General features: G+C 53.8%; 8 protein-coding genes across 8 annotated transcripts; 3 read left to right on the top strand and 5 right to left on the bottom strand.

The window, feature by feature from the left end:
* Positions 1 to 8,969: 8,969 nt before the first annotated feature.
* On the bottom strand, positions 8,970 to 10,328 carry PLICBS_006580 (uncharacterized protein; the record flags this gene model as incomplete). The annotated part of the gene is made up of 1 exon (XM_065601000.1): positions 8,970 to 10,328. One exon carries the CDS (start codon positions 10,326 to 10,328, stop codon positions 8,970 to 8,972), a length of 1,359 nt encoding a protein of 452 aa, XP_065457072.1.
* A 54,107-nt stretch (positions 10,329 to 64,435) lies between these two features.
* PLICBS_006579 (uncharacterized protein) lies at positions 64,436 to 65,037 on the top strand (the record flags this gene model as incomplete). Its single annotated transcript, XM_065600999.1, has 5 exons — positions 64,436 to 64,521; positions 64,682 to 64,714; positions 64,770 to 64,790; positions 64,842 to 64,871; positions 64,923 to 65,037. 5 exons carry the CDS (start codon positions 64,436 to 64,438, stop codon positions 65,035 to 65,037), a joined length of 285 nt encoding a protein of 94 aa, XP_065457071.1.
* A 13,045-nt stretch (positions 65,038 to 78,082) lies between these two features.
* Positions 78,083 to 78,441, bottom strand: PLICBS_006578 (uncharacterized protein; the record flags this gene model as incomplete). The annotated part of the gene is made up of 2 exons (XM_065600998.1): positions 78,083 to 78,309; positions 78,363 to 78,441. The coding sequence occupies 2 exons, from the start codon at positions 78,439 to 78,441 to the stop codon at positions 78,083 to 78,085; spliced, it is 306 nt and encodes a 101-aa protein (XP_065457070.1).
* Positions 78,442 to 88,024: 9,583 nt separating this feature from the next.
* On the top strand, positions 88,025 to 88,898 carry PLICBS_006577 (uncharacterized protein; the record flags this gene model as incomplete). The annotated part of the gene is made up of 4 exons (XM_065600997.1): positions 88,025 to 88,307; positions 88,330 to 88,488; positions 88,579 to 88,749; positions 88,888 to 88,898. 4 exons carry the CDS (start codon positions 88,025 to 88,027, stop codon positions 88,896 to 88,898), a joined length of 624 nt encoding a protein of 207 aa, XP_065457069.1.
* A 13,001-nt stretch (positions 88,899 to 101,899) lies between these two features.
* On the bottom strand, positions 101,900 to 102,346 carry PLICBS_006576 (uncharacterized protein; the record flags this gene model as incomplete). The annotated part of the gene is made up of 1 exon (XM_018317092.2): positions 101,900 to 102,346. The coding sequence occupies one exon, from the start codon at positions 102,344 to 102,346 to the stop codon at positions 101,900 to 101,902; it is 447 nt and encodes a 148-aa protein (XP_018182617.2).
* A 12,193-nt stretch (positions 102,347 to 114,539) lies between these two features.
* On the top strand, positions 114,540 to 117,137 carry PLICBS_006575 (uncharacterized protein; the record flags this gene model as incomplete). The annotated part of the gene is made up of 5 exons (XM_065600996.1): positions 114,540 to 115,088; positions 115,138 to 115,170; positions 115,226 to 115,698; positions 115,749 to 116,787; positions 116,958 to 117,137. The coding sequence occupies 5 exons, from the start codon at positions 114,540 to 114,542 to the stop codon at positions 117,135 to 117,137; spliced, it is 2,274 nt and encodes a 757-aa protein (XP_065457068.1).
* Positions 117,138 to 126,145: 9,008 nt separating this feature from the next.
* Positions 126,146 to 127,231, bottom strand: PLICBS_006574 (uncharacterized protein; the record flags this gene model as incomplete). Its single annotated transcript, XM_018317098.2, has 1 exon — positions 126,146 to 127,231. The coding sequence occupies one exon, from the start codon at positions 127,229 to 127,231 to the stop codon at positions 126,146 to 126,148; it is 1,086 nt and encodes a 361-aa protein (XP_018182623.2).
* Positions 127,232 to 129,683: 2,452 nt separating this feature from the next.
* PLICBS_006573 (uncharacterized protein) lies at positions 129,684 to 131,927 on the bottom strand (the record flags this gene model as incomplete). Its single annotated transcript, XM_018317099.2, has 3 exons — positions 129,684 to 130,473; positions 130,530 to 131,642; positions 131,719 to 131,927. 3 exons carry the CDS (start codon positions 131,925 to 131,927, stop codon positions 129,684 to 129,686), a joined length of 2,112 nt encoding a protein of 703 aa, XP_018182624.2.
* Between the last annotated feature and the right edge of the window lie 11,594 nt (positions 131,928 to 143,521).

Below are 143,521 nucleotides of genomic sequence, written 5' to 3'. Positions count from 1 at the left end.
TTGTCACTGGTCAAGGGTTATCAAAGGAGCGATCGCGATCATTTCCTCGCCGGCCACCGTCACCCACGGTCGCGGGCGAGAGCATGACTTGGCGTCTGATCTCTCGGCGGCACGCTGAGAACGCCCAGCGGAGCGTGCGAGGCACGTGGCATCACATGAGGCACGGCAGACGCGTCTCCGATGCTGTTGCTGCAATGCCAGATACCTAAGGTCACATGCGTCGGTAAAGACGTCCCGCAATGTCGCACGTCGCAGCACCGCAGAGTCGCAGCGTTGGGCTATCGCCACCTGGCGAGCCGTTGGCCAGTTGCCTGCAGGCAATGGAGCCTGCCGGTTGCGTTGCCGGCGATTGCCTCGTTGGACTCTGCCTGCAGGAGCCCGGAGGGGACTAGTCGTGCAGCATCCCTGGGTGCAGGACCAACAGGCCCCCGATCATGCGATGTGTGCCTCGGAGAGTGACGGGTGCCGCGGAGGCGCGCGCGCTCGATGCATGCGGGCGTTAAGCGACGTCGACACCGCGAAAGCATGGTGCAGCCCCGCATTCGAGGCACTTCGCTTAGTGCTGAGCGCCGACGAAGGGCGATAAAATTCTGCGCACGATACCACTGTTATTGGATACCGAGACGCTGGAACGCCAAAATGGCCAAGTAGGAGGACAATTTGGCGCCCTCCGCCATGGCGCCTCTGCGCACCGCCCTTGTGACAATGCGCTACCACCCGTGTCACACCAGTTGTCGCTCTACAATCGGTCTCAGGACTGACACGCACAACCGACCGTTGACGGTGAAGGAGACATGTAGTTGGGATTAGCTTGCCGAGCGCTTGCAGACCGCGGGATCTGCCGAAACTAGCTTGGATGTACGATCATGCGGGACAGGACCGGAGCGCTGCGTGGCCGACCTGGCGCGGCGCAACACTTCTACTGTCTACGGGAGGGGTGCGACACGTTTTGCCAGTCGAGCTATCTATCCTCTTTGCAAGAGCTGTCGCTTGATGCGTCCGTTTGGCAGGCGGCGCGCACGAAGTGGGTCCGTTGCTGGCGGGGGGCGCCAGCGGCCCTGTCGGGCCCGGACGTGGGTGGTGAAAACAGGGCGCGCGCCGCCCGTGAGCCACCACGGACTTCCCACCCCGGCGCCGTTGGACGCTGCAGCCAACAACAGACGGTGGGGGCGAGAGGCTTTGCCGGGGTAAACCGATGATGCGCATCCGGGACGCGAGCGCGCAGCGAGGGTGCGCCGCTGAAGTGGGGCAGACAAGGACCCTCGTATTTCGCCATCTGAAAGATCACTACTGCTGTACCCTAGACCAAGAGACTCAACCCATCCCAAATGCATTGCGCCCGAGCGCCTCGCTAATCTCCTCCCTCAGTTCGGCAACTGCAGTGGGAAAGGAGCTCAGCATGTCCAGGCACTTGCAAAGCAGTATTTCGACGCCAATAGCCCGCTGCGTTGTCCCCTGATGTTCCTCTTTAAGCCGCGTACACTCTGAACGTGCCGTCTCAAGCTCCTGCTCCAACAGCCTCTTCCCGGTCTCGGCCGCGTCAAGGCGTTCCCGAAGTTGTGTGGCCCTCTGCACCAGCATCGCGGTCTCATCCCTACCCCTGGCCGCCTCGCCTGTCTCGGGCCTTTTCGCGCAATGTGGCCTGCGGCGTTCTCGCAGCCGCGACATCTCATGCGCCTCTGTGCAGGGGTCGCCACATGGCGTAGCGATACCTGCCTGGGTCACGAACGGCGATAGGGCAGCCCAAAAATTTACGCCCACGCCCTCGCAGAGTTCGTTGTACGCCGCGGCGTTGTGCTCGCTTAAGTTCTTGGAGAATAGGCGCGCCACTTCGGGGCGAAAGGACCAGGAGTACCATTCTTTGTCCGTAATTAACCGGACCTTCGCTGGCTCTATCGGCCACCCCGTTTTCTGTTCTGCACTTGGTTAGCAATAGGCTGTACGCTGCCCTGGACGTGGCCCTTTACTGATGTGGTCGGCGAGCAGCTGTCGACACCGCTTTCTGAGCTGTGCCCTGTCGTCCACACGCTTTGTTGAAGTAGAGCTCCTCGTGGTGCTCACCATGGCGTCTGTGATTGTGTGAGCGGAACTATTGGAATGTTGTCACTTTGCGTTGGCGCCAGGGGTTTTATGGGGTTTGCGACGTACCGCAATATTGTACCCATGTATGTATTATGTGCTTCCGCTGACTCGTTGGCCTGATGACGACAAGCTGCTTACCGCTACGGGCCACTTCAGACCCAAGCCTGGCGGCCGTCAGGGGCAGTAGCACTAGATACTGCAGTACACTGCATGAATTGGCCGATAATTGTCAGCGGCCGCTTCAGGGCACCACTGATGTTACAGCACAGGCAGTGGTGTAAGCGGGCGACTGCAAGACACGGTCTCCAAGACGTCTACCAGATCAGCGAACACTTATCTAGCTTGAAGACACGCCGCCAAGGCATCCGAGTTATACAATAATGAACAACATTGCCGCGAAGGATTTGCGGATTCGCATCATTAGATGACTGCAGAAGGGTGACAAGAGCCGTCTCCGTTTCTCGCACTTTTACAGGCCGACATCTTGTGAACGCTGGCTGAGGTTGGAAATGGCCAGAAACAGCGCTCACCGGTGATGCACTGTTCCATTGCTGGACATTCGGCCGAGGAGGGCTACCGCTATTTGGCCGAGGCGTCAAGTGCGATCCACTGAGGACCCAAGAAATGAGGGGCATAGACGACGATAAACGGCCCCTAAGCACCAAGAAAGGACCGGAAAATGGGTGCAACCTGAGCCTTGTTAGGCTCACACCTCACTGATGTGGACTGCCATTTTAAGCCGCGGTAAACGCAGGTCAGGAAGCAAGTCAATGATGTCGGCAAATAAGGATAAAAGAGAAGTTGCGGCCAAGGTCCCTCGCGGCCACAAAAACTCCCGAACAATTTTCTTACACTTTTTCATGAATACCGGGTGATTTTGGCTCGCGGCATCTGGTTCAACTGGGCTCACGATGAGCGCACTGACGCTCGCTATGCACACGACTCAAGTTCCAGCATTGGTGCTACTAGCCGTTCTCATGATACTTGTCGCCTGTTTCGTTGCACAACCAAAACCTCTGGAGGGTATTCCATACAACAAGGCGGCTTCCAGGCGGATTCTCGGCGACTTGCCAGATATTCGTCGACATATTCATCTACATGGAGATCGACGCTCGTGGGTGTGGAGTCAGCCTCGCAAACATGGAAGCCCTATTTCTCAGGCCTTCCTGTTTCCCTTTCGCAGACCGACTGTCATTATTTCCGACTACAGAACTGCTATCGACATTTGCTCTCGCAGATTGGACGAATTCGATCGTGGTACAAGGAACGGGGAATGTGTCGGCCTAATTGCTCCCAACTTCCACTTCACGATGAACTCGAGCGATCCCCGTTTTAACCGGCAACGTCATATGCTTAACGGCTTAATGTCACCGTGGTTTATGAACCAGGTAGAGTGACTTTGTTACCGTGTTTCTTGTGGATGTCGGATCTTGTTCTAATGCAAACTCGCTCTACTGTAGGTAGCCGCTCGACACCTCTACGAAAGCGCCATGCTGTTGGTCCGCTTGTGGAAGCGGAAGCAGTCAAAGGGCCAGCCCTTTTCTGCTCGACGAGACTTGTACATCACAACATTGGACATGATTTCAAGTGTGGCGTTTGGTATGGATAACGCCAGTGGCGGCCTCGCAAGAGAGCTCGCACATTTAGAGAACGTGGATCATCCAGATCAATCCGAACGAGGACCGGCCCAGTTTCGCGAGGCCCCAAGCGACCCGCGTACCGAAGCCTTGCTCGATATGTCCAAGATGATCTCGATCGCTCAGGGAAGCCCATTCCCCAGATTCGCTCAGTGGCTGGCACTACTTCGCAGTCCTACTCACCTCTATGCGTATTGGTGCAGACGCTCACTTTTGAAACATCAAACAGCGATGAGTATACATCATATTACTTCAGAGAGCGAGAAACCTACCGTCAAAAGCGCGTTGGATCTGCTGCTCTTGAGAGAGAAAACAGCAGCGGAAAGAATCGGTCGAAATCCTGACTACTACTCCCCGGCCATTCGCGACGAAGTAGATGCCAATAACTCTTCTTCACATTATTGAACATTCTGACAATGACTAGGTACTCGGTTACGTACTTGCCGGCCATGATACCACTGCTACAGTGCTGGCTTGGTTTGTGAAATACATGGCTCAGCACCAGAGCATACAAGCACGCCTACGGCAGAGCCTACGGGACGGACACTCAGCTGCCCGTGCTGAAGGCCGGCCCCCAACAATGTCTGAGATAATGTCGAAGCAAATTCCATATTTGGAGGCCAACATCGAGGAGACTCTTCGCCGCTCCTCCGTTGCGACCTTGATTGTCCGGAAAGCCACCCGCGACACGCAGATATTGGGTTACAACATACCGAAGGGCACCGATGTCATTATTCCACTCACAGGGCCATCACTCACCGAGCCGGCTTTAAACATACCAGACACAAATCGACCAACGGTTTACAGAAGGACAGAGACTCGTGTGAAACCTTGGCCAGACGACGACATCATGAGGTACAATCCAGACAGATGGATGAAACTGAAAACCGACAATGCTGGAGAAGAGACTGCTGTTTTTGACCCTCAGGCTGGTCCAAATCTTGCATTTTCAGTTGGCCCCAGACAGTGTTTCGGCAAGAAACAGGCACGGCTACAGCTCCAGACCGTCGCCACTTTGCTCCTTTGGGAGTTCACATTTGAGGCGCTGGAAAAGTCATTGAATACTTGGGAAATAGAGGAGCGGCTTGTGAATCTCCCAAAGCAATGTTTTGTGAAGCTTGCCACTGCGAGTTGAACAGTGTCGTCGACTCGCATGTTGAGGCTACAGGTAATAGCCATTAGGATCAGGACACCTCTGAACAAAAGTGGTGCATAGATAATAAGGCAATTTGCCGCTAGTCATAATCACGTGTAGAAATCAGGCGTAACAGGTATCAGTGCGATGACCAACGTTCGAGAAACGGGATGCGGCTGGCGCAACGTTGCATCTCTGGGAGCCAGGGACATTTGTTTAAGATTCTCTCGATTTGACCCGCCTCCTTCATTCTGGTTTTTTTCTGCGGGAAAGCCATAAGCTCATCGGATTCTGTGACATCTGGACCTATTGCTCTGGTCGTAAGGGTGATTCGGTGTCAAAGGACCGTTCTCAGGACGTCTGTTATCTCCTGTCTACATCTGTTTAGTCTCCTCTCAGCTTCCTGACGCGACTTGTCACTGTCAATGATAATGTCTGTCGTGGTGTTTTCCTCCCGAGCAAGTACACGAAGGAACGAAGACACCATCGACAATGTCGCAACCGCTTTGTCAACACCTTTTTTGACTAGTTCGCCGTGGTTTTCACGTTTTCTAGACTGAGAACGGTATTGCTTGCACCGGTAGCCGAGGTTGTCGCGATGTGCGTTGTCGACACTCTGAGATGCGAACCTTGTACGCACAGATTGCGTTCGGCGCAAAATTTGGTCGGGAACGTGGATTTTTGTTCCCTCCAATCGGCTATCTATGCAGGGTTTGCCCATACTTGACGTAATCCAACAGGTATCGCAGACAAGGTGGCCGATGGGCTGCAGATTGCACTATATACACTATATATGCTCAGGGGTGCCTGGCTGATACATGGTCACTCCATTCGACGGGCTGGGTGCCTCAGCCTTGCAGGCATGTAAGTACGGATTCCAAAGCGAAAAATAGAACCTGCGGCTGGTCGGATGTTGGCTACTGGCTGTGAATGCGTTTCAAGTGTAAATGCGGACAGGTTCTTGCGCTGCTGTGGGCGCGATCCTCGCATAAAGCACTTTCAGTAGATTTCCTACGAACCTAAACGGACCAAGCAGGCGGTCTTGTAGTGGCTGCTCCCGATCTAAGTTGCGTCGTAATTGTTTGCGCATTGTTCAAGCGTTACTTTGAGATAAAAGGTCTCCTACATTCGTCCCACCAGTCGGCCTCCCTGGCACATATTACGTCTCGGTACATCAGTATGCAATGGCGCCGATTGCTTGGAGTATCCTAGTTCTGGCTATGCTCTTAAGACAAAGTATGGGGAGCCAGGTGCAGGTGGTAAATAAGTGCACTTTCCCAATACATCTGAGAGCAGACCAACTGGATAAGCCAGAAATACAGAGAGTACAGCCCGGAGGGACCTACCGTGCCGCATATCGGAACAAAGTTGCATACAATCCCGCTACGGGGGCAGGCTCGGCTGTTGGTGTTTCGATCAAAATCTCTGCTGACTCGCGTCTTCATAACGAGACCGGGGAAGACCTGCTTTCACTATTCACAACGAGCCCCGTCACGCAACTAGAATACACATTTGATCCAACTCTGAAACCGGGCCCGGACTTGTACTACGACCTTTCAGATATTGACGACAGCTCACCCCGACAGTTTTGCAAGTACGGGCTGGCCCTAATCCCTCAAAGGAACTCGTGCACACCTGTAGTCTGTCCTCCAGATTGCGAAAGAAACTGTTCCTCTGTGTATAATTACCCCTCTGATGACTTTGCAACGCGCGGCTGTGAAAGCAATGTAGGGTTGACGCTGTTTCTCTGTAGTGGTTCATGAAAGTAGCGGTTTGGCAGCTGGATCTGTGGCTACCCGGTCGGAATACATGACGGGTTTAAAGTAGACGGCAGGATGGGCGTGGTTGCAAAGCGAAAACTGGTGAAAGCAGAAGCAGACACAGGCAGTAGCAAAGAATTGATCAATTTAAATGGCGGCTAGTTATACAGCATTCTTATTGCTTTCCCGACATGCAAGCGACGGTGCCGGTGAGTTAACTATAGCAGACTATTCGACCATGCTCTCCAGTTGATACTGCTTGTCCAGAGCTTAAAGGCACGGAAAGCTAGCCACGTTTGTGCATATAACGCTGGGCCTGATAAGGGCCGGGCTTGATGAATGCTCAGACATGCAATCGATGGCGGTACACAATTTACTCGTGGTGACTGGTAAGCTCACTCCTCAGCGAGCTAATTAGCTGGCTCTGGACGCTAAGCATTTGTTGCTGCATCTCGACTTGTGCGGCTTTGTCTTCTAATTGATGCTCAATGCTCAGAAGCCCTTCTCTGAGATGACTGATGTCGCGACTTCGCATCTCGACGACGGCACGGAAGTGTTGTTCGGTTCTGCAGAATTCCTGGTATATCGCAATGACCCACTGGACTGTGAAAGGATTGGGTTCTTGTGGAAACAACGATAGGGTCGCCATTTTGTGCTGTCAAGGAAATCACTACCGTAACATGGCAGCTCTTCCCTGTAGAGTATGATGGAGTATGATTCTTATATGAACCCTTCCTATGCATCTTGTTGTCACAAAAGAGCGCTCCAAAATCGTCCACAATGTGGTATTTGAAGCATCCAATTCTTGCCATCACGATTGAGTCACGAGCTTATTGGCTTCCTCCTGCTTGTCTCTACTTTGAGAAGCATAAGGTCAACTACAGCCGAACAGGTCGGTGAACACTCGGGAGCTGAGTACTGCGCAGCATGAGGCTGATTAGGGTACTGCAGCGTATGTAACTTCCCCTACAGCATCCCAAAGCAAAACAATATGTAGAGACACGGCATACTTCTGCTTGTCGGACGGTACATATCCCGCCAGTGGGGCTATTTATCGAGGGTGGCCTGAAGACCACTACATCCAGACCATTGTATGTCGAATCAAGCTTAGAGCTCAGCTGTTTTCGGAGCCAGGACGAAGCCGGCTCGCTTTTGGCTTGTCCCCTGTGTAGCTACGTACGCGTAGCATCGCATGGTTCGCAGCTGGATTGCACACGACACAAGCGAGTACGTATTTTCCGTGTTGAGCTGCAGCACCGGCACAATCATTTGCCTCATTATCAAATTTAAGAGCTGTTTCAATTACAATCAGTGCATTGCTGCTTACTTGGCGTGGGTCAGATTAGGAACGTATTGCTCGAAGCAGATTTGGTGCAGTCGGCTCCCTGAGCGGGAGGCTGGTCACTCTGCGTCGGGCCACGGCTTCTATATCGGCGTGAGATTTGCTAGCTGCCTTTTTCGCTCGCGATCTTCTGACCGTTCGCGGTCTATCTGACGTTGGGAATTTTCACAAACGAGAGACAATTGAGTCCCAACCCTCGACGACTCCAATATGACCTGGTAAACCGATACCCATGCACTACGTTCTGCTTCAACTTGCCGCTGTAAGGCATCGCGCTCGTCCTGTAGGGCTTTGATTTCGTAGAATGCTTGACTTCTAGCTTGCTGAGACAATCGACTTACAAGGTCTTCCAAATCGAAGGAATCCGAGTAAATACTTGAGGTGGGCCTAGGATTCAAAGACATAATTGAGATCATCATTCCGATCGCTGCGCCGGCAAATACTGCTACTTTAATATGAACAAAGGTTTTGGCACACAGTAGTATTCGAGTTCTTAAGGCTCGCTCAGATGCGCCACCGACGTTACTTTCATGACACCGTCCAGTATTCCTTTAGTGCTAAAAAAGGATTACGGCTAACAACCAATTTTGGAGCTAGCCAGCAGCCGTTTTATGCGCCAGCACAGAGCTGACTTGATGTTGGATCTTGTCTTAGCTCTCCCACCTGCTGAGATGAGGAGGGTGCTCCGTGGCCAACAGACAGCCAGATGGGTTGCTCTATGAGTACGGCGACAGCAGCTAGTCTTTGCGCGAAGTCAACACGCTACGTGCGCAGATAGTAGACAGTTTCAAAGCTATTAAAATTAAGTCAGCCATTCACCTTTTTCTTAGTAGCGACGGCTATGGCCCAAGTACTACAAGTGCTAGCAGCATAATTGTAACCGGCCAGGCCCTTACAGGCCTCGGTACCCACTCCGCCATATGTGGAAGGGACGCCGCACCTTTCCTTCCACTTTCTTTCCCTCTCCTCTTTACTTATCTTTTCCATGACTGGTGTGGAGTAAGAGCGTCCGCTCAGCTTGTGCCCGACATCATATGGTTTGCAGCAATGTACGCAAAAGTCATGGCTGGGCCTAGCGTCGCACCGGCTCCCGGAGACTTTCCAGTCACGATTGAAGCTGCGGCGTTGCCTGCTGCGTACAGACCTTGTATAACGCGTCCGTCTTTATCCAATACTCGTGCATAATTGTCGGTCGCAAGCCCCCCTCTAGTCCCTGCGTCTCCTGCAAAAACCTCGATAGCGTAAAAAGGGGCGGTGTGGATGGGTCCCATATTGAAGTTCGGCTGCATGTTCGGATCTCCGAGGAATTGCTGGTATGCGTCGGCTCCTCTCTTGTAGTAAAAGTCTCTGCCAGTTTTGCACATCTCGTTCCACTGCTCGACAGTGTGCTTCAAAGCCTCATGGTTCATGCCGATTTGCTTTGCTAATTCGGGGATATTGTCGGCTTTGAACAATCGACGGGCGTTAACAGCGTTTTCTGCGCCCCTGCAGGGAGAAAGACTTCCTAGAGAATATTTCTTGCGGTAATTTTGATCTAGGATCAACCAATTCCGGATCAATTTCCCGCGCTTCAGCATTGCATCGGCAATTTCACCGTAAGGTCGCGACTCGCAAAAGTACCGGTTTCCAAATTGGTTGACAACAATTGAATGCGGCTTGGCAAGTTCGAAGGGTGCTGGTATGGTCGCCCCCGAGAGCGGGTCTCTCATCGTTGGGATGCCCCATATCTTGTCGAGCTGAGAAGTGGCCGCGCCAATGGTTCTTCCAACGCGCAAGGCGATACCGGTGTCCCCTCCTCGGCAGGTTAAGCTCCACTCAGCATCAGTGGACTTACCTATGTGCTTAGCGCGTAACTTCTGGTTGCGCGCATAACCGGCAGTGGTGAGCAGAACCCCCATTCTCGCGCGCACCTCAATCTCAGATCCGGCTTTGCTCAAGATTGCGCCGGTAATAACCCCGTTCTCAGGCACAAGCTTGACGAGGCGCGTTTGTGTGTAGAGCCGTACATTGCCATGGCTGCGGCAGATGCTAAGAAGTTGGGCGGTAAGCGACAGTCCCATGGTAACGGGTTCGCGGAGGTACACGCGATAGAATATCCCCTTTAGTGCCATCCACCAGTTCTTGAGAAGATCCTTCAGTGACGCGCGTGGCCGTGAGGATATTCCAAAGTCTTCAAATTTGGCGACGAATGATGCGTTGTCCTCAACCTGTATGAAGTCATACCAGTCTCCAAGGATCCTCGCGTCGAACACGCTTGGGTTCAGAGTGCGGCCGCCAGACGGCTTTGCGCCAGGAAGATCAGGGTAATAGTCCGGGAATGTCGAAGGGGTTTGCGACCATCTAAAACCTTGCTTAACCATGAAAGAGACCATCTCTGCGCCTTTGGACAAAAACATGTCTCTGCGACTGGAAGCCGATACATCGTCTGGATATTTGGCTTGACCTGTTATTGCGTCGATGTATTGCTTTCCTAGCGACTTGTCCTCGCTTCCAGATAATTCTGATAGGCCATGGCCGGGGATCCAAACTGTGCCGCCAGATAGAGCAGTCGTACCACCCGCCACATCATTCTTCTCAATAACCAACGTCTCGAGACCTGAGGATGTTGCTGCTGCGGTTAAGCCCGCAGCTCCGGCGCCAACAATGAGGATGTCGCACGTTTCGTGTCGCATTTTACTCTCCCTGTTGGGCGTCAACGTATTCCGGTGGTGTTGCTTATGCAGTCATGATAGCGGGGCTACATTGCGGTAAAGTGTATTTAACACAGCACCTGCCAGCTAATTTAAGGTCTGAAATGATCAATTGTGCACAACCGGAAGCGATAATGCGTACGACGTTGCCGAAGGCACTCCGGCAGATTGTGGGCAGCGTCGGTACGAACCGATTCTGGTCCGGATTAGGCCCGATTGGGATCCCCACGAACTGGCCCCAATGAGCCACTTGAGGGCAATTGACCGTCACAATTCAACTGAAGTGAATGGACTGCCTTCGTGGGCTTCACAGTACCCCCCACCCCCCCAAAGGGTCGGATTGCCACAAATCTGACGCGTGAACACGCTCTTTTGTATTGTATTGTACCAGCAATACATCAAGGCGGGGAGTAGCCGCCCAGGCGTACTTTACTTCTAACCAGGCTGTATGATACTGTAGAACAAAACTCCTTCAGTCAGAAAGCTCCGGGGTTACAATATGCTTATTGTACTATACTATATCACACTATTGGAGGCGACCGAAGTTAGGCTGGGAACTTCTGTAGGTGCGGTGGAGTGCAGTGCCAGGCACTGCCCGCGGTACTCTCCTGCTTCGACCCGGCACACTACCACATTCGACAGATTATGGACGATAGAATACATCGCCACGAAACGTTGCCTGGTATTCAATGATCAAAGATGGAGTGATTGGTTTCCAGATTTCAACTTCGAAATTGACAAGACACAACACGTCATTTGCGATGTTGGCGTTGAATGTACAGTGCCTTCAAACATGCAGAAATGTGACATTGAAGAAACCTTCAACACTTTTTGCCAGACGCGAGTTTTCCTGCCCTCCTCGCGTTTCGCCGCACCGCCGACCCCAGAATCAGCTCGGTTATCTGAGAATCAATAACCTTCCAACTGGGGTGACTGGGCCGTCCAGCAATCGTATAATAGCGGGGTGGCCAACTAGGTTTTCGGCCGTACGGGTAAGGTAATGTAGACCACCTAAGTAGACCTGTCCGTGGCTCTGTGTTGTCGTCCGAGGAGCGGGAATGGATGTTCTGGTTTCCATTTGCCCTTGAAGATTGTCGCCTTCGTCTAATAATGCACCCTGGTCCCAGTTCGCCCATATTTGGCTTGCCTAGACTCTTTTTACGCCGTTTTGTGCCGCCACTTTGCCTTTTTTTCTCATCGTCGCTATGGAATCGATCGGTTTGGGGTCTTTGCACCGGCACAGATGTGATTGATTCACGATCCGTACTACCGCCATAGTCAGGTGTCTCCACGATCCCTATGCTGGGATTAGTTTGCCACTGTGGGCTTTGTTTCTCTTCTCTGCAGAATGAAATCGTTCGGCTAAGTGCCACCGCAATCAAGCCTGACCAAAACACAGCTATAACGACGACGGAAAAGTTGTTTGTCTTTAAATCCATGGGTAATTGCTTGCCATCTTCATGACAAGTGTTGGTGCGGTAGACTACGGTGTTTTATTGTTTTCGACGGCTATTTATTAATGGGTGGCCTTGGTAGTCAACAACAGGCTTCTTCTGTGAATTATCGCGAGCAGGTGTGATGAATGGTGTGTACGGTAATGTACATGATCTGGTACAGTACTCTACGGTATTGTAAGGTTCAGATGCAAGCAATAACCCTGTGCCGCAGGGCATGAGAGCAAACAGTGAACAAATTGCCAAAAGCCAGCATTGGTTGCGTGAATAAAACGCCTGCTACTGTTACAGCCTGAAGGCAAGTACCGTCCGCGAGGTGTGAGCTGGCTTTGGCATCAACTTAATGCCCTATTACTACGCCTTATGTAGTATTATTTCAGGCGCGGCTGGTACAGTAGCGCGTTCGAAAGGAACGAGATGGGAACGTCGGCACTTCGAACCAACGTAGACAGGCCGAGATGCTACTGTCTTATCTTCTACAGCTAACGGTGGCAATGGCGGGGGAATCTACGTCTACGGTCGGCGAATGGAGAGTTGCCTGCGGCGATACGTTGCTCGATCTTATTGACAATCTTCGACTCCCTGAGTACCAGCCCATACTTGACTTGAACCCTGGACTAATGCCAGGTTATGTGCAAGCAGGTGAGAGCTATAGAGTTCCATACGTCGCCGCAGTACCGCCGGCAAGGTGGGACACCATGGACGGCCATAAAGTACTGCATCTTCATCTCAACAGGACTCAAAGCTGCTACAAAGATCGCCAGGTACCAAGCTTGACACGTGAAGGAGACAGAACGGCCCCAATTACCGAAAAAGGGTCACTTTCTTCACTCATGATGTCGACTAGCTCAGATAGAAAGCAGTCATTAAGTGGAACGATCCCCGGGTGCGCGGATGCACTGCCATCGGTATCATCCACTGCCGACACAGTGCCAGCATCGTCAAGTCCTCCGTCGAACAGTCAGGCCGACCCTATAGTGAGCTTGATAAGTTTGCCAACCGGGGTTAGAAATGATTGCGGCACCGCAACACCAGGAGCGCCGCCTCATGACTCAAGCGACATGTTCCAAGGCTTGAAGTGTCGGAAGAAATCCGACGCAATCACAGTATATGGAGCGCAAGGCGAATATGCTGCGCGGTTTTGTAAAGAATACAGCCGCAGCGAGCTGAATAATGACACAGACAGCATCCACAAGATGTACTACTACGATAATAATCATTTCTTTCGCTTCGTCGTCAGTTGGTTACCGAATTGTCGATTGCGTTCGAGTCAAGTTGTTGATACGTCGGAGGCGAACTGCACCAACGTCATGATAGACAACTTTCGTAGATGTAAGGCAGCTATTGGCCGGATACTTAATGCTAACTAACACCTGCGACACAGGTAAAAATGATGGTCAAGGAGGCTATACGGATCTTGGGTGCCTACGATACGAATACGGGCCGGACAAATTGTTTGTGTGACAACTACTACTATAGTACTACTCATGTCGCGGCTACCACAAGCAACGCTGGTAGTGTCTCGTGCACATCGTGCCATTGCAGTAGTGTAGGCAGCAAGAATGTGATTACCGAATTTTGGTCTGCAAGGAGGCAGGATTCTGTTCGTGTAACCAATCGCACGTGGTAGAGTACTAGTGTTTGATTTATGGACTGGTCCTATTTTGCTCATATTTGGACACGATGCTGTACTTACGGAAATGACTGTCACATAAAGTGCCGCGCGCTGCCTTCACTTGAAATTCTTCTTAACTCACTCAAATAACGCTTCAAAACCCATTTGCTGGCTCTTCTATCGTAAGCATCATGGGCGTCTTCCGTCGAGGAATAGCCCGCATCAGTCGCGCCACCGGAAGACCCAGTGAACCGTCTGACAGAATATGCCGCCACCCTTCACACCAAGCTATACACGCTAGTTACTGCCCTGCCGCAGGACATAGACTCCTCGCCGCGCTGCAACATCGTAGGCATGAAGTAGATGACTGGTTGGTTTTGAACTTCGTCCGAGAGTTTGGACCCGAGAACGGGCGCCTTAATCTCCACGGGGATTCGCTCACAAAAAGCTTAATCGGGCTCCAGAGGATTTTCACGGCCAAATGGCGCCTCTTTGAGCTGCACTTCCAAGTCCACCTGACCTGGAGTGGACATCACGGCCTCGAAAGTCATGCCTCATTTATTCCGTTTCCATACGATCGCCAATTGTTGGCAGAGTACTACAGCAAAATTTCCAGCCATAAAGAGGGGCCGGTGGATGACTCCACTCTTTTGCAAAGGCTCAGTTTCAGGAATATGTTGGGTGTGTGGCTTCCATCTCATGTGGACGCGCCTTGCATGATTCCTGACCAAACCAACCTGAGTCCTGTCCAGATGGCTGCTTGGTCTCTTGCTGTCAGCATCGGGACTGTGATAGTCCTCGGGGTAGCCGTTAGTGGAAATAATTCGCTTGTGGCTTGGGGATGGAGAATATTGGATAGCTGGGAGCCACGCCTCATTCAGGCTTTCATGTGCGAGGAAGACGATTTTGGTAGCTGCGCAGACCGGCCGCCTCCGCCGTACACATCGGAGGATACGTACCCCCCTTCAGCAGTGTAACTACATTACCAAGTTATGTAGTTAGACCCTGGAAGAATTGCAACCAGCAATGTCTTTCACCCTATATCATCACCTTTGTTGCATATGTGGTACATACAATAACTAGTTGAAGTTGCCGAGACCGATGCGCTTCAGCTTCGGGCCGATTCAAAGTATACGGTCCGCTTGTGACTTGGCCATGAAGACGACGGTGTTGCTTTGTGGAGACAACTAACCTTGAGGATTCGATGATCTCGCATACATTACGAACACTTTACACATGTAACGAGCTGAACCTGTCTAAGTCTCAGCTCCGCTCTCGCCCAAGATCCACACCAGCTCCGTAGCTCCGCTCAAAAGCTCGTGTGCCTTTCTGCAATTTTCTCTTCTCTTCGTTCTTCGTTAGTTTCTCTTTAGCTAGGATACTCATTGCAGTTGCTCAACTAGCTGTCAACACACTCAATCCAACACACTCAATCGAGACCGTTGCAACAAACAAGTTATGGACTTGTTTCTCCGCGGGAAGACTGCGTGTGCCTAAGTATCTCGCTGGTACTCTACCCGCTCTACCTGTCGCTGCCTGCCATCGTTTTTTTGCCTCTGGATGACTCACAATCGTGGAGACAGTCTCGTGTTACTTCGCTGGTATCTCTTCCGACTTGCTCGAAACCGCAACAACAATCCATACGCAGCCTATGAGACGGGTATATTGTGCACGGAACGAATGCACCCGCAAAACACTGCTGCAGCTGTCACCCCGGTTGGTCCTGTAGACTCTGATAAAGACAGGTTTTCATAGTAGTACCTCCCCGATATTATTGCCCTGCGTACGATTTGCTTGGTATACGATGGTCTACGTTTCTAGAGTTCATCGTGCAAGAGGTGAGTTTGCACTAGGTGGGCGACTATTGTAGCAATAGCTATGAGTACCACCTCCAGCTTCAAACAAACGGACGCCATGGATAAGCTCTTTCCGAAAGGCCGTCACGCGTATTATGATCTCGACTGTTGCCATTGCGGAGTAAAGAAGAAATGCCTGATCCCTGTCGTTGAACATGTTACCCTGGATAGCCGCCAAGATCGGCAGTAAGAAATGTCTGCCCACCCTCCTGGCCGAGAATAGCAAGGCTTGAATTTGACACTGTCTGTGCCCCTATCCAGCGCTCCACCTGGATTTGCATGATCTCTTCGAAAGTCGCTTGACTTCTGCTTGCTCTCTCTCTCGCGGCTTCGGAAGGTGAGTCCCAGTACGAACGTAGGCTCGAAACTTCTGCGGCATTCAGTAAAACCCACCCCCCAATGACCTTGTGTATCGTAAAGACTTCACCAAAGTAATCTATTAGGGCCTTGACGGTGATAGCGATTCCCTGTATGACGGTTTGAGTCGCGATGTCGCTTCCTTCTGCTGTGCCGCTACCCTGTAGCTCGATGACGACTTGCTGAGCTCCTGTCAGTCCAAACAGATGCTCTAACTCTGTCGTTAACTCGCGTGCTTTGTGGCTGGTATCTCGCATGTCATAGCGCACGACAATTTTCCGTATCAGTTTGCCAACGTCACTCTCGCCGAGTCTCTCCCACAAAAAGGGCCGCAAAAATTCGTGAAGGCCATCCCACCAGACTAGAAATTCATTTTCCGCGTAGAATATCTCTCTGGCCTCTGTTGCAATAATCATCCCAAGGGCGTCGGTCCGCTTCGCAAGGTCTCGGAGCAGCAGCAGCCCAGAGGAGACCTCTGGATTGAAGGCGTTCCATTCGAACAGCGGATGTATGATAACAGGATCAGGCTGGACCAGGCACTGGAGCAGAGTCAGCTGGCGTGTGGTTTTCGAAGCCCCGTATAGTTCCTCTGGTGTGCAGTAATCTAGTCTCTGACCGCCGCTATATGCCATTTTGCTGCGTGCGTGAATATTTGAGTGAAAATTATAATTTCATTGACAAATTGGCATTAGCTTAAGCGAGACCGTTGGGAACAGTAATCACTGTTGCAGGGAAGTGCCAGTGATATACGTATCGTCTGCCGCGGTCTCTTCCGTGAATGCCGTGTTACATGGCCTCTGTTGCCCAGGCCTGTTCAACCGCTACCTATGGCCAATGGTATCTATCGCTATTGTCCGGTATTTGCCTCTTGACCCTCTGTATACTCCTTTGGCAGAACCGGCCCGAGGAGTGACTTCCTACGACGTAGTTGCCAATCATGATCGTCTTATTTTGGCTGTATGTTCCAGATGTGCAATGCATCATACGATGCTACGCAACAGGCCATCTGTCCGACTTAAGCCAGCAGAACGTGCACTCGTGGGATCACAAATGGTGCCAGAAGAGGGCAACACGGAAGGCGCAGCTCGAGAGCTCCAGTAGCGCAGCAAGTGATCTAAGAGCTCCAGCTCTATAAATCATCAAGAGTCCCCAAAGCTATTGAAGTCTAGCTCAGTTACACTCATTCCCCATTCACTATATCACTGAGAGGCGCATTGAATGCTGCCACACCAATCTTGCGTTTAGGTCGACGCTATGGGCAACGTAAGTGGTGATCGCGGCACACAGATCTTCGTTAGCCCGCAGGAATTCAAGGCGAGACAGGAGTACCAGCCGAACGCGAAGCTGTCAGCAACATACTCTCCCAGCTTGCAAAGACAGACTCACAGGAAACTGCACAAGAACAAGGAAGATGAAGAATTACATGTTGGCTCCTCGGGTAGGAACAACGCAGCGCAGCGTGAAGCCACAATTCCGTTGCACAAAATGTCCCCTTGGACAAAATACAAGAAGATCATTACTTTGCTTGACTTGGCTGGCGAGGTAATCGTGTCAAGAAAAAAAGGCTCTTTGGAGATGGTCGGTGTGAAGTCGGTTGACAAAGGCAAAGAGAACGAAACCCTGCAATGGTTGCGTAAGCTGCAACATCCCAATACCGTCACTGCATTGGAAGCATTCTCAACGGAAAGCGTCCTATATGTTGTCTACGAAGAAATGCATTTACCGATAGAGAATATCGTGCGATCAACCGCTTTCCCAAGCAGCAAGGAGATTGGGACAATAATGGGACAGGTTCGAGATACTCTCAGGAGCCTTGTTGCAGTATGAGACTGATGTACGTAGATTGTAGACGGCTTAATATGCCTCGAAAGCCTCGAGCGCATACATGGATCGCTTAGTTGTGATAACGTGCTTCTTCACAGAACTGGCCTTGTCAAGCTAGGTGCGTATGGGTGGCTCGACCCCTTGGGACAGAAACGCTGACCCACTGTGGAGCACGATATGATACGAGTGTACAAGCTTCATCCCAGAATAAACGCAGAGACTTAAAAGGGCTTGCCACAATAACCCTGAGGCTCATGCAGAAATATGTGTTAGAAGACGGCAATATTGGTGTGGACAAGCAGGAATGCTGGCGCCAGTCACAAATCTTAGAGTTCTTGTCCTCTACTAAGTCGGCGGATGGCCCTGGAGAGCTAAGAAAGGTGAGGCTAGTCGACACTCACACAAGCAGCCACAGCCCATATTTTCTAACAAGCTTAGCATCCTTTCCTTGAGCAGCTTTGGCAGAGGTCATCAAGATGGCCGATTGAAGTTCTCTCGGACCTAATCACCGTAGCTGATTGCACTGTACCTCGATACTACCGGTGGGAACAGTAGCTACCGCGCTCTCTACAAACTGGCCTTAACCACTGCAGCAGTTTATAGCCGGGTTTTGGAGTACCAGTACAGAGGAAGGTAGGGTGATCGGTGCTTTGTCAACCGTGCCCGAGCTAAGTAGAGTATAGTGCTGAGCTGTAACAAAAAAATGCATATAGCCCAGGAGAATTAAGTGCATTGTCGGGGCGTCATCATTGTAGTAGAACCGGTGATTGAGGATCAGTGTACAACAAATGCGGGACCGGACGCTCGAGGTAAATTCGCCCATCAATACTGCAGCAACCTCATATCCGCACAATCGCGGTGGTTCGTACAGTATCGTCTTCGGCATTCGAGGATTAAGGTCATGTTTTTGCCGAGGTTAGCCTTGTATTGCGCAGCGGTGCGATAAATCACACTGCCGTATTGCGTCGTTCACTTTCGCAACGTACAAACATTTAGTCGCAACTGGATCTTTCCAGATAAGCCTATCGAGACATGGCTTCTTGTTTCTGTTGGTGGTGGTATCTGAATGGCGGCAGAGCCCTGACTAAAAAGAACCTTTAGGCCAGAAGCGACGATTACCTACCAGTCATGACATGCAGCGACCCCCTGATAAGGGCCGCTAGGGGACGAAGTCCACTACATCGCTTAGGTCGTTCGTACACCTTGTCTGGCTGGAGATGGCGCGAACTTCTAGCATGCTGCTACACCCTACTTAAGCAATCCAGACTCGACTTCTGCATTTCTTGGCTTGGAGTTGGAACGCGCAAACCTCGTGAAACTCGCGATACCGCGCACAAGACATACTCATGTGCAAACCTTGCTGGCTATTATGATGGTGTTGGCTATCAGTAGACTACTGGTTGGACTGGTAGTGGCGCAGCCCCTCGTTTGGGCCACTTCATCGGAGCAAACGCTTTCGCTCATAGCAAGCTTGCCAGCATGCGCTGTAAGACCTGGGTCGCATCTCTTTTTCGCACTTCACAGTCGTGTCTCGCTGATCAAATACCCATCTAACCCAAGTATCCGTGTTTGACTACTGCTCTTGAGCGGTCGGACTGCGAGCCGACGAACCTTCAATGTGCCTGCTCCGACAATATACTACAGGATACCGCAGCCCGCTGCGTCAAAAGGTCCTGCGAATTTTCCGACGCACTTTGTAAGCCTCACTTCCACAGGTTTTACTACAATTAAATTATGGCTAATTGGGACTGGATAGTCACAAAAAACATCACCCAAGTCGCCTGTGGCGCTCCGGCCCGCGATAGAGGCCCTTCCTTCGATGCGACGATCATCGCGCTGGGTGTGATTACTACCGTCATTACCATTGTTCGGCTCATATTCAAGAGATTCTTTTGCGAACCGAAGGCGTTGCACCCTGACGACTGGAGTTCGTTTGCTTCATTAGTACTATGTCTTAGCGGTATGGCCATTTGCACAGAGGGCCTGACGCCTGCAGGCCTGGGACAAGATATCTGGACGCTTAGCACCACAACAATTGCCGACTTCGCAACATATTTCTACATTATGGAGGTCTTGTATATTTCAGGAGTTTCTCTTATCAAGCTTAGCTTGCTTCTTTTCTACCTGAGGATTTTCCCGGCCCGCTTGATACGACGTCTACTTTGGACTACGATCCTGCTCAATACGCTCTATGGAGCGATATTTACCTTGATCGCCGTTTTTCAATGTTCACCGATCAATTATTACTGGAATCAGTATTCTAGCAACATGCAAGGGCATTGCATCGACATCAACCTCTTCGGATGGCTCCATGCGGCGCTTGGAGTAGCTCTCGACATCATAATGCTAGCGCTTCCACTAAGCCAAATAATCGGTCTGCAACTGCATTGGAAGAAGAAGTTAGGCGTGTGTATTATGTTTTTACTTGGAGCTTTGTGAGTTCCGTCTACCCAACTTTTACGGTATATATATCTGACCGTATCGATTTTAGTGTCACGGTGGTGTCCATACTACGGCTTCATTCGCTAGTGTATCTGGCTGCCTCGGACAATCCCACTTGGGATCAGTGGACCACGGCCTTATGGTCAGTGATCGAAGTAAATATCGGCATTATTTGCACCTGCCTCCCGACTCTGCGACTACTGTTACTGCGGATCTTTCCGGGCTTGCGGGGCACCCGCGTTTCCCCGTATAGCACTCATCAGACAGCGGACGCTTGCACGGCTCAAGCTGTTGGTATGGAGAAAGCGGGAGAATGAGATACATTGGCGGCTCAACTGTTGAACTTGTGCCACTCGAGTGATGGTATCGGTACAGCTATGAGCGAAACCGGTTTCCTCTCCCATGCTCTCTCTTCTGTAGTATTCTAGGAGCTCAGCCATCACCGACACCGGCAAAAGTGGGTCGAGTGTTGCAAAAAACAGTGTGAGCAGGAGGACGGCGGTTCTTCTCACAGCTGTATCCATCGCCTGACCTCTCTGTCAGGATACTAGTGCGGATCAAAATACGTCACCTGAAGTTGTGGGAGCCTAGATGAGCTGCCGTTTTGTCAAGTCAATAACTGCCTCGACTATACTCCGATGCGCCTCTCGCATATCCGTAGACGCCCGTAGCTTGACATAAGGCAGGGAAACCTTAGGGCCGATAGTGTGGCAGTTATGGATTTACGAAAATCCCATGCAGGACGTAACAGTGCCAGATATACACTACTGGGACGCAGGATCGTTTCTTGACGGGCATCTATAGTCGCGTCCTGAAGCTCCTTGCTGCAAAAGTCCTGTTAGGAATTCGCGCCATGGCCCTTGATCACACTCCATATTCAGTAGCGCGTCACTCAGGTCAGTGCCGCACTTGGAGGCACCCTAGCTGCGCATGTCTGCAAATGGACAGCGACTCTTAGGGTTAGGGTTATGTGTTTGTTTTCTTATTATATGTAACAGCCCCATCGCCCGTCGTCTCGTAGTCGTCCTTGGTAATATCCGTGCATTAGGATGGCTAGGGTTTTAACATTCTCAGGGCCTGCCATAGAGTCACAAGTTTCTGAGTCAGAAACTCACGGCAAGAAATACGATGGTAAATGTCATCGTAGCCTTGGCTTTTCTTACCTACGGCTGCTCGGCAACTATTTCCCAACATCCTCGCAACGACCGTGGCCCTTATATCAAACGCGAATTTATCAACAAGACCACGACAATAACTGAAAGTATCAGACAAACGTCTATATTCACGCAGGGATCTAAATCGTTATCGGTGCCGCGATCTACTGATACCCTGACAGCAAGTTTAAGCCTCGTCTTCGAAATTTCGCCAAAGCCGGAACATGGAGAGCAGTCCAGGTCTACGACAGCCAGCCGAAATACCAACAAGGTCAGCTATCCTGAATCATGGGCCACAGACACCGCATATGGTACTGCTAGCCATGGAGTTGGAGTGACACCACTGCCACCAGCCTCACAAACCAAGGACGACAAAGCACAGTCAGCCACCTACGTACGAAACCGACCACTCTCTAGCCAAAGCGGCAGTGTCCAGTTCTCCAAGCAAAGTACTCGCAGCCTCATTAGGCAAACTCCGCTTGACCCTTCGCCAAGTACTTCCATCGTAACCGTCCCAATACTCCCAGAGACACGTCGAACTATTTCAGATCGCAGACTAGTAACTGGACCTCCGGCGTCAACTAGTACCCATGAAGCGGTCCGCGCAACAGGGGTGCAGACGTCTGAAGGTATCTCTAGCCGGGAGTGGAACGCAACACAACCCCTCATCAGCCGCACAACAGCTCACGGGAGGGAGACTATGACGGCTTCCATTTCACCGTCCCTGGCGCTCCCTCCACAAAGAACGGACAGCATGTCCTCGCTAACGTTTTCGGCTCTTTTCGCCTCAGAGACAGCGCCTAGCCAATCTCTGCCGTCTCCACAGAAAGTTGCCCAGGAAATGCTCATGGAAAACCATGCGGCCTCTAACCCGACTCCGCCCTTGCCAAGCAACCCGTTTTCTTCCATTGCAGTTGGTCAGGCTCCGAGAAGCTCTGCCATACATAGCGACACGAGCTCAGTATCTGCTACTCGACACGGCTCTGTTCGTTCACTCGAATGGAGTAGTATTACGCTCAAGTCAAGGCTCGACTCAACTTTGGAGCCCAAGTTGACAGCCAATTCGCCAGAGTCTCCTACTACTGGAGGGTCCATGCTCGTCACATTCACGTCGACGGGTAGCCTACAGAGTGATGCGAGTGCGTCTAATACGGCAGAAGGCGAATCACCGAAACAAAAAGCCACAAAAGCAGGCATCGCCATGGGCGCAGTTGGTCTTGGGTTGTTGTGCGGCGCAACGACTTTCATTGTAGTCAAGCGCTATAGACACCGCCTGCGACCCTACCAGCGATTCACTTCCGTAAGAAGCAGTCGGAGTTCCTTGGAGATACGGTGCGCAGGTCTTATGACCACCGCGACCGACGCCATGGCCACACGCGACCGCGATTCCTCACACCACCCCAGTAGTCCACCTCTGTGTCCTGCCAGTGTGCACAGCACGGCGAGCCGAATGCGGTCCCCGAGAATATCTGGCCCGCTTGACGTAGAACACTCGCTTGGCTGGCGGTGATAGCGTTCGTGTACCCTCCTCAACGGACCTCTCCGGGCGAGGTATACCGTACCCAGGCAGCGTCTTGTTCATATAGTCTAGAGTCGACCCTGAAATGGTTTTCTCAACTTCTGTATTGTACCACATTTAGAGAGTTACTGTAATCACACAACAATCAAGTGCCTAGACATTCATGCCAAAGCCAGTTCCTGTCGCGCCTGTTTCGTCTTGAATGTAATGATTTATTACAGTACCACATTGTTATTAACGCTGCCCGTCGGTAGTGTATCCACCCTGACTGTCCTCTGCCAGCCAGCTCTCATTGTCTCCATCGGCGGTGTTTTCACTTTGGTAGCATGATCCTGTGCCGTGGATGTCTAGGGACTTCGTTGTAGACCGGTTCCCAACCACTGATGCCGAAGTGGCTCTTTGGCATGACAGGGCTGGAGCGGGTACCAACCGCGTGTCCACCTTGCAGGAAACAAGCCGGATGGCTCTTGCTAATGCCGATCATGCCACATGACGCCACTGTAGCCTGCCTCGCCGACCGGCCGGGGAGGGGGGGGGCGGGTGGGCAGGGGGCTGGGCCACACAATGGCATCTCTGACGTTTGGCGGCAACTCCTATACGTTTCAAAACCATTTGGCTACGAATGTTTCTCGGGTGACTAGCCGGCAACTCTTGAGACGTAAAAGTAAAAGAATGTCCGCACATGTACGCGAAAGGCTCTAACTGACCTGAGGAAGAATGGACGACACCGTGGTACTGTGTGGTGAGGCGATCCAGTACTCAATGGCTGTGTCCAGAGTTGCCCGACATCCACAGGTCAACATAGTACCACTATTGAGTGGCCAGTCTGGTCGGCTGCAACCATTCGTCGCTTCTGGACAAATGGATCGAAGCACCACTGCGGTGGAACGTAAGGAGCCACGCATGTGTTGCAAAATGGGTGGTTGTCCGAATATGTCTTAATTTCCTGTGTTCGGTAGCTTCCGTCCGAATCCCTCGAACCAGTTTGAGACGCCTACTCAGACAACGACGTTGCGTCTGTGCACCGCAGCGCATTATATGAGTGGGCAAGGGCAGCTTCAAATGGACGCTGCCGCTGCAGTTTTTCACGCACCTCCTGCTGTACTGTATACAGTGACTTTGATTAACTTAACCCATCATAAACCATTTGTGCCTGTGGTCAATATGGTGTTCACGAGGGAATTAGTAATTCCCTTCGTGTGCGAACGGTGTAATAGACTGCGCGCCAAACCTTGTTACACCCGACCTCGACTTCCACTGCTCTGGATGCACTGGCTCAGCCGTGTCTTTACCCATACGGCCACGATCTACGATGTCTGCAGCCAATGTAGGCGCAAAGGGAGGCCCGATACCAATGAAATTCATGAACATCACCATTACTTTCACGAAGCGGATCTCTCGTCACCGCCATCATATCGCACGGAATTGCCCACTAATTCGATCTGAAGGCCTGGCACTGCACAACAACGCAGCCGCCTCCGCGGACATAATGGTTGGCGAACCAGATGGTGCGGATCGCCGCTGTGAAATAGATAGAATCGCAGATACTTGTAAACATGCTGTTGCAAATCACTATGGATCGCTAGGTGAAAGTCTCGGCGCTGGCGTCACTTGGAGTCAAGGTAAAGACTCGTCAATGTCATCTTTTATTGTCGACTCGCATGCTTCCACAATCGGTTCATATCACTTCATTCGCAGTTTTACATGTAGGTGCGTGGGATTCACTACCAGCCGGGAGTTGTGGACTTGCCGATAGCCAAAGTCCGGTATCTACCGAGGTCTGTAGAGCCCCGCCGTGCCTGATCATGATCAGAGCTCCTCAGCTTCACTTCAGTTGCAAAGTTGGTACACAGCAATACCCAAGAACAAAGGGGAATAGGTATTGGTAGGACCATCTCGCGGTACCATGTCATCAGGGTAACTAGGCGAGAGCCACATGCAGGTATAAACAGTGGTCTAAACGTGAGCCGCTCGTCTACTGTGTCTCTGGCACGTGCATCCATTCTTGTAGTACGGAGGCCTTCAAATATCGTGTCTCCAATACTGATGGGCCACTACTCTGCTCTCCGTATTTGTCTAGGGGATCTGTGGCCAATGACAAACTTAAACGAGTGCCTAGCTAGCAAGGATAGCCCTGCAATAACGAAGGCAAGTGGCAGCGTCATAGACCAAGAAGCTTCGTCTATTGTGGGGAGGCTCATGGGAATCAATGCGATAATGGAGTTGAGTAATAGAGGGCTGTTTAGTTTATTAGCAGCGACACTGTCGGGAGAGGACGGCTGTCGTACAAAAGTAGGCGATATATGATCCAGACACAATTTCGCCTGACGTACCACCAGCACCAGGTCAGACCAACTGCGGATATGAAGCCAAAAAGTACGGCGCATGCGAGAGCGGGCATGCCCTTAGCGAGCTTTGCAGCAGGCTTAGCCAACTTGCCCGCCATGCGGAAAAAGCCCTGACCGCATGTGTAGATGCTGGACGGGGAAATTGTCCTTCTAAGGAACAACCAAGATAAAAGCGTGGAAATGAGGGATTGGCTTGAGGTCCCCTTTTCGTTGTCCAAGATATCGGCATACTTTGCCAGGAGTCGTCGATACTGGGCTTCGTCGTCTTGACGCTGCGAAGGAAGAGATCCAGACCGCCTTTGCTGTTGCATTTTGTTTGACGAGTAGGGACTCTGCAACGAGACGTGCCCGAGTTTAATATACTTGCCCCAATTGTGGTGAAGACGGTTCTGGATGAAGTACGTAGCCACACCGACTCGGCATTGGGGCCCGAGTCATAGAACGTTGTTCTACTTTGTCCAGGTGCAAGGCCAGATGCGAGTCAAGGTATAACATTTTCACGGCAGCCAGTACTTCAGCAATGTATGTGGCTCAAAGTAGTCAACTTGCCGTGGCGAAACTTCTCCGATCTCTGCGTTGACCCGTACAGTAAGTACCTCGGAAGGAGGGAGAAATAGTCACAATCTCGCAAAAAGCAGGTCGGCAAAGAAAATTCAGACCTAGTTACACGGACGTGCAAATATCAGAGACGTTGCGGCCTCGATTGGTCTTCTTGCAATATCATCTGTTCGACACAATTGTTGCAAAGAAGGGCAGGTTCTCGCATTTTTTAACCCATACAACGGAGTAGAGTCCGTTCGAGATCGTTCTAGTATGACAAAACTGCATCTACGAAGGCGTCTGTCCCGCTGGCTAGTGAAGGATAATGCACATCTGCATGCTCGGCAACGACACCGACCCAATGTCGAACCCGTAACTGCCAAGCCGGCCCCAGGACCTGAGACAACTGAGTTGCGTTCACAGCGATGTGGTTCGGCCGACGGCGTCTTCTCCAAAACCCGCAGAGTGGGTAGACTTCGCTCGGACCTCGCATACTTTCAAGATATGTGCAACAACGTGCTCATACCTTCAATCCCAGTGATCCAATGGCATTGCGACAATATATTATCGGCCGTTCGAGAATGTAACAAGTTGGTAGCTGAGATTCATGCGACGTGGCAGCGCGACGCTCCGCAACAGCGTCCTGTGGCAGAAGAATACGCTCAGTGGATCTAGCGCCTCAGCCTTACTCTTTTGTCGGCTCCGTCACGGGAGGTCAAACCCGGGAAACAGCATATGTTGTATTGTAGCATCGCTTCACATGATATGCCCACATGTATGACGGCTTTGTTCATCAGTCTGGACTGTAGCTGAGTTAGGATGTAAGGGTAGCACTACCTTTCTTGTCGCCTGCTGGCCAGCACGGATGAATGACGACGCCTGGGGGGAGGCGCGGCTTGGATCGGTAGATCGTGGACCGTGGTGTCTCGATATCTACTTGGCCAACAGATAAGCTCCGTTTGGACAGCGGGTTAACCTTCTGAGCAAAGTACTAAACGCATTGGAGGGTTGCCTGGACAGCCCTGAAGTGCCCAGCGTATGACATGCTGTGGCCAAGGGCGTCGAGCCAGCGCAACCAGTTTCTCGGGGGTTGCCAGCATTGGGGACTTAGCTGCTCATAGGCGCCTCCATGGAATCAACCTCAGGCGGCGATGTAAGCTTGGCAAAAGTGGCCGAAATATGGTCGTGGTCGCGCCGCTATGCTCTGCCTTAGGCGTATGTGATCATTGTGATGCGTACAGTACTACAGTGTTGGATAGGCTCAAAAATCGTAGAACTCGTTTGGGGATTAGAGCACCTGCTGTATCCGTCATCTAGTCAGTGACCGGGCAAAATGTCTAGAATCGCCTCACGAGAGGTAGTGGATTTGTGACTCGATGTCCTTCCGTCATCGGTTCACCTGTATGCGTATATTGGCTGGCATGGCCTAGGTATTAAGGACAGGTCGCCATCATCGAATATTTCGACATTGCTCAAACAAAATTCATGATGGGTTCTGCAGACTCGCACACAGCTCGCTGGTTTGTTGGTCTCTTCCACCAGTATAGTCTGTCTGTGGAACATTGGCGGGCACTCGCAGAGACAAAGAACTTGGAATGCAACCAATTACGAAACACCCTGCGTATCCTCGAGAACCAAAGATCTGAGGTGACTCAAAGGCAGGAAATGCAGAATGGTGTTCTTGATGAACAACGATCTCTCATTAGATCTCTTGAGCAGGACCTAGAACGGCGGAGAGAGTCCGCAAGGATGGCTCATAGTGCAATCGTCGTTGCACCTATGCCTGCACGGCCACGTACTCCCTGGCCGCCCGAAACCTCCCTCAGTTGCTCGTCCTCTGATCTAAGTTCGCTTTCGCCGCCATTATCTCCAGCCCTCGCGTGTGATACTGGTGAAGCAACGGAGGCATCTAAAAAAAGGGCAGCCAGTTGTGGACCCGCATGGGAGGATGAACGATCACCGAAGCGGCTGCATACGGGGGACGAGTAGAGTGGCGCTTATCCCTGGGGGACAGTGTAGGCTCCTCTGTAGTGTTTCACTGGGCACTGGCGGGCCGCCTTACAATACATATGCGTTCTGCTTCTAGAACTGTTCATCACAATACCTTGTACCCCACATATGGCGGGTGACGGTTGACCTGTGATGTTTCGCCGCAAAATTCGCTCGACGGCGTTCGTCGTCTAAACCTTTGCTCCGACAATAGCAACTTAATTGACCTCTATGTGCACGATCGGCTACCTGGTTCCATCATTGACTTCAGGCTGCCGACTTTTGCTACGCGATGAGGCCCCCTTGATACTGTACAGTCGATGGGCTGTCTGTGCGAACTAATCTTCAGGGCAGATTGCTGGCGAGCATTAGTCCGCAGATACTGCTATATTGCATTGCTCCTACCCCCCGGTTGTGCCCGGGGAAGTGGCAATTTGAATCTCGGGTCTAAGCTAGTATAGGCCTTAAACTCATTGTCCCCTATTGTCTCGTGCCTCCTTAAGTGATATAAGTCGATCATTAGGTTCTCGTCCGGGAGTTGCTGGCTCTCGATGGCGGCGCAAAGCCCTCGTGCTTGGGAAAGCCACTGCTTCAAAGGGTCCGATTCATTCTCCAGCCGAGACTGGATCTCCGTAATAATTTGCCTCTTCTCAGCGCCACGCAAGCTGCGGATAGATGGCGTACCGGGTAACGACAGAAGCAGTGTATACTTTCCTTCTTCACCTTCCCATAGGTTGCACAGGTCATACCAGAACTTGCATTGCGACTGCAATGTCCTCATGTTCCTTATGCACTGCATGTCGACTTGGTGTTTCAATGCCCTTACGATAGCACCATCGTCGTCAAGACAGATCATTTTTTCGTAGAACAACACAGCGTGATGCCGTTCATGAAACACACTTCCCAACGTACCTCGTTGAACCGAGTGCCACAAAATCGCCAAGCTTGTAGACGACGACATCCCGACAGACCTGCTAGCGAGAACAGCTTCGCTTAGATGCTCCAATATGCATCTTCTATTGTCTGCATATAATTGTCGTGGCCGCACATTGCTGGAAGTTCTTGCTTCATGACGTGGATTTCCCGTTGTTTCTGCGCGAGGCGATTGCTCAGGGGTCAAACCCAATGTCGCCGGATCTGCTATCACATCAGAGGCATTAGAGTCCGGAGGCGTGATAGCTGCAGCTGTTCTATAGCGTGTATCTGCGTCCATTCCATGGATGGCATCGTCGAAGAAGAGCGATTGTTCGGCACGCTCGTCCGCTAAAAGTCGTTCAAAATCTTGGTCATTTGGGTTCAGTTTTCGGCAGAGAAGTTCCACAAAGACACGAGCCCGGAAAGATGATAGCATCTCTTCAGCGATACGTTGACTGCGATGGGCAGACCCTTTCCGTATACAGCGAATTCCTAAGAGCATGAGGATTCCTGAATCCTCGTCATCGCACTTTGGCCCTGTCCAATTTGCGACAACTTTCCGCGCCCCACTGGCGGAAACTACAGGTACGTCTCTTGACCTGCTGTCGTACCAATGGATTACATCAGGGTAGGCGACCGCAAAGGCCCAGCCGACGTCATCACAATACGGTATCACAGCCGGTCGCTGGAGACCATCCCTCGCGCCGATGCTGCCACCTACCCTCAGTTCCCGTATAGGAAATATTTCGGCGTGGTTGCTGTCTTGGCGAAGGAGTTGAAGATAGTCCTCCGCGATTTCTTTATCAAGACCCCCACCACTGGCCACATTCAACAGCGCTGGCAGAAAGTTTGCAGGACGGCTATTTGAGATTCGAGAAGTGTAATCTAGCCATCGCTCAATAGTTTCCGGAACAGGTATATGCGCATTTGGATACCGTTTTTGAAGCGATTCTAAGGAAGATCTCGCAAAAGGAAGTGAACTGCTTGGAAATGCGCCACAGGCAATTTGCGAAAAGTCGATGAATTCGTCCATTGGTGATGACGCAGCTCGGATCATCCATTCCGCATTTACTCACTTTATAAGTCTGTCTCTCAATTTAGCAGCATCGAACAAAACTGGGCCAGAAAGATACAAGTCCACTGTTGACGATTTGCGGATACCTCGCGCCCTTGTTACAATAAACCGCTATGGCTTGAAATTCCCGACTGTATCCGTAATATGCCTCGCCAGCCAGCAACCGAGCGTATGTATCCATGCATAAATATTGCAGTCATTACCGCTGCATGCTGGCGCCGATGGAGCATGTGCAAGGTGACAATTTCGAGCATGGAGACTAGCACGACGAAACGACGCTCACTGCGAACATGGTCACCATCTGTCCCAAGTCGCTGTCCGCCATTGAAACGGCAAGCCCCAAACTTAGTGCCTTTGCTACAGGTATCAGAGGTGCCGGAGGAGGCTGTTGATCGGGACGTCGTGGAGGATTGGATAGCAAAGATGTCTCCAGTGGATACTGTAGGAGACGGAGGAGTCCGTTCTCCGGCTCCTAGTTCGCGAGAGACACGGAAGGCCAAAGGTGACAAGGAAACCGCATCACCTCAAGGCGATCGGAGTCGCCGAAGTGGGTGCCAATCAAAAAATGACGAGCCGGCGTGACAAGGAAGTGGCAACTGTCAGGATTCTATGTTGTGATATCCTTGCCACATACGGCTTTGTGAAGAGGAGATGGAGTCAATAGACATATAGGTAAGGAAGGAACTTGACCCGATATAATATCTCTATTGACTACAACCCACGTCTTGGGGTTGAGTGCAAGGCATTTCCAAATGAAATACGCTACATGGTTCGGCCGTTTAAACCCATACTTTCTGGCGATGGAGCGCTAGATCGACTGAGGCTAGGACTAACTGCCTGGTGAGACCACCAAGGGCAGAGCCTTTGAAGCGGATTGTTTGAACTTGTTTCTATAGAAATATACACTTCCTCTGTTGCATGATCAGGTAGGCGACCCAACACGGAGGGCTTGTGACAGATGCGACTGGTCAGACATCCCATAGTGCGATAAGAAAGGGGCAAATGTTCACTGTTATTGGGGGATAGCACACGGGCTAGCTTTATGTAACCAATTCAGGTCGGAGTTGATCGAGACAGGTCTCCCAACCGGCTGGCACGCTGCGTTGGAGCTATAGGTGCCCGTCGGCCCCTTTGTGGGCCTAATATCGCCGAGCTTTGGCTGAATATAATCATGGTGGGATACTTGGCCTGCAAGGACATGTAGCGACTATTGATAGCATGGTTCAGAGAAGGACAATGCGTCGGGAAGCTTTTGTTCATGGGCAGCGGATTAAACAGTGACTTGTGGCTTTTTCTAAGTTTGGAGAAACCCTTATAACATCCCGCGTGTCTGGCATGGCCACTCATTCTCTTACGTGGCAAAAGTTGGAGTTCTTGTGGAATGGAGCGGCTTCCTAACGAACTCATTTGCATGATATGTCGGCACTGCTCCACAAGAGGCCAAGCAAACATGGCAAGATTGTCGCGGCGCTTATACCAAGTATGCAACACCATATTGTACGAGGTGAATGCCGAACATCACGACGCTTCCGCTGTCTTCCATGCCATCAAGAATTACACTGAGCAGACCGTGATCATGAAAACTCTTCAGATTGCTGAGGCGAACGGCGCCAACTTGCATCGGTGTGGACGTAAGCTGGAAGGTGGGATGACACCAATTTGCACTCACCAAGGCACATGTTCGCCAATTCACTTGGCCGCTACTAGAGGTCTGGCTGAGGTCGTCACATTCCTTCTGAATCATGGGGTATCACCCGATGGGCACGAAGGCGCGGATATAACGCCTCTTTTCGGAGCTTTATCGGCTGGAAAGGAGGCCGTGGCAATTCTTCTGGTCAAGCGAGGTGCGTCACTGGTATCACGATCATTAGGATTTAATGCGCTTCATGCTTCTGCGTGTGCTGGTTTCCAGCAGTTGACGTCATTGCTCGTGCTGGAGAAGAACATGGACGTGACTAGCAAGTCTGCATGTGGCGCTACGCCTATTATGTTAGCTGCTTCATCCGGAAGAGGGGCTATTGTCCATCAGCTGATCACCTTGGGTTCTCCAATCTACGAAACATTAGCTAGGGACTGTGTCCGACAAGACTTCGAGTCGGCTTTGCACATCTTGGAAACAGCGCTCCTTACTCCCAGCCCTCAGATACAATTGCATCAATGCCTAGACCTCATCCGGCTCCTCATCTTACAGGAGGTAACAGCTGGGAAATCTGCCCAGCTGTTGATTATACGTAAAATACTCCTACTCGTGGCTTCCCACCACGCGGAACGATCATGCAGAAGGCCAACAGCGTCCGGAATCATTACGAGAGGTAATTTACCAGGCGCAGTGGCGGACACTCTAGATGACATGCTAGAGGAAAGTCTATCTATAAATCGTGGAAATCCTCGAGTATCGTCTCTCCTAGTTGGACTGGGTGCTAAGGTTCGGGCAGCCACATTCACCCGGCTCTTGGATGCATGTCGCTCGCCGCAGTTCCAGCGCAATAAAGAACACTTCTTGCAGAAGCATCCGACGCTCTTGCAAAGTTTTGAATTAGTTTACACGTATTGCATTACGAGGCCTCCTGGTGATAGGGACGAACAAAGGAAGAGCTTCATTCGTAATGCGCCACCGAACACGCTTTGTCTTATCAGCAGATTGACAGTCAGGGGCTTTGCGTTGACGGCATCCGGGCTAAGAAGGTTGTCCCATGAGTAGAGCAAGGCACTGTCCAATCCAATTGTATGGCTTCGCGTGGGTGCTATTTAGCTCTAGGTCCACTGTGAATGTTCCAGTTATAGGCCTTTGGGGCCACAGGGGCCCCCTGCCTCTTCGTATAAAGAAGTACATGCTACAGATCCTTGGGCCTTTGAATAACACTCTCCTCAAACCTTGAAGCACCACATACATATTAACTTTTTGTACGTGTGGCCCATCTTTTGGCTTATCGCTAATTACCACCGTACAGGGCTCTTGACAATTGCTCTTTGATTCAATGCACTAAATTTTGGATGGTCAAGCACAATACGGCTTTCTGTCTATCGAAGACATCCTTGCTCGAACATCTGACGTGTGGTCGCGGCCTACTCTGCTAGATCTTCGTACAAACCTGCGACTGTGGGTATGGAAAGTCGAGTATTACGGCGACAAACGCTTCCTTTTGCTCGAAGCTTCAGTCGTGCCGTCCGAAAGCTCGGGTTTGATTAGTTCTGCCACATAGCCTCTCAGCTGCTCTATGGTTCTATTTTTGTCTCGTTGAGTGGATGCCATGTTTTGGGTCTCCGTCCAAGCGAAACCCAACAAACTGTTTTGCGTGTCAATTGTCTGGTCCCTTTCGTTGAGCTCCCGTGCTTTTTCTATAAGAGCCTCCTTATGCTGGTAAAGATCCGCTTCCAGGATTTCACGTTTCAATCGTTCTCCATCGAGCTCTTCACGTGACTGTTCTAGTAGCCTTTCGAGCTCTTGATTTTGTTGGAGACGATCCTGAACATGTCGCTCGAGTTGGTTCACGCGCTCGCATAGATGGACTTTGTCCACCTCATATGTCGAAGTACACAGCGATTGTTCAAATGAGCAAAAGGACTTTCTCAGGCCATTGTTTTCTTCCATAACTAAGCGAAAACGAACTTAAAAGGGGTTTCTGGAACGAAGGCCCTACGACGCTCACATACTCTCCCATGCCAGTTATACATAAAGGCTGACCAAACAAATGCATACAGTACTAGGCGTGGTTGGCAGGAAGTGACCATCCAAATGTCGAGGCTCCATCCCAAAACGACAAACGGCTGACGGTGCTGTTGGCACAGATTGTTGCGTGGCGAGTGCCAAGGCGTGCAGTGACAGTACGTCTCTGGCCATACTTGGTCGCAAGGCAGACTTTGGAAAGGCAGCAAATACCGGGAAATTGTTGTGAGCCCTCCCGTGGAGAATCCTGATGCCCCGATGACGCCTACCAGTGGAGTCGCACGATATGACGGAGACGCGTCACTATGACGACGAAGCTCACAACGGTTCCACCTGCATGATAGGGCAAAAATGAAACAATTTCACCATCGCGCGGGAAAATGGTTTATTGCTATACTGATGTTCTTGCATGTGGCGATGAATCCCGCGTCACATTCGATGCACCTGTAGTGCGCTAATTTCTGAGGTCTGCGTATCCTGTCATGTTGGAGACTCAACCCGCACCCAATCTCACAATCTACCTGCTCACGGTAATGGCCGTGTCGCTTTTGTGATAGGCGAAGCTTTTCACCCGTGTGGCCCTTTGCGTTGTGGTGGGCAAACCACTTCGCACCACCGTGGATCGTTCCACCGCAAACTAATGTGCTCTTTCTGCCCATGGCTTCTACAGCCGCTTTCTTCGTAGAGTCCCTTGCTTAAAGCAGGCGACAGTGAAATACTAGTAAGGTAGTCGGGATTCGTGGTCAAGAAGATGACACACGTGCTAAAAGGTGTCTCTTTCTTGCACAGAAAGAAGCGCTGCGTTGACGGAAAAGCTGCGTTGAGGTGGGATTCCAAGCATATTCTGCCCGTCGGTCCTGAGCAACTGCTGCCGGCAAGTGCCTGCACACACACTGCCTGCGCGACCTGGCCGTGGTTTTGCGTGGACGCTTTGGCCGTATTCGCAAAAGTGAGGTCGGCTCCGGCATCGAGGCATATTGGCGAGGGGTCGCGGTCCCTGGGAGAAAGGCTGGACAGCACGCGGCAATCCCGCCTGGGGACGAACACACAATGCGAGCAGGACCAAGAGGAGATGTGCACCCTCATAGCCAGCCTATTGTCGCAGCAGCGCCGATATGTCGCCTCAGGTTTATGTGCCGGCGTGTCCTGTATGGCTGGGTCGTATATCGGTGAGACATTGCCGCATAACGGCACTGCACGTCCGACTGGTACTTGCCTCCTGTCCTGCCTCTCTCAGATGTCCTTTGTGGTGCGGGACTCCAAGTATGACCGTGCACTCAGGTCATTTACGGACCATTTCTGGCAGTAATAATGAGCTCAATCACAGCCACTCACTTCACGTCGGACGCGTTCTGTGCACGTTGTAAGTGACGCCGGTGACAGCAGCAATTGCGCTATCATGGCCCGCGGAGGCAGAAGGCGTTCTGCAGATCTCATGTCAAAGTTTTTGGCTTCTTAGTGTGCTCTACAGCACTTAGACGCCAAGATATTGAAGTAGACGCAACGATGTAGATAATGTCGTGTCTGTACAGTTTGAGACTGGCGGAGATCATTGTGTATAATGGAAGCAAACTTGTCGGAAGCGGCGGCATAACCTTCTGACGCCGGACTGCATAGGCGGAAACCGAGCTCGCAGGAATGCTGCTGTACATGCTGATAACTCGACATCGCGCAGTTTCAGCAGCCGCTTCTACCGGCAGGCGTCTGAAACTTGAGTGGCCTTTTCGTCAGTCATTCTTCCACCTTGTTGCCACTCCTAGCGACAGTTGCGCCTGGCAGTCCAACCTCACTGACCACCAGCTTGATCACACGTTTGCCCACGACAGAGGCCAGCACGTGCTGTTGCCTGACATACCTGTCTTGATAAGCGGCCTTGCACGTCGTCATCGTATCGGCACGCAACTTCCAATCAGCAAATGATGGGCGCTTGCTCCTTCTTTGGCGGGTTAGTCTGCCTAAATGTATACCTGCAACCCGTGGGGAAGGGCTTCTAGAACACCCCAAACGTATAGCAGCGCTCACTTATCGTTGGGTGATGTGAGTCCACTTACAGTAGCGCAGAGTTCATCGGTGATCGTGTGGCTTTTGATGGTCGTCATTTTCTCACGCCAGCCGGACCGCATCCACGTCCAATTGGCAGTGGAGCACCTAGGGACGGAGGTCAGAAGCCTCAGCTCGTCCAAGCTATCCGCGATGCCACTTCTTCACGTACTTAACTAATCGAATGACATGTTGGCCATTCGATCTCTGTTTTGATTCAGTGGTTGCCTCTTCACAAAATGCCAAGTTGCTTAACTAGCTATGATCGATGGCACGACAACTGCACCGTACTGGGCCGGCTGGACAAGCTGGTAGAATTATCTTATCGTGACGCTATACTTCGAGGAAGACATTCACTAATGACTACGAACAGTTCAAGCCGGCATTAAATTTGGATGTGCTACGGCAATCCAGCATTTGGTGTGCGTCTCGCAGACCCGCCATTTGTTGCATCGCGGAGCTTCGAAAACATATCGTCATACACTCGATAATGCGCATCGTTCCTCCCATCATATCCGGTCCTTCAGAAATGTTCTCCTTTCCCCATGCAATCTTGGCCGGTGTACCTCACTCGGCTTTCGAGCTGTGCAATGTACGGACCGTATGCATGTTCCCACCCAAGTACTCTCTGTACTAGAGGGACCTCGGATTCTTCAGGGTACAACAGACAGTATGTGTCAAATTCTTTCGTGCGATAAAACAGTATCCTCTCAGCCCCGGCTTCCCGTATGTCGGATAGGCGCTTCCATAGTCGCCGACACCGCCGTTGGTTGGCCACCTTTATGCTGTAATTAAGCTGTTCCATGAATTCCCGCGTCGCAACTTTCTGGGCCATGCTGAACTCATCTAGCCGTCCTTTCGACGTGGGCAACGTTGCTGGATCGAGACACTCTGCTCTCTTCCGGATGATGTTCCAGTATGTCGTCTCATAGTATCGAACCTGCATATGTCTGCGTGCATCCAACGCGTGTTGCTTTACCACCATGGCTACTGCTTCGTGATAGGTACGTCTGGTGAGCGCCTGGGCATACCTGCGAATGTGAGACGTCTTTGGCGCTTGGAGATCTTCATCGTGCAGGGTATGCCTGCTGAGCACGCCGTTCAGCGCTTGACAACCCAGTAATATCGATTCCAGTACCCTCACAGCCGAGGTTGATTCAAACATGGCTGGCATGTCCGCCATCGAAATAATCGGTGCTATATGGCGGCCTACGGGAGAGGCCATGGCCGTCCTGGACTCGGACGAATGATCAACTGGCCGCCTCGCCTCAGTGCCCGGTGTAGTTATCTGTGATGACAATGTCGATGCACCTTGAGTGTGGGCGGATTGGAATTCGGAGTTCGTAACGGCCGATTCCGTTCCCTGCTCATCCGGTTTCCACGGTTGCTCGACGCGGGCAGTGAGAGTTTCGAATCGTACGATATTCGGAGCAGCAGTGCGCCATTCGCGGTTAATGCTAGTTGTAATACCACAATGATCAGCCGCGCCGAAGGCCTGTCTACCGTTCTCTTGTTTTGGTCTCTCTGTCGCTACTTCCCCGGATGCCGGGTAGTTTCGTTCAGTGCCTTTAGACTCGGATGGAGGAGACGGGCGACTGGTTGCCTCAGCAGGGGTCCGGCGGTCTTTGCTACGGGGTGGTAATTTTGGGTCGACTAGCTTTTCGTGTGAAGCCTGTTGGCATCGAGCTGTTCTGACTGAATGGAGAATTAGCACATAGCAATATCGAGGCGGCGGCGTGTGTACTGTACTGTACCTAGTTCGACAAGGTCGTGGATGCTTCGCCTGATTGTCTCATCATTGCGACGGCCCATGACCCCACAGAGAGCCAAAAACTCCCCAACTTTCGTCGCGGCCAAGTGTTCAATGACACAATCCATGGCCATGGTGAAGCGCCTGTATTATTGGAATCGAATTGTGAATGCAACAGGTTGCACCCAGAACCACAGCGGTGCAACACACTGCCCGAGGACGGCGTGAAAATGACTTTGGGGTATTACGACGGGAATACCCTAAGACAACATGGGTGGTTATAAGTGACAAAGTGCAAACGGGTGAGGCATACGATGACACTGCGCCGCTGAGGAGGCTCCGTCCACTTCGTGACAATAGATCGCGCCCGAGCCAATGGCAGGAGCGTCAAAATCTCGCTTTAATGTCTAGTATGTACAAGACACCTGCCACGTTTACAGTACTGGACGGTGCGTCACACAAACAGGTTGTGGCCTTAGAGTGGGACTCCATACAATGTATGTGGAGTCCGCGGCGGTTGTCAACTTCTTGTCGCGTCCAGCACCTGCTACAGGTGGTCTGCTTCGGCTGCGAGTGCTCAGATGGGGTAGGAACTGGACTATGCAGTGGCGAAAGGATTATGCGGTCATCAAGCATGGCAAATTGAAATCCAACCAGTGTCAGTACTGTACAGTAGCGGTTATTCCCTTCGCAGCAGAGACAGTCCAAATCGCCCTTGCAAGAGCTGTACGTTAACGGCGAATATCGGCAGCAACCAGTCGATAGAGCTTATGGCTCAATGACGGCTTCTCCTGTCAAGATGGACCGTGCAATACCCCTCCCGCCGCCTTTCGGATAATGACCCCACGGCACGCGAGAAATTGGCTTCGAGTGTGACTTCCGAAGAGGTTGAATCATCTGGTTGGGGTTGGGAACGGGTCATCGTTAGCGATTGTCTGCTTGTCGCCTCCATGGGGCAGCATGAGTTCTCCCTCACCACTGCGGGTTTCAGGTATTGGATTTGCATGAGCGCCGTCATAATAAAGCTGGAAAATATTCAGGAATTGGCCGATGGACGATGCAGCTGCGCAAGGAGCTTTGCGGTCATCAAGCACAAACTGAAGCCCAAGCCGGGGAGGGAATGGATGGGTGTGTGGGTGTAAGTAGCGGGTGCCCACTCCACCCCTACGAATGGCCACAAGTGGCCTTGCATGGTCGGTACATGAGCGACAAGGAACTGCCGACGCAACTTCTTTTTTTCCTTGACGATTTCTGTCGTGAAGGGTGGCCCGGGGGGGGGGGGGGGGGGGGGGGGGGGGGGGGGGGGGGGGCCACGGGCGAATGTCCACTTCCTCCCAACTTGGGTCCGCCGTGACCACCACTCCCCCGCCGTTTCGGGTGATTAGTTGTGGCCTTGCATGACCTCCTTCTGTACGTCATCAAAATTCACCAGGAACTGGACCATGTAGGTACACAGGGAGCTTGTGGCCCTTTCACATGGCTTCCAGAAAGGGGAATATCGAGGCCGACTTTGGGTTTCTGGGGGTGTGGATGACGTCGCAGAAGTTCACCTTCTGCCGCCATCCTGCCTGGGATTGTTGAGGGGTACCATTTCTGCACACAAACCCCCCACCCCCACGAGAGACCGACCAGGTTGCTGGTGTTGTAGTCGACAAGATGACCAATTGGGAGTTGACCCGCCCTTTGTCCACATCGGGACAGAAGGCTGGTTTCTCCCTTTCGGCGCCACAGGCGTTGCAAATGTCTGCAGCTGGACAGCTGGCCGATTTCGGACGCGGCAGCAGTATACCGAACACGATTTGCACATCCAGAATCAGGTCCTGCGAATACAAAACATATTGCATAGAAGTGGACGCACCTGCACTTAACAACGTCGAGAAAGTGACATGACCTGTAGCTGCCCACAACAAGCAGAGACTGGACGGCAGGAAGTGGCGGACGCGGCCGATATGCCAGACGACGTCAAGAAACCTTTACAGTAGCTGCGACGTAGCGTGCACCCGAAGAATGTGCCAAGACCGCCTGTGCTACGGTGATCTGCTTGTCAAGCTTTGCACAATGTCCGCTATTGCCATGGTCGACAGTTACAGTACAGGAGACGGCACAAACCCTGCGACTGCATCTCAGACTCCACGTCAGTGAGCGGCATGTCTGGAACAGGACGGCCACGTCAACACAAATGGAATTAGACGACGACCCAGTACAGTACCCATGACGTCTTGTCCGTCTCGCGCCGCGCATGGCGACCTTCGTCCGGATCTGAATGTCCATGGCCCAGGCAGGCGAGCCGGCCACCGCCACTCCGCAATGATCCGCAAGGCAGAGCTGGCCGTCACCATGCAACCACGTGGCGATGCTGACATGTACAGTAGCTGCCACAGCCGATGCAAGAACTGGACGAAGCAGGTCCCTACCGCCGCATCCACTGTATAGCTCTACCTCACTGACGAATCGAGGTGCAGCCAGACGGAGCGACAAGAAGCCGCCAATCAGTCGTGGCTCAATGCCACGAGAAGAGGACTGCCGTGAGAAAAGACAACTGCGCACTCTTGACACAGCAGTCTGCATGTCGAAACTTGGACGATGGATGTTCGACGGTGGTGTCAAGAATTGCACGACGCATGACCCTGGCACACCGCACACGAACAAGCTCCAAATCAGCGAGCAGCCTGCCACGAGTTGGACGTCGCTCTAGGCATCGGACAAAGCGACATCCTGCCACCTCATCTGGGTGCAGCCCCCTACTCAGAATCTTCTTTTTGACTGCATGGGCCGGGTGACCGCATCTGATCACACTTCATTGATATGGTCTGCTTGTCAGGAACCGGAGGACGCAGATGGCGAGAGAGCCCGTTCAACGTGCCCCGAACTGGCTGAATGTCCACACTGACATAACACGCCTCGAGTTCATGACAGGCGCCGGCGTGAATGAAAGGACTCTATAGGACAAGTATACTTGGGCCAAAGTCTGCTTCCAAGTTTCTGCACTTTCGGTGGCGCAAGGGGGATAGTCAGTTGCCCACAGCCTTCCATCACCGCAAGATCTGGCCCATCTACGGCTTACCCTACGCAGTCCCAACGGTTTCTTTCACGGACCGTAACCTGCAGTAAAACAGGAAACTGCAGAGGGCCTTATCAGGCTGTTACCACGTATGTATGCCTAGGCACTGCGTTTGAATTTTCCGCTACAGACCGCAATGGCGAGGCCAATGGCGTAGGCAAGCACTTCAGCCATTCACGGCAATGCTCACTTTCAGCTATGAGACTTCCGTCTGCGATGGCAATTGTAATTCCCTCACAGCTCCCACGCGCACGCTCGGCTTCACTTTTTTATGGCTGATCTTTAATCCTTCTTTTTCACCCCGGTAGTTCTGTACTGTATACTCGACCAAGCTCTACCTTTTCCTGCCTATGCTGCAAGAACTTGGACCAGCCTGTCCGCGACTATAATCACCTTTGTGCTAGGACGCGTGCCCTTTCTACCCCAAGCACGTGATTGTAGAGATGTTGTACAGATGTTGGCCAATTCTGACTGGACTTATGGATGAAGATTATCTGGTTCGTTTTGCGGGTCATCTGCTTCTACAGGTGCAGGTTGCGCAGCAGTGAGTTCTGCTGTACAGCACCTCGACACGATTGCCATTCTTCCTGGTCCAGCCTGCGGCCTGCAACAGTCGAGTGATCGTGGATAGCGACACGTCGAGTTCATATTTACTTCGGATGAAAGCAATCATTTCCGACCGGGACATAGTTGGCTCTTTGACTAACTGGTCCAAGAGGTCGTCTTGCACGAGAGGATCAATCTTGCAGCGGCGACCGACTCGATTAGGGGGCGCCTTGGTGCTTTCGAACATTCGCAGATTTAATCGGGTGAGACCGATCGGGAGCTGCAGCCGACCTGTTTGGCAATCGATTTATTCGTGAAGCCCGCCGTAATCATGCCTTCGAGCATTTCGTGCTGAGCCCGAGACAACTTCGGAGCCATGACTGCAGCGATCGGGAACTTTGACTGGGATAAATTGGCCGACGAGATTCGTTGCGCCTCTCCGGCAGGCCCAGACTCAGGCGCCAGCGACGGGCTCGTAGGTTTTAGAATTGATAAGCGTGCCATGTACTGTAGCACCTGCATGCAAATCTACACATGAAGGGATGACGGGCAACAGGCTTGGTTAGGACGGTTTTCTGCGTCTAAGGGGGTGAAAGTACATAGAAACAGTCGGGAATGTAACACAGCATCAAATGGAAAATGCAATCACAATAGCAGTGAGTGCACCAAGGATCATTAAAAGCCTCGTTGTACAGTACCTTTTATTCAGCGACAATATGAAATGTACAGTTATACAGCAGGTATGGGCTGTCACGACTCCAGCATGGGACTGTGCTTTGATACCCAATAATACGTGCGCGTCAAAATAGGGATTTGCCTAAAGTGGGCATTGCGCAGTCGCAGCGCGAGTAGCCAGCGAGCGGCCGAGCCGTGGCGACCGAGACGCAGTGCTTACCGCTGCGACCGCGCCCGAAGTCAAGTTTGTCTTTCATCGAAGCCTAGCGACACCGTACTGTAGCATCGCACTTTGAGGCCGAAATTTGGTGTGGAGGAGCAAAGAAGGCTATTTACATTTGGCCGTTCCGGTCTTTCAGAGGACCCTTTAGGTAAATAGCGGAAATAGCGGATGTTAACGTCTGTCTCACCAGGTCTCATTCTGGTTGCGCAGGTATCGGACATGAAGTAATCGTTGGATCTTCGCTGCTGAGAACGCTTACAGTATTGCAGTCAGCACACGCAGTAAAACGAGAGGCTAGTTCATGAGTCCGATCCTGAAGTGGGCTCTGGCTTTGGAGGCCCTCTCTCTCAACCGAACACATAATTATAAACATTCGCGAACGCCACCTAGCCGCGTCTCAGCGACAACAAGATTCCCACAGATCAACCATCGCGATGTCCTTATCGTCAGAGAACTCGTCGCAGAAAGCGGACCAAGGCAACTCCAAACCCTGGGCACTTTCCGAGCTTCCCTCGCCCTGGAAGTTTGTTTTCAAGAATGATTCTTGGCTTAAGGAAGTTCTGACGTTAAAAACAGACGGAGGTTATGACCCCGTACCCTGCATCGGAGGTGCAGAGCTTCCTCGCCTGTGGAGTTCGACAAACGAATCGTTAGCGATCTATTTATTCCTATTCGTGAATGATGCACACGGAGATACACACTGTCTCGACGAGGTGGAGGAAAACGACGGATCACCGAAAGCCGTTTCAGAGCGTTACAAGACGTTCTTTGACTCATTACATTCCCACGAATACCATCCGGAACTCTCTCAGGTGACATTCAAAGACTCCGGCCTCATACTTAACGTGCATGATATTGTCTCAGACGAAGATGATCCAAGGCCAATCGTCATGCCAATGCGGCTATTCAATGAGGAGAAGGGAAGTACTGGAGTTTTTACATACGTCAACTACTACAAACCTGAGCGGCTCGACGTCACCGGGGCGGAACGGATCGGCCCTGAACTGATAGGGGGAATTCAAGGCGTACCATGGGAAGAGAAGCAAGCAGTAAAAGAGCTGTGCTCACTCCGACTGAAGTATCGAAACGGTCAGCCATACGTTCGCTTCCTTCACAACAGCATGGTGTTTACTAGATTCAAAGCCATCTATGAAGGCAGATCCTTGGTTGGATTTAAAAAGGTCGACCGCGGAGAGGAGTCTTCTAACGAACTGTTCTTCCCTGACTGTCCTGTGATAGATGATTGAAGTATCTTGACGGGTACATGGTTTTCATAAGGTTGTATTCGGGTACTTAAAAGGTGTGTATGCGGGTTCACCGTATGTGTACAAGCAGCGAACATGTACGTGATCGACTAGTTGCTCTGTTGGGCAGCTGATCTCGGGATTTATTGTACCTAAGTAGTGAGAGTATGTATGCAGCGTAGCTATAGATGGGGAGAAGCGGAAGACTGCATCTCCGCACTACGACCCGTCGAGTGCGCACCTGTACGAAAAACGTAGAGGCCGTAACTCATACATACCATGCAACTACGGTATACCAACTGCCATGCCCATGAGTTTTTCGTTTTAGGGCCCGACCAGCATGTACAGCTGCACGTAACTGAATGCCCCGCTTTGTTGCTCTCGCCTCCCCCCCGCACCCACGCTCAAAATAGGGGGTCTAGCAAAACGCAATGGCGTAAGTCGCGCACAGATCGTACCTGGACCGCTTCGTCCGATGTTCGGCATGCAGACCACGAGGCAATACAAGGGAGGAACCTGGGACATCCAGATTATGATTCGCATTATGCAGCTACTATGTGCACTGTTCTGTACTGCGAGCGAAGCCAGCTAGTCTTGGCCAACAATAAGACGCGGTCTGCGTTATTGTACTGCCTCCAATCCAATTATTTGCCAGTCAGCCAGGGCAAGGGAGCACTGCAGCATATTGCCGCCATATGACCGCACAACTACGTTCTTGCTCAGTGGGCTTCAATATAGCTAGCAATTCCACAGGTAGAACCTTCAAATGCCACAATATAGTGAGGTCATGGACACCACAACGTGTACTGCCGCCGAAACTAGGTCTGCGATGGCGGCCGTATATGCGGGCCCGCGTTCCATTGACCCAGCTTTTTCAAGACCTTTCGTCAACTCAACTGCGGCGAAAGTGAAAGTCGCAAATACCAGGAAAGACACTAATCCAAGTACGCTCAGAGCGGAAGACCAAAAACGAGACGCAGGGTAAAAATATCGCAAACCGTACGCAATTGTGGACATAAGGGACGAAGCTATGCCGACTCCAACGAAGGGAACGACTGAAGGGGTGTGCCGTAGGAAGCCAATAAACACCGTGAGAGGCGCAGAAATGGCTGGCACACCTTGAATAACCTTTGAACCCTTGAGAGGTAAACTAGAACAATCCGAACGACCATCGTATAGGATGCAAGCACTCGTCGTACCCATTGTGCATCCTTTTGGTACATTTTGTAGGGCCTGGCCGGCAAGAGTCTCGACAGCGGCCTTTGCGCTGCTCACTACATTGGGGACAATACCGGCAAGGCCAGTTACACTGGAGCCAACGTCTTGCACCGGATTGGGGAGGCCTCTGGAAAAGATGCCTAGATTGAACTACCGAACTGTTAGTGTTTGCCCGTCCAGCGGGAAACATGGTACGTTACCGAAAGTTTCATGATGCCCTCTGTACCATTCCTGCGATTCGCTAACATGGTGATTGAAAAATATAGTATTACCGCCAGGGGCACCAGGTGCAAGACTACGAAGAAGGCAAACTTGCGACATCTCTCCATTGCAATCCGCGGCGCCATTGAGTTCTGGTTCTATGGCTGGTTTTGTTCGGTAGATCGAGGGCGCCGTTATATGGTTCTCGTTCCCCTCTCGGGAATTTGCCACCTTGTAGTTGAGCAAGTAACGGCTACTTCACTCGGAAACCGGCCACATCATGACAACAGACGCTTGCTGGAGAACGGAGGATTGGTCAGGCCATGAAGCTACTCAGACGCCCGCGTGGCGTTCCAGCACGATTCTGGTGCGCTACTCCTCGTCCTCCTCTCCTTGCAGTATTTGTCTTCAACAAACTGAATTCCAGGGGATCTGCCGGCTGTCTGCCTCCAACATTGGCATTTGCGCATTGCCTTGCCTACGTACAAGGGCCTTCGCAATGATGATGATATAAAGTTTCGGGGGAAACAGTGCAGTTTTGATAACAAAAAATCCTCGGGGCGATCTGTTCGGTATACTTGACTCGCTATAGTATTTATGGCAATCTACACCTGTATCATCGCCGCTCAAAGCCCACATGAAGAGACACTGTACCACTCTAGTACGCGACAGTGGCCTACACGGCCGTGGTCACAGGCATCCAACGCTGCTTTTTCAGCCCTGGCACCATAAAGCGGTCATAGAGAACAAACAAAGCTATGGAAAGGACAAACCACACCCCTATCACGACTACGGTGATGATTGCGGTAATAGACCACTGACCATCTTGCATACTATAAACGTTTAGGAGGCTTGATCCTAAGCCCATGGCTGAATGCATCAAGGTTGGTCTATGATCATGGGTTAGTTCTGATACTGACACTTGGGTACTATGCGTCCACTTACACAACCAGGTATCGATTGACCCAGATGATATTGGACTTCCATTTGCGCCAAAGTATTGCCAGGCCAACCGTAGCAATCAGACAAGCAAAACAAGCCAGATATATTAGTGGGACATTTCGAACGGCGGTCATTAGAGACTTTCCAACGGCACCTGTTCCCGTGAGAGCCTTCGACTCCTGAACGGAGGCATATGTCGAAGGCGACATGAGAAAACCTGCCAGTAACAGCCAAGTGAAAACCCCTGCGGCGATAAAATACCAAGGTTGGATTACTTTGTCGATCTGAAGAATTTGTTCGTCATATTTTGTCAGGTACTTTATCGGCTCCTGGTCTGCATCCTGGCGTTTGAGATCACCGCCACTGCCGGCCCTGGTTCGCGCTTGGAACAAAGTCATGTCGAGCATTTTAGGGCCGATTACTGCGTTTGAGAGGCATACGGGAAGGATTGACCCTCGTTCACGATTTATGATATTCTTGTAAGTGCAGAAGAGAGGCAAGTGCAGGACTTGTGGATACGTAAAAAGCTCAGGTAGTTATCCTGCGAATGAGAACAATGTTAAAATGTCTAGAAGCGTCCTAGCCGAAGACTTCGATACAATCGCATGGACGAACCTTTAATACTTTAAGGGCATCCATCCTCTCTCTTCGAGCAGTCGACCAAGCTTGCATTGCTATACCATCATGGCTCCACAAAGGAAAACTGCTCAGAAGCCAACTCCCCCTGCCAAGGCAGGCGTTTCTGCTAACAAATCAACTCGTGCTGCCACGAAAGCAAGAGAAGAGCAGCTGAGAAGTCAGCTGCAGAATCTCCAGAGGCAACATGAGAAATCTAGTGGCCCAAGACAAGCTGAGATCGAAAACCAGATCCGAGTCCTAGAGCAGAATCTCGGCGACGTCATGGACCTGGATGATTCAGGCACGGGCGCGGATCAAACCGATATTGGCAGTACATCAGGAGTTGCAAGCGAGAACGCCGACGTCAACGCTGACGCCAGTTCCAGCACTAATGTCGGCACCAGTAGCAATGCCAACGGCAGCGCAAATAACGCCGCTCCTTCCGGCGCCCATGCAGTAGAGCATGATCGAGCCAGCAGACGAGACGATGGAGGATTGTTTGTAGCCAACCATGGCGAGGCATACCCTTCGGGCCATCAAACAACTAACTTCGTTCAACCTGACCAGCCCATTGCTTCAACGGAGAGAGACCTTGAAGAAGATGACAGCACTATCGGGTTGCTCAGTCGTGAATTGGGAGACATGTCACTGGGACGAGGTCTCGGCACGCTTGAGATGTTTTACAAAGGCTATTTTGGGAAGTACTACGGCGTGTATAGATACGGTCACGACGACGGACCGCGCTATTCTGTCCATTATGTTGGCGCGAGCCCGCCAAGGGACGTTTCGCTTAGCTTCACGTCGAAGTCCACATTAAAGGGTACGGCTACAGGCAAGGACCTCCCGATGTTCCAGATCCGCGGTGTTGCATGGAAGGATGCCGAGGATTGCGGCCGTATGGACTCGCTCTCAGAGGATAATTGGGCGTCGGCCGTGAGGCAGATGTTCATCAAAGTTCGATGGGGGAGTAAAGACGGACCAGACACTTGGGAGAGACTTCGCGTGTTTAAAGACTACGCTTACCCCGGGACTAAAAATAAAAGGGTCGCAGCGAAGAGGGAATACGCATACAAAGGTATCATCCTCTTGAGACAGGGCGCCAAAAGGCACCCGGCAGAGTTGCTTGCTCTTGACAAAGCGGTTAAGTGGGAGTTATGGGCGGACGACGTTGCGGCAAATGAGGGCAATAGACCAGCTGACAGGTCCTCACCCGGGGCAGTGGAACAGCCGGAAGTGAGTGTCAGTGCCCAAGCTGCCGAAGAAGAAGAACTCTGATCGTCCCCAATTTCGAAGACGATGTGATCGGCTGGCCTCGATTACCGAATCCTCCTCAACGTCGAACGTTGACGGCGGGACGTATCAATTCAGACTAGTGTAGTTACTGCAGAATAGTATGTATTTTTTCTGAGTCCGCCAGTGAGGGAATCATGAAGGCAGTCAAATGCCGTGTCACAAGAATATTGCCTGCATTGCTTCGCCGTTGCGAGCTCCGCGTCATGTGCTAAACAGAGAATCCCACGACGCATACTTGCACGTCAGCCACGCGCACGAGGTGCTTAACAGGCATGAGTTTTGCTTGGCAGAAAAGGTTTTGCTATGAGCACGAACGGAGGACCACATGATAGATACGCGAATGGGAAAGGAACCGAAACTGCTCACGGCTCCCATATGGAAGCTCATGTCGCACTCCGTATTAGACAGCTATTGGAATATCCTTTATGCACCTTTCCGCTCGCATACAGCAGTATACCACGAAGTGTAGAGCGAAGGCATTGCCTGTGAACAGCTTTTACTTCTTTGGCCTCACCCAAGACAGTATCACTTCTATTTAGACCATAGTGCTGGTATCCCTCAGTGCGTGAACCCTCGAAATTCAGCCTCATGTATATGGCGCAAGGTTAGTCTAGTCTCGCCTAGTATTGTGTCTGTGCGCTACACATATGCGCCCACAGAAGTAGATCCGAAGTTTGCATGTGCAATATCGTCTGCATATGGCTGCAGCTGGACCAGGATCCGTATGCGGCATGCGAATGAAAGACAGTCGGCGCTGGACGTAGGAGAAGACGCCATGTTCCTTAAGCATTATGACAGAATACAGTACGAACCGGGCAAGACGCGAAGATGGGAGGAAAACAGATGCTGCACTTGCCTCAGGAGTCACTTGCGATGTGAAGCGCTGCCACGCCTGCACCTCTTCAATGCAGTAGTCTATCTGGTTATATTAAGGCGGTACCGTGACGTGAAGGCGTCCAGCCACTTGATAGGCAAGTCTGTGCCAGCCCGGCCCATTTAACAAAACTGTATAGTGGGGTCCGAATCAAGTGTCCCAGTTTCAGTGTGTAGAGTTTTTGGAACCCTCCGCCAGTTCCAGCCGATGTGGCTCGTGGTCTTCATGACATAAGCAATTCCAAGTACCAGCTGGATCGCTCTAACAGCCAGACAGCCTTATTCACGGCTCTGGGATTAGTGCATTTTATGAGATACTTTACAGCACAGCCATATGGCGCTCCAGCCACATTTGGCCCATTGTGGATCCTTTTCAAGCAAAAGCTAGACACAAAAAGAAGGACGCTTTATTCGGACCCCACTGTAACAAGCCGGATGTCAGGAAAGCCAGAAGTCGAATTCGTCGGAATTCCGCCCACATGGTCCTATAAACGGCCGACGACGATACAGCACAGTACAGTACTGGAGCGATACTATGCAATGGCAGTAAATAGCAGCGGCATATCAACTTCTGGCCCTTCGGTAAGAGATGGCCGCTGTTGGTAATTCGGTCCCATTGGCATCATCGTGGCTGCAGTACTGCGCAGCAACATAAAAGGAGTCAATCTCGTAGGGCTGGACGAGAAGTAACAGTACCATGAGCACCTGCAAACATTCTTCATGGTTGAAACTCAGGAGGAAAGGCGCCCAGGTGGTCCTGGAGGCATCTGATCGACCTCAACGGCTCATGAAGGAGATTGACAACGTAGATGACCCCCTCGGTACAGTTCTACTCATAGGCAGTGAAACGAAGGACCTTATGAGAAAAACTCTGTTTGCGAATCGGGGCATACCAGAGACCCGCGCGAGGCACAGCGAATGCCATTTATATTTTTCTCGCCTGCCTGATGAGAATCCCGTCCTAGTTTTTGACGGAGGATTACCGAATCATAACAGGCTCCCGGTATCATGCAAGCCACATAGCTGCCATGAAGTCGCCACGGAAATCATGGTGGGAGTTGTTCCCAGAGCAATCGATGCTGTCAACGAGATGTACTCCAGAATAGTTGTCCCGCTGGTAAACGTCGTCTGCATATTCGTTGCAGATAATGGAGGCATGGGCAATACGCTCCAGCACCTTAAAATCTGGGCCGCAAGGGGGAGGAAGTCACCTTCTTCAATATCGCCGGCGCTTTTGCTAGTCGTCCCAAAAGGCCAAGAGTCAGAGGCAGCCTTAACCTTGAGCAGCGTACTCGAACAAGTCGGTCCCAAATCCCTGTCTTGTTATTTCCAGTCAGTCCGCATGGTCTCTCTTCCCAATGGTACGAATAAAGTGAGGCAGTGCCACTTAGTCAGAAAAGAGCTCCTCCTTTTGATCAAAGAAGTACAGACAGTCAACCGGCAATCAGGACGGCTATTCTCCGCGCTACATGTGACAGAATTTCTACGGGCCGCAGCCAATGCTGCAACGAGCCCTGGGCAAGAACATTTCGACTTAATCAAAGCATCGAGAAAGGACCTTCCACTATCTGAGGATCTGAGGCACCATCTTTTGGGCTTCCTGGCGGTGTATGATGACAGTAAAATGCTGCAGCATACGCTGCCATTGGTTGCGTCGAGTTTCATCCTCGATCAGTATCCCCCCGGAATGCATCGTAGGTACCTTTGGAATTGAGCTAGGCAACTTATTATTGACAATGTCCAGAGTTCAACCCCAGAGACGTTTTTCATACGTTGTACCGAGACATTTGCATCGCAGTGAGCAAGGACTTCCACGCACATCGTGATCGCGCAGGCTTGCCAAGTAGCTCCTTTGACATTGTCGCTTCAATCGAACGTGCTATGGTAGAGCTATACCATGAATATGAGGTGGTTACATCGGCAAGATTGTTTCGCAAAACTCACTTGAAGCAGATGCGGCCCCATTTATCGTTCCCGACCTCGGACGACACCTGCTTCTGCTGCCTTCGGCAACGACCTCAGTATCGCTTGCCGTGTGGGCACTGGACATGTCAAATATGTCTCCGCACGTTTTACAATCAAAATGCGGAGGAACCGTGGGTCCTTGAAATTGACGAATGCCTGCTTTGTGGTGAGAAGTCCGGGGATCTACGAATCCGTATTGTGCCAGATACGGCAACAGCCCGGGTCCTGAGTATTGACGGCGGGGGAACGCGAGGGCGAGCCCCACTGGAGTTTCTTAAGACCCTCCAGCACTTCGTGGCCTTGCCACACCCTTTGCAGTACAACTTTGATATAGTGTACGGGACAAGCTCCGGTAAGTCGGATGACACACCATTGGTCATGCAAAGCTAAACAGTAGCAGGTGCCATGGTAGCAAGTGCACTCTTCTACAATGGCTGGTCGATAGAAAGATGCATTGAGTATTTCGAACTGTCCTCAAAACTGGCGTTTGACAGACGCCGCACATTCAAGTTGTTTCGGTCAATGTTTGGCGACATTCCGGGGATATCCGCCATTGTCCAGTTCCTCGTTTCAATATTGGGCGACAGCAAATACTCCGCCGACAACCTAGAGATGATCTTGCAAGACGTGTACGGCGAGTGTAAAAGCTTGTCTGACTCTACGAAGGCGAATGAGATGGGGACAATGCTCGGCGTAACGCTGACTAGCACCAACGATACGACAACCTACATTGCAACCAATTATAATGGTGTTGGAAAACGTCAAGGCCACATTGGTATGTAAAATGATCCTCTGACAGCCACAGTACTGATTTGTTTAGACTATGATGTTCTTGATCACCAAAGAGCAGCCAAGGAAATCCCACTCTGGGAAATGTATGTCTTCCTTGGTCTGCATTGCCAAACTGATCTAACGCAAGAACAGTCTACGATGCTGCACAGCAGCCCCATAGTAAGTGTTTTCCGGCTCCCCACTCCCTTTTTTTCCGGCAAGGCAGTGGGATTCTGACGTCAGGCTTAGCTATTTCACCCCTCATTGCATTAAAAATGTCGGAACTTTTCAAGATGGCGGCCTGACTTTCAACAACCCTGCAGCAATAGCTATGAATGAAACTGCAGCTCTCTTCCCGACCGCGCCAAAACCAAGCATAGTTGTTTCGCTAGGGACTGGCTCAGTGCCATCAAAGCGCACAGAATCCAGTGCTTCTGGCAATATGCTGCGAAACACATTTGCCGCAAGGTTATTTCGTGCTTTTTGGAAGCAAAGTGACTCCGGTGCCGCGTGGAGACAGTTGTTGAGCCACCACAACGACGCAGATGGGCAAGGATACTACCGTTTCGATATTGAGTTTGATGCAAAGCAGCCTGCTTTGGATGACGTCAGCAGCATGGTCGAAATTGGAAGAATGGCTCGCGAAGCATCACTCGGGTCGTGTCTCATGAGGCGTCTTGCAAAGCAGATCAGAGCTGAACTTTTCATCTTCGCATTAGACGAATGTGAGCCACCGCAATTCGTCTCTGGTGTTCTTGAGTGTGTAGGCAATATTTCATGCCGCCTAAAACCTGGAAGCGCTGGGTTCTTGGCGCTCATGGCGCAGCTTTCTGATGGGTCCGCCTCTTTCATGTGTCAAGGCGATGCCGTCACTGCTTGCTTTGGAAAGTACCGCGATAACGAGAAGTACGCCCCATTCAGCCAAACTGTGCGATTTCAAGTTCCCAACCGTCAGCAGCCGTTTCAAATTACTCTTCAAGAAGGGTCTTCTGTTAGCAACATCAGCGCCTCTCCTTTTACCTTGGAATGGCTGGCCAAGCGACAAGCTACCGAAGCATATTTTGGGACGATCGACCATAGAAAACGGCCTCGCCCCTCCCAGGTTTCCGAGCCTCTGGCCAAACGCAAAAGGTTACGCTAGGCAGTGGCTAAGCCAACTTGAAGACAGTATTTGTACACAGAGCGTAGTACGTATAGAGCCATCATAGAACTATCGTAAATATCATCCTACAGTAAAATGCAGTGATCGCCTTTGCGGCGTCGGTGTTAAGATGCGTGGGAGGAGGATTGGCTCCGGTCGAGCTCTTTTACCAGCCTTTCTGCCCTTGACGGTTTGTCCGTGTCTGCGAAGCGAAGCTCCTACGGACAGTTGATCCACACTACAGATGACCTCTCCTCGTAGACTACTTGCTACTAAGCAACCCAGCCTTTCTCGCTCCAGTATTCCACGCATAACAGTGAAGGCGGGCCATAGCAATTTAGGATATGGCCAAGGATGCCTTTTTGAGCCATGCGGATACCGCATGCACTGAATGTGCTTACACTACTAGAGCCGACGACTTGATACAGGAAGGGCTAAACAAATCATAGTATAATGCCTTATCGGCCTCAACGTTTAGAAATGCTTGGTTACTGTAAAACACTTGAACTGGCTTTTGATATATGTCGCGTAGCACCTGTCACATTACGCATACGACGCATCGTAGTTGTGGCTTAAGCTCCTCTACTCCACTCTTCGTAGCCTACCGGCAGCCTTTCGAATCGCAGGCGAAATTTCCAAGTCATGCGCAGGAAGTACAATGATGGTGTTCAATCCTGAGTCTTTGGCCGCGTCTGCGCACTCCTCTAGGTTGATAGGTCGTAATGCGGTGGAGAAGAGCTTCATATTGTCCCGCGTGATAAAATCTCGCCCGACAGCCCATATCGCCTCTGGGTTCCCCGCATCGACTAGGTAAGACGTAATGAATTCGTTGTCTTTGAATCCCTTGAACGCTACCTGGGCGGCACGCTGCTGTTCATGAGGCATTGTTTTCCCCGGCAGAGGGGATGAGTGTTCCTCGTTCACCGGCCCCGTATCAAGCGACACCACGGTTAGATCTGAATACTCCGAAGCTGTGTCGTCTCTGGATTCTAAAACGCTCTGTACGAGAGTGGTTGGATTTGTTCCCCGCATAACGGCCATAGTACCCTTCTCATTTTCGGCTGTCTTGGCGGCGTGGTGCTGTTGGCACTGGCCAGAAATGTTAAAAAAAGCAAGATACTGAGATCTGACTACGAAGAATGGTGCAATATCTGAACCGTCGGTTCGAGGTCCGCCATAATCTTGTTGCAGAAAGTCCTTCACAAGCAACTCCTGGATTCGGCAGTACGTGTCGTACCGTAGGCGACCACAGCGTCGCTGCAGCTGCGAATTGTTCTCGCCAGACTTCACCAACATAGGATTCGGGTCAAAAGTGGAACATTCGCGTATTCCATCGTCTCGCGTTAGGTTGCTACCCAGTCCAGACTCCCGGGTATTTTCGACCGCAGCTGGAACTATTTGCGCAAGGCGCTCGATCTCGCGCGTCCGGAACCCTAGGTCGTGGGCTAGCTTGGCGAAATTTCGTACTGTTTCGTGGTTTGCTCCCTCCGCTAATGGTTTTGCAAGACGCCTGCCATCTCTTCTTCCGGAGGGCTTAGGTAATTTTAGGAAGTTCCTCAAGGCGAACGCCCATAAGACCTGAATCGCCTCGTCGAAGGAGGAGCCTGATGCTTGACGCTGCCGGCCTTCCTGGATGTTGAAGATGCGCTGAAGAGCACTGCGAATCGTCTCTCGACCTGGCTTCAGAAGATACTTCATGCTTGTCGCACAGTCATCAAGTACGTACATATCCTGGAAGAACGTACGTAGAGAAGGGATAATGTAATTGAATGAGAAGATTTTTTCCAACATTTGCTCTCGCTCTGCTTGACTAAAAGCCCGGAAAATTTCACCTTTGCTTGTTGCCGTTTTTATCTCGTTCGCATCTTGTGAGCAGACCCTGGGGCATCTTAGCTCCAGTGCTCTGACATCTTCTGGAGCTAGTTTGTTCATCTCTTCTTTGCTTCCGACGATCTCGGAGTACGTGGCTACAACGCGAACAAGATAATTTGCTGCCTCCTGAGGTCGATTATAAGTGTTATGTCTGGATTTCAAAGCAGGTAACACACCTCGTAGCACCTGGTTCCAAATAACTTGTGTAAGGTGCTGATCCGCATTCCGTCCCTTAAGCCCGAGACTTCCAAGATAGGATCAAATGCATCCCTCAATACCACATTGTCCAGGAGCCGGCGTGCCAATTTCCGGGCATGGTCCGAAGAAAATTGCTGATTCTGCACATGCCATGCTTGGTCTCCGAGCCCCTGACTTTTCCTGTACTCCTGGCGTATTGACCAATAAAGCGAAGCATCCGGAGAGCACTCGTTTTCTCGGCCGCCCATTGCATCAAGTAGGCACAGTTACTCGTGGCCATCGTGTTCGGTTGAGGATACACTGCTATTATATTCACATACTATACTGAAACCTTCGCCTTAGCATCCGCCTTTCTAAGGGTGTCTCGTTTTGGACATGTCCAGTTGAGCTTTTACGGCAGTGCTGTGGCCGTTCACGGCAGTCTACGACGGTTTATGATGTAGAGGGATCCGAAATACTTCACTGCGCTTCACAGCTCCCCAGAGAGACGGCGTCGAATCCAGTCCAATACCATGAACCCAACGGAGATTTACGCTTTTTGTAGCCTTGGGGTTTTCCTCGCCATTGTCCTTGCAAACAATGTGGCTCCACAGGCCATCGCTGTCGCGAAAAGCCTCGTTGTATTTGCAGGGAGAACAATAGTATACCGATACCTCGTTAATCGCCACCGTCTACTCGGTCCATGGACAATTGCAAGCGTTGTGGCTCATATGGTTTACCTTGCCGGTAATATTGCGGCAGTCACGTATGGCGTCAAGTCATGGACCCAAGCTGCTGGTCGCGCGGGCAATATGGGCCTTGTCAACATGGCCCCCCTTTTTCTGGGAACACATCTGAGCTTCATTTCCGACGCATTGGGTATCCGTCTGGAGTCATTTCGGCGTATCCACCGCTCCTGCGGCCTGATGGCGGCTGGCCACATACTTTCTCACGGTGTGATATTCGCCGCGCACGGCATGCTCACCGCGGATTATGTGGGGAGGGTCTATGCTCTGACCGTACGTCTCCCTCCTCTCACCCCGCACAGCTCGTTCGAAGGAGTATGTATTACTTACAGTGTCGGTAGGGTGCAGCTCTCATACTTTGTCTCGCTGTTCTTTCTATGCCGCTGTTCCGGAAGTGGGCTTACGAACCGTATCTCCGTATTCACCAGATGTTCGCCATCGGTGTTGTATTCGCAACGTCCAAGCACCTCATGTCTATCAAGGACTTTACTTGGACTGCGCTGATTATATACGGCTCAGTTGTTCTTGCTTTGGCGATAATCTATACGGGTCTAACGCTCTATCGTAATAAGAAATGGGGCTATCAGTGGCCTCGTATTCTCGTCCGGCTAGACAATGAGGTTATTCTGGCTACAATATCATTTTCCCGGCCGCTCACAGTTGAGCCGGGTCAATACCTCAACCTGTGGGTACCTTCTGTGTCTCTCCTCTCGAGTCACCCATTTATTGTCGCATCGTGGTCATCGAAACCACAAAAATCTTTGGATCTCGTCATTCAGCCGCGTTCAGGCTTTACCAGAAGGTTGCATCGCCGAGCCGAGATGGATTCGGCTCAGCATATAGCATCAAGGGCATTCTTCAGTGGCCCTCATGGTCATTGTGTTCCCACGCGAGGTTTTGACTGCGTCCTTCTGTTTGCAACTGGCTTCGGTGTTGTACCCATGCTGCCGTACCTTAAGCAGCTATTTCACAACTACAAGGAGAGAAAAAGCCACACGAAACGAATTCATCTCATTTGGCAGGGCCAAACCATACGTAAGCTAGTTGCCTTCTACCTTGATTCATGCTGACCATTTCAGATCTTCGTCAGGCACTTAAACCTGTCATCGACGCCATCCTATACGAAGACAGAGCCCAAAGGAGCTATGTAAGGCTCTGAGTCTGGTATGATTCGTAGGATTCATACTTACTGTCTGCAGATTCTGCGCATATCCGTCTACACAGAGACTGACATGCAACGGGAAGTGCATGGTCGATGTACCTTATATCCAGGTAAAGCGGACGTCCAGTCTATCCTCGAAAACGAAGCTACTGGAAATTTCGTACCCAGTACGACCAGAATGCCGGCGATACGGGAGGAACACTTCCCATCTGCATCATGTGACAGCAAGGTAGACACGGCGCACTTAGTCGCATCTGATAAGTTGCAAGGGAGCCCAAATGCCGGAGTAGCGCCCGAAAGGACACTTCTTCTTGGTAATTACATCCGAAAAGCCGAGATAGCTGTTTGCACTTGCATCGCTAACCGGATCGCAGTGTCCGCTGAAGGGGGAGTGCGTGACAGTCTGCGCCGAGTCGTTCGCAGCTATCTTCACAGGAACTTCGAGTTGAGGGAGCTGGACTACCAACCAGACTAGCATTTGGGGTCTTGAGGATCCCGCCGCTGTTCTAGGACAAAGCACATTGGGGGTCTTTAATCACGTAGTAACATGTTCATCATATGTAGATCACTGAAGTGTAACAAACTTATTTCACTCGCTATCGCCAACGTTACTACACATGTCGTCCTCATCTAACTCTCCACATTGTAGTAGATCGCTTTCCAGCTCCCATGTAGGGCACTCATAGCCCCGCCATTTCACCCCGACGAAGACGTTGCCAGATACGGAGCGATGATAACCAATACTAGCCTCTATCTCATACTCTGACTCGTCATCAAAGCGGGGGCGCTGCGAGATTCCTTGCCATGTCTTCAATTGGCGCCCGTCGTCGAAAACCCATAACAAGTTGTCCACCTCTGGTAAATCCCACAGGAGTCGATCCTTAATTACGACTCTAACTCCATGGAATATCCACCGGTCTACTTGTACGGAATATAGTACTTCCATCACCGTGACTGCCGATGACCATGGAGTATAAACCTGACGGCCTCGGTAAGCATGCTCCGGTGCGATTACCCGTATGCTCGACCGGAACTCTTTAGATGATTTCGCACAGTTTATTTCTTGCAAGGCCATATTACACGGCAGCGTTACTGAGCAGGGTTTATGGTCCAGTCAGGTAACAATCCAGGGCGAGAATTCGAACTGTCAGGGGCGTCGAATACTTATTTAGGTCACGGACTAACCCGAACGCGCTTGTAGCTCCTTTGTATCGAATATCATCTAGTAACCCAAGGTTTTGCATAGTGATGGTGCTGTATCATCCATAGAGAAATTGAGCATCGTGTAAGTAGTTCGCCAGTTGTGGACTTGATCTGAAGCCCATCATTCACTCAGTATGCTTGGTTGCAAGATATACCCCATGCAGACTTTTGCTTGCTACACTCGCCTCCAATCTGGCAGGATCTATATGTGCCATGCATTGCACTGCGGTCCTGAGAAGACCGCCAGTAGCCCTGCAGTGGCTGTGTCAGTTAAAACATGTCAATATGGAGACAAATGAACATCCCCATGGGCACACTAACCACTGCCTATACTAGTAGCTGATCTTGATCAACATCACGGTATATATGGCGCAGCCGTCCTTTCACGACCTGCTATTACGAGTTACCCCAAGTGCGATGACCGTTGACAATGTGAAACTTCGTTGCCACAATACCCAGCATTTCAGCACCACGTATGTTCTTGTTGCAGTAAGGGGTCTCAAGCGACTAACCATAAATAGCGGGGTCCTCGCCCAGCCATCCACATGTAGATATGCACTCGCCACTGTCGAGACCCAAGCAGCGTTCCTTTTGACCACTGGAGGAGCTTCAAGTGGTATTCCGGCAAATCACACCGCCTTCCGGCCATCAGTCGTTAACCCACTGTCAATAACTCCGTCTCTAACCCCGCCCATAGACAACAGTGCTTCGGTAACCCTAGGCCCAACAGTAGCGCTTTTATTTGCTCTTGTGCTCGTAGTCAGGTTGATTTTTGACTAAATTTGCGTCTGAAGATAAAAGGTTTCTTGACTGATATCATGCAAGCGTCGTGGAGACTTGGGCTGCTAATCTAGCCAGCTAGTTCATCCTCAAGCTTGACGAAGCAACGCTACAGCACCGGGCAGAGATGAGCTGTTTCCGAAGTGCAAACCTGCAGGCGTCTTTCAGCAAGACAGGGTCATTTAGATGTGATATAAACGGGTGCTATTATTTGATCAGTAGTCGTAGCCAGCCAATGGCATGGAGTTTTACTTATCCGTACGTCACTACTCGGCAAAAGCCCCAATTTCAGTTCTTCCATGAATGAAGGGTCAAGCCTGTTTCCAACAGCTAAGCCGGTGGCAACACTCTCCAAATGTGAAGCCACGTAAGCCAAATTGGCATGCCACATTGTACTGTCTATAGTCGTCTCGAAGTTCCAATCTGGGACTAGGATGCATCAGTCATCGTATCTTACTCGTATAATCACCTTCATACCTATTTTAACCACGCCACTCGCAGACACCCGAATTGCTTCAATACGAAACGCAACGCGTTGCTGAACGAGATATTCTATAGCCGCCATCACCTTCGCAGTCGTACTAAGTAACTACAAGCGTATTGGCTTCAAAATGTGGCTCTCACCTGGGATAGAATTGATGCAACCTCGGTGTCGGATAAAGGTAGAAGATCTTGAAGCTCTAGCTCCAGGTACTCATAGGCAAGATGCACCTCGTCTGATGAGCTGTATAATGCAATCGGTCGAGCAATATTCAGGTGGGCCAATTGGATATTTCGGCGGAAGCCAGTAAGTATGCTCTGGCGACATTGCTGTACCATGACAAATTGCCTGCTCGAGTTTTGGCGGTGCAGTCCGACCCACGCCGTTCCTAGATGGCCAATCGGTTCGAAGTCAGACAATGGGTGCGCATCCACGTAGGCTAGAATGGATGCTTTCGCGGCGACGACCGCCTTGCTCCGACCAAAACGTATAAGTCGGTTCATCGTATGTCATATGTGTATTTCATTGTAGTGATTGCGTGGGATCTGCCGGAGCATTTTGGGTGCAAGTATCATTTTATATTGGCTTCCCGATTCTGTCTGAAGTGCATAGGCTTTGTGCATGCCAATGGCTTTGCCGTATTGCATTGCTGTAGGATCATTCATTACGCATTTGGGGTAAAGCAACGAATGGCTCAGTCCAAATGGCGACATCTGGGTATGGACCATGGCCCGCCATGGTACATCCTTCAAATCAGAGAAAGTTCGGCCGTTAGTGTGCTTCTGGACCACGTGCACTGCCACAAGCAGCTGCCATATCAGCTTTTTCCACCCACACCCTAGTAATCCAGTGATCGATGGAGTACAATACTGTATGACCACTGTAAACTACATACAATACAGTAGGGTCCGTATTGAGCGTCCCGTTTTCCACTCACTGTAAGTTTATAACGGCGTCCCATTTTGGCTTAAAGTGGGGTAATGTCACTTTGCGACCGAGGCTATCTTGTACTCTGCCCAATTGCCCCCAGAATCAGATCAGCTAGAATGCGTCATGTCAGGCGGAGGGAAGTCAATGAAAAGACGGAATTGAGGAGGAAAACCATGCATACATACTTGACAGCTCTTTGGGATGGCATGGCCTCAAATGAGCGAACTGTCGATCGAAACTCGACGCCTCATGGTTAGAGATACATGGAACTTTGGCATAAGCCAGGCAGGCCCCACTTTTCGGCCAAAATGGGACGCCGTTATAAACTTACAGTGAGTGGAAAACGGGACGCTTAATACGGACCCTACTGTACATCACAGTACATGCATGCGGTGACAAGTTCCGGAACGGACCTCTCACGAGTCACCGTTCGATTCTATAAAGGCGCACCGAGCGAAACCTGCGGAAATCCACTAACCCAACCGAGACTCGACTCTACTCGCCTGCTTTCCCATTACCTAAGAGTCGCCCGAATGAACATGGTACTTCTGACTCTGTTGAGTCTTAGTGGACTCGGTGCCGCGACTTGTACGACAAGTATTAACGTTTGGATAGTCCAGCGAAACGATACCGTTGACGAAGCCGCCAGGGTACTGGGCCTCCAAGACTACCAGGCCATACTGGATCTTAATCCCGGAATAAACACTGCTTTTGTGTCCCCAGGAGATACCTACAGCGTCCCTTATACGAACTCTTTGTCTTCACCGGGAAGTTGGTCGACATCGACCAGTTGCACCAAAGTGCTGCACCTGTGGAATGCACTTACACAATCATCCGGCACTGCTACCATCAGCGTTGGGGGTGCTTCTGCATGTAAACCTACCACTGACAGCCTCGGATCTCGTACTGGCGCCAACTTAGGACCATCGGGCACCAAACCCGACTCATATGCCGCTACGACTGTGTTAATAGAGGACCATGTGGGCTCTATTTCGCAGTCTGAGCCGTCTCCTGTGAATCCTTCGTCAATTACTTCAAAAAGCGCCTCTGTTGTGACCTCGGAAACTCGAAGTCGATCACCAGCTACTTCAACTGTTTCGGTTGAGAGATGCCACGACAACGGTGCCTTTTTGACTGTGAATAATACGCAAAGCAGTTTTGCGAAGTCTTTTTGCAAAAATCACGGACAGACAGCTATGACACCGCAAAGTGACATAGCGGTGGAACTGTTTGACGGAGGAGACAGGCATTTTTATTTTTATTCCGTCGATTGGGTCGAAGGCTGTAGAAAGTCAGAGACCCAGGAAATTAATTCAGGAGGAACATGCGTTGACATTATGACGAGTAACTACGAACAATGTCAGTCTCCAGGCCAACTGAACGTGCTTGTAACTGATTAAATTATACGCAGGCACCACGAACGGGGGCATGGGTGGCTCTAGCATCCTTGGCTGTTTGCGTTACCGTTATATGCCTCTATCACCTCGTTCTTAGCTGGGGTTGGTCATATATTTGCCTAATATCTTGTCACGAGCCTTCACCGCCGGTGATGCACAGTATCTCGGGAAGCTGGTCATGCTTGCATTACCCTGCCTACTTGGGATGCTTTCACCTTCCTTCGACGTATGGCAACAATGTGCATAATAGTTTTACAAAAAAAACAGTAGCAAGACGCACGTATCCGGCTTCAGTTGCGACCTCAAGAGTGTGGTATTTCGCCAGGCCTTGAGGCAAACAAGCACGCCTAAGCTCCTGCCTCTCAACGGTCATCACGGAATATATCCTGAGAGTCAGCCTCTTCGCTAGCGCCATGTCCCCAACCTGTTCGTGCAGGTCCCGCATGTCTACGGACGTACCAAGAATGAGTTGCGATCTCTCATCCTATGAATCAATAGAATGGCACGCTTGGGCAGTAAGTAACACCACGATCACAAAGCATGTGAAGTTTGCGACACTGCCGCATTGCGCAGCTCACGCGCTCCAGACTATATGCAAATGTGAGCGCACGGGCGAGGCGGAGAAGCGCCGGTATTCCCCTCGCGCAAACGTCGATAGCCATCACGCTCGGGTGGGCGTAGAGAGGACGAGGCAAGCACCATATTTTGTATCCGTTTCGCATTGAAAGTCGACGTAGAAACGAAATACTCTGCTCGTTCGAGTCTCCTTTACCGTCTCTGTGTCTTTCGTATCGTTCAACAGAAGCAACTGCCCTGCTGTGCGGCAGCGGGCGAGACCCGTAGACGCCATCTCTCGAATACGTGCTATCAACCAGTAAGTTCACCATGATCCGCCCCAGCAATCGGTCCGCAATACACCATCTGTATCGATGCCGACTTCAACCGGCTCCAACGCCCGATCCTGGCCGAAATTCACGCTGCCATAGCGCATGTAGGCGGCATATGTATCCTGTGCGATGTGTGCGTATCGAAGCTCACGCCGGCTCCAAATGTCTGCAGAAAGGGGCACCTCACCCGGCAGATGTGAAAGCTTCCTCATGGCCGTCTTTCCGAGCATGTGGTTGAAGGGTCCATTGCTTTACGCAGTCGCTTCAAGCAAAGCACCTGAGTCAAGTAGTCTCCTAATAACTCTGTACTGGCAGTAGCTTCCGGCGTGTTGGGGTTCTCTGAGGTGACCTTCGGTAACGGTATATTGCGTGGCAACGGGTGTCTATGGAAGCTGGGTGCTTATGCACTTGTTTGCTGTCCCCAGCGGACGCAAAGACAATATGCCACCGCTTGTCAATGAAGTTGTAATTTCTCGCAGCGATGAAGGTATTCATCATGGTCTCGATCCCGGGCGGAGCTGCATAATGAAAATATGGCCTTCCCTCATGTTTTAAATTCTGAGTTGGCAGGGGGCAACGCCGGCATCATGAGTACTTTATCGATCCTCCACCACAAAGTCCAGCGAGAGAGGTCACTCATGAGCTCGGTGAAATTGGCTCAGTTACGCCGACGAGGTACGCAAGCACCGGCAGTGAGGCATCCTAGCCACGATTTCGCGTATGTGGTGCACAATATCTGTTTACGGTCTACTCCTGGACAGTCTTGTTGCCTCCTCCCCAATTTGCTATGCCTACTTTGCGCTGTGGTCTGCCTCGATCACCGCCGCCCGCCACCCACATGAGTGGCGGCCGTCGAAATTGTCCATACAAGCCTCTAGCACTACATGGCGACTAGCCCACTGGAGCAAAGTCGCGCCACTTAGCCGATATCAGGTTCCGTCAGGGCGTATCCCGGACAAAGTTGTTCTCCTCTTCTAGGAAGATACTGTAACATGTTGTTTAGCAAGAGCAATGAATCTCGAGCCAGATGTCGCCATGCCGTTCTGGACACACGGCGAGCTGGCTCAACATTCCTCCCTAAGAGCACCATTGTGTTCGTATCCGTGCTACGCAAATCGCAAATGGCTGGCTGCGTTTCTGCCGTATTCTCGCTCGCAAGTAATCCATTCGAGTAGCTCGCTTCTATTTCATCAATCGAGGCGTTCTGTAGCCAGGTCCTGCCCGCCGGTTGCCCCGCCTCGACCGTTGCCGGGTCGTGGTTCTGATACGCTTCAGTCGGCTGAATCGAATTGGGGACATGAGCTGTTGGGGTCTGTGCGCCATTTCGAGGGACAAAATCATCGTTGCACGTCTTGTCGGCGTCGAGGAAGCTCGAGAAGCCACGGTTCTGTCGGTCGGAGTCGCTGTTTCCGTCCGTAATGCGTTGTTGCGCCTCGTCTGGGCTTGAGCCCAGGAAGGTGCAAGGAGTAGTGGCTACAGTAGGCGGTGGCTGCGGTGGGGTACGCGTTCCAGCCCTCTCAATCTCTCGCAATGCCTGCTGCCGCTTCGATCGGCGAGTGGACCGCGTTGAGTAAGGCAGTGTCTGATGTCCTCGTCGCGGATCTGGAGAGTCTGACTCCGCAAGTGCGTCCTCGATCTGTTACACAGATTAATGAGGAATTCTTTAGACCAACGTAGTGCCTTACTAAGCTGTTCACATCTGGTGGTGTTTCTCCCTCCGGAACATGCACCGCGATCCGGAATCGCAGGTGTGTTGGGTCCCAGTAGCCCATGAAGGTGGTAATGTTTGCGAGAGCGCCAAGGTTCTTTGCTTTTTGAAGGGCTTTCGGGCCGCTTCTGCGAGCTTTGGCCTTCTGTTGAAGACTGTGTTGGCGAACTTGTTTCATCCTGCGTAGCGTCTGCGAATTGCTGTCAGGAAGGCAACAAGCGGACACCCAGGAAGTGCGAAATTGCCTGTGCGAATGAGGAAGGACCTGTCTTATTTATCCGTCCTGTATCGGCCCTCATTAGTACAGTACAGTTGTCGACGCTTGTTTTTGATGGGGCAACGACTTTCCCGCCATTGTCACTATTTGTCATTTTTCGGCGCATGCATGCAAGAGACCGGTCACCGCATATGGCACTATTTCGCTCAGCGAGATCGTCAGTGTGTCTCCACCCTGCCCTTCCCCATCCGTCCACTTGCAGTCACATGCCGCAGTATTCAGGAAGGCTACAACTGTACCAAATTGCCATGCGCCACCCCATGGTGTGTTTTGCACCGTGGTCAGGGCGGTTCGAGACTATTGGCGCAAATTACCCTGTGGTCCATAGTGCCGCGCCAAGGCAACAATTGAACAATTGCAGCTGTTTGTCACCATGTCGTTTGCCCACTTTTCCACATTTGAGTTTAGAATACTGCGCAACAAGTTACGGTACAGTATTGTATCGAAAGGGCGCCTCGGACAGGATTTCAGGACGGCCGCGACATGCGTATCAGAAACTGGCATCTCAGCTAGTTTCTGGGTCGTTTTGTCTACTGTACTGTACTGTATGTCAAGTTTTGACAAAAGAAACAGCAAGTAGCTGGTAGTGGTCTAATGGCCGAGTCGCCCGCTAGGCGTACTGGTTAGTGTTATAAATACACCTAGCATGCAAGCTACAACCAAGGCAAATCTCTTCCCGGCCTCACTCAACGCCATGTCACAATCCGAGATTATTCAGGCCATCTTGGCCAGAAGAGGCGCACCACAGCCGCAGTGGAAACATGGAGCGCAAAATTTGCCCGTCCGGATATCCCCACAAGGAGTCAGAAAAGTGTCAGGGAGTGGTATGCCCTCAAGACCGGCACATGCCGAGATGTCCAGTTCTCTGAAGAGCATGATGGCGCAGCAGACCACTCGCCAGGGCGGCACATATGGCTCGCAGGGTCCAAGCAACATGTGGTATATCGCATGAGCCGTCTGGCAATCTGTACTTGCCATCTGCTGACAAGCATGCAGGGCAGGTGACAGCAGCCAGCACGATTCCTTGCACACACGAGTTGCTAGGCAAGCAATACTGCAGATGATCGATTCAACGCCTCGCCGCTAATTAGCTCCCTAGCTTGGAAGACTTGGTAGCGCTTCAAGACTCACAGTACGTTGGAGCGCCATAGGGTACTGAAGAAGAATGTGGCATCTAACACTCACAGAATAAAGGAAGCCCAACGACTGTATGTCACATGTCCTGTCGTCATGCATGCTCATCTGACAGTTGCAAACAGCGTCAATGAATTGTTCCTAAGCAAAGACGAGTAAGCTGGAGAGAGCATTGGTGCAAAGCAGTAGTCTAACATGTTGTACAGGGAGAAAGACAAAGTGCAGGAGGTGTGGAACAGTATCAAGCAACTGGTGGCGACGTATCCCTTGCCTGACCAAGACACCGTGGACCCGACCCTTACCTTTCAGCCATCGGTATAGACAGGTAGCATGAAAAGATATCCCTCCCTATTTTGGTCCTTCGACCAGTATGCTCAATGCCGCGAGTCATTGTCTCAGGACTCAATATCATCCTCACTTCCGATAAGTCTTTGTCGCCCTACCAGCATCGGACGTTGTCTAGGTTCAAGTACAGATGCATCTGTATATCATGCTGAGCTCCCTTCCCACTGGAGTCGCCGAACTGAAGGAGGAGATTAGTGAGGCGCTCGGGCGCAATGCATTTGGGATGGGTTGAGTCTCCTGGTCTAGGGTACAGTGGTAGTGATCTTTCAGATGGCGAATACGAGGATCCTTGTCTGCCCCACTTCGCCGGCGCACCCCCGCTGCTGCGCGCTCGCGTCCTGGATGCACATCATCGGTTTAGCCCGCCAAAGCCCCCCGCCCACACCGTCTGTTGTTGGCTGCAGCGTCCAACAGCGCCGGGGTGGGAAGTTCGTGGTGGCTCAGGGGCGGCGAGATCGCGCGCCCTGTCTTCACTCCCCCCGACTGGGCTTGACAGCTGGCCCCTACCCCCTCCCCCTCCCCCGAGCCACGGGCCCACTTCGTGCGCGCCGCCTGCCAAACGGACGCATCGAGCGACAGCTCTTGCAAAGAGGATAGATGGCTCGACTGGCAGAACGTATTGCACCCCTCCCGTAGACAGTAGAAGTGTCGCGCCGCGCCAGGTCGGCCACGCAACGCACCGGTCCGGTCCCGCATGATCGTACATCAATCTAGTTTCGGCAGATCCCGCGGTCTGCAAGCGCTCGGCAAGCTAATTCCAACTACATGTCTCCTTCGCCATCAACGATCGGTTGTGCGTGTCAGTCCTGAGACCGATTGCAGAGCGACAACTGGTGTGGCACGGGTGGTAGCGCATTGTCACAAGGGCGGTGCGCAGAGGCGCCCTGGCGGAGGGCGCCAAATTGTCCTCCTACTTGGCCATTTTGGCGTTCCAGCGTCTCGGTATCCAATAACAGTGGTGTCGTGCGCAGAATTTTATCGCCCTTCGTCGGCGCTCAGCACTAAGCGAAGTGCCTCGAATGCGGGGCTGCACCATGCTTTCGCGGTGTCGACGTCGCTCACACGCCCGCATCGAGCGCGCGCCTCCGCGGCACCCGTCGCTCTCCGAGGCACACATCGGATGATGGGGGCCTGTTGATCCTGCACCCAGGCAGGCTGCAGGACTAGTCCCTCCAGGACTTCTGCAGGTATCCAACGAGGCAATCGCCGGCAACGCAACCGGCAGGCTCCATTGCCTGCAGGCAACTGGCCAACGGCTCGCCGGGTGGCGACAGCCCAACGCTGCGACTCTGCGGTGCTGCGACGTGCGACATTGCGGGACGTCTTTACCGACGCATGTGACCCTAGGTATCTGGCATTGCAGCAACAGCATCGGAGACGCGTCTGCCGTGCCTCATGTGATGCCACGTGCCTCGTACGCTCCGCTGGGCGTCCTCAGCGTGCCACGGAGAGATCAGACGCCAAGTCATGCTCTCGCCGACGATCGCGGGTGACGGCGGCCGGCCACGAAATATCGCGATCGCTCCTCTGCATTTCCCTGCGCAGTGACAAGGGTGCTAAGGTGGGGCCAGGGTTGCGTGCGTGCGCGACCGCAGGCGGGCCACCCATGATCGGACCGGCAACGGGACAACACGCGCAGTCTGGCAGACCAGCGCGCGAGAGGCGGCGCTGAAGACATGGGGATAACAAAATTCGCGGTTCTGCAGAGGCCTTATCGCCGACAGGCGCACAGCGAGACCGGGTGCGGCCCTGAGGGGCCGCACAGTCAAGGACCAGCCCTTCGGAGGTGTTGTCTGGACCCGCGCGAGCGCTTGCACGGCCCACTTGCTCTTTGTCTGGCGGCAGGCGGGTCGACTTGACGCGGGGTTTCGGCCAGTCTTGGCCCGGCTACGTTGCCATTCGCGAGTCAGACGGCGAGCAGGGCGGTCGATGCACCTGCATGCACCCCCGCCTTCTCGCGTCTAGGTCACATCAAGCCTGCGTAGATGCCTACCCGGCAGGGGCAAAAGGACGGACGTCCAAACGGCAAAGCAGCTGCTCCAAACATTTAGCCAAGATCGCGCCCCCGGGGGTCGGCCTACTGAATGAAGGCGAAGGTCGCCGACTGCCTCGCTCGTAGTGGGCCGATGCAGACGGACGCTATTGTTGTTGCCGCTTGCCGGGAAGCCGGAAGAGCGAGCCGCTGTCGATCACCGTGGCGCCCAGCGTCCCTGGCCTGGGTGGCGCACCACCATGGCTGCCATGGAATCATGATTGCTACACACCTCCCAGCCGAGACGCGAGCAACCAGAAACGACAGGTCCAGGGGAAGAGTCCCTTCTTTGTCGCTGCTGTTCGCTCTCGGTCCTGATGTCGGATGAGAACCTCCGAGGCGGCGGCAGATCGCTGCTCATCCGCAAGCATGCAGCGTCACCCCGCACGAAAAAGCGTGAGACCTTCTATAAATTTCTGCAACAGGGACAACTTGGCTGGTATCTCATCGACCGGCCATGCATGCTCCTCCTCAGACCGATCGGCGAGATAGTCTGTGCGCGCCCTGCCTGTGCGGAGGTACGAGGTGCGTGGTCATTCACCCGAGGCGCGCTTGTCCGCCACCCGGTCGTCACGGCAAGCCATGAACCAGACCACGGAGCCTGAAATAGAATGCTCAGGGCCAACATGGCTGGTCTGGGCGCGAGCAGGTGGGGCCTGCAGGCAGCAGGCGTCGATCACTGAGGAGTGTTTGATGCATGCTGCCCCGGAGCTTGCGTGCTGGCCCGGAGCTTGCAGGGTTGTGGCCTGGGCCAGCTTAGAGTCCCACTTGTCTCTCGCCTTGACAGGCGCAGCAGGCCTGGACTTGTCGCAGCAGCAACTCGACGTGTGTGACGGCGCGCATTCCGCTGGTGCAAACCGGTTACTACACGTCCCCCAGCGTCCTCATTGCTTTTGAATCGAGACAGTCGCCTCTTACGGTGGGGGTTGCGACCGGCAGGGGAGCGCAGGAGTCTCTGCTTGGCTCGCTATCCGGTGAAGGTCATCATCCCTTTGAGCCGTCTGTCGGAGCGATATCGGTCGTTTAAAGGGCGACACGGCAAGGACATGGCGAGATGTCTATTCCATCCAATCCAACTGCTATCTTTCTTTCCTTCATTGCTACTGTACTTCTCGTTATTAATCGTTCCTGACTGAGTCCTGTTCGCCATGTTCTATTCCCCGCAAGCACGCGAGATGCCTCCAAGCCCGCTGTCGAGCCGTCCCCTGTCGGCCGCTCACAGAGCACCTCACACGAACCCTGCGGTCTTCGCCGGTCCGCCTCAAGGCCGCGCGGGGCCTCCACAGCACCCCGAGCCAGATGTGCAGGGCCAGCTGCTGTCACACGCACAAGCACTTGCTGCCCTCCCTTCGTCCCACAGGAGCGCGATAACTCCAAGGTTTGTTCGCCTGTTCAAGGCGGCAGCAGCCACTGACATTGACACAGCTCTGATCCTCTGCATCATGTTCAAAATCCCGTGGACATCAGCGACCCGACCTATGAGCAAAGGTGCGTCACAGTGCTGCTGAGGATGGCGTCGATGCGAGCTAATTTTGCCAGACTGCTGGAGCAATGGCAAGGAGAGCAGCAGCGAGAGGAGCGAGATGAGCGGTGCGTCAATAGACTAACGAGATGTGCAATTGCTGACCGTTGGCGACAGGCACCGTAAGCTCCAAACCATGTCCGTGTCTGGTCTTCCCCTCACACAGCGAGTTTCAACTCTGACGTAGTCTCTAGGGACGACCGGATTAAGCTCTTGAAGCTCCAGATCACTTTTCTTCTTCACAAAAAGGGCCATGACGGCGGTATAGTCTCCGAGAAGGTGGTGACAGCACAGGAAGAATCGTGAGACACAGTGAGCACCACATGTAGAGCTAGCGGCACCTTGTGCTAGGAGGGGTCGCCAGCTGTTTTCCGACCATCAACACGCTGAGAACCACTGATGAGGCGGGTATGCAAAGCAAAGCATGGCAAAGTCGAGTTGGCTAGACAAAGGCCTACAAGGGCACTTGTACTTGGAGCTACAAGACGTGATTGTTAAAGATTCTCTGAGGTAGACGGATACGCTTGCTTGCGCGCGAGCGCGTCTCGGTTAACATGTATGTCGACCTCTCTAGTCTGTAGCAAGTCCTCCCCGATGCTGTCGCAGGCTGCCTGGGACAATCCGTCGCCGGTTAACTTTGTTACAAGTAGTCGCGCCTACCATGATCATCACCTGTGTTGTTTGAACGTTTCCGGCAAGGGAGTAGGCTGTTGCCCGCAGGGGCCACCATCCCGCGGTCGGCGGGCTCCTCTTGTTTCGCGTTTCTCGGCTTCCCATGGTGTTTTGCAACTGACGCATTCCTCTCCGCAGTTGTTAATCGGAACTCGACAAAGGCAGGTGTAACACCTGAACTTGCCCGGGAAGCCTTCGATTTCTCCGCGGTAACCCTCTGCGATGGTCTCTCGGTGAGTCCTCCGCAGGTGCCGACGTAGATCACTTCGTAGTTTGAACGGAGCCGTACGGCGGCAGTGTTCGCGGTCGCAGTGGAGGAAGTGCGAGGTTTGGTAGTGACAGTCTAAAGCTTCACGCTTCTCAAAGGGCCCTCCCGGGCAGTTCTCTAGCAGACACCACAGCTTCTCCGAGTCTGCATCATGGGAGCTGAACAAGAGTCAGTACCGACAACAGACCAGGCGCTAGAATGGCAATTACAAATCTGCGTTGTTCGCATACCATGGAATGTGCTCGCCCGGACAACCTGGATCCTCGTCGACTGTGGAAGGAGGCGTGAGGGTCTGCGGCGTCGGTTGACCCGTACTCGAAGGCGGCTGCGCCTGGTGGCTCGGGGGCTCTTCGTCGCTGCTCGTCATCATGGTCCGGTCACTGTGGAGAATCGTCCCAACCTTAGGCAGCGATATATCGCGGCACCCGCCATGTAGCGTAGTACAAAAGTTGATGTTGAACAGTGCTGACGGCAGGCGCAGACGAGCAGGATGCTCAAGCACAACAGCTCGCTGCGCTATTGGTGGGTCTTTCCAGCGACGCGTACAGCCTTGCAACGGAGGGCAACAGCTCACCAGGGCCAGCGGCACTTGCGCATAGCCTGATGTGTCGATGTCGACAGACAGGAGGGTCAATACAGTGGCTCGTGAAATAACCACGCTTCTGGGGCCGACGATGGCTCACCAGCGACACTCCAGTGACAGCAATCAGAGCGACAAAGGGCGCGGTTCTGCGCAGCACCGCCGGTCAATCCTCCAAATGCCCCCATGATACGGCACGGCAAGCATGCAAGCACTTGCTATATACACTGCGGCATGAGCATTGCTGATTTGCTTAACGCACCCCAGGACGTGCCACTTGGATGCAGGTCCGCTCGCCTGCGGCGGCGTGGTCAAGAGGGTCATGCCCGTCCCGATCCTGATCTGATCTTGGACGCCGCCTGGGGAGGGAGCTGCAGTCGGCTGTCCCAAGGCGGCCAGTAGCGGGGAGCCAGGCCACCATGCCGGTGGCGCCTGCGGGGAGATCAACCTGTTACGAGGACGCCTAGACGTGGCGCAAGCGGGAAAGAGGCGGCCGGCTCGGCGTTGGCGCTTGTGCGACACAAGCCGTCCACCCACCAAGACAAGCATCAACGGCTCGACATGGGAAAGTGCCCGACTACACTTCGTGGTGCGGGAGGGCCCTTGGGCACCCCCAAAATCGAGGGCCGTGGCCGTCGGCCCTGCACTGTCACTGGCGCAGGCTGGTCGAACATGCCACGCCAGGGTGCGCCGAGCGCGGTCCTGTCCTGGTCGCCCGGTTGCCTTGGGAGAGATCTGGGGCTAACGGGTGACAGGCCGCTACGAGTCTGCCACCAGGCGCGCTTAATTAAGCCAGTAGGCCATATTGGCGGCATAATTCCAACGACACTTCTCTCTAGCATCACCAGCGTCAACTTTGCCTGACACGCCATGCAATAGACGACAGCCAATGCGACCGTTCGCCAAGTAGGGCGCGTGAACATGCCCGAAAGGAGCGCAGACACAAAGTCCAGCCCGTCCGTCACCCAACAGCACCGCGCTCCATCCCGCCGGCACGCTAATGGTAATGCTTCCACAGATGCGCGCTCAGTCGGCCACCCACCGGTCGGCCGTCCATCGGTGTTTAGGCATGCTTCAGGTCGGACATCACGCAAAGCTCGTGATCCTTGTGTCCTGTCCGGCCACCCGCCCCCCGTCAGTCACGGTGGCGGCCATCGCCACCGCGTAATGGCTCGTCATCAGGCGCGCGCCCGCATTGCCAGTTGAAGAAGCCCGCCGTGGACGACCTCAAAGAGGCGACCTTCAGCTGCAGTACCTCTGCACCTCGCTTAAAGTGGAAGGGGCGCGAGCCGGACGGACTGCCCTCCAGCACATGCCTGCAGACGAGCGGTTGCTACGATGCAGTGCACAGACTGGCTCGACGGCGACAACCTTGCCTTGCAAGGCATTGCAGGCTCAGAGGTGCAGCCTGCCTTGTGTTCTCTGCCAACGCGCCGATAGGCAGCCCTGATGATTGTCCATGTCAGGATGCACAGAGCTACAGATGCTAAGAACACTCTCACGCATGAGTATGGAAACACTGTGAGCCAAGCGGTCGGGCTGGACTGGTCATCATGGGTGAAAGTAGCGGTGGCATCGGGGTAAGCTGCCGCATCGACGGGTGGCGAATCTGCTCATCGCGGCCGCCGGATAGAGCGCCAGCGATCCGTCCCGTAAACCAAGCGAGGGCGGCGCGGCCGTCCCGGGTGCACGCAGCCAGGCCCTGCCGGTATTGGACGATGTATTGCCGACTCTCGCGTCACCGAACTTGTGGCGCCGCCAGGGGCCGCCGAGAGAACCAGCTTTGGGCAGTTTTGCCCGGGCACGACCAACGGGCACGACCAACGGGCACGACCAACGGGTACGACCAACGGGTACGGCCAAGGACGATGGGCGTTTGTTCTCTCGTGGCGACAACGCCAGAGCGGCCGTCCGGGTCGTGCGCAATACCTTTGACCCTGGACGAGTTATCGCCGACCTGGGCGGTGCCGAACGGGCTATGCCACCGGGGCTGCGCCGAGAGGAGCAGCTTTGGGCAGTATTGTCCGGGCGCGATCCACGGGCACGACTAACAGGCACGACAACAACACACACGACAACAGGCACGACCAACAGGCACGACCAACAGGCACGACCAACAGGCACGACCAACAGGCACGACCAACAGGCACGACAAACAGGCTTTGGGCCATGCGCGGCGTGGGCTTTGCCTGGTGGGTGGGGCGGCTCGGGCGAGGCAATTGTCAACGGCAAGGATTCTTGCCCACGGCCCGTCCTACTGACAGGGGCTCAGACAGGGACTTTGCGACCACCGATGCATGCGCATTGTCATCGACCAACAAAGCGAGAACGAGTGTGGCAAACCTTTCTCGTCTGCATTGGCCGTCTACGCGAGGCTCATTCGTCCCCTCCGGAAGGCGGACTTCACTGTGTTGCCCGCCTGCGGCGTCGCGGCGTCGCGGCGTCGGGTGGGCGGGCCACAGCATGCTCTGTGACGGAATCAGACGCAAACACTAGCCTTCGACCAGGGATGCATTGCGAAGGAGGCACAAGCCGAGAGGAACATTTGTTGGCTGTCTTAGCGCCGGCTCGTGTTCCGCCCTCGCCGTCCCCGATGCAGCACGTCGTCCAAAAGGCCGACCCCCTAGTTGCTGCGCAGGCGCCGGTGGTTTCCGCTGGTGGTGATGAACTCGCGGCGAGGCCCAGTTGTTGCCTGCGCTACTCTCGGCTATCGACAATGGCAGGTTATAGTCAGTCCTCTTAAGCGGAGAGAGCGTGACTAGTCGGGGCAGTCTGCCGACATACGGCCCCATGCGAGCATGCCATCTCCCTTGACGCGCGCGCGTAAGCACAGCAGATCGTCGTCACGGGGCAGAAGTGGATGGGCGGCACGAATGCAGACAAGTCGGGTGTGTGTCGTGGATTTGGGGGGAAGGGGGTCGGGGGAGGGGTGAGGGGGTGGGCCTTGTCCAAACGGGCTGGTGGTCTGCCCCATGCTAGCGCGAAGTGTGGCCCCTGCAGGTACGTCCAAAATCTGTGGCAGACTCGATGATCACAGGCGGGGCCAACGAGTGCGGACGGAGGAGCCGGCGCTGCCTGGTCTCGACGTTGTTGCAGGCCGGGTCCATTCGCTGCGCTTCTTTGACCTTTGAAGGGCCCCCTGCAAGCGGTACGGCCACATCGCGAGCCTGCTTTCTGTGGAATATGCCTTGTAAAGGATGCACTGATTGTCAACCAGACCTCGACCCACAGCAGTTTGCAGCCAGGTACAGAAAGGCTCTCGGGCGACAGGCTCGGCGATGTTGGCGGCCGCAAGAAACGTTTACCATTCCAGCAATTGTCCTTGGGACTACCTGTCATTATGGTGCGGGGGAACAAGAGAGCGGGCACAGGAGCCGCTGCAAAACGTCTCCCTCAGTCTAGGGCATCATCCATTTGAGCGCACTGGGACGCTGCTTCCATATAAAAGACGACAGAAGTCAGGCAAAGGCCGCGGGCCTCCACGCTACATCTGTCCCCAAGACTCTACTGTCGTTAGCTGCTTTTGCCTTGCCTGTGTCGGCCATGTTCTCTCCACAACAAAATGGTGCCGTTTACGGGCGACTACGATCAATGCGTCAGGGACCGGCCGGCGCAATGGCCCGTGATACCCGTTCTACCGCCACGAGATCGCCATCGGGCGCTGCTGGACTCTCGCCTGGCCACTCAGTGCTTTCGTCCGGCACTTCACAGGGCCGTGTTGAGCCACGACGCCCTCAGCCGTATGCACGGAGGCAACAGGCGACCGCGGCGAACCTCGTCGCTGCCATCCAGCGGCTGCACAACGCAGAAACCACAGGCCCAAGGTCCGTCACTCCCTAACATACTCACAACACTGACGCTAATCCCGCCGCAGCTCTGTACCCCCTCAAGAGGCCTACGAAGCCCAGGCCCATGGAGCCCAAGCCCATGTATTCCAGCAGGCCCAAGTATCCCCGGCCCACGACACTGCATATGACGGGGCGATAATTTACAATGACGAGTGCGTCACTATTTGTGCGAGCGCGACGTCGACCGCGGCTGACTCTGCCAGACCGATGCAATACTGGGGTGTACAGCCTCCGGAGAGGCACGAGCCGTACGTCTGCCAGCCTACCAGATATGCCAATTGCTGACGAGTAGCGACAGAGACGTAGACGTTAAGATCGAGGAAATGTTTGTAGGCCAGAGCAACTACAAAAGTATGCTGATGTCTGACACTGCCTTAGGGAACGAGAGATCCGGGCGTTGGAGGCGCTGGTGCTGCATTATGCGGTACTAGAAGCGCAGGAGCGTGCTAGAGACGGCAACGGGGAGGGCGCCTTGAGCCAGCAATATACCACTGACCAAGCTTCAATGTAAAGGGTCTACTGCCTCTCTTGTAGGCTGAGAGACGGTTGCAAGCCGCGATTGCTCCAGGTTATTAAGACCGGTGAACGATCATGTTTCGACGTGTGTCTCGCTGTACGACTTCTATTACCTGCTGTGCAACCAGCAATGGCCCTGCCAGGGAGCCAAGTCACTGCCATGGGTGGCTAATCTCTGTCCCGCCTCCACTAGTAGGCTCCCATATCAATGTCGCCGGCTTGTACGACACCGCCGGCCGGCTCACGCCGCTTGCCATATACTTTGGCGAAGTATACCCGAGCACGCTAAATACCTATACTTCCATTGTGGCGATGGTGTGGAGTTAGGGAAGGTACAATGAGGTAGAATCGATGCAGCGCAAAACCGCCGGGGAGCGAGGCATACGCTCAGCGAGGAATATTTGCAGACATTTACGAGCTGGACTGTACTTGGCGGGATATTATTAAGACAATGCAAACCCAAGGAAGCCAGGGAGCCTTTATGAACATGCGTTGGCAGGTACAAATGACCGAAGCAATAGGTCGGCCAACGCTGGCGGCCCGACGGGTGCTCGGCGACCACCATGCCGACACGCTCACCAGGGCCAACTTTGCGCTCGTCCTATACAGCCAAGGATAACCTTGTCGTGTACCTCGACGTCAGGAGCCAAAGGTGACAGTGGATGACGTGCCATCTGTAGGACCCCTTAGTGATGGACCTTGTCGCTGCCGCCTGCCAAAAGTGCCTCGCCTCCGCGACATGCGCGTTGGTCAAAACCTTTGTGTCAGCTGCATCCGTCGGTCTATTCAGTCGACAGCATGCTGCTCATCATGCAACAAACACTTTGTCGTGTCCAATCGTAGTTGCTGCTCGGCTCAATTGGTCAAGCTGTCGACAGGGTCGGCGGTCTTTCGTCTGCGCCGCGAGCATAAAAAGGCCACAACCTTCCGGCTTCACACTTCTTGACATCTCCATCCTCTGCACACTCTTTGCCACACACGATTCTCGCTGATGCAGAGCAACCACCACCCGTCACGCGTCCGCCAGCGGCTCATATACTAGTCCACCACGAAAAGTTCTACGTCAAAATGGCGGTGTCCTCATCCACCGGGGACCCTCTCACGAAAGAAGTTGCACTGGCGACTAAGTCTGAGTACCACGTCAACATACAATGCGATGCAGGGGCTGTAGAGGCTATGACCATTGCGAAGTTATATGGCAAGCTTGTGGAAAAGGGGCTCAAGTCGGAGTATCACCGACCGTTCTTCTCAGACAAACCAGTCCCCTTGGTAACCTTTCAATTCACGGGCCACGAGGTAGAGAAGGGTTATGCTGTGCCCTGTGGCTACGCGTTGCTGGCGGACAGTCTTGCTGTTCTAGGTTATGAGCTAAAAGGGGTTCCATCCGAAGCAAATGGTCGGCTGTTCGTCAAGAGCAAGTCAGGGCAGCACGGGTACAGAATTGTGGAAGAAAACCACTAGGCTGAGGATTGTTCGAAGAGCGCATATCGCGGCCCGCAAACAAGTTAGAATGGTAGTTTGAAAGTGATACTCAGTCAAGGCATAGGGGTGGGCATTCCATGACATGTACAAGGACCGATCCGAATGCGTTCTGTGTACCTCTCCGGACTTCTGTTTATCTACATGGTTTTCATCGGTCTTCTGCGGCGGGTATGTCTACTGAGAGGGGCAACAACTCCCCGAGGCAGTTTTCGAGAACCCTACAAACCCACAGCCGCATGGCGTTTAGGAGAAGCAGATCGGTATTGTCGCTTACAACTCTAAGCTAGCATGCTCTCATCTAATTTATGCAGGCCTGAAATTGCCATCGTTGCGCGGCCTCCTAAGTCTTGGCCGATATCCACAGTCTTTCAACTCCACCGCGGCATAACAGGCCTTGTACAGCTGGCATGTCATCTCCCACGTATCCTGAGCGTACATATTCCGCCACTTTAACGTATCCAATGGGCTGTCTATCCAACCTGGGCCAGGCAAGCCGCGCTTCTGTGGTCCGTCGGCTCGGCGCGTGGCAGTCTTTGCCATGGACTCTGTCGCCTCTGTCGCGCCTTCTGTTTGTCCTGGGCTTCCTCCAGGGTCGGCGTGGCCCGCCGAGCTAAGAGTTGACGCCGGTGACGCGCCAAGAAATCGCTGCATCTCTGTCCACAGCTCCTGCTCGCTGGTCATTGCATTCCAACCGAGAAGATCGAGCATTTCTCTCTCCATCTGATTGATTTGATCGAGGCTGAATTTCATCAACATGTTCTTGGTCCAGCGCTTATTTGGCGATCGGTAGTCTTCCAGAGCCTTGATAGACAGTAGGAGTGACATAAATAATATGCGGTGGAAGGCGCTTTGATGTGTCATTCGCATTGACAGCTCCTTGACTCTTTGCAGATAAACAAGGGTCGCCAGCAGATGCAGCTGTGTAACTCCGCGCCTCCTGACCAGGCTTCGAATGAACTGCTTCAGACTCGGTAGCTCGTCTGACTCTGCAATGTCTGGAAAGGCCGACGGCCTGGGCTGTTGCCGCTGCTTCGGATCTTGCCGACGAGATGGCTCGCATTCGACGACCGTGCCCGCAACGCTCGCCAGGTGATCGATCATGGCCTCGCTGGCGGGCTCGTGCGCGAACTGACTAAGCGCCTCTGTTTCGCTCCTTCCCAGGGCGGGATTCGTGATCATGATTGGAGCAGTTGTGGACGACACGAGTAGGGGCAAGAGAGGAACAAAGGGATGAATGCTCCTTGTGGTCTGCAGGCGAGGCTTGTATTATATAGAGCGGTAAGTGGGTCTTCGCCTGTCTCCCATTCACGACGTCACGCCCGCACCACATATCAGACCCTGTGTCGGGTAATGCTGCGTTGAGCCCCATTGGAGGCCTACGCCGGCAGAGACATACTCCTGCCTCCCCAATGACCCGATAGTTGCCACTGCACGACGCTGAGGTCCAGAGTTATCCAAGTTGACGCGAAGCGCTCGGCCATACATAACGGGCGTGCACTTCCGCCAAAGATCATTGCGACTTCTCAGTGCCTAGTAGGCTGAATAGGAGGAACAATGAGTGCAAGACACCGCCTTTCGCACTGCTTTCGCAGAGATAGGCCGCTCTCGACATCATCAGTCGACTTTGAGGTCCAAGCGGATGCCGATGACAGTGCCGTCCAGCTCCGAAGGGTGCCCCCGAAGGACGGTCCAACTTCACCACGGCAACGCATTGCCGAACTTACAGAGGAGATCCGTCAGTTGACATGCGAGATCAAATACTACCAGACCCTGACAGAACAAGTCTTGCTCCAAATCATGCCCGTGGTCCAGCTCCACTCATCGGGCCTGTTCGCCATGGTGCAAAGCTGCAACGAGAGAATAGAAAGGGCACGCGCCCAGCAGCTTCATTTAAAGAGTATCAGCCTCAACTGAGCCGGTGGTGCCGCAAGAGAAGAGATCATCGTTGTGCTGCGGCAAAGTGAGAAGCAACGAGGTGCAGCGACAACCTCGTTCCGGACCATGTGGCATATCGTGGGTAACGCCGGTGGGCTTAGATTTAGATATGTATGAACGGTCCACACTTCATTTCTGACAATACTACTGCAGCGGGGGAATTGCCTTACTTCGTCAACGAGGCTGGAGACGCCGGCAGCTTGAACCTGACCCGGCGGCTACCAGCTCTTTGACTATGGCTACTCCCCCGGGGTCTTGCCTTGAGCGCCGCCTTGAGTGGCGCCAGTTTTCGCTGCACCTGCTTCACGGTCGCCGCCTCGAGCGGTTCGTCGCGTAGTATGTAGTCGAAAAATGCTTCCATGTCCTTCTCAAACTCGTCGTCGAGGCCTCCACCTGCTCGTCAGCACCTCGCAGTGATTGTAGTGTGGACGGGTGTGCGTACATACAAGACTGCTTGTCTGGTAGGTCTGTGGCGCCTCCGGCGGCCGTGGTGCTGGTTGTCTCCGCTACACCCTCCGTCTCCATCTCGTCCTTGAAGTGGCCTCGTTTGAACCGTGGTACTGCACAATACCCATGCGTATGAATTATCGGGAAGAATATGTTAGTCGCACACAATGGAAAACTGGGGTGGGCGAGCCCTGGGAGATGGTAGCAAAGAGCAACGTTCTGATCTGGATCAAAGCTCGGTCGGTATTTACAGGATCTCTCCTGGCCACTGCCGCCGCGCCCCCCGGTCCGCCCAAAAGTGCACTAAAGCAAGATCCTCCCAGGTCATCCACCCACTGCAGAACAGTGCGCTAAAGCGTCTGCAGCAGATCCAACCAAGGCTGTCAGGCCGCTTTAAGCCATGGTCACGGCGTCCATGTCTGCGATTGCGATCGTGACGTCCGTATAGTACCTTGTACGGCAACAACGACCGACCGCATGCAGTGTGCCAGGCCAGGCACATGTGTCCTTTGCTTCGCTGCCTATATAGAGACTCGCACCCAAAGCCATCCGCGCGCCGTGCGTGTTCGAACCGGACAGTTGCGCTTGTGTGCGTGCGTCAAACTGACCAGTATCGACCATGAGCAAACGCAACCTTACCTTTGTCGACATGCTCGATCTCGAGGCTCGAGAAGAGGGATCATCAGGTAACCCGTCTCAGTGTGTCTACGTGCAGGTGCCGCGACTGAACCTATCCAGACAGTGATTGGCGAAGTGAGGACAGCGATAGCACAGAAGTCGACAGCCAAGGGAACTTGCGGGACTTCGTATGCAAGGACGATGACGCCTACGAGCCGCTACAGACCCCAGGGTCGCAGTCATCGACTTCGAGCGACAGCTGCTATCGAGATGAGCAGGCTCAGAACGACGATTGTGGAGCGCGAAAGCGTCCATTCGGTGAGCGGCCACGGCGACCGTCCGCCTCTGACAGAGCAGTCCATCGCAGTGCCGCCTTGCACGCCGCCTTGCATTGCTCGTCCTGCCACTGCTGTGCCGCCGCACACGGCCTACACTGTCACCAATTCCATCCGTACGTATTTGCTTCTCAATTGAAGAGTGCCATACCCATGCTGGACGGTTTTGCGCGCAGTCTCAGGTCGCTGCGGGAGGAGATGGCTCTGTGTGATGGGGCGACAGAGGAGTGTCCTGATGGTGGTCAAGAGGCTAAGGGCGACCAAGATGGCAAGCCCCCCACTGCCAATCCTGGTGGCTCTACGCACAACAGCCAGGACGTCGAGGGCTCGGACTCGGACGAGCCACGGCGGCCCAGACGTCGTTTACGTCGAGGGCGGCCCTTGGCTAGAGGCTGTCAGACTTGAAATGTAGCAATAGCAGCTTGTCATAGAGGTGCAGTACAAGAACGTTATTGACACTTTTGGCATCGCCTTGCTCTGAGCTCTCAGTGCACTGCAGCCACTCGCGCGGTAGGGTGCTGTGCCCCACTGTGATTCACTGAGAATTCGTCCAAGAAGTGTTCCGCCTATCGATGCTCATCGTCCTAGGCGCCAGATGAAAGATGCACCAGCTGATACCACCGTGCGCCCGGCATCACTCTTGCGGGCACAGCTAGGTTGTCAATGTCCTGGTTCGTGTCGATGTGAGCAGCGTCGTACTGGTCGCGAGTCTTCGGGACGCTCCGGTGTGGCGTTGATAGCACGCCTCGATGCCCACGCGGCCTGTTACACTGCCCCTTGTCCTACCCTGCGACCGAGGAATTCCGCCCTGAAGGTGACACTTTAATCCGTGAACCGTCATACTGCAGCAGCGCATCGTGGCAATGCGAGGGCCAACTGCGAGTGTACGCGTATTTGGATGGCCTGACAACTCCTCGGTTTTTCGAGTTGCCCCTGGCATTTTTCTTTATCGAAGACGGCCGATTTCCAGCGCGCTTGTTAATAGCGTTTCCACCACAATCGCTCATATGCAGCGGCAGCACACAAGTCCTAATGACCCTACTTGACATGCAACAGTCCAGTTTGTACAGTACTCAACCAATTTTGCGTGTCGAAGTTATAAGGCCAGCTATGTGGCCACCGTGCGGACAGGCTCAGAGGCAAGTGCATTGCCAGCGTGATGCGAACGCCGCGCAGAGCTTGCGGACAGACCGTTCCTGCACCACCTACCAATATTGTTGCGACAAGACCTACATCACCCGGTAAACGTTCGAGGCTCGACAAAGAACTGTCGCCGCGAGACCCAGCCCCTCTCCCGTGCGGTCAGTTTCGCCGACATGCCGCCCAAGGCCCATGCTTACACACGCAGGCCAACTATGAGCGAAGTGTATCATGCACCAGTCGGGCCAATACGTGTCGTCCCTGCCAGCAGCGGACGCGCATGACGCGGCAGGGACGGCCGGCGGGAGTCCAGACGCGAAGCACCGCTTTGAAAGAACGGGAGGCCTGACGGCTGGGCGACGTCGTCGCTGTTGACGCTGTCGATGCGGCAAGAAAATGGGTATGCATGCCTTGCCAAGGACAAATGTTTCCTTCGGGTGGATAGAAGAAGCCGTTACAAACCTCCACGGACGTCTATATAAGCCCATGATGCCCCGACGAGAATGGGAGGTGCCAGGCTACAGACCATCACTGAGAAACAGCTCATTGCCGACTTCTTCTTACATCTACTCCTACCGCCTCCTTGTTTGGCACTCCTTAGGATTCCTCCCCGTCACCAACCATCATGGAAGCTCTCCCGGCATTTGATCTCGTAGTCCGCTGCTTACGCTGCGCCCGCGGGAAAGAACTGATGAGTACGGACGACGTTCAGTGGTACGGATATGTGAAAATTGGGTACAATCTGTTCTATTGCACAGGATGCGCGGAGAAGACTGGTTATTCAGAAGTAGCTCAGGTCAATTGATGAGGGTTTTGGCAGCGTGATCGCTTTGTTCTCATATCGATACTGACGTGGCTTGGCCAGAAACTTGCGAGCGGTGACGACGGCCGGTGAGCAGCACAACGCGGCCGGGTATCCCTATGTGTGTGTACGTGCTGTTTGGGTGGATTGCGACCTCGTACTTCTGCCTCCAGACCCTCCCGGCTGTCTATTAGCTCGCGACATGCGAGGAGACTCAGCATCTTGTTGGCTGGCTGGCTTGAGAGCAGTTCGCGTTGTAAACCAAGTACATAGTCCATCTTGGCCATGGTGTGGCCCGTTAATGCCAGATGCATGATGGTCGGCGTAGAATACATGATATATTGTTCGGCGAGATGCACAGCATCCTACCAGCCTGTGCCAGACCGGTCTCCTACACACTAGAGCTGCCACTTGAGTCTAATCAGGTGAACTCGCCCGCGCAGAGATGACATGGCCGCTACGTTCTGTGTGAGCGCTGGGCTTAGAATGACATGGTCGCTCAATCGCCGCGGTGCTGCTTGACCGGACAATAGCTGCACACCTCGCAACGGCAATATATGGTCTCACAGACGACTTCCAGAGGATGACTGTGACCGCTGGCGAGTGAGCAACGAGGTTCGGTGGGAAAGTCAGTGGCGACTGTCTGCTTTTTCCCTTCGCAGCCTCGCGGCTGCAGGTGGTCCGCATTGGCTTTGCAGCTGGCGCAGGTCTGCAGAAAATGGACCCTACGGCACGCGAGGAAGTTACGGCCTCGGAGCGTGACTTCTGGAAGAGGTTGAAGGATCTGGTGTTGGCAACGGTCCATCACTAGCGATTGTCCGCTTATTGCCGGCATGGAGCCGCTAATCTCTCACTTCCCCCTTATGGCTGCGGGTTTCACATATTGGCTTTGCGAGAGCGCCTCGTGAGTCTTTCAAATTAGGGACTGGACGATGGACGATGGACGATGGACGACGTGGCAGCGCAAGGAGCTGTTGCGGTCATCAAGCACGGCTGCCAAAGATGGAAGTCCGGGGGATGAGGCGGGGTTGGGGTTGCTGTGGGTGTCATGGGCGTTTGCCCACCCCACGCCCACAGACGGCCACAAGTGGCCTTGCATGATCTTTACGTAAACCGTAAGGATCGTCAGGAACTGGCCGACACAGCTTTGTGACAGGTTTCTGTCGTGGGGGTGGCTGGGAACTAGGGGCGATTGTCCACTTTTGGCCAACTTGGGGCTGCTACGACCACCCCTCCCCCGCCTCGGGTGGTCAGTTGTGGCCTTGCACGACCTCCTTCTGTACATCATCAGAACTCATCAGGAACTGGACGGTGCAGGTACGCAGGGAGCTTGTGGCCTTTCACCATGGCTTGCAGGAATGGGAAAATCACGGCTGGCTTTGGCTGCGGGTATGAGTTTCTGGGGGTGTGGATGGGGTCACTGAAGTTCACCTTTTGCCGCCAAGGTGTACTATTTCCGCACCACCTGACCGACCAAGCTGCAGGTGCCGTAGTCGACAAGATGACCACTTGGGAGCTGACCCGCCCTTTACCCACATCAGGACAGAAGGCTGGTTTCTGCTTTTCGGTGCCACTGGCGTTGCAATGTCTCCAACTGGGCAACTGGCCCTTCGGACGCGGCGGCAGCATACCGCACAACATTTAGACATCCAGAGTCAGGCCCTGTGAAGCCATAATGCCCTGCATAGAAGTGGACGCACCCACGTCACGACGAGAAGGTGACATGACCTGTAGCAGCCAACAACATGCGGAAACTAGACGGCAAGAAACGATGGAATCGGCAGCACGAGATGCCACTAGACGATGTCGACAAACCGGCTTTCAGCTGCGATGTATAGTATGTAGCGCGCACCTGGAGAATTGTGCCAAGATCGCGTGTCCTGACGGTGATCTGCCTCTTGTCGCCAAGGGGTGCTGTTCCCGCACCCCCGACCCGGCAGGTAGTCGACAAGATAGCCACTAGGGAAGTGTAACTCTTTACCCACTAAAAGGAAGGCTGGTTTTTGCCTTTGCCTTGCGGATTTCCGGTTTCATTCTCTCCAGCTGGACAAGTGGCCGCAACAGGCGTGATTTTGCCGCGAGGGCCATCGTATCCGTTTGCCACCATGGCGGCTTGTTGCCGCGAACTATTCCGGCCTTGGGCCTCTTACGGTTGTAAGAGCTGCAAAGGGTCATGGGCGAGGCTATGTCCACATACGACTACCTCCATCACCACCCTGTCGTAGACCAGCTTCTGGACACATCAAAAGAACGCCGTATCCTCGACTTTACTCTACCTGGCCAATACCGGCCGTGGCTATAACTGTAATTGGATAAACGGACAGGCCCAGAAGATGGTGTGGCTACCGTAAGTCCGTAATGCAAAAGCACAGCAACGGCACCGTTGTGACGTTACTGGCCCTACTCTGGACTTGCGTCCGAACTAGATCTGCACATCCAGAACCATGCCCTGTGGCCGCATAGCGTCTTGCATAGAAATGGACACACCTCCACGCAACGACGTCGAGAAAGTGGCATGACCTGTAGCAGCCGACGACAAGCAGAGACCGGACGGCAGGAAGCGGCCGAGACGCCGCCAGACAATGTCAGGAAACCGACTTTACCTGCGGCGTAGCGTGCACCCGAAATGTGCCAAGACCGTGTGTGCTACAGTGATCCGCTTGTCAAGCTTTGCACAATGTCCGCCATCGCCGTAGTCGACAGTTAGACGGCACAAATCCCTGCGAGCGACTGCGCCTCGGCACAGACTCCACGTCTGCGAGCGGCATGTCTGGAACCGGGCGACGCCGTCCATATGATGGATTTGGACGAACCAGGAACTGGCCGTCGCCATGCAATCACGTTGCGAAGCTGACATGTACTGAAGCTGCCACACCCGACGCAAGAACTGGACGAGGCGGTTCCCCCTGCTTCGCAATGATCTGCACGGCAAGGTCTGGTTGCCGCTACGTCCCAATGTCGGGAACAACCGGTATGTATTGTACTGTACTGTACCTTAACTGCCAACAGGAAGCAGAAGAATTGGTCGGCGAACGTCCCTGCCCTTGGTGGTCTGCATGTCAGGCATCGGACGAAGCGGGTCCCGGCCGACGCATCCACGTATATGTTTCACGTCACTAATCGACCATCAAGGAACGGGCGAAGTGAGATGCAGGCAACGGCGCGACCAGAAGCCAACGATTGGTGGGTAACTGCCACGTGAAGAACAGGACAATCGCACGCTCTGGAAAGAGTAATCTGCATGTCGACACTGGACGGCGGACCCGCAGCGCCGCACAGCAATGGCCCTGGCACCACGCAATCCAAATCAGGGAGCAGCATGACACGAGTTGGACGACGCTCTCTACGCATGACACGGATCTCATGCTGCCTCCTCATCTGGATGCAGCCCCATATCCAAATGCTTCTTTCTGATTGCGCGGGCCAGATTGACCACACCTGAACACACTTCAATGGTGTGGTCTGTTGTCAGGAACCGGAAGACAAGGTAGCGGGAGACACCGCTCAACGACGCCCAGAAAGCGGCGTCTGGGTCTGGTCGACTGTCCACTTACTCCATGTCCATACAGAACTGGGCGCGTGTTTTCACAATGCCACAACTCGCCCCGGCTCCATGGCAATGCCGGTTTGGCATGAAACCGGACAACTGTACCACATGGGCCAATTCATGTTTCTCCTTGGCCGGGGTTATGGAGCCTACCTGTCCCCGCATTTTCGATGCGCAAGGTCGCACGGGATATGGCCAATTGGTCACAGCCTTCCACACCACGGCAGAGCCGGCCACATGCACAAGTCCCTATGCTGGCCTTGGCCGGAGATGGAACATTGTACGAAATGGCAGCAAGTGAGGTCACGGCTCCAACAAGGGACAATGCTCTGAAGCGGAATGTGTGCGTCACCATTTGTATCAGTCTAGGAAACTGGGAATTGCAGCAGCGCGAGGTCAATAAGCGAACAAGTCGTGACGACCTACAGTACTGTACACGCAATATTCACCGTCGCAGCAGCAGCGGGTGTCCAAGATTTGAACAACTGTCGGGACTGCCGCTGAGCCTCACAACGTGAGATAGGTTCTCAACTTCTGCCTGTATAAGCAGCCCGTCATTGCCATGCCGGGCATGAGGCGCTTGTCTGTGGATGCTCTATGGTAGCGGTTCACAAGGACCACAAGGACGGCGGCGGGGAAGGAGGCATGCGGGAAGTACCTTCCTTCGCAGTATTGGCTGCGTGCTCAGCGGACCAAGGCCATCGATGACGTTGGGTGTTGCACTGCCCGTCAAAGGATGTCGAACAATGTCGCTGCCGAGATCGAACACGCCGTCAGGCATTGCCTGGCACGTTGGCAGCACGCACATAAGCTACGTAGTTCAGGGGCTATGTTTGTCGTTTGGCCCCTGCGCCACAACGTCTATCATGGGCACGTGCCGCTTCATTTTCTCGAGCCTATATAGTCGGCCTCTTCCGACATACAACGCTCCGAATCCTCAGCCTCTCAACAGTATCGCTGCATAATTTCTTGCAACCAGACGACTTCTGATGAATAGAACCTATGAATTCGGGGCGGTGACGTATGGTCCAAATCCTTTTCACAGGCAAACAGGTCGGTTACCCCTTCCCAGAAAGGACAGCGTCCTGACATATCGGCAGGAAAGACGATGCATGATGTGTCAAACGACGACGCTCCACCGCCGTACATAGGCACAGGTGTACGGAAGAGGAGTCTGCCTTTCGAGTGGACATCCAAGAGTACTTCACAACGCGAGGCAGACGTCTTGTGGCATCTTTTTGACTCTTAAGGCTTGTGTCTAGCGGAGATAGATGGGAAATGGGTCTCCTATGACAGCAAGGAGGCATCAGCGCAGCCAGTGGCAAGAATGTCGTTCAGTTGCGGGTGGCATGCAGAAGATTCCCTGGTTCGCGACGGAGCCAAAAGAGTCCTTATCGGACGACTGGAGAAAAGAAGGTACGGCAGGTTGAAACTCAGAATGTGGCTAATTAACGCCATGAACGGGCTGTTGTGGCCATCCTCGAGGGAGGATGAGCCTCGCAAGGCAATCACAGAGGTACGGTATACATATCGGGATTCCGATTTCGAGCCTACAAAACAGCCCAGGGGGCACTTCTCCTGGGAGCTGCTCTGCTAAGATTGATGTTGTACAGTAGTCTGGATTCTGGTAATGCTGAACTTGGGCGCTGGCGTTGACTCTTTCATGCAAGAAAGTTTGCACAGCTTGTCCGTGGCCTCCCTTTCTGACGGCTGGGAAATCCTTTCGTACACACCGCCAGGTCGTTGTACATTCGTATGCAGCTTTTGCGATGTGGATCATGCCACCATGGGTGGATGTCCAGTTCTGCAATGAAGATAGAGAGACGCCCGCTGCGTAAGTACTGCTGTTGTCTGGGCAAAGTCATTGTCTCTTGCGAGCTGGCCACAGCACAAATGGGCACCTCCTGCCACCACCTGGAAGTCCTAACGAACGGGCGACGCAAACCCAAGTAGGTGTGGAAACAAGGAAGGCGGGGAGCTGCGCGAGAAGGTAGCGGGAGGACTGAACGATAACGAGGGACCATCTCACTCGACGCTGTTGGCACTCAACGCCACTCAGTCACTTTCACTTCATCTGCTTCAACGGTCTGACTCTGAACCATCGTCGAGACTCGCCCCACGCACACGTGGACAGCGTCTGGCTGTCGCTCCCCAAGCCCAAGGCGCTGGTGCACGAGCTTGAGGCCGAGTTGCTGGCATACTCGCCCCAGGTGGTGCGCATCGCCAACGACGCATTGCACGAGCTCGGCAGCGACGACTGGAAGCGGCCATGGAGTACGTCAAGACCAAGTCGGTGCCCGAGCGACCAGACGCAGCTGGTGGTGGAGCCGCGCGCGAGGGCGCCAACTCTTCGTGCGCGAGGACCAGTGCAACTACTTTGTCGACGCGCTGCAGCTGCTTGAGCTGCGTTGGGAGGCGGTGTTGCAGCAAGGGAAGATGAAGACCAGGCCTGCCATCCACTCCCAGGAAGCAGAATGCTGTACAAGGCAATCCCCCATCCCCAAAGCTCCTGTCCCTGCGTACTCTCCGACCTAGAACTGGCGGCATTGCCTTGATGTCACTGGCTCCTCGCCGTACGATCGATCACCCGTCGGCACCTCTAGAGATTTGGTAGCCGCTACTCGACACACTGCAGATTGGCGCGACGAACGAGGTGTGACACAGTTCTACAGGCGTGGCATCATGCCAAAGCGGGTCGTTACATCAAGCTGAGCACCTCTGACCTTCCGCCTCACTGGATGACATATGGCCTCCAGCGACACCTTTTTCCTCCAGCGACACCTTTCCTCCAGCGACACCTTTCCTCCAGCGACACCGACAGAAGGTCTTCTGCCTCTGACCTCACGCCTCCACCGGCTTTTTTCTGCTCTCGTGTCGCGCTGCGCGGCTGTACGTGACGGTCTCCCCCCCACCCCCCACCCACCCCAGTCCGGTCCGGGCCATAAAATACAACAGAGACGAGGACCAGCGACACTGAACCCTCCCCCGAACACCACACCTCCCAGAGGGACCTTCCTTGAGCCGTTTTATCCACCATCTTCTCGCATCGTCGCGTGGGCCTCTTCGCAAACCCGGTGTTTGCATATCCATCGCCTCACGCAAAATTTGGGTTCGCTTCCTTGCCTCGAAACCAGTCATCGATAGCACCCTCAACCCGACTGGGAACGTCTGCCGTACCAGGACATGTCCCGGCCCGCGTCCCGGCCCGGCGTCTACGCCATGGCTCAGGACGCGTATCCTTACCCGGGATACGCGACCTCGGCGGCCATGATGCCGCAGACTGCGACCGCTGCGCTCCACCCGCAGCCTATCGCGCCAGCGTCCGCCGGCAGCCGTGGCCCGCCGGTTCTGCTCCCCATGCCTCCGGGCGGTCTCGTGCCCCAGGCCGGCCAGCCCTCGCTTTACGGCCCCGGCTCGCTGACGCAGCTCAACCCCGTCCTCCAGGAGGGCAGCCAGCCGACGCGCGTCGTGGGCTCCCAAGGCGGCCGTGGCATCCTGCCCAGTGCTTGCTCCTGGACGGCCAGCCGCCCCTCCTGCCGGCACCACCGCGGCTAAGAGCACCGTGATCCCCGTCAAGGATTCGGACGGCAAATTCCCTTGCCCGCACTGCACCAAGACCTACCTCCATGCGAAGCACCTGAAGCGTCATCTACTTCGACACACCGGCGACCGCCCCTACATGTGTGTGCTTTGCCGTGATACGTTTCTTCGAAGTGATATCTTGAAGCGTCACTTCCAGAAGTGCTGCATTCGTTGTGGCAACCCCACTGGAGCCGGCCACCTGTCTCGTCCGCAAGCCCACGTGACGAAGAATGCTCAGGCCCAGAAGGCTGCTGGCCTCGCCAACGAGGGTGACATGAACGACCTCCACGGACTCAACAACATGCCCCAGGCCGACGACATGGTCCACCCTTTTGGCATGGTTCCCGTCCAGGACGGCATGAGTCGGAGTCCAGGAGGGCAAGGATATCTTCAAAGTCACGCGCTGGCTGAAAAGTCCAGGCGTGTTCCGCCCCACGCCGCTGCAAGTGGGCGAGACGATCGTCGAGACTCAGACTGGCAAGGCCGAAGCTCTGCCACAGGCCACCCTTGAGCGGAGGACGGCCGCCGACGATATTTCCGGCCCATGGATACCCGTGGATGTTACCACGCATATTCCAATCCAAGCAGATGTACCGATCGAAGAGGTCCAAGACTCTCTGCTCTGCACAGGCAATACCTCACCCGGAGCCGACAACATCACGGTGTTCAGACGGCATGGCCTGCCATCGGCAAACACGTCCACCGAGTGTACAAAGGCTGCCTCACGATAGGCTATCACCCTCGGAGATTCAGGGAAGCAGAAGTCGTCATGATTGAGAAGCCCGGCAAACGGAACCTCTCCAACCCCGCACCTGGAGACCGATATCTTTGCTGTCCTGCCTCGGCAAAGGGCTTGAGAGGCTCACTGCTCGCCGGCTTGCCTGGGCCTCGATCCTTATGGCGTCCTGCAGCCCCAACAGATTGGTGCGCTCCCAAAACGATCAGCAGTAGACCTGGTCGCCGCCCTCATACACGATATCGAAGTAGCTCTGTCGCTTGTCCAGAGGGTGACCGAGATGACCACTCTAGCGAAAGCTTGTTATAAAGACCGAGAGCTTCCACGGGATACGAAATTCTCAGTCGGACCAGGCACAAAGCCAGTCGCACTCTTCACAAGTATATTGTATCCGCCTTTACCGGAATATTCAACTTTCAAATCGTCAATTAACCCTCTTGAATTGATTGCCATGTCTTCACGAATGATGGGCCGCTTCTCGCATTGCCCAACCACTCTTTTCCGCTCGCACAATGGAACAAAGATCAACCTTCGCGATCTTGCGGCCAAGACCTGCAGTAGCTACGACGTACGGTCCGAGGACGAGCTTGTTCAGCCAAAGGCCTTGAATTCTCTTACAATGACGCTGTCAAATTTAACTATAGCTATGAGCGAAGCCGGTTTCCTCCCCCATACTCTCTCTTCTGTAGTATTTTAGGAGCTCGGCCATCACCGACACCGGCAAAAGTGGGCCGGGCGTTGTAAAAGAGTGTGTGCAGGAGGACGGCGGTTTCGCTCACAGCTGTAGGTCAAGAAGCCCCTCAAGATTTGCGGAGGAATGCTCGATCGACATCCATTGCTCCACACCGGTGAAGCTTCCGCCCAGCCGCCTTCTCTAAACACTTGGTGGAAGGGTAGAGGCTAGCGCCTCGTGCTTAGTTGCCGGACGGATCGCATCCGCCGGAATGCGTCAAGTGTGCGAAGACCTCACCTGCGAGTAGATCATCGGGCCCCTGTAGCGCCCCGCCGAGCGCGACGCCTGGTCAACTCTCGTCCGGGGGCCCAGGTGCGGGGCCTGAGCGTGCGGGAGAAGAGGGAACAAGGGCAGCACGACTCGCTCCTCGCGTCCGCCAGAAATGGCAAAGCGCCCAAGGTCAAGCAAGCCAAGCCCGCGGGGGCTTAGGCTAGGAAGGTCTACGATGGGAGAAAGAGGAGGTGCATGCCACGTCTTGTTCATGATGCGTTGCAACTACATCGCTATTGGTGCCATATTTGTCGCTTTCAAGCGTCCTCGTCTAGGTTCTGCTACTATACGTGAATCAAAGCAAGCGGAAAGTTCTCATAGCAATGGTCCATACAGTACCATTTCCACAATCATGCCCGAGCACGCAGATGACAAGGATTATTATGCGCATGGCGCAACAGGTACAGACCTGCCGTTTGACTACATGCCAGGGGCGGCCACTTCTCGACTTCATGCGCGTGGCAGTGTGCTAGTGCCACAACCGTACTAGGATTGACTAGCTCCGCAGGACTGTAGGCCAAGAAGAGGAAAAAGTGTTGAGAGAGGCTCGGTAGACAGTGTCAGACCGCTCTTACTGGCCTTTCGCTCCGAGGCCTTTCGGATCGAGCGTTAGTCCATCTCCTCACAGTGCGATGCGGTGTAGCGCGCACAAGCCCTATGTCGAGCCAGAATGATTTCTAATATAAGGCAGGGAGCCCCAGGTGTACGTCAGAGAAGCCAACGGAACCTCGTTGACACCTTCCCACGATGGTCAAGCATCTCGTCACTGATATTGCACTCAAATGCGGCCATATAAACAATGTCGAGCCCAAGGAGTGCAGTCACAACCCGGCGTGCCCAAAGACCAGGCGTTTGGAATCGCACGTCGAACTCAAGGCGGGGCTGTGCCAAACGTGCGACAATGCGCGGACGATCCACATCCACTTTCGATACCTATCAGATATGCAGTCTCTGGAGCGTTACTGGAGTACGCGCTCCCTGTGTAGCAACAGAAGCATTCGTGGCCCGTTCACGATCCAGGTGCCTGCGGCGATTGGCGTGATGGATGGTTCTGAGTGGAGAACGGTGTGGCGAAAACAAATTCTACGCTGTGTAAACGGCGCCAAGAATGGAGCAACGACTGTATTTATGGCCGGACTGGAGGACCTTCCACTCAATGAACTGGACGCTCGAGGCGAAGAGTTTGTGGAAGGAGCTATTCTGCAGGTGATTGGCGAGATTGGGCAAGCAACCCCGGCTAGTTGAAGACACAGACAGCGGACATAAGCATAGGGCATGGGGTCTCACGCTTGCTTGGTTCATTGTTTGACAAGTTGTGAGGCAGACCAAACTCAGCTTCCTACGCGGGTGTCACCGCAAGTCTGCAAAGGACGAACTCTTCCAGTTACAAAAGGCAAAATACAGCTGCAACAAATTCACGAATCGAGAGTAGCTTTGGGCACCCCCAACGTAACGGCACCAAGTAATAGGCAGAAAGTTGTTCTCTTTTGGTACCAGCAACCTAGCCGGGCAAGTCAATGGGGGCATAAATATAGTGGATACTACCAGTGATAGCAGCAAGTCCCTCATGCTCCAGGTACATGACTTGATTTGAATGCCAGACGCTGCGACGCGCCGTCCCCGTGCATCGATCCAGTAGCTTGACATCAACTGTTTCATTTGTGAGCGGAAGCAGAAGCGCACCACCCAAGGTTGGCCAGGTTGCGGTTCCCACTTCGCTTCGGAACGCTTCAGCGGGTAGGGTGAGAAGGTTCTCAAGTGTAGCACCCTGCATCGATGGCAAGGTGTTGAGCTTGACAGCCTACACTATACTTAGCATTCGTCGAGTTGGGCCGGGGTCATGATAGTTGTCCGCCACCTACCTTCTCCCTGATAGCGGCTTCGAAGTATTCCACGCAAGGCTGGGGAAGCCCATACGAGTACAAGCCCTGTGCTCTTTGAGTAGGACGCGTAATGAGAATGTCGGTCATGATGTCAGATATTGCCACCTGTTGAAGCTCAATGGTACGGTATCCCAAGGCGTAGAGCCTAGTGGACGCTCGTTGACGTGGTGCAGAAGAAAACCGATCGCATGCCTGCAATGAGGAGGACGTAGGAAAGTTGACCCCTAATCGGCTCTGACAAGCCAGCATTTGGTCCGAGAGGAAAATATCGCGGATCTTTTGAGGACTGAATTACTCGTCAGCCGGACAAAAGACATGCGGTGAATTAGTAGTATTACTCTCGTCCACAATACTTGCCACCTAGTAACAAATATACCAAATTGATAACTGACAAGCACCCTGATTGTAACTGCCGTTTTGGTCGGTACACAGAGGACTTGTGTTGCTCAATATACTGTCCGCACTCCGCGGTATAGCTAAGGAATACCGTCGTCCACGATGCCACTGGGTCATCCTTAGCGTTAACACCCCAAGAATGGACTATGCATACCGTATAGAGGAAGCTCATTGGACCGCGGTCCAAGTATGTTCACGAAGCGCTCAACAAATTGGATCCCTTCTCGTGTTGCCTTGACGGTCTTCCGGAGGGTCTCATCGCCAAGCTGCTGCCCTGACCTGCTGTAATGCCCCAGACAGTGCCGCAAATATTCATATATCTCGTCTCTCGCAACGCCTTCCTTTATGGCAACTTCGGAAACGCCGATTACGGCCAATTTGAAGAGTTCGACCAGGTTCTCACCTGCTTTCTCCCGGGCCAATCGCTGGAAGTGCTCCGCGCACTCGCCGAAAAGGTCCTTCCAACTTAGGGCGGCCTTTCTCGCCGGGCTGAGATGAGAGAGCACAAGCGTCTGGAGTGTTCTTTCCACATCATCCTGTGTACAGAGGATGCGGTCCCAATCCTGCTCCGTTTGCGGCAGCTTCTCCGCCAGTAGCTTCTTCATTATTGGCTCCCACCGCTTCTTCTTCTCTGACGGTGGCACAGTCGGGTCATCGGATCGCGTTTGAAGAGGTTCGAAATCATTGGCGTTTGCGATAATGAACTGTAGGGGCTGCTCCCTTGCCATGGCCAGAGGGCTGGGATTTAGGAGCGTTTCGATCTTGCTGATTGCTCCTCAAGGTCGACTCGTCTATGGTGCGCGCGCCGCAAGATGAGAGGGGCTGGCTTTGTCCCTGTCCACGGCGCCAGGTTGATTGCCGCTAGTGAAGCCCAATCTTGGCCAGAATTATGCCGATCACGTGGCTTAGTTTTGTGCCTTGCTGAACGCCAGGCGTTCCGCGTACATAATTAGTTCCATTTGTTTGTCATGACGTTGCACCGTGTGGTATGCTCGCACGCGGACCGTGGTGCGAGTCGCCTGGGGCCAAGTCCTGCCAACTCACTGTAGGGGGGTTGAGGTCCCGCGTCTCTCGGACTAAGGAAGCACGACTCACAATGGATGACGAATCACGGGTCAACTTTCCTGTCATCATCGCAGGCAAAACTAGACGCCGAGAGGTATGCTATCGCCTATGCACGAGCGGCGCAGACACCTCGCATGAGCATACCATTGTTGCTGAGAGCAGCTCGAGACCATTCGGTCCTCTGCAGATGTGGTCCGGTACACTTGGTACACATCGCTGCCCACAAGCGAAGAAGCACGAGTCAGATGACCACACACCCGGCTCGAGTCACCATGAGTCAAGGACAAACATGTCTTGACGAGTGGTGATGAGGGGTTCAGACGCGTCCGAGGGTGCCCGTTGAGTTTGACTCGTGGTCGGACTTTCCATCCCATCAGCGCGGACATCGACAGCTGGACATGCGTTAACACCGACTGGCCAGTGGCTTGGCCGCCGGGGAGGCATGTAACACACGCGAGCGGCCGTTGACTTATCGGGCCGTGACCTTGTTCTGGAGAGCTAGCGACTCGTGTTTTCTGATGAAGCAACAAATTTGGCGAACGAGTCGCATCCGCCGAAAGAAGCCAAGTGTGTGAAGATCTCACCTTTGGACGGATCATGGAATCCCTGCACAACCCCGCCGAAGGCAACGCAAGGTCGGGCACCTCAGGTTTGGGGCGCCAGGCTGGGGGAGGCCAGGCGGTTAGCGCGAGAAAAGAGAGAACAGTGGGCGGTACGACTCGCTCCAAGCGGATTACCACCCAGCCAATGTCGTCACTTCCAGGTTGCTTCCAGCTCGGACTCGGGCGCGAGACACCTGGCTACGCCCGACCCCCGCTCGCGTCCGCCAGATATGGTAAGTGAAAATGACACACTGCCCCCATAGCGCATTGACGGACCAAATCCGCCCGAGTTGCATTGTCCCGCCAGGCACGCGTCCGAGAACTGCTTGATGCACTTATGCCAAGGTGCATAGCCGGGCAGTACCGCGCGCTGGAGGTGTCTTCGCAGGTGACTATTGGCACTCAATGGTACCTTTTGTTTCAGGAAGCGCCTGCTGCCTGTTGCATTGACCTGTACAATGCACGGCGACCAATCAAGCGTTTCAACTGAGGGTGGCTCTGAGGGCTGTTGTTGGCTTTTTGCACTTGCAAGTTGTGACTCTCTTCGGACTTGCACACTATCAGGGGTGACGCAGCCGCTCCCGTCCCAGGCCAACAGCGATGATTGGCTGAGCTTTGCCAGGCCGGCTGCAAGTCACCCTGCAGTGGAGGGAGGTTCAGATACATGACCAGACCAACCGAGAAAGGCAGCGCAAGACTGGCACTGGACGTCTTGCGCTGCATTGGTTTTCATTTGCACTCATAGCGAAAGCCGGGCAGGAAACTATAAAAGACTCGAAAGATCCTACCTCCTCGTCTACTCTCTACCTTTACCAAGCCGCTCATCTTATTTCTCGTAAAGTCAAGCCACATTCTACCCTCTTTATTGTTTAAGTTACCCACCCGGTGGCGTTACAGGGAGATCCAGATAAACTCTCCTGAATTTGGTAGGTTTGCATTGCACATCCGTCAGGCTATGGACGACACTGACTTCATTTCATGACCAGTGAGAAGAAGAGCAGAAGATCTTGGCAATAATGTGCCAGCGTATCAATATGCACTTCGTGCGGTGTGGCCATAGGTTGCCAACAACGCGGATGACAACTTGCGTGCGCGTCTTATCCGAAGGCTTATACATCTGCTCAACGTCAGGTGACGTAGATGAGGATTACAACAACTGGTGTCCTCCCTGCGCCCAGCAGCAGTTAGAGGAGGCAAGAAAGAGGACTGGCGGTAATTAGATGTTAGGTCATATGGGCGAACGAAGGCCATCTTCCACTTTTTGATGGCTTAGCGTGCCATGCCGTTTATTAGCGCGGTCCAGATTGGAATGTGTGTTGAGGAATAAGACGATCAGGAGTGAGTGAAATGGGCAAGGTGTCGGACTTTATTAGAATTGTTCGTCAATTATTCAACATAAGCTTTGTCATCTCTCGACTAGCCTTGATACATAGGGAACCACGAAGTTTAATTATCTGCCTGCCATCTGTTTCCATCGTAAGCCCTCTTTGAACATTGATACCGGAGTTTTGACAAAACCAACCTTTTCGAACATCCAGAACATGCGTAGAATATCGTGCTTCCCTCATCGGCACTTCGCAGCTGGACCGTCGTATAGTGGACCTTGCGAGCGTGGCAATGGGGGCACTGCTCATCCACCGTCGCCCATGTATCACCTGCGCTGACGTTTTCGGACTTGACAGGGCCTCGTTTGTCGCGTAAATGCGACGGAAATTGGCTAGTTGAAGAAACCGTAGTAGCCTCTAGCATTGCATCTACGTCATAAGTCGTCGCCAAACTTGACGTGAAAAGAAAGTAAGACGTACTTTGGTTCTGGAGGCCGCAGCAGTCGCATGCGACCAGCTTATCAAAACGGAGTGGGAGAAGATTCCCACAGTCCGTACAGAATTGTACAGGCATGGCAGCTTGAAACTTAGATGGGATAAACGAGGTGTGAAGACAAGATTCTCAGAGATGAGCGAGTAGTAAAATTTTTTGGGGACAAACTCGGAAAATTGATAATCCGAGCCGTTCAACTCGTAAATCTCAAATCATTCGTCATCCGTTGAAACTTCCTTCGCCCCACATAGTCTTCACACCCCAAACCCGAGCCGACGGCTAGCTGCTGGCACTGCAAGCTTCGGCTCGTGATGGCCCCGGGGCGCCACCCTAGGCTGCCGCGCTGACACTTGACACTGCCCATGGTCGAGGCCGGCGCACGCCACTTTGAGTGCGCGACCTGCATAAGGTCGGCAGAGCAACTGTATGCGCAACCACAGCTATTCCCGCCACATGTACGGCCTTGAGATTGACGGTCGGTCGAGATGGACGGTCGGTCGAGATGGACGGTCGGTAAGGGTGGAGAAGCAGCCTCCAGGGGCAACCTTTCGAGGACGAAAGCGGGGACGAGATGGTTGGTCTCACTACAAGTAGCAATGATTTCGATTTGGGGCCGGTGCCTTGTCGAGGTCATTCCACGGGTCGGATGGGCGCGAACGGGCCTCTGGAGGGCCAGCCGCATTTTCTTCTGCTGTGGCGCCCGTTATGAGCGGTGACCAGGCACTGCGCCGGGTGGTGGCCAAGTCACGGCCAACCCCGCGTTGCCGTCAGGTACTGTACGCGCCGCGTCGCAAAGTGGTTCAACGACTCTCGCAGAAGTAAGCGCAGGTGAAAGGAGTCTTTAAAGGAATCCGTGCCCCCGGTATGCCGTACTAGTAACGAGAGCCGGCCTCTCGTCAAGATATGTTGGCTTAGCGTCAAGTAGATGGGCGTGGGTCGGGGGGGGGGGGTCATGTTTATTTGGCGCCATTCGGTTGTGCTGGCCCAATTCCACAGGCTGTGTCGGCACAGCTGATGCTCATTGGTGGACCGGCACCACTCATTCCTGTCTGTGCTCGAGCGACCGCTCCGCTGGATGGGATTCTGATGCAATTTCCAGGTTGGGTCGACCCAACTTGTGGCGCTCCAGGACGTTGCAGGAACGAGCTTTCCATTCGCCTTCTCAAGATTTACCTCACCGAACGGCGAAGACGCCTTGACTGCTCCGAAGCCTCGCCGCCGTCGATCACGACGCAATGCCCAGCGACCGAGGGCGAGGATACAACACCAACTCCTTTCCCTCTCCCCCAAGGCGACGCAGCTTTTCTACGCCGGGTAAACAATGAATACAAGGCGGCTTCGATGTCATGCCCGCGAATGTGAATGCTCCTGCCACAGGAGCATTTCTCCATATGACGATGGAAACAACGTGGTCAATCTGGCCGCGCAGTCCGAAAGAAGAGTCTGGATTGGGGCTGCATCCAGGTGAGGTGGCAGCGTGACACTCCGTGCCATGCGTAGAGAGTGTCGTCCAACTCGTGTCATGCTGCTCGCCGATTTGGATTCGCGTGGTGTGCCAGGGCCACGTGCAGTGCGACGTTGCGGGTACGCCGTCCAGTTTTCGACATGCAGAGTACTCTTTCAAGAGCGTGCAATTGTCCTGTTCTACACATGGCTGTTACCCACCGGTCGTTGGCTTCTTGTCGCGCCGTTTGCCTGCATCTCACCTCGTCCGCTCCCTGGCTTGGTCGATTAGTGACGTGGAACATGTAAGTGGATGCGGCGGCCGGGGCCCGCTTCGGACGTGCGCCGGCCAATTCTCTCTGGGTCGTGTTGGCAGCTACCGTACATGTTGGTTTCTCGACATTGGTACGTAGCGGCGACCAGAGCTTGCCGTGCAGATCATTGCGGAGTGGTGGTAGCCGCATCGGCCGCCCGGGCCATCAACATTCAGACCCGGGCGAAAACGGACACGAGATGCCATGGGCGCTGGTTTGTCCAATTCCTTCATGTGCACGCCGTCGTACATTTGCAGATAGCCGCGATTGATGTGGAGCATGTGCCGAGACGCAGTCGCAGGGGTTTGTGCCGTCTAACTGTCGACTATGGCAATCGCGGGCATTGTGCAAAGCTTGACAAGCCGATCACCGTACTGTACATAGCACACACAGTCTCGTCGGGTGCACGCTACGTCGCAGCTGAAAGGCGGTTTCTCGACATCATCTGGTGGCATCTGATGCTGCCGCATCTATCGCTTCTGCCGTCTAGTTTCTGCACGTTGTTGGCTGCTACATATGTCAATTGAGCTGTGTCGCGAGACGTCGATGAAGCCGATTGCGGCTGTTTAACGAGTGCCGGCTCGCGGCAAGACTGTGACATCGCGGTACCATACATTTTCAGTCCACAAACCTGTCGGTCGACACCACGGTATAGAAGACGGGAGGTCTAGTTCCAGGACGAAGCAAACGTGCTTCGAGGGTGAAGAGGAGTGCGATAAAGCGTTCGTGGTCCTAGGTATTCTATTGAACGACAAAGTTCCACCTCCGGGGCGCGGGATCAGATTTCAAATTATGGCTGGATCTCACTTTGTCGGCCTTGTCTCATTACTGTTATGTTGCCGGTGGCTGTACCGCAATGTGTGGATACTCGTACGTACACCGCTTCGAGATCTTGACGCGGCACTAAAGCCTTCCATAGCCATCGCGCCACCATCATGGCGAAAATAGGGGATGTGGTCAGATAAAGATGCTCCCTTCAAACTGGAAGCTGCCTTTCGGCCTCGACAAGTTGGTCAAGACACTCAGCGCAGAAAAAAATCGCAAGCTGCCGGCACTATCCCTTGAAGACCACGAACGGTACGGCGATACGTACGGACAATACGCCGGTGGCATGTTTACGATCCTAACGAGAGATTCGCGGAATATCTCGACGTTGTTATCCAAAAAATTCCACAATTTTGGTTATGGACATCTGCGAAAACTCTGCTTTGGACAGCTACTTGGTGAGGGCATCTTCACGGAAGATGGCGCAGAATGGAGGGCTTCAAGACGACTACTTGCCTCGGTGCTGAGTAACCCACGTTGCCCATCCCTGCATACTCTGGAGTCTCATTTTCACGATCTCCAACAGAGACTTATTTCGCATCAGAATGCGTCTGCGATCATAGACTTGCGGCCGTTGCTTTACGACTACACACTTGACACTGCAACTGACCTGTTCTTGGGTAACTCAACCAATAATCAGCGCCTGCCAACCAAGGCGCAAAGCGAAGGCCGTCGCTTTTCCAGAGCGTTCAACGAGGCCGTGGGGTGGCTTGCTACGCGGGAGCGGTTTAAAAATTTCGCATGGCTAGTGACGACACCGGGCTTGCTGAGGTCATGCCGTATCGCTCGGGACTCTTTGGAGAATATGATCATTGAGGCCCAGGGTTCGGAGAGAGAAACTGACAAAGTGGACTTTACTGACTTTCTGGGAAAAGCAACTGATTTAGGCAAAGCCAGGGACGAGCTTATAAATCTTCTTTTCGCCGCTCGCGACTCAAATGCCAGCCTCCTTTGCTGGCTGGTCTATGCTCTGGCCCGAGAGCCTGAGGTTTTCGAGAAGGTCCAACAGGAAATACTCTCAGTTCTTGGAGTGGACAAGGGGGTCTTACCAACAGATTCAGACTTGGCGAGTTTGCAGTACTTGGACGATGTGGTACACGAAACATTGCGTCTGTTCCCGGCTGTACCTATCAATGGTCGACTGTGCAGCGAAACCACCACCCTTCCCGCTGGCGGCGGGGACTCTGGCGAAGAGCCCATCCTAGTGCCGCAGGGTGCTTTAGTCGGATTTTCGACGTATGCCTGCCAACGGTCGAGGAAGTACTATGGTAATGATGCCATGAAGTTCCGACCAGAAAGGTGGCGAGAGATCAGCGTGAAGACTCGGACCCGCGATTTCACGTTTCATCCCTTTATTGGGGGCCCGCGCAAGTGCCTCGGAGGTATGGACTTCCTACTTGCGGTTCCAATACAGACATGAATCGCTCACGTCTCGATAGAGCGTTTCGCATTGAAGTTAGCCAAATTCACAATTTGCCGCTTGGTTCAATGCTTCAGCACAATCACGGTCGATGTGTCTGGGCTCCAAGCAGGACCTGATTGGCAGGACCAAATTCGATACCAAATTGGCCTTACAATGGCCCCCGATGAGGGTGTACTAGTTAGATTAAAGCCAAGACGTTGAGACCGAAGGTTGTGCGGTGACGACAGCCAACATGGCCTACGGGAGCCAAAACCTCCCATTTAAATTTGGACAAGTGCTGTACATATGATGCCGCAATGGTTCTTACGCCTTCTCTAGCGCCGGAACCAAAGCTGGGAGCGGCGGCCGGAGTTCTTGGCTCATCAACAGAGCATGGACACAGAGTGCCGCTAGGAAATGCTTGATGGTGACTAAGCTCATTAACACTGAATCAGATGGAGGTTATATGCCAATGGCTCACATCGGGCAGCGAAGGGCCATGGGGGTCCTTCAAGCTCCCTGAAATAACACAAGTGCTGGCGGTCAACATAGTCGCACTCCATGCAGAGACAGCATGGCTGGTTTGTCTGCTTCCCACGAGGCCCGCGCGCCTAAGTCGCCCGATTGCTAACTTGCAAGTCGCTTGACGGGATCATGCTGGGCAAACCACCACTGCCACACAATAACGATAACCGGAGCATCTCTTTCGATACAGCCCATGAAATGGCGCCAGTGGAAACCGCACCAACTGCTCGAAACATTGCAATTACTGTGGTTCTTGTTTCTGAGTGACCGCACACAGCAATCTCATAGCTAGAGTCAAGCCATCGCAACTGAGGGTGTGCAACTTTGTATCTCCAGGCCGTACGTACTTAGACTTTGTGCGCTGCCCGGCTACAGCTTGGTTTACCATGTAATCTTCAAACGCTGTACGTTACTCGTGATAGGTTTGCATCGCCGTCTGTTAGTTGCGATCGTACTGAGTGGAAGCGGCCGATCGAGTGCGGGTCATGGCCACGTGGCCGAAAGGAGAGCCAGATTTAGGTCACCGCTCGTCACTGTGAAGACCGGGGCACATCACGCAATCGGCGGGTATCCCGCAAATTGGGCAGCGTCCCGCAGATTGGTGGTTTGCTACCCGTCACACCTTCTCAGCGACCTGTACTCAAGTCACCTAGGTGGGCATCCCGCGATTTACCGCGTAATTTGCGGTGCGTGTAATGGATGTCGCACGCTGGGACCTGTTGTACATTCGGCGTTGAAGAGAGCGACTCCTTGGGGCAACACTGAGAGCGGTAGTATGCCGCTGGGGGCTGGCGCGCGCGTGAAAACCATCTACGTTAACCCTAGTGAGTCCGATAGTGCGATGAGTGTAGTAACGGGCCATGGTTGGCGAACGATGCTTGAACCATCCGCAGGGAGCTATGTTGTGCAGTCCATCGCCTCGTCACTTATACACGGTCAAATCCGTCGATGATTTTTTGATGCCCAATTAGAAAAAGGGCGGTGGCGGCGGCTCGACATTTCAGCGACACCTCTTCGTCGGGTTTTCGTGGCGAGAATCGCCAGAATGGTATCATCAGTACAGGCGTCTTCGTTTGACAAGCCAGCTTGAATTGATACACTTAAGTTTGACCCCATCATGTGTCTTCGCAGACCACAGCATATTACAGATGCAGGCACTCGCGGCTCGCAGGCATTTGTTGCAAGAATGAACGTCAGGTGTCAAGGCCAAGAGCTGCAAGTCTAGTCACTGATCGTAGCACGGTTTGTTTCATCTACGAAACAACTCACTAATTCATTCGCACAAACAGCGAAATTGGAGCCAACCACAGCTTGCAGACAATTATAAAAAGCTGGAAGCCAATCCAATCGTAGTTAGAGACCAAGGATTCCTTTGCCCACGATTTTCCTACCCAAGTGTGTGACAGCAGGCCCTAGAGCCCACCGTACCACGTTCGCAGACACTGTCACGTCTTAAAGCATCACCAACATCCCTGTCAGTACATGGATAAACGCGGTGATCTACGTCGTCCTCTCCTTGTCCATCTTCGTGGTCGTGATCATGCCAGAATTCTCGTGCAACGTCTTTAGTATACCCGCCGCTGGGTGCCCCGGGAAGCTCTGCCCCTCAATGTTCGTACCGTAACCCTTACTCTTGCATGTGTCGCACGTCACGAGCGTGGTCTGTTCCATGTGCCAGGGGATGATCGCGTTGACACCCCCCTTCGACATCGTGTTGTGCTTTGTGCACATGCTCCCATGGTTGTCCTCGCACTTCACCAACTTCTCGTGCGGGTAATCCTGATCGCATTTTCTCCAGAGCAGGTGGGGGCACATGTCCGAGTTGTAGATGCACATCGTGTCCTTGCCGATGATGACGAACCTGCTAAGGAACTCGGACTTCGCTATGTAGAGGTGCTCGCGGGCCTGGCTGGTGGCCTGACGTCTACCTGCGAACTCAAGGAGCATAGTTTGTTCGCGGTCACGTCTCTGGACTTACATCCGCAAGCTGATTTGGCTCCTCGAAACTGCATGGCTACCATTGGACGCGCCGCAGAATCTTGTTTCGCATATGATCTGCACATCCAGAGTAAGCCAGAGACGCCGCCACCACGTTACTATGGCGTCGAGAAAATGACATCACGCTGTAGCTGCCAATGCCCAGAAAGAAGTGGCCTGTGCATGCGCTGCTCTGTATTCTGATTACGGCGATCCGTAGGCCGCGTTGCTATCCACGATTTGCGTCCACGAACATATACTCAACATCATGGGGGTTCTTCCACAGTGAGAGCAGCTTGATTCATGCTACAGTAATACATCCCGAGATATTGTGCATAGAAGCCTGGTGCACTGTGGAGACTTCTTCGTCCGGAGGAGGTCTGTGTTCGACGGCGCCACAGTACAGTAGAACCCCGTTTTGTATGATGTATCCGCTCCATTTGGGCGACGAATATTATCAGTATTATGCGAGCCTTGCCTAAGTAGAGGACTACCCTCTCCATCACGAGGCGGGATACGTCGCCGGTCACCCTGAAGTTGCGCAGTCCGATACGGGGCAGGGTGTGCCTGATAGTCATGGTAAAGCAAAGAAGAGGCTGCGTCGGACATGGAATCGGAGGCGGTCTTGCGCAAAAATGCGGTGCGCCCGTCTCACCGAAGCGGGTTGTCCCAAGCCTATCCGGACGCCCAGCCTATCCGGACGCCCAGCAATCATGCAGCAAGAGTTCGATTTCTCCAGCCCATCAAATTCCCACAAGGGTCCGGTTTGTGGGGGTTCCCGCCCATGACTCTTTTACTGACGGCTCGCAGCTCATCCGAGGATGTGCTTAGCCTTGGGTCGAAGATTACCATAGCTGGTTAAGAGTTCCCACAGATGAACAGACGAATTGGAGCGTAAGATGGGTGCCGTTAAGTTCAATGGGCGAGGCGTGGGACATTCAGGGGCCGCCCCTGAACAGTTCGGGCAGGCGCTAAGATGCTAAAATATGGCCACACATGTATGAGTGAAAGGCGCAGGGGCTATTTGCTGGCTGGCTAACATCGCAGGCATCATCATCGCCACTGACAGAGAGGAATATATTGATTATTCTGTGCTGATCAAGCCTGCTGTTTACTTTCATTACCTCCTCAGAGGCAGTTTGTAGACTCGATGGTAAGACATGCGCTGAGTAGGTTGCCTCTTGATGCAGACAAGCTAGAGTGGAGAGCTAGGCTTAGGCTGCATGTGCCTCGGCCACTTATGAAGGCGCGGGCGTTGACAGATCTAAATGCTATATACATATTATGTAAATTTACATAAAGTGCAAGGACTTCCACTCTGACAGTGCCTGGCCTGTAAGCTGCAGTCACCTCTGCGGCATTGAGGTCCCCACGTTGAAAGTGTTTCTTTTAAAAGCCACCCCTCCCCGCCATCTCAGCCGGGGATTCTCTAAGTACAATATGTATCGTGGCACACTGATCAAAGGGTAGGCTTCCCTGTGCCTGATAACACATGAACTGACAGCCCAGCACTGCACAGCGGCACCTACACAGCAAGTCAAATGCCTTTGGCCTTCCACGTCGCGACTATGCAGCGCGGCGGTCCGATCAAGTCTTCGAACACGGAGGAGGAGTCAGCGTCGATGGCGGTGCTGCCGGCCCCAGAAAGAGACGTTACGGACCCTATCGCCCAGGCAACGTTACTCATGCAGACTGGACATGGCACCACGAGAGCTCCAGTCGCGCCGATGAGCGCGGACGACATGGACAACTTACCATGGCCAGACTTTTCTCAGGCCATGGACGTCAAAGGAGCCGACCATCGTTTGGCAGAGTGCATCATTGTTTCCAATTATTGCCCCGCCTCACGGGACAAGAAGAAGAAGAAGCAGCAGCAACACAAGACAGCTAAGCGTCAGAGCCATGACGGTGTGTCACTCGACCCCAGACAACTTGCTACTGCTAAATTCGGAGTACAGAGACGAGGCGGCAGTTACGACCTAGATTGCATGGAATCGTGCTGGCACCATGCAAGAATCCTCGATAAGGAGCACATCGGGGATAGGAACGTCGTGGCAAGTAGAAAGGTTTGGCACGGCATATAGTTGGATTTTGGCCTCTTGTCTCCACATCTCCTCCCGCACAAGCTTGTCATCTTATTCGCAGTTTGACCCGGCAATTGACTACGTATGTGACTTTGCAGTGTCGGTTGGTTACCGATAATTCTTCGCTCGCATGATATTGTCATCGTCTGTCTGGCTTCCCGAGCATCAATCCCGTAACGGGAGTAAGAGTGAACCAATATTTTGTGGCCAGCGAGGTGTTAACGAATGACGATATTACTCGCTATCCATCGACGAAGTCCTAGGGCATGTGTGCAAGGGTCAGATCCGAACTCCATATCATGAACCGGACGACACTGTCTAGGCATCGTACGGGGCGATATCCTACCGAGCCATCTGGGCTGACACCATACTGTACCGAAGATCTTGTAAGAAATGAGCATCTGGGTCTGTCTAGATATCCACTTTACTCCATACAGAAGTAGGCGCGCGCTTCCACAAGTTACAACACTCGGCCTCATAATACCCTCGATGTGGAATGGAAAGTCACTACCCGACAGCTGTGTATGGGCCAAATCCTGCTTCTTGTTGGCCGCTATTGAGCCTGTCTCATCCGATCTCATCTGGTTTGGTTCGTCGTGAGTACAGCCTTGTTTTCTACAGTATGTGCAAGGTATATTTTGGGGCAGTTACGTCTTCTCCTGCCCCTTGCCACATCATTTCTCGAAGGCAACTCGCAGCATGGTAAATCTTTGGCTTGTTGCGCTCATGAGCGCTCTACATTTCAACGCAGCTCACTGCAGTCTTGTGAGTGATGCAGGCTGTGAAACGGAATGCGTCGCACCTTGGGATGAGTGGTATAATCCGAACCGGACAGCTGGCACCAATGCGACATCACGGTGCGCAGAAAATTCATCATATCGCAAGGCTGTTGCAGCTTGCTTTGCGTGCATGGACGAGAAGAACGGATGGCGATACTTTACAAAATGGAGTAATCTGCGCCAATGGGAACTTACGGCTTTAGGGATGTGCAACTAGCCAGCTTCAAGCAGGAAGCTCGCGAGGAATGCTACGGTGGATGGTGGGGTTCAGACCGCGTCAGCAATCCTGTCTCTCTATCGGCGCTAGCTCTTAACGAGAAAGGCATAATATGCATGCAGAAAATTGAGGATGGGACTGTACTGTACTACTCTATGCGCAAGGTTGCCAGGTATATTGTGACAAGGGCCCGAGTGTCACAGGTTGTGGCGCTCTTTGTCCGGATGTATATTACAGGATTCTTAGAGCTACTGTAGCATCGCCTAGTGTATATACTGCAGCAATGGGCAAATATTGTATCCACACCAGTGGCATACTTAGTACTTAACCGTGGTGCAAACCAGAATTCTAGGTCGCCAGCTTACTGTGCTAGTTTATCTTGACAACAGAAGACACGATGTTGTCTAGGACTGTCCTTCTGATTGCTTTCACCACATACGTCGACAGTTCAGTTACTCGCGCCCGTAGACAAAAAGGAGCTATCACAGTTACACCGCATGAGCAGTATTCTTCCTCCATCGGCGCACTGGGATGCAAGCTGAACACCAACCGCGTGGCCTACTGGCCGGAGCCAATTACCTGTGATAACATCTGTGTCAAAGTCAGCAACGCTGGGCGCAGCGTCCACCTGCTGCGTGTGGATCAGTCAGGAGGTGCTCATGACGTATCGTATGACGCATGGAACTATCTTGTCTTTGGTACTGGTGCGGCTCAAGATCCTCATGCAGGCGGTGGTATTACCATGGCGTATGAGCAGGTCCATCCCGACGAGTGTAAATCATTGCTTCATGATGGTAGGCTGGTATTGTCTGCCGCAAACAGCATGAATTATCTCGTGTCTTGCCTCGGGAGCAATAATTGGGTTGCAGAGAACCACAAGCTCGTCAATATAGTGGACCCTGGCTGTCGATACGGCTGGGACGAGCTATGCACACTGGATCCGGGCAAGGGCAACCAGCCCGCATGTCCACATGTTCTCGGCGATCCGCATATGCCTACGAGACTGAACGTGACAAATATACGCTACGGAACAGGCGAGCTCTACGATATTCAGTGAAGTAGACGCAAGAACGTCTCTGCAGCGCTACCCTCAAGCATCCATGCGTGGACATCAAGCGCATTCTCTGTAGCTCGTCAATGGCAGCGCATGCATCAAAGATGGTCATACGGACGGGTTGCTAGGGCTATCCCGAGCAATCCCAGTACTCCAATACAATAGCAGCGAGTGATTATAGGTAGACAGAAGCAGAGGACCGCCAAGAAAGGCCTGACAAGTTAGAGACGCAGAATAGATACGAAAACTATAGTGCGGGAGCAACGTGCCGGAGCAGAGAGGGGTATCGCCCTGTGGAGGAATAACCTGGTTCGGAGACTGGGTATTTCTTCGCAGGATTAAGGTGTCACTGGAAGCAGAAGGTCGGGGCACTTGTATTTATAGCGGTGCGCTGCATAGCTGCTCATATTGGCGGCTGGGTCAGTCTATGAACTAATCAATCAGTCTTTGTTTGAAATAAATTTTATGCTTATTTGTTTATTTGTTTGACAGTTTGTTTGAAGTGATTTGATTTGAGTGCAGCGCTGCGTCTCTAAGCGTTTGGGCTCCCCTTATTTCGGGGATGGTTCGGTCACTCATGGTTGCTCTTGTCGGGAGAAAGGTGCGTCTATGCCTTCCAATTTCAATAGGCCCTGTCGCTACAGTATTATGTCTTTTGAGGAGAAGGGGAGATGGGAGTGATTGTTTGACATTGTAACTCAATAAGATCAGTTTGGGCCAGCATGGCCACCTCGTGCCCTGCCTGGTGACGAGACACCATGTACTGGTTATTCCAATGTCGCCGCTGTCTGGGCTTTGCCAGACTTGTTGTACAGGAGTCGAAGGCTGCTTTCCTCGCGCTTGTCGGTGACGCACTTCACCGCCAGCTCCTTCTCTTTAAATTGCTAGAGAAGACGTCGCATCGAGGGTCAGCGTGAGGCCCTCGCGCGAGAAATATAGAGCCTCAAGGAAGGTAGAAAGATATTTCAGACCTGACAGGCACAGTGTCTTCGGCAGGCTACACGCTACATATGTTCAACACTTCCCATCAAAAAGACAGCAGACCAAGTCCTACGCACGTGCCTGGATCTGGTGTATCTGCTCAGTTGGATTCGCTCAGCGCAAGGGCGACGAAGCCGCCACTTCTGCCGGAGAGCTGGCCTTTGAATGCGCATTATCGTTAGATTATGTGCTTTGCAATGACTTCCGGCCTGCAAGCGTTACGCATAAGGTCACAGAAGCAGATGAGCGATGAATGTACGCGACGCGATTGTGGGATTCCTAGAGTGTCTGTACAGCAAGATTCAACTTTCGATTGTAAGGGCAGCGGCCGCTGCTGAGATTCGCATGCGAAGGGAGTCAATCTTGCGCAAAGCTTCCCCGTCTTCCACTGTGTGCAGTTCTGCCTTCCACATTTCGTGTACAGTGTGCAGCTGATATATCGCGTCGGAATCGTCGGTCACTTGTGGATTCTTGTACCATCCGAGGACCTCCTCCCCGTAGTGAATCAGCTCCTGATTTGTGGCAGTGGTGGTGAAGATCTGATACATGCAACGGCCAATGGCGTCATGAACTTGTTGGTTGGTGAGTTTGCCAGCTTCCGGTGACATATGGGCGGATAGCGGGAATTGAAAGCCGCAAGCGCTGGAGAAGTAACAATCGTGAGGAAACGAGGGGAACTGAAGCGAGGGCGAGAGTGGAGGGAAGGCGGTAGTGGCAGCTAATTATGCATTGTCATGCTCAGCTAGCGCGTTGCCGCTGCAGAGGTGCCTAGACATTGATCTGGTCGCACTGCCAACGAGTAAGCGACTCTTTTTGCGTCTAGGGCACTTTGGCCAGTGCGAGTCGTGCGTGTGGCTGCACACTGTCATTCAACCGATAGCCACCAACGCAAGCGATCTTGGCGCAAAATGGGCGTGACGAGGAGGAGGTTGAAGGTTCTGGGCTGGCAACGGGACATCACTAGCCATTGACCACTCCGTGACGTCACGGGGCTGCTATTTTCCTCTTCCCTCTTCACTCTTCTCTCTTCCCTCATGGCTGCAGGTTTCACTGTAGTGGCCTTCCAGGACGTTTTCTCCCTTGGGGGTGTGGCTGGGGGAATGACGAGCGATTGTCCACGTCCTGCCAACACTAGTACCCAGGCCACCCCAGTCCAAGAACATAGTCTTAATGCCATAAACGGACAGGCCGAGAAGATGGTGCGACTCCGTATGTCCAGTAATGGACAGCTGATGGCCAGGTGCTCAATTTGATAACGTTACTGTTGCTCTATTTGACTTGCATCCATGTTTGGATTCGGCTCTTCGGAACCGCAAGGCTGCTTTTGAACACGCAGCGTCACTTTACAGGTCTAAAAGGTTTGCGCATCACAATCCGGCCCATCCCCTGTCCGCCACCATGTGAGATGAGTTGACACGTCATCTAGCTGCCAAGTGCCAGACAAGAAATTGGACAGCGTATGCCCATGCCATGTATGCCCACGATGGCGGTTTGCCTGTCAAGTATCGGACGATAAGCCCGTCACTGAGCCCACTTACAACCACGTATTCAGCTTATCAGGAAGCGGTCGACCCAAGGGCGCCACTGTACATTGTTTTGCAAGAATCTTTGGTCTCCTTATGAGTCTCGGTCCACTGGCCTATGCCCCTAGACGCACCGCCACACCCCGACGGCCTCCCGTCCGATTTAGCACTAATAACGTGTTCACCCTGGTCATCAGGCCCCACCTTCACTTGCCGGTGGTTAACTTCAATTCCATTAAGAAGAGAGAGACACGGCAATGTAGACAGCGCCTTGTCTACCTTATAATGGCGGGTGTTACGCGCTTTCCGTGCGCGCTCTCGATTTGACGTTCGCCTCATCCGACAACGGACTATGATGCGCCGCCCGCGCCAGCAACCACCAGCTGTGTATAAATCCGTTTCTGCTTGCCCCTGAGCACGTGCAGTACTCGAGGATCGATCATCGTCCGCCACCGGTCTCCCGCCAGACCGCTTTTGCATGTGGTTGCGCCTGGTTGGCCCCAGTCGCTTGAGCGTTTAATCACGAAGATGCCACAGGCTTACACTCCCCTCAGCGGCCACCACGGCGGCGACTTGGATGTTGTTGTCGGCCGGGGGGTTGTTTACTGCCATGCCTGCACCCACGAGTGGTTCCGCATCACGCATGATCTGATTTGCCCCCAATGCGGGAGCGATGTGACAGAAATAGTATGTACTCTGAAGAACAATTGACGAAGTTGAGACACTATAGCTCATAAGTTAAAGCTGGTCGATGTCGATGATCCATCCCAACAATGTCAATCCTCCACGGCTTCTGCGTGGAGATTCAACGTCCTACACCCTGGACGCTCGAACTCGCGAGAGGCTGTCACTGACCCACCTGCACGTGGTAGCGGAGATCTCGGCTTGCCAACGATTGGACATCGCGCGGCAATTCTTGGAGCTCTCAACCATCCAGTCGTTTTCCCAGGCCCAACTTTTGGACGAGCTGTATGTTTCGCGAGGCACAGGCCCAACAGGCACTGTATTGGCCACGATCCCGGGCCTGGCAGCTCGCATCAGCGGTAGGTCCTTACCTACCTCCGCTCAACGATACAGCCGAAGGCGTAAAAGGGCAAGGCTGCGTAGGACTAATTAGACCAATGCAGCGCCACTTCTGGTTCTGGTGTTAGTTTATCCCTACACAGGGACATTGACGGTGAAGCAGATCACCCCTTAAGCCACGATTTCGGTATGTCGGGGTTGCCTCGCCCGGAGAGTGTTACTTCTGGTAGCCCCGTTCCGTCACATTTGGTACTTAGCCGAATAATACTGTGGGTGGATTCGAGCCCCGCGTATAGTGCATCTCCTCCAGCCTCTGAGAGTGCACTTTCATCTCTCGATCGACAAACCGTGGACCAGAAGACGCTCGAAACGGAAGGGCAGGCGCATTGCGCCGTTTGCCTCGATGACCTCAAAGTCGGAGCCACTGGTGTTATTTTGTCCTGCAAACACATGTTCCACGAGGAGTGCATCGTTAGGTGGTTGAAGGAACACAATACATGTCCCATTTGCCGAAGGTCCGTCAAGAGCCGCACCCGGGTAGGGGATGCGAGTGGACAAGGGCCTGACAACGACTCCCCCGATGTCAGTCGTCCTCGGAGCGGATCGATGTCTGGTAACATGGTAACGGCCGGCTCTCCGGTGGCCTTGCTGTCGGGTCTGCACGACTTTGGATCACCTGCTCGTGTAAGGCAATAGAAGCGCCTTTCAGGGCTACTGTGGAAATAAGCTCCAAACCAGCATACCGCCGTGGAGCTTTTAATTAGGGGCGAACCGTTAACAGCAAGTGCTATTAGGTTCACGAGGCAGCACTCGAATCACGATGTGTTTCCGGAGTACCTTGAGGAACGAAAGGACGAAGCTGTTGGACCTTCGGTGAGTATGAGACAGCGCACACCACGTTATCAAGGTGTTCCTGCAATATACAAAATTCACCCTCGGCACTCAAGTTGGGGGGGGGGGGGAGGCGCTATGGGAATGACTGTGAGACGGACTAAAGGCATCAGATGGGTTATTTTAGCAAGTGGGCAGAGCAGCGCTGGATCCACGCAGTCTATTCCATCATAACTTGCTCACCACCAGTTTCTCCAACAATGCTTTTGATTTCCTCAAGCAGAGCCTGTCCCAGGTCTGTCTCCCCTAGGATGACATTTGTCTCATTTGATCGGAAACATGCCAACCAATAAGGCACGTTCCCCTTGATGGCTTGCCAACAGCAATGCAGGGGGCAGGAGCGACTCGTCGAGACATTAAAGAAACGACTTCCTGGCAGCGGGAGAAGACTTGGTCTTACCAGAAAGACGATATCGGACACATCCAACTCGACCCTCACAAAGGCCTCATAGGCACCCGATCTCCACACGACGGGTTGAATAGAGAAGCGCCGGTCACCAAGACGCTGTTCCAGCTCCTGGATCATATTCAAAGGTGTTGCCTTTGTTGATGACGCCCATCGTATCAGATACCAACGGCTTCATAGGCGGCGCTCCTTCAGAGGTGCGCAATCAGGGTGTTCACAGCAGAAACAAGTTCCCGACGGCATCTGCTGAGATTTTGGCGGTGTGGGTGGCGCCATGACCACGAACCTTCGACCCAGAACGACCCCAGTAACACACGCTGCATGCCAAGAAGAAAGTCAACTCTTGTGCTCCTCCGTCGAGCAGTGTCTCTGCCGACACTCAATGGAAGAAACTCACCCGGCCGTGTTTCCACACCGTTGCGCACTGCAGAAACAAAATGATTTCTACCGAATCAAGTTTTTCATAACGAGAGAATAGCATTCTTATATACTTTTCTGGTCTCTGCTGGGTGCCTTCCCGTCACGTGTAAGTTGCAATTGGCAACTGTGGGTCCCTTGCTCTCCATCTCTCGCTCACACTCTCGACCCTTGTTCGCTTCTTCGACTCATAACTTGTCGGTCGTACATACAGTAGAGCGTATCGCTGAATCAGCATGGCTTTGATCGCATTGACACGGTCCGCAGATTCGTTAGCTGGCGACTTAGGCCACTTCGGCAAACGAGGCTCGTGGGCTGCTCTGGTTCGAAGTAACTTGCAACATTCAGGTCGTTCGATTCCTTCATCTGGGTTTGGAGTACTCGAATCAGGTCCTTCTGGCCCTTGACGGCATTACCCTGCTTGCCGATCGTGTCGTTCCGCTCGCTATCCGCTGCTTTAACTTTCCAATCTCACCTCCCATCTTCCCAAGCACTTCCGACACCCTCTGGAGCATTGCCTTCCCAGTCTCGCTGTTCTAGGGCGCCTTCTTCTGGTCATACACATATTCGGATTCGTTTTCCACCCCCAGCATACGCGTAGGTCGCCTTGCCGGCTTGCTGCCCCTCCTGCTGTTGCCTTTTCGAGCGACCGCAGCGTGCCCTGGACCCTTCCGCTTGGCGTCGTCCCACGTGTGGAACGCATCGAGCGCGATGTTGGGCTAAAAATGCCCCATCCCCACCTGGGTCCCGCCGTGGTCCGCCAACGCCCTCCACAGCAAACAAAGAGATTCGATGAAACTATTTCCGAAGCAATGGAGACATCGATCCGAGATCTCGAAGCCCACCCTCTTGGTAGTTCTATCGGGCAGCTGATACATGGCGCCTGGGCGCCCACCGAGGAACGGGTACGCATATGTTAATAAACGGCCACATAGGCGTTATGGAAGTTGTGACTCGAATAACGTATGAGGAGCAACAGCAAGGGCATATTATAAGTGAGGCATGAAATGAGACAGTGTGATCGCGGCCCATCCTTTTTGGCGTGCACATCATTGCCTGCACATCGCTGTGGAGATTATAACTTCTTACCTCCGTACTGCTCCATGGTGCAATCGTAGGAAGACTGCAACTGTTCAAGATCCTGCCGCTGGACGCGCCAGTGGCTGGACTCCTTGTAATAGTTCACGCTATCGGGTTCCTTTTCATTTACGTCGCCCATCCCCAATTCACCACTGGAAATAGTTCATCTGATTTATGTAACGCGAACTCGATGGTTGCTCCCTTTATTGGTATGATGGACCTTGACGGCTCACCGGTTGCCCAATTCCGTATTCAGCATGGCAGTGTAAGGCGTCAGATACATACCGATAGTGGAACAAAAGGGGGACGCGTTGTCAGCAACAGCCGGACCGCTACAGCAGCATTCACGGCTTATAGTGATCGCGTGCCATGTTCTTCGTGGGTCTGAGTCGTTTGGTGAGCGTTGCCTGGACCTCGTCCTTTCATCCTCCTCCGAATGGTCGAACTGCTTCAGCGCAATGACCTGCAGAGCATGTGAAGACGGACGGCCCGGTTCACACTGTATTCGCACTCACTTGTGTCCAGATCCCATACGACAATCGACGAATTGACCCTCACACGGTTCGTACGTATGGCAGTGGTTACGGACTGACCAGCATTCAGCTTAACGGTACTGTATTTGCAGCAACAATGTGCTCTCTCTGCCGACGAAGTGCTGCGTTGACAGTGAGGCGCTGTGTTGACGGGAAAGCATTGCGTAGAAGGGGATTGCTGCGTGGCCTACCCATGGCTCCGGAGCAACTGCGGTCGGATGCCTGCACACACTGCCTGCGTGATCTGGCCGGGGGCTTCCCGTGGAGCCATTACCTGGCCGTATTCGCAAAAGCGAGGTCGGCTTCGTCATCGACGCATATTGGTGAGGGGCCGCAAATCCAAGGATTGAGCCTCGCTAATATATACCATGGACAGGGGCGCTCGAATTGCGTAGCCGATCCACCTGCTCGACATCATAAATGGTCTCATTCAACGACGGGAGTGTCTTTCTCGCACTCTATGACCCACGCGTCAACTAGCCTAGACAAAAGTGATCGCGTCGCAGTCCGTGCGGTTCTTGTTCGCTTCTCTTTGCTGCAAGGCTAATAGGGCATTTAGCGCTTTGCCGATGGAAACTTCGAGCGGTACTGATAGGACTATTACCCGCTTCGTGACCATTCGGCCGATATACGGAAACATGAGCCGCCTTGAAGGGGAGCTGGCCAACACGTTCGCGGACAACCGTCAATCTTGTGAATAAAAAGTTTGAGGAGGTCCAAAGGATGGCACAGACCTTGTTCAGTTGTTCTTTGTTGGGTGGAGGGCGCACCCCCTCCGGGGGGGGGGGGGGGGGGGGAAGGGGGAATAGAGATGGGTGGAAGGCCCACCGACCCACAGGGCCCAGAGTCGCGTTGCCATTGGCCGTGACGCGCCTCGACGAGGCGCGGTGACCAGCTCATGCGCCGCGTACCTAATTCCGCCTGGCCAGCGGCGTTTGTCCCTTCCACATCCAAACACCGTCCCTTCGCCAGTACGCCGCGCCCGCCCAGAACTCTGTGGCCCCCGTGCATTGTCGCCTCGACAGATATTGTTGCATCGAATGCGTGATCCAACGAGAATGCGCGCCGCAGCGCCGCAACAGTGCCAACATGTCCATGTTGGCATAAACTTCGGAAGTGGCACTTTGCGAGCGGCCATCACAACAACAGATGATCCCCAACCCAGGAAAGTTCCGATGCGCAAGGCTTACTCTGCGCTGGGAAGGCTCGAAGAAACGTATATGTTCCCCACCGACGTCATATTCGGCCCGGCTCGAGGTCAATTCCAGCTGTTGGGTCTGTGCGACCCAAAGGACCAGAAGACCGTCGATTGCGAAAATACATCTTCCGGTGTCAAGCAGTCGCTGGATGTTAACCTTTGTCAAGATGGGGAAGGCCGCCGGTTCACGGAGCTCTGCGCAACTTATGCGGTTCGAAATCGCGACGTGTTTCGCAAGTTTGTGACGTTTTTATGGGACACACTCGTCAGTTTCCTTCACCATTCCTATGGCGTAGACGGCTGGAAAATAAAGCGCGTGGAACCGCTCGTTCCGGCGATCTGGACCAGAGATTCCCACGGCGAGAAAATACAAAACGACATCACGAAACTCATGGTTGAGGCTGGGTTTCCGGAGGATCCAATCCATTTCGAGTCAGAGCCTGGTGCTACCGTCAGGGGTCTTCTCCATGGAAACGAGGACGTCGAGGAAACGCTGGGTAAAGAAGGCAGAAAAGGGAGTCCAAGGGTTTGTAGTCGACTCCGTGTATGGGACCGAGTGACTGACTCCCCGCTAGGTATTATTATTCGATATTGGTTCCGGCACAGCAGTTTGTCTTCGATGTCTCAGCCAACATCATTTGAATAGTGCTAATAGCCTCGCAGGACTTCGTGGGCGCGGAAATCCAGGGCGGGCGCGTGATTCTGCTCAGCGAGCCAAGAGGCTGTGGCGGCGGCATGGGCTCTGGCTGGACGAAATTGAAACGCCTGTGCAAAGACAAAGCCAATAACAAGGAAGAGGCAAACGACCTTTTCAACGCTGCTCAATTACATTTTTTCAAGATGAGCGAGGATTGCACTCCGTACAAAATAGGCGACCGAACAATCATTTCCGCGGATGAGTTTCGGCGGATCACCATTGATGCGTACCAAGAGCCTCTCCGACTGGCGCGTGAGATGCTTCTGGACATCACGAATATCGACTATGTCATCTTGAGCGGCGGCGCTTGCGCTTCTAACTTTTTTATCAAGGAAAAATGGACGGCCTGTATCGAGGACTGGCGCCGAGAGTTGGAACGGCAAGGACGTGAAAGCGACGCCGGGTTTGGAGTCATCATTGCGGACGCTGAGGATGCAGAGTATGTACCGGTATCCCACCCGTTGCCGTTTCCCTCTAATCGCGATATAGTCATGCGGGGGCCAAGGGCGCGTCGTTGCAGTACGACGAAAATCCGATGGAGGAATTCGAAAAATCTTGCTTTGGCATCATTGTCGAAGGTTACTACTACGGTCCAGGCGCGCCATCGAGGACTGTGGAGCGTATCAAACCGCGGCGAAGACTTCTGGCGTTCAAGAACCCTGGATCCAGTCAATTCGAAACCAAGTACGAACGAATGAAGATCAACACGCAGCCCAGTGCCTTTCGGATTGAGCCTCATTACGTTGTTGAAAGCACTCAGTTGGAGGAGCATTCTCTCGACACGGAAAATCATGCCTGGGATGTTGATCGCGCCATACCCATGAATGAGGTGCCGCTGAATCTCAGCGGCAAAGTGAGGACAGGTGACACTGTTAAAATCCGTTTCCGTTGGGGAGATCTGGGGAAGACACTCATCTTCGAAATGACTTGGCGAGAGCGGCAGACCGGGCGGCATCGGCGACATAAGGAAGCGCTGGGGTTGCTCAAGGACAAAGACAGACTATTCCTCAAAGTCAAAGGTGCTTCTTGCGAGGGTGTCGGCGATGTCGCAGACACAAACCAAGAGACCGCGGTCGATGATGCTGGCTCAGCTGAAGCTGGCCGAGAAGAAGATGAGCACGCCAGCGCAATTGGCGACGACCGCATGGTGACGAAGTACAAGGACCACCAAGTCACCGACCAAGCCAGCAGGGGAAGTAATTCGCTATTGCATGGTGCGTCGCCGGGCACCGAGGGCACCGAACGGGTTGTGAATGGTGACCAAGATGCGAGGGTCGGAACCGACTCGGAGGAATCCGAGCACAGTCTCGCGGACAGCCACCAGGTCAACACATCCGACGCTGGGCCGGAAGCCGACAAGGATGTCGAGGTACTAGCCGGCTCTGTTCCGGTAGGCCAGGATGAGGTGTCCCGTACACCCTCGGATGAGCAGTCAACGACACTGGTGCCTGGGCGGTCAGCCGAAAAACACAGCGAGGAATATCCCAGCGTAGAGGCAGACCAGATTGTGGAGAACATCGGTCAAAACGTCGCTGGGTCAAACCTGCCCGCAAGAAACGCTGATGAGCAGCATGTTAACCTGGAGCCTGGGCGTTCCAACAGAGCACAGGGCCGCGCTGCCGGAGGTGCTAGCGGCGGGGAAAGGCATGCTGGGCAAGGGGAGCCTGCAGTCCTGGGTGCGAGCGACGACAACAGTAGGGCCTCGGACGAAAGGCCCGGCCGACCAAAGAAGACCAGAGGGAAGCGCAAGAGGCTGCGCAGCCGACCTGGCATAGAGAGTACGCCGCCGAAGCACAAGAGAGCGAAGGGAAAGGCGGTGACTCCAGAGGCGTCGAGAACTTCGCCGAAGACCTAGCCATCAAAATCAAGCCCTCCTAGCGAAGCCAGGGTCGCAAGACATAGAGCGTCAGGAGCGTCAGGACTCTGACAAGGGCGGTCGACGAGCTGCCACCTGTTCGTCGCCAGTTACTCCGCCACGTCGCCTATCGGGCCAACCTGTGACGGTGAGTGCTGTCTCCTAAGGTTGTCTTTAGGTCTCTACCTGCAGAGTCTGGTATTCGGCAGCGGAGACACCGGTCTCGGACAGCTCAGCAGATGGATCTGGGACAATCGCTGGGCACGCGCATGGAGGACTTGACTGTGGTCGCGGCTGTGGCGAGCGGCTCACAAGGCGCCACAGCCGCTGAGGCTGGCCTATGCGCTTTGCCCCTTCGGTGGATGCGATTCTCCGGAACTTCTTGTTCATCGCAGCTTGCTCCCACTCCCCCGGCGGAGTCCGGGCATCGCTCGTTTTGTTTCTCACTGTGGCCGCGGAGCCAACTTGCGCGATGGTGCGTTCTATTTCAGGCCGGAAGTCTTGAAACAACCCTCCGAGGACTCAATGGTCATCCAGAACGTTTTGATGCCACCACGGGAGGCGCCGCTACCAAGATGCTGTGCCAAGCAACCGACCGTCGCATCGCACTTTCCTGTCAACTGGCCCGCCCGAAGGAGGGAGAAAGGGGGTTGTGCCGCTATCGGCTTGGGGCAGTAGATCAACGAGGCCTGCAATGAGCAGCCATAGAAACCAGACCGGAAAGAAGAGCATTCGCGTTTTCCAAGTCAATTTTGGGAAATTCTTACCAGCGCATGACCTGCCCTCGGCAGGCCGACGCCGAGCAGTACCACGCCATCCTACTACAGGAGTCGTGGACGTAGACACAAGCCAAAGAAGGCCGCTGCCTCACCAAAATGCATCCCGCGCGCGGCACGTTCTTTTCGCCTGGCATCTGGACCAACAATAGCACTCGCCCGAGAGCAACGTGCGCCCCACGACCGGCTACAGGTCTTACGACTGTGCCAGCCGAAAAAGTGCGTTTATGTGTTTTCCATGTATATATGATAAGTCGCAAAGTACTCGTTAATTTTCTCCAAGCTCCTATCACAAATCGCCACACACATGTGAGCACGGCCGACATGTTATCGTTGATGTTGCATCAGCGTCTATCTGGTTGATGGTGCACAACACAATCGCCACGACATGGATTCTGCCTGCGCTGGCTGTCCCTAATGAGGGGCTATGATTAGAAAATCGCCACCCAGCTAGTAAGTCAATAAGCACGCCGAGATTGCCCAGCCCAACAAGCAGAATATTGGCAATAAGAAATTGTGTTGCGTTAATCTGCACCCGATGACGCACTAGCCCTCGTCGATAACTTCCTCTTATTACTGCCGGGCGCACGGTGGCACCAGCTGGTGCATCTTTCATCTTGCGCCAAGGACGATGAGCATCGACAGGAGGAACACTTCTTCCGACACGGGCCAGGACATTGACAACTTAGCTGTGCCCGCAAGAGCTCCGAGATCTCGTCGAACTTGTCACGGTCAGCCACGGGTCGGTCCTGGGCCAAAAACCGGTTACGCAGATGCTCCCAACCGCTCAGTAGCTGGAGAGGGATTGCTTCGTTCGTAACCGTAGGGTGTGTTCCTATCCAGAAAAGTTTCTGAATCGAGTCCACAATGCGATGTGCGTCCATGAACATGCCACCGACCATGTGGGAGTCTTCCAGAGTGAGAACAGCGTGAGGTACGACCTCCGCCGGAGGCATGACCAGGGTATCACCTGGCTCTAATACAATAACAGCAACCTCCTTTGGAGCCCATTCAGCGCCCTCTTCAGCGAACTCGGTCATGTCGGCTTCGTCACTGTTTCTGGCAAAGATCCAAAGCTTCAAACCCCACTCGTTGCTCACCCAGGTTCCGTCTGGGCAATCGACATGGAACCCGGTAAAAGATCCCCTCTGCGCAAACAGCGAAAAGGTTAGAGAACGATCCAGGTCGACTTCTCTGGCTGTGGCATGCCCACGCTTTCCGGCGATCGCTTCTCTGCTAAACTCCGCCTCCAGATGCGAACCGATCGCTGGGAGAACATCAAACCGAGGCATGTTGAGGAACGTGGGCGTGGGGGGTGCCTGTCCAAAGTATTTCAAGTTCAGCAGGTTTATGGGTAGTTGTCCGGCGCGAAAATCCGGCCCTTCTCTGATTCGCTTGATAACTGCGTCGACGGGCATCGAGACGGGACGTGTCTTTGTCGTGCTTAGATCTTGGACGTCCACTCTACTACCGGCGAAGTGATTATGCAAGGCCTCCAAGAACAAGTCGAGACTGCGCCCACATCTTCCTGCTGGATGTGATTTGATCACAGTGGGCTTGCGCAGAACAAAGCCTCGGTCGATGACCTTCTCCTCGATCTGCTTCTCCGTAACATACCAGACTTCCGCGTCATCGGTCGTGTCTGAGAAAGTCCCAATTCGCGCAAATGGTATGTCGCGATCTTCCGGGAATATCCGTTGGAGGAGCCGACGATTACGGTTCCACCTTGATCCAGTAGGCAGGGCAGGGATCGGGCTGGTCTGGCATTCGCGAAACAAGGTGCGAATGGGAAACTCATACTTCCTGCGCATCTCGGCGGTGACATTGCTCTCGCTCCACGTTACGGAGTCGCTCATTGTAAGCCGCGTCGAGGCCCCGGGACCGGCGGCCAGTTGCTCCGGGTTTGGCACGTTCACCTCCGTGTAGTGGTCGTGTGCAGTTTTGTATCTGTGCTGTATTCGCCCCTTGAGCAGAAATGTTAAACCGCATGAATCACATTTATAATGCTTTGATCCGCGGTGCTTAGGCATCCTGTGGCGTTCGAGAGTCGACCCGCATCCGAGCTCGCAATCGATTAGATCACGACACCGACCTTTGGATACTTGCTGTTTCTTTGGTTGTGGACGGATCTCGACGCCGGCGTGACCAGTTTCTTTTTCGTGCTTCGACCAGTTCTTACCGGCAAAGTAAGCTCCACAGCAATGGACATGCTTGATTTGCCGATGATGCCAATAGCTGCGTGCGGGAAACGACGGACCGCAGATGCATTGGATGGGCGGCATTGGAGCGTCCGGTCTTGAGACTATGGGACCAAAAAGACCTTGGCACAAGCTGATTGTGTTGGAAATGTATCGCTGGATGGAACGGGTCGCGGGAGGGAACGGGCCGCTGGAGGGAACGCGTCGCTGGAGGGAAATTGTGTCGCTGGAGGAAAGGTGTCGCTGGAGGAAAAAAGTGTCGCTGGAGGAAAGGTGTCGCTGGAGGAAAGGTGTCGCTGGAGGAAAAAAGTGTCGCTGGCGGAAAAAAGTGTCGCTGGCGGAAAAAAGTGTCGCTGGAGGAAAGGTGTCGCTGGAGGAAAATTGTGTCGCTGGAGGAAAATTGTGTCGCTGGAGGAAAATTGTGTCGCTGGAGGAAAATTGTGTCGCTGGAGGAAAATTGTGTCGCTGGAGGAAAATTGTGTCGCTGGAGGAAAGGTGTCGCTGGAGGAAAGGTGTCGCTGGAGGAAATGTGTCATCCAGTGGGGCGGAAGGTCAGAGCGTAACGGCCCGCTTTGGCATGATGGCACGCCTGTAGAACTGCTTCTTCGTCGCGCCAATCTGCAGTGTGACGAGTAGCGGCTACCACTCTAGCGGTGCTGACGCTGATCGATCGTAGGGCGAAAAGCCAGTGACACCAAGGCAATGCCGCCAGTTCTAGATCGGAGAGTACGCTGGGACAGAAGCTTTGGGGGTTGGATTTTCGCTTTACAGCATTCCGCTGCCTGGGAGTGGATGGCAGGCCTGGTCGTTATCTTCCCTTGCTGCAGCACCGCCTCCCAACGCAGCTCAAGCAGCTGCAGCACGCCGACAAAGTAGTTGCACTGGTCCTTGCGCACGAAGAGTCGGCGCCCTCGTGCGCGGCTCCACCACCAGCTACGTCTGCTCGCCCGGGCACCGACTTAATCCCGACGTACTCCATGGCCGCTTCCAGTCGTCGCACCACCGAAACTGCTCGTTGGCGATGCGCGCCAGCACCTCGGGCGAGTTTGCCAGCAACTCGGCCTCAAGCTCGTGCAGCAGCGCCTTGGGCTTGGGGAGCGACCCAGACGCCGTCCATGTGTGCGAGCGGCGAGACTCGACGACGTACCATAGTCAGACCGTTGAAGCAGATGAAGTGAAAGTGAAATGAGGGGTGTTGATTGCCAACAGCGTCGAGTGAGACGGTCCCTCTTTGTTGTTCAGTCCTCCGGCTACCTTCTTGCGTCGCCCGCTCGTTAGGACTTCCAGGTGGTAGCAGGAGGCGCCCATTTGTGCTGTGGCCAGCTCGCAAGAGACAATAGCTTTGCCCAGACAACAGCAGTACTTACGCAGCGGGCGTCTCTCTATCTTCATTGCAGAACTGGCCATCCACCCATAGTGGTATGAGCCACATCGCAAAAGCTGGATACGAATGTACCTCACCGGCTCATGGACCAGGCGGTGAGTACGAAAGCATTCTCCAGCCGCCACAAAGGGAGGCCACAGACAAGCTGTGCAAATTTTCTTTCATGAAAGAGTCAACGCCAGCGCCCAAGTTCAGCATTACTAGAATCCAGACTACAGTACAGTACAACATCAATCTTAGCAGAGCAGGCTCTGCCGTGGAAGGCTGTGAGCAATTGGCCATATCCTGTGCGCCCTTGCGCACCGAAAGTGCGGAGACAGATGGGACAGATGGGCTCCATAACCCCGGCCAAGGAGAAGCATGAATTGGCCCATCTGGTACAGTTGTTCGGCAGAGACTTTTCATTCCACACCGGCGTTGCTATGGAGCCGGGGCGAGTTGTGGCATTGTGGAAACACGCGCCCAGTTCTGTATGGACATGGAGTAAGTGGGCAGTTGGCCCAGACCCGGACGTCGCTATGGGGCTGCATCCAGATGAGGGGGCAGCCTGGCACTCCGTGCCTTGCGTAGAGAACGTCGTCCAACTCGTGTCATGCTGCTCGCTGATTTGGATTCGTGTGGTGTGCCACGGCCATGAGCTGTGCGACGCTGCGGGTACGCCGTCCAGTTTTCGACATCAGATTACTCTTTCAAGAGCGTGCGACTGTCCTGTTCTTCACGTGGCAGTTACCCACCGATCGTTGGCTTCTTGTCGCGCCGTTTGCCTGCATCTCGCTCGTCCGCTCCTTGACGTGGTCGATTAGTGACGTGAAACATGTAACTGGATGCGGCGGCCGGGGACCCGCTTCGCCGATGCCTGACATGCAGACCACCGAGGGCAGAGACGTGCGCCGACCAATTCTCTCTGCATCGTGTTGGCAGCTACGGTACATGTCGGTTTCTCGACAGTGGCACGTAGCGGCAACCAGAACTTGCCGTGCAGATCATTGCGAAGCAGGGGGGGACCGCTCCGTCCAGTTCTTGCGTCGGGTATGGCACCTTCAGTACATGTCAGCTTCGCAACGTGGTTGCATGGCGACAGCCAGTTTCGCCGTGCAGATCGTTGTGGAGTGGCGGGGACCGCATCGGCCGCCCGGGCCATCAGCATTCAGACCCGGACGAAGGTCGCCATGCAGGGCGGGAAGACGGACAAGGGTGCTGGTTCATCCAATTCCTTCATGTGGACGGCGTCGTCCGGTTCCAGACATGCCGCTCGCTGACGTGGAGCCTGTGCCGAGGCGCAGTCGCAGGGATTATGCCGTCTAACTGTCGACTATGGCAATGGCGGGCATTGTCCAGAGCTTGACAAGCAGATCACCGTGTAGCACACGCAGTCTTGGAACATCTTCGCCCGCACGCTACGTCGCAGCTAAAGTCGGTTTCCTGACGTTGTCTGGTGGCAGCTCGGTCGCGTCCTGCCGTCCAGTCTTTGTCTTCGGCTGCAACAGGTCATGTCAGTTTCTCGACGTCGTTGCGTGTGTCCATTTCTATACAGGATGTTATGGGACCACAGAACATATGTCAAAATGGGCAGATCTAGTGCGATAAGATGGTGCCGCGTCCGATGGTGACCACACGATTCCAAGGAACGCATGTGGACGCAAGTCCAGAGGAGGGACAGCAACGTCACGAACTTACGGTAGCCACACCATCTTCTGGGCCTGTCCGTTATCCAATTACAGTCATTGCCACGGCCGGTATGGCTCAGGCACCGTAGAGACAATAATTCGGCGTTCTTCTGATGTGTCCGGAAGCTGGTCTCAGACGGGGTAGTGATGGAGGCAGTCGTATTTGGACATTGCTTCGCCCATGACGGTTTTGCGGCTCTTGAGACCGTAAGAGGCCCAGGGCCAGAATAGTTCGCGGCAACAAGCCGCGATAGTGGCAAATGGATGCGAGGGTCCTCGCGGCAAAATCACGCCTGTTGCGGCCACTTGTCCAGCTGGAGAGAATGCAACCGGCAATTTGCAAGGCAAAGGCAGAGGCCAGACTTTTTTTTAGTGGCCAAAGGGTTACAGATTTGTCGACTACCTGCCGGGTCGGGGGTGCGGGAGTTGCACCTCATGGCGGCAAGAGGCAGATCACCGTCAGGACACGCGATCTTGGCACAATTCTCCAGATGCACGCTACTGTACATCGCAGCTGAAAGCCGGTTTGTCGAAATCGTCTGGTGGCTTCTCGTGCTGCCGCGTCCATCGTTTCCTGCCGTCTAGTTTCTGCACGTTGTTAGCATCTACAGGTCATGGCACCTTTTCGTCGTGACGTGGGTGCGTCAACTTCTATGCAGGACATTATGGCTTCGCAGGACCTGACTCTGGATGTCTAGATGTTGTGCGGTATGCTGCCGCCGCGTCCGAAGGGCTAGTTGCCCAGTTGGAGACATTGCAACGCCAGTGGCACCGAAAAGCAGAAACCAGCCTTCTGTCCTGATGTGGGCAAAGTGTGGGTCAGCTCCCAAGTGGTCATCTTGTCGACTACGGCGCCTGCAGCCCGGTCGGTCAGGAGGTGCAGAAATAGCACCCCATGGCGGCAAAAGGTGAACTTCAGTGACCCCATCCTCACCCCCAGAAACTTATACTCGCAGCTAAAGCCAGCCGTGATATTCCCATTCCTGGAAGCCATGGCGAAAGGCCACAAGCTCCCTGCGTACCTGCATCGTCCAGTTCCTGATGAGTTCATATGTACAGAAGGAGGTCGTGCGAGGCCAGAGGGGTGGTCGTAGCAGACCCAAGTTGGTCAAAAGTGGACAATGGCCCCTAGTTCCCAGCCACCCCTACGACAGAAACCTGTCACGGCAAGCCACAAGGCTGCGTCGGCCAGGTCCTGACGATCCTTACCGTTTACGTAAAGATCATGCAAGGTCACTTGTGGCCGTCTGTAGGCGTGGGGTGGGCAAACGCCCCTGACGCCCACGGCAACCCCAACCCGCCTCATCCTCCGGACTTCCATCTTGGCAGCCCTGCTTGATGACCGCAAAGCTCCTTGCGCTGCTCGTTGTCTGCTTCCTGAAGATTTCCCAGTTTTGGGAGACGCTCATGCAAGGCCCTGGAACCCGCAGCCATGAGGGGGAAACGGGAGAATAGCGGCTCCGTGGCGGCAACAAGCGGACAACCCGCCAGTGATGACCTGTTGCTAACCCAGGTGCTTCCACATAATCTTCCGGAGTCACGCTCGAGAGCCACAACTTTCTCGCGTGCCGCGTTGTCCAGTTTCTGTGGACTTCGCCAAGCTGCAAGGCCAATACAGATCACCTGCAGCTGCGGGGGGCCTGCGAGGAAGAAGCGGACAATCACCACTGACTAAACGTTCACCGAACGCCTTGGTACTCCCTCCCACGCGCTCTTAGCCACCCATTGGACGTCGTCTGAGCCGACCCACGCATTGCAGTTCGAGAGGCGTGTCTCTCGTCCGAGCCAGCAGCACGCAGCCCCGGCGGCGGCCGATTGAGAGCGAACCTGGTCATCTAATGCCAGGATTCACGCCGAGACCAGCAGCCGCGTCGCCTCTACGGTGTCCCGCCGCAACGACTGCCACCGAACCCTCCCAACCTCCAACAACATCGCTCAAGTTCCCGGCCGCGCAACCAGCTACTACTCTGTCCTCTAACACCACGGCATTTGGTATTGTTCTCGTCGCTCGCTCGAGGTAGTGCAGCGGTCATTTGCTCACTGCACAGCCCATGGAGCGAACCAACCCCGCCCGTCGTTTTCCGACCTGCCAGTGGAAGTCCGACAACGAATCTGGGAGCTAACTTGGCCGCCGTCGCGAGTTGTAGAGCTCTGTTTTCGAGACAACCCCGATTGGTCCGAGCCATGTTCGTCTTCCAGCTCCTTCTCCGGATCCCACGAGGACCTGCGCAACCCTGTCGAGTTTGACTGCCTGGAAGTGGCCGGCAGATACTGCGTGTGGCGGCAAGGGGACCACAGCATAAGAGATCAGGTCATAAAGACCCTTGAGAGGTATCGAAATCCAGTGGCTCTTCAGTCTGCCGAGAATCACGCTTGCACACCCTCAGCAAGTACACTAGATTGCAGCATTTAAAGCTCACCTCTGCTGGTTTCTATTTTAATCAAACAGGGACTGTTCGTGGCTCGATCACGACACTGATACAACAAGTAGACGAGCCGTCGATTCGCGCTAGGGCGATCCTTGCCAGAGGACCACGCCCGCAGTAATCTTTGCTCGCCCACGTTAACAGGCCTGACGGCCGAGCCCCAGATACCCCTCGCCACCTCACTAGTTCACTCTCGTTGTGAAGTCAACGTGCTACCTCATGGCAGTGTTCTTTGATGGACAGAGATGAAGCTCTTGAGTTCTCTTTGAATGGCTACCTCCCCTAAGGTTGTGCATTTTTCGCGGGTGCAATGGCTTCATTCGCCCCAAGGATGCTCCACTCGGACGATCTGTAACGGTTCCATGACAGATGATACCACATATTACCCCTGAATAAACTGCTCCATATGTTGCGACAGGAGACAGTCCTCCGAGAAAATGCTTCTCAATAGGTGTACTGTAATTAAATCATAGTCTTAGGAATCTCTACTTCTGCCCGACCGGGACTACGTGTAGGTGTCGGAACTGTCGATCATCGTCTCCAGACAAAACGACACGCCGGCCAACGCTAAATGCGCCTCCTACTTGAAATTGATCCTCGCCAGGCTCCGCAGCACGCTCACGGCCCCCGGCGTCTCGTACCACGCAGCGTAGCTGTAGCTGGTCATGAGCAACGCCTCTTCCCGCGTCCTCTGACCATAAGGCCCGCTCGGCCGCTGGAGCACACCTGCGTCAGGCTCCTCCACAAGTATTTTCCAGAAGTGCGCGTTGTATCCCTGGACAGCCCTATACAGCGCTCTTATATGGCCGCGGATCTCGTCGGTCAGCTCCGCAGTCTCCGTAGGCTTGGTAAGCAAGATGTGAGGTCGCACGGCCATGGGACTGCCGACAAGCTGACCGCGGATGAGCTCGACAATCTCGGCAGGGACGGCTCCGCGGAGGGCGACTTCCGCGTTTTGCATGGCCTCCAGGCCGAGCAGGATCCGCACCTTGATGAGTGCAACGGCCACCACGTGACTGAGATCCATCCAGCGCTCATTCAACCACGCATCATCAGGGCTCTCGAACACGTCGGCATTCTTGATGTCGAGGTACGAAAGGCTAGTGTCGCCATAGTCATAGCTCGAATCCTTACTTGTCGCGGTATTCCACTTGATAAAATCGTATGCGTCCTGGTCGCGGCCGAGGCGGACGTACAGACTGGGGACCAGCTGGCGCACGCCCATGTTGTCGGAGCGACTCAGGCGCAGCATGTCAAGAAGATGGTCGAGCGCAGTCTGGACCGCATCGACGGGGCCGCCCGCGGTGCCGTAGCTGAGCAGCAGCGCGTCGACGAGCCCGTACCGCGCACGCATGTACGGTCTTGTCTCGAGGATACCCCAGAAGTGGCCGACCTGGGTTTCAAACACCTTCTCAGGCGTGAGAAAGTCGCCAGGCAAGTCTCGCAGCTTTTCGTATTCACGTTCGTAGTGTAGACGGGCTTTCTTGATGACTTTGCACGGAATTTTGTGTTCCTCACGGTCGGCGGCCTGGCACTCGCGGCCACAGTAGTAGACCGCCTGGCAGGCGCCGCAGCGCATCAGGCCGTCCCTGCGATGGCAGAGCTCGCAGGCCCGCGGCGCAAGGCCGTTGAGCGTGTCAACCTCGGCGTTCATGATGAGCGGCATCTCCGCAGTTGGGTGATGGTTGCCTGCCAACACTAGATAGAAATCAAGAGTCTTTCGTTGCCCGATTCACAGGGGACCTTCTGCCTAGTCGTTAGCTTGTTTATGCATTAGTGCCGTGGGACTTTTGCCATCATCCAACGCTGTCATGGATGTACTGTATGCAAGGCCTCTCCGTCTCTTCCCGTTATTCGTCGACATCTCTCCGTCTGGCACGATGCATTTCTAGCTGTCTGACTCCTAGGGCAATCGGGCAGGGTGCAGGAGGGACTCGGCAATGGGCTACAGGAGGCATTTGAGAACAATGGGGCCTGACCTCTTCTTTCGTGGGTTCTCAACAGCGGCATATGTTCTCGTCCACGGCAGCTATCGCAGAGGACACGGAAATAGTCGACACAATGATGTATTATCGCGCCCAGTCGAAAGGCGGGGCACTGCTTGCGGGAGCTGCTGAAGAACCATATTTGGCAGACGAGTCGCATCCGCCGGAAAGCCAAACGAGCGAGGATCTTAGCGTCCACCCGCGAATGGGCAACCGGACCCTTGGATGGGCCTCTGTGCACGTAGGTACGCAAATGCCTCTCTCGCGACCTTTGCTGTGCCTGGTTCTGACTTGAATCTGGTTGCGTGTGGTGGCTTGTCGGGAACTGGACAGTGCACCAAACCAGCTCCCCTCGGCTGTCCGACAATGGGCACCTGCATGTCCAGAATTCGGTGTAAGCCGCTTGTTGACTGGGGCGGACGCGCAAGGAAATGGAAGCTCCACATCACTGACCATCAGGAACTGGACGGACGCCCCCTCCACTGATGTCGGGCGTCTGCAACCGGACAATGCGGCTGGAGACGCCACGCAACGATGTCGAGAACCTGACGCTTGGCTGCGGCAAAATGCCGATGCGATGATGCAGAAGAACCACATCAATGATTTGCACCTGAACAATTAGACAGCGAGGCAGCGCCCCGGGGGCCTGTAAGAAGATATGGACAAGCGTCTACGACAGGATGACAGCTGACTCCGTTTGACGCGAGGAACAGAAGTGGACGTCTGGTCGCCGCCTGCGGGCGACTGAGCGTCTGAGGCTTAGGATTTGAGTCACAGCGACTGTTGTCTCTCAAACATCCCCAGCCACGATGTTACTGTACGTCCGATTCCCTGGAAGTCGGCCAGAACGTTACAGTATGGGCGGGACAAGAGCGGGTTGGCGGCCCCCGCATGGGTTGGCGGCATCTCCCAGTAGCCCACCAGATCGCTGACCCAAAGTACCTCAATGGCTTACAAGCGCCGGGCTCGCCCTCGTATCTCTTTGTTATAGGGTCGGTGAATTATCGATGGTCCAAATCCCTTCAGCAGGGCAAGCCTCCGACGCATTGCGATACTCCTCTAGCACATCTAGCCATTGCGCTTCATGTTTGCCAAGGAATCGAAAGCTCTCATTACCTCCAGTGCTGCTGCAAAGGATAACATTGTCCTGGGTCTCCGACCGCCATGGGCGAAATCTCCAAAGGCCACAACTCTTAATGATTTATCGCCCTCATTGTCGCATTCGGAATTGGAACCGTCTTCAATAATTTCATCTGAGCCTAAATACTCTTTTCCATGGGGGCAGCGCCTCGTCGTCGCGTGCAGAGAATCGGCGTGAAAGCGAAGACTCCTGGTTAATTGGAGGCATATCGGGGGCAAGCCTGCTACAGCCAATTTATGCAGGTCATCTTCGCTCCGTGGCCCGATCGTAATGGATCGCCACAACTGGCGCCAACACGTTTATTTGGAGGATTCGGAAAGAGCTATGAGGTTGACTTTCCGCATCTGCCAACGGGACAACTCCACAACTGCCGTCGGCGAAGTTTGTGTGACGGACGTACCTTCCCCGCCACAAGGGAGGGGGCCAGTGACAGATTCTCACGGCCTTCTGCGCTCGCAGATATCCGTACGCCTGTATTTTATAGAAGACGCGCTAGCAAGTTACGGATGTAAGCATACCATAGTGACGCAAGTTAGGCTCGTCCGAGTGCACGAGCGCGATTCGCGACATGCACGAACGCGTACGTTGTGCCAACGCAGCCTGTCTGCGCGCCACGGACCGCACAATTCAGGGTCAGCCCTCGTGGCCGCTGATTGCTCTAGTTACGACGGATACGACTCACGCTCGCGCTTGAGTTCACAAAGTTTGATCTAGAGTTGGTGGATTGGACCGAATCTGCAACCTTCGTTTCAAGCCGCGGCTTGCAGCAAAGCTACTTACAAACAATGCCATGGCACCTCGCCATTCATAGAAGGAGAAGGATAACGTATGTAGATGTTACTAGATAGTAGGATATAGGTGTAGCGGCCCGTATCTTCCAACTGCCACGCCAACACCTGGCATCGTCGCCTGCCTCGTCCATGTCCCCGGCAACCCGGAGAGGCGTGCGCTTGAGTAGCTGCTGCACGCGAGATATTTGGGAACAACAGTAACTAGCGCACCGCGGCTTCGTCGTAGCAGAGGCAGCCCCTGAACCAGCCCTGAACCCTTCGCGCATACGACCCCCGCGTTCCTCGTCCCGACACGCCTCCGAAGCGCATAGCCGTGGTACGAGACAGAGCGGGTCGAACTTCCTCAAACTGGCGCCTTTTCGCGTCCCAAGCCAGTCCCTTGCCGTTGCTGGCGATCCTGCGGCCGAGCCAGAGAATGCGCTCCAGCCGCTGCTCACGATTCAGAGTCCTTCGCCCCGACTCCATGTAGCGCTCCGCTTCGTCGAGATTACTGTTGTCGAACCAGCCACTCGGGAAGATATGCTCAGTGAAAAGGAGCCCTCGTAACGCGTAGTCTTCAGGCAAGGGCAAGGGCGAAAGCCCCTTCTCCGGCTTATCCGAGCCCGGGAGCACTTCTGGGCTGATTCTCGGCTCCGTTACGGGCATCCCAATCAAGCAGTTGAGCATCTTGCAGGTAAGGCCCCAGGGGAATCGGTTTTCGAGGTGTGACATAGCGGCCGGAAGTTGAGACATCCGATGCATAAAGGCGAGCATGGTATGGATGAAGCTGAGCGTGTTGATGTCTCCCAATCTCCTGAATATAACCTCGCAAGCTCGTACTGCTACGTGCGCAGCCTGCTCGAACTTCTCCTCGGGGTTCCAATGGTCTTCTTGTGTCGACTTGTCGCCCACTCGCTCATTTGCACGGTGTCCTGTCAACGCCTGCATGAGGACGTTGGAATCTGCACCAAAGTCCAGCATCAAGCAACAAAGTGAAATGCTCAAATAGTACCTAGGTGACTGTCAGCACGGTATCAAAATCTGGTTCCCAGATATGAACCACCTCACCCTTTTTCAAGCCAAAGAAAGGAGTCTTGGTGCTCGATCCGGTTGTCAAGGAGTTCTAAGAACTCATCTATGGACGTCTGTAGCTGCTTCTTGCACTCTCCGGTGAAGAAAATCCCGTGGACGCGTACAAATGCAGCATCGACGGGGTCGAGCCCTTCGCTTGAGCGGGACAAAAAAGGATCAAATAGCGTCCGAATACTCTCTCGCGCGCCAAGGAACGGACTAGGCACGCAAAGGGACTTGGAGTGCAAGTACAATCGCTGAAGCGCATTGGAAGGGACCAGATTGGCAAGACGATGGTAATGCCGGCCGACTGTGGGTGCGTTGTCCGCGGCCATGCCGTACCAAGATCTTGCGGAGGTTGCCCACACCTTCTTGTCTTCAATATTGTCTTCGATAAGCACCCGATATTCACTGAGGTTACCGAGACACTCTGTCCAGATATCCTTGAACGCTGGGACCTCTCTGTATAACAGTGTCATTATACTGTAGGCGTGGTTGATGAAGGTCCGCATGTGGTCAGCTGTATCTGGGAGCCGGCGACAAAGGCGCTCCAAGAAGGCGTGCATGCCGTGCTTCCACATCCTTACTGCTCTGTCTCTGGGAGCGAGACGATGCAAGTCTTCGTCAGCAGACGGATGCCAGCTCGCCGCGAAAAAGTCGTAGTGCCAGTCGAGCAATGATTTGTGTAGGGTAACGAGGGCCTGGTATTGCTCTTGGCCGGGTGGCTCCGCCTCTTGCATGCCGTCGTACTCGATGCACTTGGCCTCAATCACGCATAGCCCTGCATCGGAAGCCTCCGCCTCGGCAACCAACTGCTCGAGGGTGACTGGTCTTGTTTCTGGCTGCCTGATCATCTTTGTCACCGAAGCAGGCTCCGAAGCAGTCTCCGAGTGATCACTCAAGTCGCTGCTCGCGCGGCTGTCGGCTGAAGCTTCTGGAGAGGAGCTGCAGAGCTGGGCCACCGGTGCTGATGAAAGGCAGACCTCCTTGTCATGCTGGTCAACTTTTGACTGACCCTCGCAGTCCTTATGTCGGTCCAACCAATCGTCATGATGCATGACCGCAGCATCCGTGGCGAACACGTCCGGAGACTGTGCTGAGGGTTGTGGTCTGCATGTGCCAGGTCAGTACCGTAGCATTTTGGCGTGACAATAACCATGCACCTCGTGGCGACGTCGGTGCTTACCGTGCAATTTGTCTCAAGACACGTTTAAAGGCTTTTCTAATGTCAGTGACATCGAATAGGGCGGAATGGTCTCTGCGGATGTGGAACTCGAAGGAGTAGAGTTCTTGTCGGGTCTTGGCCTGGCAAAGGAGACAACCACCCCAAGGAGCGTTCGGTTGGGGAGTCGTCTGGTGCGAATTGGGACGCCAAGCCTTGATGAATCGCTCCATGGAGGGCTTTTGTTGTTGTAGGTCTCTAAATTGGGTTCTGCTTTGAAAGGCAGACGGGAAAATAGAATCTTTGTTTGCGAGACTGATGGCCAACAGGCATGGCGCAGGTAAGCACGCATATAACGGCGGAGAGTTGGTGGCAGTCCGCGGACAGACCGGACACACCTTGGCCCTCGATGGTAAGGCACCCGGACACCTGACACCTTACGGAGCACCTTGCAAGGCGCTTTTGGGCCTCAATGCGATGCTGGACGGGTTCGGCAAATGATCTGAACCCGAGAAGTAGCGTAAGGCAGGCGTCAGGGGTGCCAAAGCGGCTGGCACTTGAGGCTCCGTGGCCCCTGAGCCCACTCCGCGGACGGTCGGCACGGCTGCCTCGCAGCAAACAGGCAAACGTTGGCATGCAAGCTGAGACCAGCCACTTGGTTTGCCTCGTTCCAAGGCGACCTGTACGTGGTTTGCACCCCCAACGCAACAGTCACCTTCGCCGACGAACAACATGTGACAGGCAGCGCAGCGCTTGCCTGAGCAGTCCGCTCGGCTGACTGAGGAACCTTGGCTCCTACCGAAGTTCACACACGAGTCAAACGACAGCGTATCACAGTAAGCGCCAGAAGGACGATCGCGGGGGCGGATATATGGATGGGCGTTCCGCAGGGGGCGTCAGATGTGCTCTCCCAGCCCCTATACCGGGTTTGCTGGTCCACTACCAAGAATTCGTCCCGCCAGCTCCAGTATGCGGCACCCCATCCCCTGCGTAGAAAGTCATGGAATTCGTCGGCCGAAAGCGGTGTACTGGTGACGTGAGGACTGGTCGTGACTCGCTGATATGAACGGTGCATCGTACGTACTCGGTCCTCGTTTGTCACTTCCTTACTTGCTGAACTACAAACTTTATCTTAGTCGCAAATGCACGCGCACAATGCCATTTTTCTACTCCAACAACTGCGTGAATTAGCGATCGGCAGGAGCCAAGTGCAATCCATCGGCGTAACTCTGCTCGGTGACCCGAGAGTACCGAGAGGAGCCATTGCTATCTTCCCACGAAGTAACTCAGATAGAAGTATATGAAGCATAGCTGCCCGCCGTGGCCGAGGCGCCGGGATGGGCACTTGGCATCTCAAAGCTGTTGCCTTGAACGTCATCGCAATCAAATGCAGCGAGTTCCTCCACTCGATCTTGCTCCGTAAGCTGGAACCATGATCCAAAGCTGACGCCGCTGTCGCCCAAGAGCGATGTGTATGACTCACAATGAGCGGAATCATATGTCGTGATCATGGTGCTGGCGCCGTTGCCGAGATCGTAATCGACAAGGTCGCACGAGCTGCTTGCGCCATTGGCCCCAGAGTGATGGAATACCGCTCGCTCCGAACAAATCTCTGGCCGCGCCGCCTCCATAGATATAAGCTGTTCAATCGGATCGCGACTCAAGCCCACATGATCACAAAGACGTTGGGCGGCCTCATATGATATGTAAGTTCCTCGAAGGCGGTCATGAGGTGCATATCTGTCCGTGACGATATCGGGGTTGGCTTTAAGGAATCTGAAAAGCTTATTTCGTCGCGAGTCCTTAGTTGCGATGAGCTGCGTCGCGTTGATGGTTCTCTCCGACGGCCGATACGCGACAACATTGTCTCCAATCTCTAATCCTGCGAAGCCGGGTGACTCCTCCAGAATCTCCATCAGAGGCCGGTCGCGTTTGTTGATCTGAAGGTAATTGTCGCTTCGATCCGGTAAATCAAGACGAGCGTAAGAGAGCAGGGGAAGCAGTTGCTGGTCGATGCCAGTAGCCTGGCATGCGAATACGCCATCACGAAATGGCACCCAATTTTGTCGTCCCCGACGGGCAATAACGCCGTGCTCTTCCAGGGCCTCCCTCAGATTGATTCTCTGCTGTTTCTTCAATTTTGAAGCTAGCAAAACCTGAGAGACATTGATCTGATGGTCTTCTGTACGCATAGATACTCTCACCCCTTCTATGTCCATGTAGACGCGGCCGTATCCATCGAAACCCAACTCGGAGGCACCGGGATGCATTGAGGTGTTTGACTCCCCTGTAAGCCGAATAGGCTCTTGTCTGCGCGTAGGGTTGGATGACTCGTATAAAGAACTTGCTGGCATGGACTGCTGTTGCGTGGGCGAGTCATCGAAACGAGGCTGCATTCGTACAATGTGATCGGTAGGGCCGCCCTCTCTCAGCTGTGGGGTATGGTACGCGAAGTCGCTGAGAGGAGCCATGTGGTCGAGTCTGTCGCCGTCTTCGCCGTTGTCGCCTTCCGCGTAGCTCCTGGATCTCAGATTGGCAGGGTTTGAGGGCATCTGTTTTGAGGGTTCTTTGATGAGGGGCCCGAGTTGATCGTTCTTCTCTCGTACAATAAAAACAACAAAAGCGTAGGGAAGCAGGTGATTTAGTTCATGCTTGAAGTCTGCGAAACGCACGGCGCGTGCTCCGTGGGCGCCTGCTGTGAGATGAGAAGCCGACGGCAAATCCATCGCGGGGCGGCTGAGACTATGCACCGCTGGCACTTGGCATCTGCCGCCTCGTGCTCCTCGGTCTACTCCCTTGGAGTGGTCTGCTGCACGACTGCCTCGCTGCAGGTAGGCAGGGCTTGGTTGACAAGCCGCAGGGATGGTACCAAGAAAAACCAGCCACACCGTCTACCCTCTCCCAAGGCGACCCGTCCGTGGTTCGCACCTCCGACACGAGGGCTGTCTTCTCCGACGTACAACATATGACAGGCGCCCCAACACTTGCCTGGGCGGTCGGCTCGACTGGCTAAGGAGCTCCAGCTCTTACCGTCGGAGCTTTTGTGTGTAGGCTCACTGGCCACTAAGACTCTGCCTGCAAGGTTACCCCTTCACATACAGGTGGGCAGGAATCTTGACCCGCAGACGCAGGTACTTCGCGGTATCGCCGGCCACCGAAGTTCGCACGCGAGTCAAATGGCAACGTATCACACTACGTGTCATACGGGTGATCGCAACGACAGCGGATACTTCGATGGGCGTTCCGCATGGGGCGTCAGACATGCTCTCCCAACCTTGTGCCAGGTTTGGCGGTCCACAGCCAAGCAATCTCTCGCCAGCTCCAGGACGCGACACCCCATCCCCTGCAGTAGGGACCCATGGAAACTGTCGGCCGAAGGGGGTTTGCTAGTAACGGTGAGGCTGGGTCGTGACTCACCGATATTGCTGGTTCATCTTACCCTTGCCTTACAACGTAACTTGGTGATCGGGCTCGAGTGACATGGTGCGCGAGTCACCGGCCAGCATTGCCCTACCTTGACGTAACCCCGTAGCAGTCGCAGCAGGCCGTTTTAATTGACTGTGGACGCGTGTTGGGTCGGGCACGGACCGAGAGCGACGGTGAGCTATGGACGGACAAAGGGAAGGAAAACTTGCCTCATCGCGGCGGCAGTGCACCCCGAGAACTCCTACATGACGTCGTTCCAGGCACAGACCGAGAATCCAGGCTGATACTCCATCTTGAGAAGGTAAACCCACGGGCAAGTATATCGCCCGTTTCCTCAAGACGATGATATGTTTAGACAAGCGAACCCTTTATGCAGTCTTTTGATCCTGCGGACGTACGGAGAGTATGCAGTGGCTGTGTCTGGAGGATTCAAACTCGACATTGCCCAAGGTTGTGGATCACCCACCACAATGGCAGTAGAACAGATGCCTTTGCCATCGTTCGACCATTTTTGCAATGTTACGGCGGCGGTCAGATTTTGAGGCGAATGATCTTCTGCGGTGGCTCGCTGAAACCAAGTGCGCTAGGAGAATTTAATAGGAGCACTGGACACCATGCCCATCAATTCTTTTGGCCGGGTGTTTTTATGTCTCGGGTGTCTGGGGTTTTTGATGCTTTCCTCCAGATCTCGCCTGCGGTTCTCACGTCGGAACGGTGTGATTGCTTGGATGGCGTGAAGCGACGGTGGACAGTGAGCGTAAATTGCCGATGGTCGACACTGGAAATGAACATGGCATTGGGGAACAAAGTTGGATCACGGCCAACACGCCGTCAAGAGCGTCTCTACCTTTGAGCCAGCGCGAGTGTATTCATCCAGCTGTAGCGTCTTCCAAATCTCTACCATCGGCCCTCAGCTTCCCGCTCTCGGTACGACTGGATCTGATAGTCGCTTGGGTGTCTGACGTATATATTCAGCAATGTCTCAGTAGCACCTTCTTCCTCTAACAGAGCCAAGAACGTCCAGCCGCCACCCCGTGGGTTGCTCCGCACCTATGGCTTTTAGGCCCAGCAAAATTCTTTCCAGAGAAAAACGTACCAGGCAACTGGTCGTCAAGTGGGTGGATGACATAGCCGAGCGTTCTACAGGCTCTAAGGAAGACATATTCGTCGAGGTCGGTGTCAAGTGCGTTGACATCCAGCGCCTCGGCCATGATCGACGCTGAAGGCAATTGCTGCTGCACAATCCGTCCGTTGGTATGGCACTGAAGTCGTTCGAGAAGAGCGAACGGGCAGACACTGGCGACTGCTCTTTTGGGTTCTGATTTGGTGCGGCCAGAAACAGATGAGCGGCCGGGGTGTGGCCGTTTATATGTCCAAAGCCCCATGCATGCAGCTGCAGGGTAGCCAAGGCGCTTCAACGCAGCTTATAGCCCCCTATCTAGACGTTCGCGAAGACACAAGCCACCAACAAATGGCAGCCAGAATGCATGGAAGACCATTGACATTTAGTTTGAAGATACTGTCTTGATCTTTTCATTCTTTAGCAACCTCTGTAGCACCGAGGCATTGCATCGTGTGCTCCTCAACCTTGGCAATCCAGGACTCTACCGAAGCTGTAGCCTCCTCCGTCGACAAACCAGGATCGACACACAGCTCATGATCGTCGTAGCGAACAGTCAACGGGATCTGAACGTCGTGTTTCCCTTCCCGCAACCGTATCAGGTGGGAAGTGAAGGTACCTTCGATTGAAACAGCTTTTCTCGTTTGTATATGCGAGACCCAGGGTCGGGTGCCAGGGTGATCAAGGGCTTCACGATGTTCCAAGCACTGGGGGCACCGTTGAACATAGTAGCGCACCTCAATGGAATGAACTTCGGATGGCTGCAGGAGACAAAACTGGCGTCCCTCCTGAGTTTGGATGCCTTGCTTCCGCAGAAACTGGTCACCCTCCATTATGGTGTCGTAGTAGCAATGGCACAAGGTGAAGATATAAAAGAATTGAACTGGCATGACGAATGATACGCGAGGTACGCCGGAGGCAGTCTGCCTGGGGGATCGAGGAGCAAAACGTGGCCTCCTTTCCGTTAGGTGGGTTTTGTGCGGGTAGAATTCGTCGATGCAGAGCGGAGGCGGCCGTGCTTGCACTTAAACATGGATTACAGATATGAGGTCACACGGAGTAAGTCACCATCTACCGTTTGGCGAGCTCTGAATGTACCCTCTCAACGCTTGTCGGGCTTGGGAGAGAATGTCGAAGCGAGACCGACAAGCCGTCTTCCTACAAACTGAACACAGTGCAGCGAGACAATCAAGTCGGCTACTCACGGGCCAAATGACGGCACGGCGATAAGACATGGAACGATCACAGTTCACGGTCATGGGAAGCAACTTGCGCAACGCATGCGACCAACACTCCAGCCTCCATGCGACGGCTGATGGTGTGATGGGGTGGAGGAAGTAGCTCCAAGATACCGCGCTACGAGGTACCACGGACAGGAGCTCATTCGATGGCCATGGTCAAACTTGGTCATGCACGATGGAAACGAACAGGAAGGCACCACCGGTGAGCGCTGTTCAGGGGCTAACGAGAGTCTCTCACAACCCCTGTTCCGAGTCGGGCGGGCCGTGCCAGCATTTTGACCCAGCCACTTGCAAGCGCGGCAAAAGATCACCCGCTCGGAGCCACGGTGTATATGCAGCTAGTGTTTCCCCGATGGATGGGGCGGCGGATCAAGACGGTGAGGCTCGCCGGCAAGGCGGCCTGATATTGACGCCCCCTCGATCCCTACCCCTGAACGCCAGAGGGAGTCGTGAGCAGCTGATGCGGATGAGACACGCGGCGACAGCAATAGCCCGAATGAGGCACCTGCTGTCATGAAGCCTACCAGTTTGGCGACTGTGCTGCCGGTGGCGTTTCTGGTCCTAGCAGGGGGAGGGGCGGGCTGCCGCGAGACGTCGACGAGAGCCAGTGGGCATGACGCGCTTGCCTTCGTCGAGGCAAGCTGCACACTGGTTCGTACTCAGCGATATGGCTTGGGTTCGTCGTATTCGTGACAGGCAAAAATGCAATTGCGAAGCAATCCGTCTTATTTGCCTAGACGAGAAGACGCGAGCCCGTCCGAGGCGGCCTGGTCACTCTCAAAGCGATGGCCATTCGAGCGCCGGTCTCTCCTTCCTCCATCAACCTTGGCTCCCTCAATGCACCTTTCTTCATCCCCTTGCAATCTTCATCTCTGGCAAACGCCAAATTCGAAATTCGCAATCTGAGTTCCTGCGCACCTCGGACGCGCTCGGTCAGCCATCACTTCCTGTGTTTAGGCCGAGGATAAACGGCAACAGTGTGCGCAGGGTTGCCATCAGCCATTTCTCCCACGCTCCGGCACGACCGGTCGCAATTACGGTCCCTTCACGAACGCCATACCCGCGAGGCACGATGCCATGGACGTGGAACGCTCTATCTACTGCTTCAACTCTCGAGATACCAGTCCGGGTTAGTCCTACCGCGGTTCAGCGGCTTTGAGCCATGCAGAATCACGGTACGGACCGCTAAGCCCAAGGCATGCGTGGGATCTGTACACTCACAACATCACCGTGGACCATCAGATCAACAGCCGCTCTATCAAAGAGAATGGAAGTGACAAAGGGGCACCTCGGCTTTCCTCCCGGCGCCCCCGACGTGCCACGGTGGCATGCATGTATTGTAGGGAGCGAAAGGTAATACGTGACCCGCGACGATTCAACCGTGGACTAGGCTGATGGTCATCTAGATTCGATGTAGCGGCCTCGAGAAGGCGGTAAACGGCAGATGCCTCAACTGCAACAATAAAGGTCGGGATTGCATATTTCGACCTGTGAGGGCAAACTGGCCATCCGGCGTCAGCTACGCCTGTGATAGTCGCCAGAACCTGCTCACCTGGGCTACACACCACCCAGGCTCAGCGTTCCATCAGGGGATCGGAATGGTGGCATCACGGACATTCCATCCAGTTGATGCAGCTGCCAGCGAGGCCAGGGCGTTGGCTCTCGTGCGCACGATTTGTCCCCCAGAGGAGTACACGCGCAACGCCTCTTACAACAACCCCATACATCACCCGTCGAGCCACGAGCAGCGATAAAGTGCTATGGAAGGTTCTCAACTATTCGGTCAAAACTCATATTTGTCAACCATGCCACAATCCAGGTCGGAGGCTACAGCGTTGGACACAGCCAGCGCAGCTGCACAAGAGCCGGACGAACTCGGGAGTAAAAGCAATGCTCCTGCAGTTGCTCTGGCCATTCTCGCAGATGTGGCAGTCAGGAGATATTTGGAAACGGTGTCTGATGAAGTTGTATGATGAAGTGCAGCATGCGCTTGTCAAATTGATGCGGTTTTCTCGACCAGCGTTCCACCACCAGGCAGCTTTCGTGATGCACAAAAAGGGGGGCTATCGCTGATGACTTGTGATCCCTCTTGCGGTGCCCTTACTTGGCTGTAGTAGACTATTTGTTGCTTTTCAATCTGAACCACGTCGCTCCAAACCTTTTCTCTCAGATTGTAACAGAGCTGATTTCGTCTTCCACATTGAAATCCCGAGAACTAGAGCCATCGCCGTTGCCAAGACGTCTTGATCGCCCGCAAAACTTTTGATTTTCTTCGACCCAACCTGTCGGCACCCGCCACCCGTTCAACGGACAGCTGTTGATCCTTTGATAAAAAACGCTGAGCCATACAGCTTAGCTTGGGGGTTGGTAGTCTCCCAAACAGACCTCCAGTTCCGGTCTTTCCCAAGTGTGACGACTGCCATGATCTTGAAGGGGCCCAGCGAGACCCCAGTCTTGACCACCCTATCTCCTCTGCTGACCTTGAGAGTGAAATGCCAAGAAACAACCGGTCCTAGAGGCACGGCCACCTTGACACGTCTGGCGTTTTTTTTCTGCCTCTTGCCATCGACAGCGGGCTTTGGCAGGCCGTCCGTACCCTGACGGCAGCTGAAGAAGAGGCCATGCAGCAGCAAGGCGAGCGTGTGCAACATGATTGCTGCCTTGGCAATGTGCAGAATTGAGGGAAGTTGGTGGACCAATACATCGAGGCCTTGGCCAAAGTTTCGAAACAGGCCATCTTTCCAATCCTGGGCGTGGAACAAGAATTGGTGGTTCTGCGCGATACTGATGAGGGTCTCCATGCTGCAGCTTGAGAAACGAGAGTTGATCGTTCCAGAGGTAGATCATGAATGCCACAGTAGAGAGAGTCTTGTGCCTCAAAATCATATACGCCGTTTGGGCGAGCGTCCACTATCCAATTCCTGAGGGGCATTCTACCATCCTTCCCCTTCTCACTCCGTCGTTCACCATGCAGCTGTTGACAGGCCGGGACAAGGCCGTCCAAACCGCGTCATGCACTATCGGTGTGATGCAGCATGCAGTAGTTTTGCCACATCGCGGTCTGACCAGACCGCGGTGGCTGCAGAAGCGCCGTGATCGAGCCCTGGAAACAACTCTTGCATGGGTCGGCTGGATAGTGTTCCGTGTGCCCAAGGAGATGGCATGCGTTGGTCGAGGCCGGCAACGGTAGGCCAATGCTCGACATCACGCAGAGATCCCTGCTCCCCGGCCGGGATCTATTGCCTCGCCCCGCGGCAGTAAATGCAGCTATACCGATGTCTCATTCAAGGCGCGCAGATGACCCATCATTCAAGCAAGGATCTGGAGGTGTGTGGCTATGGTAACAGAGTGGCAGGCATCTCTGTTCCCAGCCTTTTGCGCTGGCCCCTGACACATAAGAAGGCCAGCTCCGATTTGGCAAACTAATATACCACCACAGTTACTGGAACATTTCATTGCCACTCAAGACAACTCTTAGTATATTGCTCCATTCTCAACGCGACTTACTTTCTTTCAAGATGTCACTCCCGAGCCTGTCACTGCTTAACCTCGTCGCGTGTGCGGCTCGTCATGTGAAGGGCCGGCCCTGGGCTCGAAATACGGACCCCTTACTGCAATTGGACCAGATTGTTGTCGAGAGTGAGCTTGGATTCAACCTTGGGCCCTGCTATGGACCTCTCTCAGAGGCCAACCTGGAGAAACGTCTTGCGCGCCTCAACAATATCCGTGGACTTCCGACGGACATGGACACGTTGGCCATCGACGGTGATGGTGCATCGTCTAACGAGAAGCATTTCGTCGACAACTTTGATATCAAATATATCAAGGTTGCTCTTGGCAGACTTGAAAAGCTCCTGGTGCGCGTGAATTGCCCCAATATCATACCTGGGTTTCACCTCGACAACGACTCTCGCGACGGCGAGGTGATCAGCACTGCAGTGTTCGTGATCACATCTGTTTGCTGCGGATTGCGCATCGGCTTTCCAACAATTTCCGGTCTTCCACCCCTTCAGGGCGTTCCGCTGCACTCCATCATCGAAGCTACGACAAAACATATCTGGGAACTGCATCTGCAACGGATGCAAAGTGTGTCGCTACCCGCACCTGGCACCGGCACAAAGCCCCCTTTCTGTGGCCAACCTGGTGCCCCTCCCGTTCCACCTCCTCCGCATATGCTTCAACTTCCGTTCAAGGCCGACCGCGGAAACATCTACCATGCCTCCACACAAGCCACAGGGCCTTTCACCCGTCATCAGCAGCAAGTTCCATTGCCAGTCCCAAGCCACCTAGGCTCCCCGTCGTCGAGTCGATCAGCTTCAACTGTGCAATCAGGCCCGAGACATACCCCGCCGCCTGCAGCTTCCGCGGCCGCACCCAAACTCTTGGGACAAGACAGTCCCAATGAGCCACCCATACTCGCACCTGGGGCTGTCAAACCGCCGCTCTCCTTCCCGGCCCACGAGCTCACGGCTCTGCTGGAACAGGCATCAAGGGCTCCAGATTCGTCTCCTGTCAATAGTTTTTCCTCACCGAACCTGGGTGCTAGTGATCAGCGCGTGGCGTCGCCAGTGGCAGCAGAACCGGTGTCTCCTTCCTCTGTTGCAAGTCATGATAGCCGACCGGTGAACACACCGCGAAGTGGCCACACCGAGAATGATTGGGAAGATGTGAATTGGGACAAGAACTGAGGGGGTTCCCGCACAGTGGTTTTTTTTTTTTCAGTACACTAGCACTCAATACACGAATGTTATCTCCTTTCAGGCATGCTCCGCAACTTTGCAGTGTTGAGCAGCCCATTCCGGCCCATTCAGTCCTCACCGTCTGCAGCCGACATGGGTGCCTGTGAGCTCTGGTATTAGACGCGGCAGCCGGTGAGATGTCGGACTTTCAAATGCAGATACTGGTCCTATTCCAGCACGAGTATCCGACGTGATCGTCTCCACGTCGAATATTGGCATCGCTGTGTGGACAGTCCTACATCGAGAGTTCCCTCTGGCCGAGCTTCAAGCGGCCTACGTAGTCAACTCCCAAGCCCTCTCAGTCACCCTTTGGAAGTCTCTTTGAGGCACTTGGCGAATTTTCTTTGGCTATTTCTGGATGTCGCTGGCCTAAACGGATGATCTGGCCATACCACTCCGCAATGAGCTGCTGTATGTCAGGGACTGGCTGTCACCGCGTTACGACGGCACCCAAATGTACTGCAGATGTCCCACGCAGGCGCAAGAAATCGGACGAAGCGGGCCCACGCCGCCGCGTCCGCCCGCAAGCTCAACGCACTGATCGACATGTTAAGAAGCGGACTGAAGAGAGATGCAGGTAAATAGCGTCAACAAGGCCCACAATCAGCCATGGCTCAACCCCATACGAAGAATGGGACAACTGGACTGCTCAACGCTGACGAGGGAAAGATTGCCAACAGGGGAAGGGCCATCGCACACGGACGCAAAGCGGCCAGTTCGCATTGCGTCGTGCGTCCAGCCACATGCGACGGACAAGGTTGTGAAGCATAGCTTGTGAATATGCATGCAGGACCGTGGTGCGAGTCGCATGGGGCCAAGTCCTGCCAGCTCACTGTAAGCGGGGTTGAAGTCCCACGTCTCTCGGACAAGGGAAACATGACTCGCAATGGATGACGAATCGCAGGTCAACTTTCCTCTCATCATCGCAGGCAAAATTAGACGCGAAGAGGCATGCCATCGCCTGTGCACGGACGGCGCAGACACCTCGCATGAGCATGCTATTGTTGCCGAGAGCAGCTCGAGACCATCGGTCCTCTGCAGATGTGGTCCGGTACCCTTGGTACACATCGCTGCCCAAAGGTGAAAAAGCACAAGTCAGATGGCCATGCACCCGGCTCGAGTCACAATGAGTCAAGGACCAAACATGCCTTGACGAGCGGTGACAAGGGGATCGGACGCGTCCGAAGGTGCCCGTTGAGTTTGACTCGTTGTCGGCCTTTCCATCCCATCAGCGCGGACATCGACAGCTGAACATGGGTTGATACCGACAGGCCAGTTGCTTGGCCACCGGTGAGGCGTGT

The sequence above is a fragment of the Purpureocillium lilacinum genome (assembly GCF_023168085.1).
Source record: "Purpureocillium lilacinum CBS 284.36 DNA, scaffold_4, whole genome shotgun sequence".
Classification (NCBI taxonomy): Eukaryota; Fungi; Ascomycota; class Sordariomycetes; order Hypocreales; family Ophiocordycipitaceae; genus Purpureocillium; species Purpureocillium lilacinum.
Note: the sequence above shows the minus strand (reverse complement) of the source record. Positions and strands in the feature narration are given on the sequence as shown.